At 33.8% G+C, this 138,465-nt stretch overlaps 22 protein-coding genes across 23 annotated transcripts in view; 10 read left to right on the top strand and 12 right to left on the bottom strand.

Moving 5' to 3' along the window:
• Window positions 1-2,281, bottom strand: part of LOC18055370 (protein TIFY 10A) — a 2,565-nt gene extending 284 nt beyond the window's left edge. The window contains exons 1-5 of the mRNA XM_024177598.1: window positions 1,912-2,281; window positions 1,027-1,213; window positions 541-896; window positions 386-443; window positions 1-87 (exon numbers count right to left, since the gene is read on the bottom strand). The exon at window positions 1-87 is cut by the window's left edge and continues 284 nt beyond it. Of these exons, the coding sequence (XP_024033366.1) occupies window positions 1-87; window positions 386-443; window positions 541-896; window positions 1,027-1,213; window positions 1,912-2,056 (833 nt within the window). The 5' untranslated portion in view covers window positions 2,057-2,281. The remainder of the gene's footprint in view (window positions 88-385; window positions 444-540; window positions 897-1,026; window positions 1,214-1,911) is intronic.
• A 10,635-nt stretch (window positions 2,282-12,916) lies between these two features.
• On the bottom strand, window positions 12,917-18,851 carry LOC18055369 (probable polygalacturonase). The gene is made up of 5 exons (XM_006452778.2): window positions 18,133-18,851; window positions 17,200-17,320; window positions 15,696-15,944; window positions 15,053-15,206; window positions 12,917-13,674 (listed from the first exon to the last, which is right to left on the bottom strand). Exons 1-5 carry the CDS (start codon window positions 18,568-18,570, stop codon window positions 13,149-13,151), a joined length of 1,488 nt encoding a protein of 495 aa, XP_006452841.1. The 5' UTR covers window positions 18,571-18,851; the 3' UTR covers window positions 12,917-13,148.
• Window positions 18,852-27,847: 8,996 nt separating this feature from the next.
• LOC18055368 (photosystem I chlorophyll a/b-binding protein 6, chloroplastic) lies at window positions 27,848-29,985 on the top strand. Of its 2 annotated transcripts, none has more exons than XM_006452777.2 (5): window positions 27,848-27,976; window positions 28,112-28,288; window positions 28,401-28,438; window positions 29,106-29,620; window positions 29,734-29,985. In XM_006452777.2, the coding sequence occupies exons 1-5, from the start codon at window positions 27,930-27,932 to the stop codon at window positions 29,749-29,751; spliced, it is 795 nt and encodes a 264-aa protein (XP_006452840.1). In that variant the 5' UTR covers window positions 27,848-27,929; the 3' UTR covers window positions 29,752-29,985. The 2 variants fall into 2 exon arrangements, with proteins under 2 accessions (XP_006452840.1, XP_006452839.1); XM_006452776.2 differs by having other exon boundaries at window positions 28,109-28,288.
• A 168-nt stretch (window positions 29,986-30,153) lies between these two features.
• Window positions 30,154-32,774, top strand: LOC18055569 (pollen receptor-like kinase 3). Its single transcript, XM_006452775.2, has 2 exons — window positions 30,154-31,768; window positions 31,869-32,774. Exons 1-2 carry the CDS (start codon window positions 30,388-30,390, stop codon window positions 32,441-32,443), a joined length of 1,956 nt encoding a protein of 651 aa, XP_006452838.1. The 5' UTR covers window positions 30,154-30,387; the 3' UTR covers window positions 32,444-32,774.
• A 1,565-nt stretch (window positions 32,775-34,339) lies between these two features.
• On the top strand, window positions 34,340-36,256 carry LOC18055568 (ubiquinone biosynthesis protein COQ9-B, mitochondrial). Its single transcript, XM_006452772.2, has 5 exons — window positions 34,340-34,943; window positions 35,022-35,183; window positions 35,268-35,439; window positions 35,775-35,848; window positions 35,936-36,256. Exons 1-5 carry the CDS (start codon window positions 34,515-34,517, stop codon window positions 36,014-36,016), a joined length of 918 nt encoding a protein of 305 aa, XP_006452835.1. The 5' UTR covers window positions 34,340-34,514; the 3' UTR covers window positions 36,017-36,256.
• A 760-nt stretch (window positions 36,257-37,016) lies between these two features.
• On the top strand, window positions 37,017-38,513 carry LOC18055567 (actin-104). Its single transcript, XM_006452770.2, has 4 exons — window positions 37,017-37,121; window positions 37,202-37,595; window positions 37,696-38,309; window positions 38,437-38,513. Exons 1-4 carry the CDS (start codon window positions 37,056-37,058, stop codon window positions 38,500-38,502), a joined length of 1,140 nt encoding a protein of 379 aa, XP_006452833.1. The 5' UTR covers window positions 37,017-37,055; the 3' UTR covers window positions 38,503-38,513.
• Window positions 38,514-39,168: 655 nt separating this feature from the next.
• LOC18055566 lies at window positions 39,169-42,986 on the top strand. Its single transcript, XM_006452769.2, has 3 exons — window positions 39,169-39,305; window positions 41,175-41,296; window positions 42,427-42,986. Exons 1-3 carry the CDS (start codon window positions 39,182-39,184, stop codon window positions 42,745-42,747), a joined length of 567 nt encoding a protein of 188 aa, XP_006452832.1. The 5' UTR covers window positions 39,169-39,181; the 3' UTR covers window positions 42,748-42,986.
• Window positions 42,987-43,265: 279 nt separating this feature from the next.
• LOC18055565 (sm-like protein LSM1A) lies at window positions 43,266-46,697 on the bottom strand. Its single transcript, XM_006452767.2, has 5 exons — window positions 46,279-46,697; window positions 45,016-45,084; window positions 44,807-44,922; window positions 44,648-44,710; window positions 43,266-43,829 (listed from the first exon to the last, which is right to left on the bottom strand). Exons 1-5 carry the CDS (start codon window positions 46,337-46,339, stop codon window positions 43,752-43,754), a joined length of 387 nt encoding a protein of 128 aa, XP_006452830.1. The 5' UTR covers window positions 46,340-46,697; the 3' UTR covers window positions 43,266-43,751.
• An 11,671-nt stretch (window positions 46,698-58,368) lies between these two features.
• On the top strand, window positions 58,369-61,946 carry LOC18055563 (protein LAZ1 homolog 2). Its single transcript, XM_006452765.2, has 8 exons — window positions 58,369-58,637; window positions 58,881-58,937; window positions 59,442-59,550; window positions 59,822-60,006; window positions 60,080-60,168; window positions 60,527-60,776; window positions 61,230-61,463; window positions 61,552-61,946. Exons 1-8 carry the CDS (start codon window positions 58,443-58,445, stop codon window positions 61,741-61,743), a joined length of 1,311 nt encoding a protein of 436 aa, XP_006452828.2. The 5' UTR covers window positions 58,369-58,442; the 3' UTR covers window positions 61,744-61,946.
• A 94-nt stretch (window positions 61,947-62,040) lies between these two features.
• LOC18055562 lies at window positions 62,041-68,266 on the bottom strand. Its single transcript, XM_006452764.2, has 13 exons — window positions 67,657-68,266; window positions 67,415-67,567; window positions 67,121-67,333; window positions 66,925-67,014; window positions 66,657-66,773; window positions 66,278-66,547; window positions 65,657-65,813; window positions 65,400-65,477; window positions 64,279-64,379; window positions 63,688-63,858; window positions 63,247-63,321; window positions 62,710-62,817; window positions 62,041-62,470 (listed from the first exon to the last, which is right to left on the bottom strand). Exons 1-13 carry the CDS (start codon window positions 68,050-68,052, stop codon window positions 62,123-62,125), a joined length of 2,277 nt encoding a protein of 758 aa, XP_006452827.1. The 5' UTR covers window positions 68,053-68,266; the 3' UTR covers window positions 62,041-62,122.
• A 1,245-nt stretch (window positions 68,267-69,511) lies between these two features.
• On the bottom strand, window positions 69,512-74,381 carry LOC18055561 (protein trichome birefringence-like 16). Its single transcript, XM_006452761.2, has 6 exons — window positions 74,213-74,381; window positions 73,447-73,662; window positions 72,969-73,130; window positions 72,501-72,752; window positions 71,837-72,032; window positions 69,512-71,052 (listed from the first exon to the last, which is right to left on the bottom strand). The coding sequence occupies exons 2-6, from the start codon at window positions 73,598-73,600 to the stop codon at window positions 70,224-70,226; spliced, it is 1,593 nt and encodes a 530-aa protein (XP_006452824.1). The 5' UTR covers window positions 73,601-73,662; window positions 74,213-74,381; the 3' UTR covers window positions 69,512-70,223.
• A 2,556-nt stretch (window positions 74,382-76,937) lies between these two features.
• On the top strand, window positions 76,938-80,478 carry LOC18055560 (methylthioribose-1-phosphate isomerase). Its single transcript, XM_006452759.2, has 10 exons — window positions 76,938-77,166; window positions 77,271-77,395; window positions 77,469-77,524; window positions 77,685-77,843; window positions 78,033-78,132; window positions 78,212-78,351; window positions 78,523-78,628; window positions 79,517-79,655; window positions 79,739-80,007; window positions 80,091-80,478. Exons 2-10 carry the CDS (start codon window positions 77,312-77,314, stop codon window positions 80,157-80,159), a joined length of 1,122 nt encoding a protein of 373 aa, XP_006452822.1. The 5' UTR covers window positions 76,938-77,166; window positions 77,271-77,311; the 3' UTR covers window positions 80,160-80,478.
• A 577-nt stretch (window positions 80,479-81,055) lies between these two features.
• On the bottom strand, window positions 81,056-82,768 carry LOC112095788 (40S ribosomal protein S29). Its single transcript, XM_024177974.1, has 3 exons — window positions 82,638-82,768; window positions 82,371-82,470; window positions 81,056-81,298 (listed from the first exon to the last, which is right to left on the bottom strand). The coding sequence occupies exons 1-3, from the start codon at window positions 82,697-82,699 to the stop codon at window positions 81,290-81,292; spliced, it is 171 nt and encodes a 56-aa protein (XP_024033742.1). The 5' UTR covers window positions 82,700-82,768; the 3' UTR covers window positions 81,056-81,289.
• Window positions 82,769-84,819: 2,051 nt separating this feature from the next.
• Window positions 84,820-88,608, top strand: LOC18055559 (proteasome subunit alpha type-6). Its single transcript, XM_024178504.1, is given in 9 exon segments — window positions 84,820-85,001; window positions 85,077-85,171; window positions 85,276-85,357; window positions 85,581-85,677; window positions 86,476-86,534; window positions 86,716-86,798; window positions 87,241-87,336; window positions 88,173-88,232; window positions 88,398-88,608. Coding segments are annotated over 9 exon segments (741 nt in total). The 5' UTR covers window positions 84,820-84,925; the 3' UTR covers window positions 88,491-88,608.
• A 49-nt stretch (window positions 88,609-88,657) lies between these two features.
• Window positions 88,658-90,963, bottom strand: LOC18055558 (protein STRICTOSIDINE SYNTHASE-LIKE 4). The gene is made up of 5 exons (XM_006452757.2): window positions 90,569-90,963; window positions 89,884-90,164; window positions 89,546-89,782; window positions 89,315-89,447; window positions 88,658-89,236 (listed from the first exon to the last, which is right to left on the bottom strand). The coding sequence occupies exons 1-5, from the start codon at window positions 90,764-90,766 to the stop codon at window positions 88,964-88,966; spliced, it is 1,122 nt and encodes a 373-aa protein (XP_006452820.1). The 5' UTR covers window positions 90,767-90,963; the 3' UTR covers window positions 88,658-88,963.
• Window positions 90,964-95,439: 4,476 nt separating this feature from the next.
• On the bottom strand, window positions 95,440-98,149 carry LOC18055557 (protein STRICTOSIDINE SYNTHASE-LIKE 6). Its single transcript, XM_006452756.2, has 6 exons — window positions 97,530-98,149; window positions 97,183-97,392; window positions 97,032-97,099; window positions 96,380-96,616; window positions 95,985-96,117; window positions 95,440-95,865 (listed from the first exon to the last, which is right to left on the bottom strand). The coding sequence occupies exons 1-6, from the start codon at window positions 97,731-97,733 to the stop codon at window positions 95,599-95,601; spliced, it is 1,119 nt and encodes a 372-aa protein (XP_006452819.1). The 5' UTR covers window positions 97,734-98,149; the 3' UTR covers window positions 95,440-95,598.
• A 2,006-nt stretch (window positions 98,150-100,155) lies between these two features.
• LOC18055556 (protein STRICTOSIDINE SYNTHASE-LIKE 4) lies at window positions 100,156-102,820 on the bottom strand. The gene is made up of 6 exons (XM_024178304.1): window positions 102,507-102,820; window positions 102,140-102,355; window positions 101,916-101,983; window positions 100,829-101,065; window positions 100,611-100,743; window positions 100,156-100,522 (listed from the first exon to the last, which is right to left on the bottom strand). The coding sequence occupies exons 1-6, from the start codon at window positions 102,669-102,671 to the stop codon at window positions 100,250-100,252; spliced, it is 1,092 nt and encodes a 363-aa protein (XP_024034072.1). The 5' UTR covers window positions 102,672-102,820; the 3' UTR covers window positions 100,156-100,249.
• Window positions 102,821-104,659: 1,839 nt separating this feature from the next.
• On the bottom strand, window positions 104,660-108,787 carry LOC18055555 (protein STRICTOSIDINE SYNTHASE-LIKE 4). Its single transcript, XM_006452754.2, has 6 exons — window positions 108,577-108,787; window positions 108,197-108,412; window positions 107,962-108,029; window positions 105,562-105,798; window positions 105,346-105,478; window positions 104,660-105,198 (listed from the first exon to the last, which is right to left on the bottom strand). The coding sequence occupies exons 1-6, from the start codon at window positions 108,742-108,744 to the stop codon at window positions 104,920-104,922; spliced, it is 1,101 nt and encodes a 366-aa protein (XP_006452817.1). The 5' UTR covers window positions 108,745-108,787; the 3' UTR covers window positions 104,660-104,919.
• A 14,098-nt stretch (window positions 108,788-122,885) lies between these two features.
• On the top strand, window positions 122,886-123,782 carry LOC18055554. Its single transcript, XM_006452753.2, has one exon. It carries the CDS (start codon window positions 123,071-123,073, stop codon window positions 123,521-123,523), a length of 453 nt encoding a protein of 150 aa, XP_006452816.1. The 5' UTR covers window positions 122,886-123,070; the 3' UTR covers window positions 123,524-123,782.
• Window positions 123,783-130,120: 6,338 nt separating this feature from the next.
• LOC18055553 (protein LURP-one-related 6) lies at window positions 130,121-131,768 on the bottom strand. Its single transcript, XM_024192302.1, has 3 exons — window positions 131,420-131,768; window positions 130,629-130,871; window positions 130,121-130,487 (listed from the first exon to the last, which is right to left on the bottom strand). Exons 1-3 carry the CDS (start codon window positions 131,657-131,659, stop codon window positions 130,344-130,346), a joined length of 627 nt encoding a protein of 208 aa, XP_024048070.1. The 5' UTR covers window positions 131,660-131,768; the 3' UTR covers window positions 130,121-130,343.
• A 2,751-nt stretch (window positions 131,769-134,519) lies between these two features.
• On the top strand, window positions 134,520-136,530 carry LOC18055552 (guanine nucleotide-binding protein subunit gamma 3). The gene is made up of 5 exons (XM_006452751.2): window positions 134,520-134,748; window positions 135,576-135,628; window positions 135,747-135,791; window positions 135,882-135,926; window positions 136,042-136,530. Exons 1-5 carry the CDS (start codon window positions 134,602-134,604, stop codon window positions 136,442-136,444), a joined length of 693 nt encoding a protein of 230 aa, XP_006452814.2. The 5' UTR covers window positions 134,520-134,601; the 3' UTR covers window positions 136,445-136,530.
• Window positions 136,531-136,930: 400 nt separating this feature from the next.
• LOC18055551 (subtilisin-like protease SBT1.8) overlaps window positions 136,931-138,465 on the bottom strand; it is a 3,500-nt gene continuing 1,965 nt past the window's right edge. Inside the window, exon 2 of the mRNA XM_024178135.1 lies at window positions 136,931-137,878. Within this exon, the coding sequence (XP_024033903.1) occupies window positions 137,208-137,878 (671 nt within the window). The 3' untranslated portion in view covers window positions 136,931-137,207. The remainder of the gene's footprint in view (window positions 137,879-138,465) is intronic.

The raw sequence follows: 138,465 nt of genomic DNA, 5'->3' as shown, positions 1-138,465 counted from the left end.
GCCAGGCCAAGCCATGACTTGCTATCAGCGGGCTTGTCTGGAGCCCCTGCTGAGCCATTCACTTGGTACGGTGCTCTTGCAACAATCCTGTAAAAGATGTAATCACAGAACATCACAAATCAATCATTCCAAAGAAACGTTTCCCTATTATTTAACTATACAGTAGATTCCAACTTATAAGACAAGAACATCTACTTGATTTGCATACATGTAATAATACTTGGAAAAAGCAAAATTCAAAGTTTCAAACTCAAGTGGACCTTGGTGATTCATAACTAATTCAACACTTGGGTACATCTGCAGCAAAACATACTTAAAAGAATGATGCAAAAAGAATTTCTAAATTTGATTTTGCAATTATATACATTAGTCTCTGCATGCCTACCTGTCTTTTCTCTTCTCCAAGAACCTGTGGAGTGAATTTCTCCTTGCAATTGGTAGATCTGCATTCAAGGGCAACAAAACATTATAAGAAACACAGTTCCCAAGATAGAATAACAGATTTCTTTTTACACAAAAATGGAAAAATGAAGGCTTTACCACAAGGTCTTGAGGGAGGTTGAGCGCACTCTGGAATTAGATTGTTGCCAAAGTTAGGAATGCTATTTGATCGAGGAGGAACCGAGCAACTAGGCTCTGTTAGAATTTTTGGGGGGCCAGGAGAAACCGGGGGAGTTGATTCAACTGGACTTTTGGGTAAACTAGCAGCAAAAGAGTTGTAACCCTGGGCCGGCAGTTGCATAGGAGGATATGCGGTACCATGGCTCAGTGAGCTCCCGTTGCTTGCTAATTGCATGATTTCATTTGCTTTATCAGCAGGAAAATCATTGAACGCAATCACTTGTCCGCCATAAAATATAGTCATTTGAGCAGTTTGCGGCGCGGGCTTGTTTAAACTAACACATAACAGAAACCAGTCACACACAGTGAAGGCCCAAAACTGAAATTTCATCTCTAATATAGGAAGCAGTGTACCCTGTAACGAGAACATGTGCGCTAATAACTAATCTACTATTAAATCCTCACCTTGAATCTATCATGTTAGGGGTATCATTCTTAGGAGCAAAACCAGCTTGCTGAGGGAACAAATTCATTGATTCCCAGTTTCGAGGAGCCACCATGTTTCGAACTGAAACATCTTGTCCAGAGTTGTCACTTACTGGAAACAAATTCATAGTTGTAGCTGCTGGCCGCCGCGGGATCTCGGGTACCCCTGCAAAATTTCGATAAATCACTCGCATCATTTTGTCTCAATCTTCCCTCCAACACAAATTATACATTCGAGCAGCATGATTGTTACCTTATAATGAAACTAAAAGCTCACGTGGGTAAATTTGAAAAGGGAACCAGATCGAGGACCGGGTTGTTATCCCCAAAAATAGAGATTCTATAAACTGATTTTTTATTATTATTCATAAAATAAATGAATAGAACAGAAGTATGGAACAGCCCTTGAGCACATGGGGCTGCCGTCTGTCTCTTGAATTAAGGGAAATTTTAAAAATGAAAAAATAAAATAAAATAAAATTGGAGTAGTTTGAGGGGAGTCCGAGGAAATAGGGAACATGTTCTATTGACCGTTGAATGGTTAAACAGGAGGAATATGTCAATTACAGAAAATGAGATGAGATTAGTTTGGATCTGGGAGTGGGGAGATTCCAAAGACAAGATAAGAATTACAAATTATAAAAAGCACATGCTATAATTCACAAACGGGATTACAATCATTTACATAAACAGATCTAAGCGTCAAGGTAATCCGTATTAGAGCTTAAGCTAGAAAAAGCGTAATTGGTTTTTCTCCCAAATAAGAAGGCAACCCAGAAGAACATATATATGATGACAAGAATGAATTTAATTTTCTTTTTGACTTTCTCAGCAGCCAAACAAATATATAATTGAACACTTTACCATTAGCTTCAATGTTGCTTGATATCCCGAGGCTAAGATCTCCAAAGCTACCTCCCTCTTTCAAGTACTGACTCAAAAGACTACACGTCTGAGAGAAACTTGATTTCTCCGGCAAGTTAACCGACATCTCCGACGAGCTCGCCATACTTGTTGTGTTTAACCAACTCAGAAGCGGAAACCCACGAGCAAAAATAAAACTAGTGCGCTGCAACTGACGCTGCAGAATTGAATTGGTGAAGTTGTTCTGTTGGATGATCAATCTGTATTTGTAAGGAGAAAAAGCCTTATCTGTTGATTGGACACGAGGAATAATAACATATTTGGGGTGCTTTTTAAGCCTGTTCTTGGGCTTGCGGCTTCCGAGGGGGGCTGTGCCTTTTATATTTTATTGCCTCTCTCTCTCTCTCTCTCTTTTTTTTTTTTTTTTTGGGATTTCAAACACGTGTTCTTTGCATTTCTGAACGGCGATGTTTCCGCTCTTTTTCGTCATGTCCAAATATCCAACATCATTACTCATGTTTTTACTGTTTTACGTTTTTGCCCTCCGCTCACACCAACATGGCGGTGTTTGTTTGCATTCATATTTGTATCCCATTCCCATATAAGAATAAAAATTTACCGAGTTTTAATTTTATGCAGCTTAAAATTAATGAATAAATAAATATAATTCTTCAACTTATCGTACATCTCATATCCAGTGGAATGGTCCAAACGATTTGAACCTTGGAGTAGAAGCAAGAGATCATATCAATTTTTCTTTCTACTAATATTAAAGGGAGAAATTATTTTAATTTATATTTGTATGTGATAAGAGTGTGTAAAATTTAAAAAAAAACAAATTAAAATCATCGAAAGATAATTGATTGATCTTTCGCAACAAAAACTAAAACTAAAAAGTTTTAAGTACGAGTGAAAATTCCTTGATTGAGTTCATTGGCCTTCAATTTAAAAAAAAAAAGTATTTTGAGTCCTCTTATTGATTATTAGATTTTATTTTTTTTAATTGAACTTAAATGGTGTAATTCTTTAGGATTATATCTCTTTAAACTTCAATTGTATGTTTCTACGGACATAAATTGTATATAATATTGAAAAAATAAGTTTTAAATGTAAAATATATAATTAATTTGAGGTTATAGCGGTATTCCTGGGCTGTCCGAAGACGGAGTGCAACGCGTCCCAGATACCAAACGGTCTCGCCCATGTGATAAATAGCGGATGGATATTTTGGTAAAATCAGTTGATTAATTAAATTGTTTTTAATAGTCGTTGATTGATTATCGTGATTAAACATTACAACCTCCCACTAAGTTAAACGGCGCACGACCGGGCCCACATCTAACTCTCTCTTACGTTTTTGATGGATTTTACTATAACCCAAAAAAAAAAAAGGCCAGCGGCGAGGGCACGTTCTCCCCACCAATCTACCGAAGACACGTATGAAAAACTCACGTCGATGGAAATTCCGCGTGAGAGATCCTTCCATTTTCCAGTTGGTGAGGCAAGTTGATAAGAGCAGTGGCGCTATTCATTATAAGAATTAAGAAATGTGCGCCCTTGTTTATGACAATTAATCACATGATGTTGATATTTTACCACAAAAACTTTCGGTCGAGCTAGTTGCGAGGGCAGTAGGTTGGACTTTTCATGCTTTCGTTCTCACATGCCTTTTCTTCTAATTTCATGTGCGTCTTCAATTATTTAAGATATTCGAGGCAAAATGTGACAATTTGATGCTATTTAGGCGTCAAAACATAACAATTTTTTTAATAAATATTATTATTATTATTATTCTTTAAGGATGATCGACCCCGCGGCGCTTACTTAAGTGAATAATTAACTAAAACTTACAAAATCATTGTACGTATCTTGAATCCATAAAATTTTCCCTTTGCCGATAAAATTGTTGGTATTGAAAAATCTGTGGGTGTAAAATTCATATAAACAATTTAAGGTAGGGAACAAAGAGATAATTAAATAAAGAAAGCAGTACCCTCGTGAAAGAAAAGTGGCATCTTTAGAATAGCCATATCATATGTAATTTATAATTTAAATAGACCATTCTCCATATGGGAAACGCGGAGAGAGAAAAGGGGAAGAGATGGGGAAGGGAACTTTTGGTGGGTGGCAACGCACATGCATCGCACAACGGATAGAGTAACACGTGGCGTAAAATAACAAGATGAGGAGGGAGAACGTTGTTTTTTGTGAGGGTGACGTGTTGGTCCCCGCATGCATGTGATTGTGTGAATGTGAAGTGACCGTAGTAGTAGTCTCTAGAAAAGCGTATTGCATTCCAGCATAATGTATTTTTTGTACGAAAGTGCGGGCCCCACTTTGGTATTTTCAAAAAATAATAAATATTCACCGAAAAAAAAAAGAAGAAAAAGATAAGTCACGGACTGAGGTATGATGTGTTTTAAAGTGGATTTCTTTTTTCGGTATATTCTGAATGTATTTATACGATCATCCAGTTATTGAGCACGTGATGTTCGTGTTTTCCTTTAGACTAGGGATGGTAAAATCTGGGTTCAGGTTCGGATCCAGGTTTAGCCTTTCCGATTCTGGATTCGGATATCATTTTCTTGTTCATGGACCCAAATTAAAACCTGACTTTTTCTCATGCGGGTCCGGGTCGGGTTCAACCCAAAAAAATCCAGATTTCTAAATTCTGGGTTTTGAACCCGAATCAATAACTCAAAAAATTACAAGTCCTAGAATACAATTCAAGAATGCTAGATCACGTGCAATGTTATCGCAATTTGTGATAGAAACTAGAAAGAATGAAAGATAGAAAAAAATAAATCGCGATTTTTTAGGGTTTTTTTTTTATGTTTCTATTTATATTAACTAATAAAAATAATATAAAAAAATGAATCCAGGTCTGGGTTCCGGTTTCACGGGTTACCCCAAACCCGGACCCGGACCCGGACCCGGATTAATCCGGGTTATTAAAATTCATTCTAGATCCGAATTTTTTTACACTCTAGTACGGGTTCAACCTGGTCCGGATTATCCAGGTTCGTCCGGGTCCGGGTCGGGTCCGGGTTATTTTGCCATCCCTATTTTAGGTTGTCCCACCCGAAACAACCATATTTCCATTTGTGTAAAGTTACAGCGCTACCCAAAACTTGTTTTCTTCGTGATGCCGATAAATAGAATTGGTGTAGATCCCGTTTGATATTGAGGAGTGGTGAAAAAAACTATAATTATAAAATAAAAGTTAATAATATATAGTAAATATAAATTTTAAATAATAGTTCTAACAAAATTATTAAAAATATAATAAATTTTTTATTATATAAGTAAAAAATCATATCAATATAACTTTCAAGTTACAGCAGGTAGTGTTTACCAAATATTTTAATGCTGTAACTTTTAAACTATATCTGTCCAATTTCAATTTTAAACGCACTCTTAGAGGCGTAGATTAGAAAACTCACGTATTCATGCTTTATTTATGTCATGTCCTAGTGTCATTTTAATAAATAAATAACGCCGCAAAAAAATATTAATGTACACATTAAAAAAAATTATATCTCTATGGTAACTTTTTTTTTTTTTTAATAAAAGATAGAGGTTTGGAGTCCATTAATATGGATATTATCACTAAATTATTCCCAATTTAGAATTTTTCGAGATTGCGGTTGAAATACTATAAATAATTTATTTATTCAGTTACTTTTAAATTTTTAAAAATAGTGTTTGTTAAACTTAAAACCTACTTATTTTCTTAAAAAAAATCATTTTGACAATAATTTTTAGAAGCAGGTATGAAATTAATTTTTATAGGTAGTTTATTAAAAAATTATTACATCCTTTTAAAGTTCTTATTATGACCTTAAATTTTTAATAAAAAGATAATTATGTCTTACTTTTCCATAATCGTACAAATAAAGATTATCTAAACGTATATTTATTTTGATCATTATATGATAAAACAATTATTGTAGTAACAAAATTCATCAAACACCAATACTTTGTTTTTCAAGCTTACAACAATCATAATAATATGTTTTGCTATACACCGAGTTATTTCTTTAATCAGCAATCCCAAACTAACCCTTAACTGCTATAGTAAATTTTTATAAAAATTTATATCTCTATCATTATTTTTTTGTTTCTAAAATGACATACTTGAGGCCGTTAATATTGGTAATATTACTAAATTATACACAGACTAGTCGTGATAAAACTATTCGAAGGGTGTAAAACTAAAAAAAAATACAATATTTTAATATTTAACATGTTTTCGTACAAAGAAATGAACTGCTTGTTCACACAAAACACGAACATCTGACGTTTTAATTATTTTTAAGATTTTTCTCAACTGCAGCAAATATTCAACTCCGAGGCGCAAAAGGCTACAAGCCGAGCCTACAGGCTGACATAAGCGAGCCTGTCTGGTCAAAATGAGTGTGTGACGACTTTAATAATGCCTGCAAGAGAAGCAATTTGGAATAATGATCTCGTGTTCCTGTTCGTGCCAAATATAAAAGGACTCGACTAGCTTACAGAATCGGTAAGGTACAGACTGCAGCATCAGCCGTTGGATGTGGTTGGATGTGGAGGGAGAAACTGAACAATAGAAAATCGGATGGTGGGGTGACGGGAGATGTTTGTTACAGAATCTGTACCATAGACAGGTCCCAAATAAAAAAGTACTGCCGTTTCTGATTTCTGAAATTGGACTCCCACATGTGACTGACCATCCTTTCCTTTTGTCATAATATAAATTTGGACCCACCAGGTGTGGTCCCGTTAATAAGTATTACAAGTACAAAGAACGGCACTGTATTTAATGAAAAAGAAAATTACGCAGATAGCTTTTTACTTTTTTCTTTCTTTCCTAAATTATAAACAAAAAGAAAAAAAATAATTTGATTTTGTGTTGGCCATGATGTAGAGCCTTTTTTTTTTTTTTTTTTTTTTTTCATGTGATCGGTGGTGGTTGTAATTTGGATCGTGTCATTTTTATCACCCTAAAATAATTTATGCATAGTTTCCTTAATTTTCCTTTTAAACAAATCAATATCAATTGGTGATCCACTACTATACAACTGTTGCTTTTGTGATACAAAAATTATTATTCGTTGTGTTTCTCGTGCAAAAGATAAGTTCTTATGAAGTGATTTTGGTCCATTTTTTTACATCCTTATAATTTGTAACCAAAAAAAAAAATCATTGTCTTTTAACTTTTTGCATAATTCGATAGTTTCAAATCATGATGGTTTTAATTATCTATTGTATTCATTTATAGAATTTCATTTAATTATTTTTTTTATTAGTTTATTGGCAATTCAATCTTCTTCCTTTTTTTTTTTTTTTTATTTATCCATGTGAATGGGGTTTGGAATCCAAAACTATTGTACCATCCCAATAGATTTCACCCGTTAACAAACATAAAAAAAATTATTTATTTATAATAATAAATAAAATTAGACTTCAACATAGTTTGGTGGTGTGCTATGTCGCTTTTTTATTCTTGAGCTAATGATTCGATTCAAGTATTCCTAACACAATTTGCTGAAATCACTCTCACAAATGAGATTCAAATTGGGTCAATATGCAAAATTTATTAAAATATAAACTATAAGATTAAATAAGTTATTATACCAAGCTATAGGGATGTCAAGGAAATATTCTGAGCTCAACCTTATATATTACTTAGTAAAAGCAAAACTGCAGGAAACTTGTAAATGCATTATTTTTCATTTTTGGCACGTCTCTTATTTATCAACCATTATATATAACTTCTCTTAAATGAAAGGTCACGGGTTAGCTGACTGAACATTACTCTGCTGGCCATTTTAAATTTAATGCGGTCACTGCTCAATAAATATAAAGGAGAATCAAATTCGGGCACTCAGGTCCGGATTCGTATTAAGGTGTCGTAATTTAAAAATTACAGTTATTGTGAGAAAAAAGTTATAATTATGCGTATGTTATATGCAATAAAAATTAATAATGTTAGAGATTGAGTTGGTATTTCAAAATGTCAATATCCTATATTGTTTAGATAAGAGAGTTTTAATTAGTTTATTATATATGTTTATTATATATAGAAACTAAATATGGCGTGTTAACAAGCTCATAAAGAGGAGGTCCACGTGAACAAAACTAAGGCCAAAAGAGGACCACATTTCGGGAATCTATTAACTAAGCGCGAGCCCAATAACTCAAAGAGGACCACATTTCGGGAATCTATTAACTGAGCGCGAGCCCAATAACTCACACGCAGAGGGGATAGGGCATATCTATTTAAAGAGCCAATTGTGCACCACACAATTGCTATCCTAAAAATTGTTTCGCTCTCTTTTTTTGTAATGTTTCTTATCTTCTTCGTCGTTGTCAATTTTGTTGTTCTAAATTATTGTGCTTAGTGCAGCATCGTGATAGTAGTTGTTATATCCTGGAGATCAAACTACCTTCGTTCATATGTCAATTTTGCTGTTTTAAACTATCGTGTTTAGTGCAGCATCGCGATAGTAGTCATTATACCCTAGAGATCAAACTGCCTTCGTTCGTCTTTCTTGCACCGAGATATTCTATCTTGAGGTGCGGAATTTGGTCTTAAGGACAGTACTCACGTACGCCTTGACTGTTTCTTTATATCGATCCAATTTCTGTTGGTTTACTACCATTCTTTTTTTAACAAATAATATGTAGTAAATATATTTTTTAAATAATAATTTTAGATAAAATTAGTAAAGATATAATAAAATTTACATTATATAAGTGTAAAATCAAATCAATTTAATTTTCAAACTACAACCACTAATGTTTATCCAACACTTTAATGCTTTATTTTGAAAATGTCTCTTTTGTCACTTATTATTAATCAATTTAATTATCTCTTTTCAGTTTTCTGCCTTTTCGTAAGAGCCAAGAACGTATAACTCAGATATAAAAATCATTGAAATCAGCAACTTCACAATGAAAGTTTTCACTCCAATACTTGGTTCCTTGTTACTAAAAGACCATAAAAATTAACTTTTGAGCACAAGATGAATTTGGAAAACTCAACAGGTAACTCATTGGCCAAAGAAAAATGAACGCACGGATAACATGTATGATTAAATTGCCATGCTCATAAAATTGATAGTAATTTTCTTTTTACCCCCAACTCTATATGATGATGATAAGAGAGAGAAAAAAATAGTGAAAATTACTCCTCATATTTGCATAAAGGAAAAAAAAAGGTCATGGGTTTGAGTCCTAGGAAAAATCGATTGAAAAGGCGCAACATCTTTTTCTCTTAACAAGTAGAATTCTTTAAGGAGAAATGCCATATCCTTGTACTGCCCCCTAATGATGCCAAGAAAATGAGGAGTTTTATTTATTAGGGAAGAGGATGGAAATGGAAGCAAGGGTTTTTAAGGTGTTGAGGTGGGTGTAAACAAAAATAATAATCTATCTTAATTATTTAATGGGGTTTTGTTGGGAAACGTGTTTAAAAAGGATTCTAGAGGAGTGCCGATGTTTCAACTCTTGTTATTATTATTATTATGTTGTCTAATGTGATGGGTGGTCCACCATATTAATTATTAATTAACATCTGTAACGCAATATGGCATGTCAAAACAGGAGCATTTTCTCTAAATATTTAAAACATTTGTTTGGAACATTTACATATATCATATAAAATATATACAGGTGACAATTTTGCTCGAAGTTTGGTGGTTATGAAAACATTTTCTTGAAGATTAAGGTTAGTAGGTCTAAATACAGTTCGTTATTGTTATGATCGGCAATTATCCACCATTATTTTCGTTAATATCTTCTTCTAAGCAACTTCAGCAACATCTAATTAGGTTTTTGTAGTTTTTTTTTTTTTGAGGTTATTTAGTTTTATATTTGAAGAGTTAGTATAAATGTGCAACGATTGAATGTTTGAAATTACAACTTAAATAATAGTTATTAATAGGTCCCATCATTTGATGTATAAGCCACGTGATCAATAAAAACATGATAATCAACGTATTCATGTCGTCGGCTAATAAATGGTGCTTTTAATATTGAGGCTCCGACTCGGGCACGGATCCTCTCCTACACGATCTCTATTAATTTTTAAAGATTTTTTATTATGTATTTTTTAATAGTAATGTATAAGTAAAATTTAATTTTTTTTAATTATTTAGTTATTAACAACCAATCAATAATTAAGTTATTTACTTAGGATATGATCAGTTGTTGTTGAACGAGGAATAATATCTTGTAGGTGAGAAGTAGCCACACGGCACGTGAAGCAAACAACGAATGCAGGTTATTAGATGGGAATTGTTAGTGTTGCAATTTTTTTTGTTTAAGGGAATAAGAAAATGTTACCGTATATAACAATAAATTAGTTAAGCTAAAACAAGTATTCGTAGAAGCAAATAGTTGGTGAGGAACAATACAATGTGGATTATTTACAATTTTGTTGTTGCAATTGGCATAACATGTAGGTGACTGTAACGTTAATGAAATAAAAAAATGAATTAAGAATGAAATGATAGGAAGTCGATGTAGGGATTTAGGGGTGTTCAAAATGCAGTCTAATCTGCTGTAAAGTAAGCACATATAAAATATTGGGGAATTCTGTTGTGACAAGAAAACTGTTTTTATGGCAAGAAAATTGTTATTTGAAGAAAGACACACGTTGAATTATCTTTACAATAAATTTGTGTGTGGAAACAAAAATTAGTTGAAGCAATTAATGGTTGAGAAACGTAAACATGATAATAAGTAACTATTTATGTTAAAATCTCATTGAATTAATTCTCAATAAATTGATAATTTGAATTAAATAATAATTTTTGTGATGGACGAAGTGAAAAGTTAATAATTTCATAAATTTTGTAAAACATAGTTTTTTTTTTCTTCTTAAATTCATATTTTGTTATGGACCCACTTGCTATGTAAATTAATAATTACCTAGCATAAAACAAAATTCATAAGATATGTCTATAAGTTTGCATAAAATATGTTCTTAGGAATGTTTGCTTCTTTGTCAAATTAATTTCAATTTGGATCTCATTTTTGACTTTTTACAATGTGAAAAGAAATTATAATTGGTATTATCGTTCTGGTATAAGATATTATTCAATATCAATATCGTCTATTTCTTTCTTTGAAACTGTTTGTATTGTAGAATTATCATTTTTAACATGGAAAAAATGATTTTTCTATAATGCTGTATGTACTTTTACAGCATTAATAGTGCAGTTATTATAAACCCTTTGATTTGAGTGATTTAATCTTAGTCATTCATTTAATATAATAAATAAATAAGTAATTAATTAAAAGCTAGCAAGTAACTTGTAAGTTGTAGGTAAATATTAGTTTTTTAATTTTAAATTAATATTAACTTTATAGCATTTAATATAAGTTATCAGAACGAGATGCATGTAATCCAAGTTGATCATCGAGTTCATGATCATGACCCTGCTGCTTGGTCAATTGAGATCTTTCCGACAGTACCACATGAAAATTCATTTTGTCGAGGAGCTGCTGAAGTTGTACAGGAAGAAACAGAATCCAATCTCTCTAGCCTGACCGGTACATTTCTCCAGGTCGCCGCCCACCAGGGTCTGGCCGCGTTGGCAGTCGAATTTGGCGGTGGCATTCTCTGCTGGAGAACGGGAAAATTCTCTTGTGCTCCGTGGAACTCTGTAGTGCAGCTGGATTCATTGCCTGATGTGGTGGTTATATCTTAGAACGTAGAGGCAAAGCTAAATTGGCTTGCTCAGATTATGACAGGAGTAGGAGGTGTTTCCACTGCCAGTAGATTTATAAATGGTATGAAAAAAACTACATTAATAAGTGTGCAAGATCATGTGAGAAGGAACTCGTCGAGCTGGAGATGATCAAATCAAGGAAGGCATTGAAGGGCGAGGCGGAGAGAAGGAGAACAGAATCAGAGGTTGAGATGACTCAGATGACGATGCAAACTCAATTGCAGATCGTCCTTTGTTGAGGGGATGAATTCGAGTCGAAAGAGAAAGTGCGATGAAGAAGATGAATCACGAGTTTCTCAGAGGTAAAATTCTTGAACATGTCAATGGTTAATCATTCAGGAACTTGAGACACTCTTCAAGAATCCAATTTCCTTCAAGAACATGAGAGAAGAAAAAACCAATGGTTAAATTTATGAGATAAATAAAGAGATTGTATTTTATCAAAATTTTATCTCTTTTTTTTAATCTAAAACAACATTTTCAACCGGTTTGTTAACCGATTATAGCATTTTTTAAATGATTAAATTTTTCATTAATAAAAATAATGTGTACCGTTGATTAGATCTAATGGCATATATTTCTTACATTATTGATGTTGTAAAAAAAATTACGGTATCATAGAAGGACCTGACAAAAAAAAAAAAAAACTGATACTAGTTTTGTTTCTATTTGTGCTGTCAAGTGTTCAACAGCCACTCAATACGACGACTTAAAAAAAAAAAAAAAAGCCAAAAGTGATCAACCGCGAGCCCCAAGCGACGCGACCTTAGCCTACCTCCATGGTTATATAAGCGACATGCTGGTTGTACGGTAAGTGCCCAATATTTTTCTTCCTTTTTTTTTTCTTTTGTTATTTTGTAAAACAAATTGATGATATGGCAAATGAACCTAAAAAATTTAATGCTAGACTCTTACCAATTCAGCGTTGGGTTGCTGACAATAATGGTTAAGATTTGTATTGACACACTTAAAAAAATTTTTTTTTTTAAAAAGGCTTGTGGTTGTGGTGAGATAGATTTTTTATTTTTTATTTTATTTTTTTGGAAGTTCATGAAACTGGACCCTATTGCTACTGTGAACGTTTTTGTCTCCTCATCCACATTGCAGAGCAGCAAATAATTCTTTTCATTTTCAACACAAGAGCTAATGAAGGTGCTGCCAGCAATTCAACCATTACTTCTGCAGAATTTTATCGGATTTTCAGAAATCAAGATTTAAGAACGAATTCACCATTCGGTAGCCCCTTTTGGTTCAAGAGAAATGGGTGGTGCGGTACAAATTATGCATTTCAATAAACCTCGTGAATGTATTAACAACTGAAGATTCTCTGTACATACAACTCCTTCAAGTAAGAAAAGATGAAACGGAGCCCCAAAAGAAGGGGTAAAAAGATAAAAAAAATAAAAAATAAAAAATAAAAACAACTGCTGCTCTAATTTCGCCCATTATGGTTATCTAATACCAACAATACATTTGGCCTCCCAAAAGACAGGCACAGGAAGTTGCGGACCCGACACCTCAAAAATCATAATCTATATCTGTTACATTCTGGGACATAGAGCGCTTGACGAGCCTTTTCTGCTCATCATACAGGTCAAGGTTCTCACAAGGAGCAGGGAAGATGGTCCCTATTACACGGCCTTGAACGAAGGCGCACTGAAAAATATGCTTCTTCTTGTATGTTAATCCCACTGACATATCTTGGAAAGTGATATTTCTTACCAGAATTTCTTCACTTCCATGGATACGAACAGGCACGCGTACTCCCTGACCATGGACTCCAATGAAGCTTATATCTTTAAGTATTGGAAGAGCCTTTGGATCATAACCTTCATCTGGGTGTTCATTGTAATCTGTCTTGATTACAATCCCAACTCGGACATTGTCAAATGTCAGATTCCGATAGTTTATATTTTGAACATATCCGCCCCTTCCAGGGGCGGTCTTGATCCGAACTGCACGCCTTGAACTCCACACAAGGAGGTTCTCAACCGTCACATTTGACACGCCACCAGACATCTCACTACCTATGGATACACCTGCACTGTTCCACAGTACCGGCAAGGTGGATCTCAGTTACCATCTAAAGAGAGAAGACATGCAATTACTCCTACATAAGACGACAGCTAATTTTTGCCTCCCTACATACATATGTATAAGTATAAGTATAAGGATAAAAGCTCATTTAATCTTTATATTTTAAGATTAGTGTCCGTTTAGTCCCTGTATTTTTAAAAATACCTTGAAACATCCATGCCGTTAAAGTATTGATACTCCTACCGTTACTTTTTATTTCTTTTGGCTTACTTTTACAATATTACCATTTTATAATAAATTTTTTTGTTTCGACATTAATAAAAAGAAAATAATTAAATTACCAATTTCACCCTAGAAAATAAAAAAAATTATATTAATTTTTTTACAAGCACCATTTGCACACTTGGTAGTTTGCATACAATTTTTGACAATTAAAAATTAATATATATATATATATATATATATATTTTAGCGTTAAATTGGTAATTTACTTATTATTTTTATTAATGTCCAAATAAAAAAATTATTATAAAAGGGTAATATTGTAAAAGTAAGCCAAAAGAAATAAAAAGTAATAATTTAATTATTGACAATTAAAAATTAATATAATTTTTAGGGTTAAATTGGTAATTTAATTATTTTATTTTTATTAATGTCCAAATAAAAAATTATTATAAAAGGGTAATATTGTAAAAGTAAACCAAAAGAAATAAAAAGTAACGGTAGGGATGTTTCGAGGCATTTTAAAAAATATAGGGACTAAATAAATACTAATATTAAAATATAGGGACTAAATGAGCTTTTACCCACAAATATAATTACATGTATCGAACAACTTTTATCCTCGCGACTGTAGAGAGATACGCGTTGCTTTTTTAAAAACTGACCAAACCAATTCACTGAAACAATTATAACATCATCAAGAATAATGATAAGATCTTCCTTTTTATTTTGCCCATAATTTACTAAAACAAAATAAAATCAAGAGTATAAAATACATTAAAAGTTGGGCGAAGAATTTTGGACTTGAAACTAGCTTATCATACTTGGAATATAAACCAAGCATTTATACCAACTTTTATAGAGGATGACTCAAAAACTAGCAATAAGGTAACTACAAAAGAGGATATTACTTAGGCACGGGCTCCGCTCTTGGGGACAATTACATAATTTAGACCATAAACATAAAGGCACACACTACCCATGCTAAAGTTCACAGGCACAATCAAGCATGAAGAGAGACTTCTGAAAGATTCAATTATGCGCACTATTCAAGCACACATATGAATAGAGCTTATGCATACACATGTAATCATAGAAAATACTTTGCGAGAACATCAAAGCAACTAGCATAAAATGAGAGTAAAATATACAAGAAATTTCACCTGACCATAGATTGAACAACAAGGTTACGGATGAGAATGTTCATTGAAGGTCGTCCATAAGCAATTCCATACTGATCCCATCCACTCTTTATTGCAATTGCATCATCCCCAACACTTATGTAACAATCCTCAATCACCATATCCTCGCATGAATCTGTTTATGCATAAAAAATTAGGAGTTAGTCATATTCAGAATGAAACAAGAAAATGGAAAATAAAATTCACAGATGAGAATTACTGTAGTAAACCAAATAGCTGTATCTTGGAAATGAAAGTCTAGATTTTGAGGCATCCAATGTGATGTATTCATATTTACCTTATTACAAGGTTGCAATTTATAATATCCTTAAATGGTTCACAGCCAGTGCACAAATCAAGTTCATTTGGTTTATAATATAAAACCTCTGCAGTGGAATATTTTCCCATCCTTCATCACGATCACTTAAATGCCTTTTAGATCATTTTTCTCTCCTATTTCACTTTCTCTGGCTTGAATTCAAAATAATTAACATTATACAATTGTGTAATTCGTGGCTCACATTAGTTTTAATCTATGATTGGCTAAATGTGTTCACTTAAAGCTGTGTTAGGATGTTAGCCAATTGCCAAAACAAAAAATAAAGATCAGACTATTACTACTTACCGGGATCAATTCCATCAGTGTTTGGAGCTTCAAATATGGGAGCCAAAATCGTAACATTCCTGATTGTTACATTCTTGCAGTCATATGGGTGAAGGGTCCAAAATGGAGAATCACGCAAAGTTATATTAGAGATGAGAATGTCACTAGACCACATTATCTGCACAAGTGGGCCCCTAGTGTTATTAAGAAGCTTTTGGCGATATTTCTTCCACCATGCTTGTCCTTGTCCATTGATAGTACCATTATGCCCTGTTGGTCAGCAGATACATAAACCAAATCAAACCAAGTCAGGAGATCAACATTTACAACAAAGAAAGGTGCAAGGATTGATTTTAACCAGAATTACAGTCATATCAGTATTCAGTGCAAACCTTTATGGTCAACTAATAAGGAGTTAATTTTCAACTAAACAAATTCATATTGCACAAGTCAGTGATAGCTATAATCCCCGGAGTAGCTAAGAATCTTCTCCTTCCTTTTTGATTACTCCTCTGTTACTGTAACATAGATTGTAATTTCTAGTAAGAAAGTTATGTTTTGAGTATACTTAAGGGAGGCATACCACTGTGGAGTAGCCCAGCCAGACAGCCAGTGACATTTAAGGTCAAAAGGCAAAGGCATTCAGGAACTAGCTATCCCACAATCCAGATTCTCCTAAAATGACCTTAATATCCGAAAAGGGTCTCCTGATTACACTCCTTTGCTATATGTAGATAGATTCTATTATATTTGTACAACATTTAACAATCAAAACAATAGTGTGTTCAATGGTTAATCAGACTTGTTTTGAAACCTGCACTTTCAGTTGGTACAGATCCAGTCAGATTTGATGCTTTTTATTATGAAAGAAGGACACCAAAAGCGAAACCTCTTTTTAATTCCATTTTAGCTCCTTAAGCAAGCCAAACTACGATAAAGAAAAGACATGCTTCCGAGTTGGGGCATTCCACAGAACACCATTTTGGTGTTAGATAACATAATATAGCCTTCTTATGAGATCGGCCTCTTTTTTTGTTTATTATATATTTTTCCTTTTTATTAGAGCATTATTAAACAGAAGTTATAATATGAGTTATGGGCAATTCCTAGCGGGATGCTAGTATGAGTCACGGGCAATACCGAGCAGGATGATAGGGCCAAGGCAAGTTTACCTATAAAAAAGATTCTTAATAGATATACTAGACTAAGTTTATATGACAGTTAACCATAAATTTTCAACTAAAAACTCTGAATCTTATATCAAAACACAAGGATGTGTAAATAAAATCTTGAATTAGTTTAAGATTAATAGAAGTCTTGAGAACTTAAAAAAAAAAGGAATTCCTTTTACTAGTACCTCTAGTGTTGGGCATTTTATATCAGTCAAGTTTCCAAATAAAGGCCTTTCTACTTGATCAGTATGACAAATTATTTAGCAGAAGAAAAATGGACAAAGAAAAAGTCAAAGGCATTGAAGAATAAATATAAAAAAGCAATAAAACTGAACCGAGAAAGATGAACCAACCTGTTATTACAACATCTTTGAGGTTTTGACCATGGATGAAACTCCCAAACCGAGGGCCATGATGTTCTCTCCCATAACCATATGAAGGCAATGGAGGCATTAGTGGCCAGTACTTCTCATTCTGTTAAAATATTACATAAGAATGAGAGATCCAATATAACCAATATCTTTCGATGATTAGAGATTGAAAGAGGTAAAATAATAAATGAAATCGTTGAGGTAAAGAAGTTTGAAAAACTAGATCTACTTCCACAACTATAATGTCAAAATTTCAATAGTGATGACAGTTTGTTAAACTAGATATGCATAGGAAAATATTTCAATCAAGAAAGGAAATAAATAGCAGTATACAACAATGCAAACTATTTAGAAAGAAGATTTTTATGACTTAAAAATTGAGGAAACCAACAGCGAAATTTAACTATATAAAGAATACAGTTCCTACTTCCTAGTAGATCAAAGTCTTAACATCTCGCAACGCACATTCACACAGATAGCACACTGTTGATGTATGATGAACTTGAGGAAATGATTGCAACAAGGAATCAGAGCGAAATCAGCCAACTTCCAACTAATTATGTTGAGAAGAGCTAATATGATCTAATCAGAATGAATGTTATAAACAAGGATTGAGCAAGTTGACAAGGCAGTATATAGCCACCATCTAAATCATAATATAATACAAGCTTACAATTGCCAAAGAATAAGAAACCATCCATTCTATCAACAAAATAATATTTCCCAAAAAAGAAACAGAACGCCAGAATTGCACAACTAAAACGAATCCACATCAACCTTTATATAAATTACTGGAATTCCAGAGAGCCATGATCTCATTACTATAAAAAATCCTAAACGAAATGGCGCAATGCCAATTAATCATTTCCAATCCAACACATATAATAAGAATAATAATAAAACAGTCACACTGACCTCAATAGCTAGAATCTCAGCATCATCTGCAAGAAACAGAGTCATGTGACTAGTTAAATTAAAAGGAGCAGTAAGCCACCTTCCAGGCGGCACATTAAGCTGGCCACCGCCTTTCTTTCCGAGCTTCGAAATCGCGTAAACCGCCCTCTGAAAGGCCTCCGTATTGAGAGTAACGCCGTCGCCGACTCCGCCGAAATCCGTCAAGTTGAACGCCACGGGTCTCAACCTTGGGATCGGCCTCGAAGCCACGCCCCATCTGAGAAACGAGAAGCCCCCAACGACGGCGTTTCGCTGCCAGATGAAGACAGAAGCGAAGGCGGCCAGCCACAGCACGGTGAAGAGGGTCTTGTGAGAGGAGAGGAATGCTGGGACCCACCGGCGCAGGTCCGGTCGGTTTTGGTGCAAGTGAAACCGCCCTAACGATAATATCTCCACCATTTGTTTTTTTATTTTTTTAGGATTTAGTTTTGAGAGTCATCAATTTTGCGAGAGGGGACGAGATCTAATAGTTTGAAGAGGGGATTGGGTGAGACGTTAGTGATCAGAGACAGGAGTACATTTGAAGGAAAGAGTGTGAAAAGCTGCAACTGAGCAGCAGAGGAAGTCGATTCTGGTTCTGTTATTCCGACACTTAAGGTTTCATAGACTGTCTATGCAACTGCTGTCAAATTAGGACACGTATCGACTTAGAAACATTATTCTACTCGACCTCTGTACACTATGGATTAGATTAGACACTGGTTTTCAACTACCACAATTTTGAATTAGGAAATGTTTTTTTATACGGCACCTGCTCCTGCACCTGCCCCTGATAATTAAATTCTTAATGTTTAGAAGAGATTATGTTTTTCCAATTCTTTTTAAACTTTCAAAATTTTAAACTAATGTAGTGGGGGTTTGATCATTAGAACTTAGAAGGACTACTCACATGTTGCATGTTGCATGTTGCATTTTTTTTAACGTACGTTTTGAAAAATACACGACTGTAATGCTCTTAAAACATGCATCAACCTATCAATATCATGCAATTTCTAAATATGTGGTACAAGAACCAAGGGCCAATAATATTGCCCCTTTCATTTGGTATATCATCAGAAGTTTGATTTCTTTTTCTTAATGAAAGTGAGATTAAACAAGAAGAAATGGTCACGGGACTGTAGCACGAGCAGTAGCGGTGAAGTATTCACCAATCAAGATTCCAGAAGGTGGATACCCAGTAGGTGAACAAGTAAACAGTTGCAATCAGTCGCCGAAAATTGAAAAGCACAAGTATTGTGATGATCTACGCCCCGTACGCACCAAAAACCTCATTTCTGCGAGTGCTTTTCCATGTACGCAATGAATGTAATATTTTGTCCTTTTTCATTTGGACTGGCTTCATGCTAATGGGCCTGTTCCAATTGGGCCCAGAGGAAATCCAACCAGCCTTTGGTTACAGATTAGAAAGTTGTTCGTTAACGGTTATAATAATCTTATAACGCCAACACTATGTTACGTTGCATGTAACATACATTCAAGAAGTAGAATATCTATTGGCACCCTTAAACTTTATGGAAATTACATTAATTGAATTAAAAGAAATACTTTTAAACCTTAAAGAAGAAATCAAAGATATAAAACAAGAGATAGGAAAAATAAAAATAGAATTATCTGTAATACAAATAAGCAAAAAGAAAAATAAAAAATTAGAAAGATTTGATATACTAAAATCAGGAACAATTGGAACAAGCTTTAAGAAACCCATAGAAAAACCTCAAACAGGAAGCTATGATGATTGGTTTATGAAAACTCAATATCCAAAAATACTTGAAGAAATAGAAAAATTAAAAGCAGAATTAAAAAATAAGGAAAAAGGTAAAGAAAAACTAGAAAAAAAAGAAGCAACTCCAAGTGATTCAGATTAATGGAAGACACCTTAGAAGAATTAACTGAAAAATTTAGTGATATAAACCTCAGTGATTTAGAAGATTTTGAAAAAGAATATCAAATAAAAATGAATACTGCTGGAGGACCAGAGTTGAAACCGAATGTAGCAGAACCAAGTCATAGATATGAAAATAAAAGGAAAAATAGACCATTTTTTTAATATTATCCTCCCACAAAAAATACTCCCTAGAAAAAAGAATACCAACCTAATAATGATAAATTAGTACCTATAAGTAATACATGAACATTTTTAGATATAGATTGTAAACTAGATCCCCGTAAGGCTTTAGTTGAATGGGGAATGCAAATGAGACTATTTTTTACTTATAATGGTTCCAAGGATGATTGGAATTTAGATACAGAAGAAGAAAAAATAAATCTATTTGCTGACATCCTAATAGCCAGTTTCACAAGAGACGTATTTAACTGGTGGAAAGGACTAAGTGAAGATACACAAAGATTAATAAAAGATTCAACCAAAATAGCTCTAACAAGAAGTAAAGCATTAGGAATCGAAAGAATAATCGAATATATTGCTAGCGAATTCTTAGGAGAAGATTGGTTAGAAAATACAGCAATAGAAACAAAAAATGACAAATTAGAGGCAAGAATGAAATTAATAAATTTAACCATTTGTAACATGTGTTTTGTCAAAGAATACACTTGTGAATTTAAAAAATATTATTATACACAATTCTTTAGTAATGAAGATCAAAATGTTTATAAAAATTTGTACTACTCCAAATTACCATACCCCTGGAATGGATATTTTTTAAATGAATATGAAAAATATAGTACCATTAATAGATACCCTGATACGCTAGGATCTAGAATAAGATTTTTAAATATGAGATTAAGTGAGATATGTATCCAAAGAAGTTTAATGAAGAAAAGCCGAAATATATGAGAAATATGTTGTGAAAAAACAGAAATGCCAACCCAATGAGGTTGTTATACTCCTTATAGAAGAAAAAGAAAGTTTTACAAAAAAGAGAAAAAATATAAAAAATACAAAAAATATAATAACTTTAAAAGAAAATATAGAAAACCAGAGAGGAAATATTATAAAAGAAAATATAAAAATCAAAAAGGAAAATTAGATAAATCTAAATGTAAATATTGGAATTGTGGAGAAATGGGACATATTAGTCCAGATTGTACTAAAAAGAAGGTTAGACTACTAAAAGAAGATTTTGAAGAAATTAGAAGCGATTTAAAAGAGATAAGTGATATATCGGATTATGAAGGAAAGGAAGTTTATATGGCCATGGAATCTGAAGATGAGTCTAAATAAAGAAAAAGAAAACACTGAAATAGAGAAAATTGAAGAAATTGAAGAGATAGAAAAGGAAGAAAATAAAACAGGATATAGTATTGTAGCCACTTTTAATAAAGAAAAATATAATAAACTTTTAAAATTGGACATGGAAAAACCAGAATACGGAATAATACATAGACTAAGAGACATGTTTAAAAGGAAAAGAATAGTATTACATGAAGATTATGAGCAAGAAAAAGCCGTAACGATCACACAAGCTGAAGGAAATATAAGGTTTAGTTTAATAAATAAAAGGACTATAGACTTAGCACTAAGGAAAGTGAAAAATGAATCAATAAGAGAAAAAATTCAATATGTATATTTAGCAGAAATATAGATTTTAGTAAAATCTCTTTTTAAAGAAGGAATAGATAGTCCCATAGTCTTATCAATACATGACCAAAGATTTAATGATCCTAATATAGGACATTTAGGAACAATAGAAGGAAACTTATGTTATACTAAATTATTATTCACATGTCACCCTAGATATTGTGTACACATCAAAGATAAAAATATAGATGAAACGTTAAGTTTGCACTTTAAATTATTAAGAAAAAATTTAATGAAAGAAGGAAATAGAATAATGACAATACATTACTCTGCCCTATATAGTTTTTGTAATTCAAACTATGGAGAGATTTATGGAAATAAACCTTATATAGAAATAAATAAGGAATGTGAAGACATAGCATCATTCATAGAACCTATGATTCAAGAATATAAAATACCAATAAATTATGAATTAAACATAGACGATAAAAAATAATTTTAAAAAAAGGAGGATGAAAACTCCATCATTCCTATAAGCTTTGCAGGAAGAACCCTAGTAAGAGGAAGTTCATCTAGAAGACTGAGTACAGATAGACAAATAGTAAAATCTACACCAACTAATAATGTAATAAAAATACTTGGACAATATTTTAATGGGATCGACTATACAACAAAAATACCCATATTAATAGATACTGGTACAAGCCATAATTATATGAACCACACTAAAAATAAAGGACTTTTAATAAAAGAAAAAGAAATTCCATATGAATATACTGATTTCAACGGTAATAAACATATCTGTAAACAAGAAGTTAAAGTCCCTATAATTATAGAAGGATTGAGAATAATAATATCTTGTTACATAGATTCTTTTATGACAACAGATCCGGAAAAACATATAGTATTAGGAAATAGTTTTTTAAATTTTAAATGATCTGGAATACTATAAAATTGAAAAGCATAAAATAACCTTACATATAGAAGGCCAAAAAATAATATGTGAAACATGTTAAAGCAGGCTTATATAAAATATCCTATGTCTGTTTATATACAAATAAACATCATTGAAAAAGATATAGATACATATGCTCTCATAGATACTGGCAGTGAGATTACAATTATAAAATCCTTTTTATCAAATCAGTGGAAACCAAACGGCAAGTTAAAAATTATTGGAATAACAGGAGATAAAGAACAAGTCAATCAATCATTAATAAATTTTGAAATACTTTTAGGAAGTAAAATAGTTCGTATTAATCAAATATTTCAATATGATCATATGGACTGTGATCTACTCTTAGGAAATGATTTTATACAACAATTTCAATATTACCAACAAACTACGTATATGATCACCCTTAAAACCCCTTGTAACCATATTCTTTGCGTTCTTCGCGAATTTAAACCCTACAGAGTTCAGCCAGCCCAGCGTGGTGATCACATTATTTATGAAAAATATTATGTAATACAACAGGGAAAGAATTATAACATACAACTAGAAACAATAAAATCACAACTTGAACAAGTCTATAAAGAAAACCCTTTAGCATTATGGAAACCAGAACATCCTAGAGCAAAGATAGAACTAATTGAAGATAGGATAATAAGACTTAAACCTATGATGTATACAGAAGAAGATAGAGAAGAATTTAAAATCCAAATAAAAGAATTATTAGATTTAAAGCTAATTAGAAACAGTAATAGTCCACATAATAGTCCAGCTTTTATGGTTAGAAAAAGATCAGAACAAGTTAGAGGTAAAGCAAGAATGGTGATAAATTATAAAGAATTAAACAAATATACGAAATTTGATGGATATTTTCTTCCAAATAAAGAAGCATTAATCAATCTTGTAAAAAATAAAACATATTATTCGAAATTTGGTTGTAAATCAGGATTTTGGCAAATAAAAATGGAAAATGACAGTATTCCTTATACAACCTTTAGTACCCCACAAGGACATTACGAGTGGTTAGTAATGCCTTTTGGACTAAAAAATGCACCTCAAATATTTCAAAGCCGTATGGATAAAATATTCAAAGATTATAAATATATCATAGTTTATGTTGATGACATATTAATAGCATCAGAAACATTAGAAGATCATAGAAAGCATTTAAGAGAATTTATTAATATATGTATTAGAGAAGGAATAGTACTGTCAGAAAGAAAAGCAGTTATAGAACATAAGAAAATAGAATTTTTAGGAATGATTCTAGATAAACAAGGAATCAGACTTCAAAGCCATATAGGAAGAAAGATTGTAGATTTCCCAGACAAACTAGAAAATAAACAACAAATACAAAATTTCTAGGTTGTTTAAATTATGCCGAAGGATTTATAAAAAATTTGGCGAAGAAAAGAAATTCACTCCAAAAATTACTTAGAAAAAATAATACTAGAGGATGGAGTATTGAACATACAGAAGCTGTAAAAAATTTAAAAAAAGAGTGTAAAAATCTCCCTTCATTAAGGCTACTAAAAGAAAATAATAAACTAGTAATACAAACTGATGCATCTGATTTGCATTGGGGAGCAATTCTCAAGACTGATATAAACGAGATTTGTCGATATACTAGTGGTACATTTAATCAAGCCCAAGTCAATTACCCAGTACACGAAAAAGAACTCATTGCAATATATAAAGGAATAAAAAAGTTCTCATTATTATAAAAAAGTTCTCATTATTTTTACTCCAAAAATAATTTATAGTAGAAACAGACAATTCCCAAATAAGTTCTCTTATAAGTAAGATTTTACCCAATGAGCCACAATATAGGAGATTACATAGATGGCAAACATATTTGTCTTATTATAATTTTAAAATCATACATATAAAAGGAACTAACAATTTTCTTGCAGATTTCCTTAGCAGGAACATAGAATTTGGAGATGAATCGAGAAACAAATAAAATCATCTCTAAAATAAACGCCGAGATACAAAGGCTTGAAACAGAAGCATCAGATATAATTGATGCAATAAACTACATAAAAGAAGCCTCAGAAGCCCATGAGAAATGAGTACACTTGTTGGCATCATACATAAGCGACCTAGCAAAAGTACTCTCAATAAATACTGGCCCAATAAACAGAGATGCAACAGATGCATGAAGCAGTAGTGGACCTTTCCCACAACATAAACCAATTTCCGACCCACCTTCTAACAAAACCATCTCCATAGAAGTAGAATCACCAACAACATCATCAAAAAAGTTCATCAAGATAAACAATACTCCAGAATAAGAAGAAGAAAAACCTACTCCTCTAAGTCCAAAAGAAGAAGAATATAAACAGTTCTCTATATGGGTATATTCCACTTGTTCCCACAATAACACCATTTTCAAAGCACCTGGAAAAAATATGTATCCTAGAATGATAGCTACCAAAGGGGCAGACTCACTCCTTGTTGGGAAAATAGCACGATATGGGTACCTAGATCTAGTATACCCAAATACAGACCTTCGGAAAATAGCCAGCTTAGATGAATTATTAGTCAGAGAAGTCTCTAAGTTCGCCCAAAAAAGAGCCATATACCTAAAATTCTATACCATAAGCCCAGAATACCATCAGAACGTTGACTACCAAGTATTTTACATGATCTCCGTAGGACACATAACGAAGAACTTCCAAGTAGAAGTAGGGACTGAATAGACAACTGTCCCGTAGATTACTAAAACCTGAATCAGAACCCGTAGAGCCCGGGGAATAAAAGCAATATAGAGTATAGCTAAAGATCTTTATAAAAGAAATTATAGAACAATTATTAGATTCCAAAATTATATTCTTGTAACTTCGGAGGACAACAATACACCATCAAATATCCTTTTGGAGTTCATCAACGAAATAAGCACAATGAGATTTCCAAGCAGTAGCGAGACTATGCAGCATACTTACCAGCTCATGGAGCTGACTGGCAAATAAAATTCAAGCGTGGCAGACAGCATAAAGAGGATGCCCGACAAGATAAAAAGATAAAGCATAAGGCATGGCAGACAGAATAATGAAGATGCCCGACAAGATAAAAAGATAAAGCAGAAGGCATGACAGACAAAATAATGAAGATGCCCGACAAGATAAAAGGATAAAGTAGAGGCCCGTAATTGTCAAAGACAAAAGAAGAATAAAACAAAGACTCGTGATAATCAAAAGAGACACATGGTTTGAAATAAGAAAAGTTGTAATAATGTAGTGACGAAATCAATGATGTAAGAGCCCAATAATGAAAGGGCAATAAGGTAATCATGTATCATACACATTTTTTAGAAATAAATAGAGGAAGAAAGAAATGAAAAGGGAGGTTATCATTCCCAGAACCCAAACTCTTTCAAAACTGATTAATTCTCCAAAAATATGAACAACTAAATCACTCTCTAGCTCAGAATCCTAAATCAAGACATCACTAATCAAAAACAAAAAAACCCTACAGAAAGGAAGGAGAAACCTAAACTTATTCAACGTTTCTAAACTCGGCGATTGGAATCCATACAGTAAAGCCGCTCGAGTCCGCTGATCCCGTTAAGGCAAGGAGGCTGTTGAGGGAATTAGGACAATCAGGCTGCAGGTCACTGGAGAAAGATCGGGAGGCAAAGAAACAAGAATAACTTAGGTAATAATTCTCAACCCTTATCTGTTGGTGGAAGATTGTTGATGATTGATGATGAGGAGATTTATGGAGGAAGAGCTAATCTCCAGAAGTGAAACAAATTTATATAATTAATCAAAACATGATAGGAAACTCTAAAGAATATATGGTAAATTCAACTACCAGAATCACATATAACGATTATATAATGATAATAGACTTTAATATAGGATCATTCAAACAGAGTTCTTACTTGTTTGATAAACAAGATCTAGTAAGAAGAGAAGATTAGAAGCAGTATATTCACTCAGATTACCCCAAGAAATAAAACATAAAATCATAAAACATATTGAAATAGATAACTTAAAACACAATATAATTGTACTAACAGTAGATGAAGGAATTGACATAGCTAAAGCATATATAGAAAATACAAATTGTGAAGCCGGACCTTCATACATCAGAGATATAGAAAATTCAGATAACGAAGAAATTGACATATAATTTGAAGTATATAAGAAGTATATAGGTTGGAAACCACTTCGGGTTGCGGACTACTGGTCCAAAGGGAGACCTGGATCTCTGTACCTAGGGGTAGAACAATGCCACGTACTTCTTTAATAAGAATCAACATCATGTTTATAAAATAATTTTAATAATTCTATTTAGTTTCTATTAGTTGTTTATAGTACAATTCGTTTTAGTCAGTTTTATTATTCTGTATTTGATTTTATTTTTTTTTTCATTTATTTAATTTTTCATTTCATTTCATTACACTTTTATTTCATTACACACTGTTAAAAATGGTATCAGAGACAAGTTTTCCATGGACCCTATACGAGCTATAACGGATAGTTTATACACATTAAAGGTATATAATAAAGAAGAGATAAAAGACTTAATAAGAGCACTAAAAACCGATAAGAACAATGTAAGAAATATAGAACTTGAATTAACTCAGGAGCTTAGAGAAAGATCTATAGATACAACAGGTGGAGAAATATTAATACAAAAGAAAATGAAATTTATAGATGAATTTATAAAATTTTTAGTATATTGGTATAAAACAGAAACATTATGAACCAACACGCATTTAATACAATACATGAATTAGCAGACAGTATAGATCATATGATATTAGGTTGGGAAAACGTAATAAATATATACATAAATTTAATAAATCAGAAAATAGATTTATTAGAACAAGAACGAATAGGATTAATAAATTTAGGACCAGAGATCTATTCTGAAATTACAGACCTATATGAATTTGATAATCATTTACTGTTATTTAAAGAAATAAATAAAACTTTAGAAAGAATGAGAAATAGATGTATAAGGGATAGAAGAAGACAAGTACATCCATAGTTGAGAAAAATTGAAAATAGAAACAATTAAAAGGACCTATATGAAATTAGCCAGAAAGAAAAAGACAAAGGCTGTAAGTTACGATAAACGTAACTTAGAGACTCCCTATAACTTAGAGACTCCCATCTTATAATCGCTTTTCCATCTCTTCCACGTGTCAGGTTATGATACCATGCTATTTCACTTTTTTTTCCTCTCCTTAGTCATCCGGTTTTATCCTCAGACGACTACCCTGTGTGTGCAAATAAATACATTTTTTATGTATATAGAGTCGAATAGTAGATAAGCTCCCGACTGAGCAAAGCTTTGCCATCTTCATTCTCATCCATGGCCCTAGCCATTGCTTCTGCAGCACTTTCAACCCTCCCATTCAGGTTACATACACAACAATTTCTTTAATTATGAAGAATTATTATTATTATTTTTTACATTGAATGGATATAGATTTATTGCCTTTCATGCATTGAAACAATTCTCCTGCTATTTTCCTATTCAATCGTGAACAGCAGCAGGTGCAGGGACATACCTCAGAAATGTTTTACAGAGAAGATTACAAAATGCCTAGTGGGAAGAAGTGGTGTGATAGTGAATGCAACAAAAGGAGTGTCAAGTGTTTGTGAACCGCTCCCTCCGGACAGACCATTGTGGTTCCCTGGCAGCACACCGCCCTCTTGGCTTGATGGCAGGCATTCTCTCTTCTTAATTCCGTTTGTAACCGATGACTGTGTAATTAGAATTGGCATTTTCTTTTTTTCTGGGTATCATGGTAATATGACTTCTTATCTCTGTGTTGAACAGCCTTCCGGGAGATTATGGCTTCGATCCTCTTGGATTAGGTATGAATTCTAAATGTGTTTAGAATTAATTAAGCATCTTTCCGGAATATTATGCTGAACTTTTGGTTATAATGATGATCAAACCTTTTTTTTTTAATTTTTTTTTAACCTTGTTTTTCCTGCTACATTTGATAGATTTAACTCTTCTCAATTGTAAGTTATTCCTCAGATAATTGATTGTGTTATAAGTGAAAAGAATTAATGGCGGGTGAGTCGGTTCTGTCATCTGGGTATAAGATTAGTCTTAAGTAGGACAGGCATCTCATAAGACAGGTACATTATGTCATTTATGCCCTTCCTATAGAATCTTACCACATACTCAGTGATTTTGAAATTTCTCGATTATTGATGGTGATTATAGTAACAAGGAAGAACATTTGAAAGTTGAAACATAGAGCATAATTTTATTGGATTGTCCCATGTGACCATGTCCTGCCTAAATATTTTTTTCCAGGGAAAGGCAAGCAGGACGCTTAATTAGCTTGTATGTTAAGGTCATTAACCTTGTCTTTATTTCTTGGAGGGGCACTCGGAGTACCTTTCAGAAGTAGCTCATCCTTCATTTTGCTACAAGAACTTCTAATATGATATAAGTTGCTGACAATTGACATCCAACATGGTAGATTTGTACACATGGCTCATCCCTAAATTAAATCTTATTTTCCAGGGTCTGATCCAGAGTTGCTTAAATGGTTTGCTCAAGCTGAGCTAATTCATGGCAGGTGGGCAATGCTGGCTGTGGCTGGAATCCTCATACCAGAATGGCTTGAAAGCATTGGCCTCATTGAGAACTTCTCATGGTATGATGCTGGTTCTCGTGAATACTTTGCAGACCCTACAACTTTATTTGTGGTTCAGTTGGCCTTGATGGGATGGGTAGAAGGCAGAAGATGGGCTGATATAATTAATCCAGGATGTGTTGACATTCAACCAGATCTCCCAAACAAGACAAAGCCGAAGCCAGATGTTGGCTACCCTGGTGGGATATGGTTTGATCCCATGATGTGGGGAAGAGGGTCCCCACAGCCTGTGATGGTGTTGAGGACTAAGGAGATAAAGAACGGGCGTCTTGCTATGCTAGCTTTCGTTGGCTTCTGCTTCCAAGCCATTTATACAGGGCAGGGTCCCCTTGAAAACTTGGCCTGCCATGTTGCCGATCCTGGTCATTGCAACGTATTCTCGGTGAGGTTTATTCCAAATTCACCCCAAAAAAAAATATATATATATTTTTAAACATCTTTGATCTGAAAAAGAGTTGCATTTCTTATATTTTCAATGCATAATTGTTTTTTCAGGCTTTCACATCACAATGATCCTGGGATTGGTACTGAGAAGAATCCCAAAATTTGAGCTGTAGAATCAACAACCAGGGATACATGCATTTACAGTGTATGGTCTTTTGTCATGGGCAGAACAATTGTACATACAAAAGTCTAAGAGTAGTTCTAGAATTTGATTTGATTCTTGATTCTTAAGATAAATCAACCAAATTTCTATATTCAGGCGATTCAAAGCAAAATAACGCGTAGTTATGAAATTTCTGAAAATTGTGTTTTAAGGGAAAAATAAGGCCCGTCTATTTTAAGATTGTTTATGAAGTACCAAAAGAACATGGGGACGTGTGTTGTGGTAAAGATTAATTACATCATGGAATTTCATTGCGGAAAAAAGGGGAATTGTGACATGTTTTATTAAATTAGGCTGACGACGTCAACAAAGTTGCTAACCTGCCTCTCAATGATTTGCTTGTCAATCCTCAACTCCAGTCCTATTCTTAGAATCTCTGGTAACACGCCAGCTCCGTTTCCAAACCCCACAATGCACAAGGAAAAAAAGCAACCCAAACAAATAATTACCAGAGACAACCACACAATCTCTCCGAACAGCGCGGCTCGTAATTGCTATCCGGAGCTGTCTCCTTCCGGGCTCAGGCTAATTCAGCCTTGGCAATGGTCGTTGTTCGCCTCCACCAACTCCTCCTCCTCCTCCTCCTCATCCTGTATCCATCCAAGCACACCTTCTCCTTACCCGATAACCAGGCTCTTATTCTATTCAAGAAATCTTTGGTCCATAATGGAGTCTTGGATTCCTGGGATCCAAAACCAATCTCCAATCCTTGTACTGACAAGTGGCAAGGCGTCATGTGCATCAATGGAGTTGTTTCAAGCCTCTTCTTACAGAACATGTCTCTCTCTGGAACCATCGATGTCGAAGCATTACGTCAGATTGCCGGACTTACAAGTATCTCTCTTCAGAACAATTTTTTCACAGGTGCGATCCCAGAATTTAATAAACTCGGTGCTTTGAATGCTCTATACTTGTCTAGCAACAACTTCTCGGAGGAAATACCGGATGATTTTTTTGCACCCATGACGCCTCTGCAGAAACTTTGGCTTGATAACAACAAATTCACCGGGAAAATCCCTGACTCTCTAATGAATCTGCAAAATCTCACAGAATTACATCTCCATGGCAATGGATTCTCAGGGCTAATACCAGAAACAATACAGCCCACATCTATAGTTTCCCTGGACTTCTCAAACAATAACCTGGAAGGAGAAATCCCCAAGGGCTTATCCAAATTCGGTCCCAAACCATTTGCCGATAATGATAAACTTTGTGGTAAGCCCCTTCGGAAACAGTGCAACAAACCTACACCCCCGCCTACAGAGCCACCAGCTTCAGAGCCACCAGCCACAGAGCCGCCTTTACCGCCATACAATGAACCACCAATGCCATATAGTCCCGGTGGCGCCGGCCAAGACTACAAGTTGGTGATTGCTGGGGTTATTATTGGTTTCCTAATTATTTTCATAGTGGTAGCAGTCTTTTACGCAAGGCGTAAGGAACGTGCTCATTTTAGCATGTTAGAAAAGGACCATGATCGTAATAACCGAGTAGTGGAAGTTCACGTACCTGAATCCACCAGCAGCAGCAGCCAGAAGTACACGGAGACATCGAGCCGAAAAAGCAATTTAAGTCGGAAATCATCGAAAAGGGGCGGTGGAATGGGTGACCTGTCGATGATAAATGATGACAAAGATCCGTTCGGGTTAGCGGATTTGATGAAGGCAGCCGCTGAGGTTCTAGGAAATGGCGGCTTGGGCTCCTCTTATAAGGCTGCAATGGCCAATGGATTAACCGTGGTAGTGAAAAGGATTAGGGAGATGAACCAACTAGGAAGGGATACTTTCGATGCTGAAATGAGAAGGTTAGGAAGAATCAAGCACCCAAATATTTTGGCACCTTTGGCTTATCATTTTCGGAGGGACGAGAAGCTCGTGGTTTCTGAATACATGCCTAAAGGCAGCCTTTTATTCCTCCTTCATGGTATGTGATTGTCTGATAATATATTAGACTGGATATGTATATATCTATTTTTATAGTAGCTGGCATTTTATTAATCTAAATATTAATCTTAACTCTTCAGGTGAAAAAGGGATTTCTCATGCTGAGCTGAATTGGCCTACTCGATTAAACATAATCAAGGGAGTGGCGAATGGTTTGAGTTTCATTCATTCAGAATTCGCATCGTATGAACTGCCTCATGGGAATCTCAAGTCTAGCAACGTTCTTCTGAGCCAAGACTACGTGCCATTACTCGGCGACTTTGCTTTTCATCCGTTAACAAACCCAAACCACGCAGCACAAACAATGTTTGCTTATATATCTCCGGAGTACATCCAACACCAGCAACTTTCTCCAAAGTCGGATGTCTATTGTCTCGGGATTCTCATACTTGAAGTCATCACAGGAAAGTTTCCGTCTCAGTATCTGAGCAATGCCAAAGGGGGAATTGATGTTGTGGAATTGGTGAGTTCGCTGATAGGGGATCAGGATAGAGTGGCAGAATTGATCGATCCCGAGATATCGGCCAATGCAGAAAATTCGATTGGTATGATGGTACAACTCCTGAAAATTGGGCTTGCTTGTACCGAGAGCGAACCTGCGAAACGGCTAGACTTGGAGGAAGCCTTAAAGATGATAGAAGAAATACACGATTAAAGGGAATTTCAATCTCAGCTTTTGAGCGATCAGCCGTAGATCAAATGCTAGTGGATTATCTATTAGACAAACCATAGGAGAGGTGGTCGTCCTTATATGCATGCAAGCATGTGCCCTCACGTTTTCAATAATTCGTAAGAGATCGGAAATTTTAATTGCATGCTTTTGCAATGGGGATCCCGGCGCGTAAATCGTTCGGAACAAGGGAATTATACATGGAAACATGAAATGGTAAACAGTTTTGTTTTTGACACTTCAAATTACTGCCAGACGAGAAACGCCTGTACATGGAATTCAAGAGGAATTTTAAAGTTTCACTGCTTAAAATTAGGACGAGAACAAAAAAAAAAAGAATTTAAAACTGGATTATATATCTCAAATTTAGATGTAGAATGAGTCCGATTGATCAATCTGGAGAAAATCTCAAATACATATGGGGAATTACGTCGCATATGTACCAAGATTCAATGGAGGTACAAAAGAATTTCTACATAAAATTGATCGTACATATTTATTTTAAAACTATTTTCTCCAAGATGCATGCAGGGCTTGAATATTGCTTTTTTGCCGTTAATGAATGTATCGATCTCCCTCTTCTCTTTTTAGTTGCAATTAACTTTTAAAGATTTAATTGTTGTTATATGTACATATCTATTATCCATGGTTAAAATTTATTCTTTTATTACTCCTCTTTATCTCACTACCCAATGCATACCACGTGTAAGAAAAAAGTTAACATAAGAAGAGAATCATACTCCTAAATCTTAAGAATAAGAGTGCTGCTAGGTATCGAGAGGGACGAGAGAAGGACGACAGAAACAACATTCTCTCCTGCCGTTTCTCCTCTCGTTCCTCTCACTCATTAAACATTAAAAAAATAAAAAAAATGAATAAAAAAATGGCGTGACATCCAACTTTCACTTTCCTTCTCACGCATGCTTCACTTTCACTTTCCTCAGTTCTCACGCAGGCTTCACTTTCAGGCTTCACTTTCACTTTCCTCTCTCTCTCACGCAGGCTTCACTCTTCCCTTTCCTCTCTCACGCAAATCACGGCCTCCCTCTCCAGCCCGAGCAACTGTTCACGGCCTCCTCCCTCTCCCCCTCTCTCGGCTCTCTCGGCAAACATTAAGTGAGCGGTGGCTTTTTTCAGCTTGTTCTTTTTGTTTTAATTTTCTGTTATGTGAAAGATCTGGCACGTATTGTGGAATTTAAGCTTGTTTTTTTGGGTGTTTTTGGGTGTTGTTGGTGGGTCTCGTTGGAATTTAAGCAATGTTAATTTTGTTGCGGGTTATGTTATGAATTTTGTTTTATTTGGTGTTTATGTTGTGAATTTTGTTGCGGGTTATGTTATGGTATGCAGAATTTATTTTAATACTATTTGTTTTAGAAATTTTGGTGGGTCTCGTTGGAATGTAAGCTTCTGGAATTTAAGCAATGTAAATTTTGTTGCGGGTTATGTTATGAATTTTGTTTTATTTACATTGCTTAAATTTTGTTGATAAGATTTTCCTCTGCACGAAGCGATAAAGCAGTCTTTCTTTATTCATGTTTTTATTCATTATTTTATTATTTTAATGTTTTATGTAGCGAGAGGAACGAGAAGCGAAACAGTAGGCGAGAATGCCGTTTCTCTCGTCATTCTCTCGTTCCTCTCGCTCCTTAGCATTTTTCATGAGTTTATTATGTCATCTTATGCATGCTCAATTTGCCTTTCATTAAGTGATGAATAGACTATTCGGTAGTATTATTAAGCATCAGCGGATGGTGAAAGAAAATTAAACAAAATCTCTAATAATGCAAGACTTGTAAGATGTAATGCAGATAACACACTAATTCAGTTCTAGTGTTTGAAATGGTCAATTATAGATCTAATTGAACTAGCTTTAAAACTCGGTCAACAGACTAAACGTAGTCTGGGCGGCAGACGCAAAGACACGTGGAAGCACATAACAACAGCTACGTGGAACCCGGAAACCTGTTTGGATTTCTCCAACAAGAAAAATATACCGAACTGTCTGTGGCGTCACTTCACTTCGGTGAAGCAAATTATCGAACACAAAACGAACAAGATGTACAGAACGGCAGCGAAACGCCTACTCTCGCAAGGTGTGACGTCGATTAACGTTAGGAGCGGCCGTACGCGATTACTCCCTAATCTCCGTCAAATCACTTGCTCTTCTCGATTTTCCACTTCCACCGTAAATCCCCAATCAGGCCCTAATCAACAAGTCAACAATGAAGCCCCTAATTTCACGGATTCCAAGACGACGTCGTCTTCGTCTGCAGCAGAGGAAGCTCGTGGTGCTCGAAGCCATCAGAGGGAGAGACCGAGAGTTGTGGAGTACCGAGAAGAGCAGGCGCGAGTGCTCGAGGCGTCTCTGCGCCACGTGGCGAAGAACGGATGGGGCGAGGCGGCTATGATTGCAGGCGCAAGGGACGTTGGCTTGTCTCCTTCCATCATCGGATCTTTCCCCAGAAAGGACGCCGCTCTCGTTGAGGTAAGTAATTACTCACTCCTTCGATTCTTATTAATTTGATCTAATTGCTGATTGATTCTTTTTAATCATTTTGTTCAGTTTTTTATGGATGATTGCTTACAAAGGCTAATTGATAGAATTGACTCGGGGGAGGATTTAAAGGACTTGATTCCGAGTCAGCGCATCTCGAAGCTGGTTCGAATTCGTCTGGAAATGCAAGCGCCTTACATTTCTAAGTGGCCTCAGGCTCTTAGCATCCAAGTACCAATCTTTTTTCCTTTTGTTTTTGTTGGACTGCTAAGTTCTGATTGGAATTTAAACTGTTTATGTAACTACTTTTGGTAGGCTCAGCCATTGAATGTACCCACTAGTTTTAAACAGAGAGCAATGCTGGTTGATGAGATTTGGCATGCTGTTGGGGATGAGGCTTCAGATATAGATTGGTATGTGAAGCGCACCATCCTTGGAGGAATTTATTCCACAACTGAGATTTACATGCTGACTGATAGTTCCCCAGGTTTGTTTTTCTTTATTATATGTGGGGCATGGCATTCCTAGATTTTGACATACATTTACCTTTGCCCGCTTTTTTATTTCTTCCCCTTAACGTTATTCTCGGCCAATGAAAATCCAGAGGATGATTTTGATGTAATGTGGTTAGATACAGCATATTTGGATTTCTAGCTAGTATAGCATAATTTAAGTTTCCTTATAAAATCATTATCGGATAGAATGCTGCCAAAAGGGAAGGATCAGCCTATATTTGTAATTCCATTATGGTGCTGCCATTCACGTGGAGATGAAATCTTGTGGATAATTTCTCATCTGATAATCTGTGTCATTCTCTGGCAGATTTTTGTGACACATGGAGGTTCTTGGATGATCGAGTAAGAGATGCTTTTGATTTGAAAAAAACCTTTCAAGAGGTAGGCTGTTTACATTTTGAGTTATCTTTTTTTCTTCCTTTGATGGTTCTGTAAGAGTCAAAACCTAATGGAGTGATGTTTATGCAGGCAACGTATTTGGCTGAAGCTGTTGGTGCTGGAATGGGGAGTTCTCTGCAGGGGTTTGTTAGTAAAGTATTTAAAAGATGACCGGTCATGATTGGATGTTTCATGAGATATCTGTCAAACATCAATTTGCAGCTCAACTTGGTTAGGACTCGGTGACTATTGTGCCTTCTCAATGGGATTGCTTCTATGGGGGTTCAAACTGGGAGTTCTTATGTTTATGTTGGTTGTATTGAATGACCTTATCTGTTTCTTCTGTCCATATTCTGCCATTTGGCAATGAAAGTTGAGAGTGCAATTTGAAGGTCTCGTTATCTTGTTGTATCTTTGTTGATTGTTGAACCTACTTTTTTCTGGTCAGTCACTCATAATAATGTTTGCATTCATTTTCAGCATTAAATGGAATATGTGATAATGATTGAGCTTAAAGATAATGTTGAATGTAGATTATGTTTACATCATTTTCATTATATGAATAATGGTAGCATGGAACCTAAAATCATATGCACTGCACAAGAGAACATATATCTGCTGTGATGTAAAAAAATTTCTACCATTTGCCTCTGATTTAACCAAGGGGTTGTGGTTACTTATTGACCTCCCCCATTTTTTGGGTTTATGACATTACTGTCGACGTTTTCAACATTCAGTTTGGTTTCTGTATTTGGTTGGATCGACTCCATAAAAAAGTATAAATTACATGTGGTTCTTTGGAAGTCACAGGAAGTTTGGGCCAATAATGCATCTTCTGACAGGCAGCGGGAGCGGGAAGATGTTCAAAATGTTGGTACAAGTATCAACTTTTCCTGTTACCGATATTGGAGGCATAATAAATCCATAACCTAGATGATAAGAAATAGATGGATAAATGATACATTGATATAGGCAAAAATGATTCTTTGGGATGGGCAAAGTCAGAGTAGAAAAGACTCTTTTCCCTTGGCCTTTTAAATATGCTCTGACATCCTCCCAAAGCAAACGAAAAGTAATTCTAAGATTCATCTCAAAGTGAAACCTGCGCGATTATTCCCCTCAGTTTTTCTTCTTTCTATTAAATATCTTCTAATCTTCTACCCTCCGACTGCTCTTCGCTCTCAACATCAACTTGATAAGCTTTCAGGACATGGGCGTGGAGGACCTTTATGAATTCCGGTCAATTGTTTGTGATAGTGGCTCAGGGTCGGTGAAGGTAAATGAATTCATTATCTACTAAACACTTGTTGTTTGAACTTTACAGACTTTTGCTGAAAAAAAAAATCCTTAATGCAGACTGGGTTTGCTGGTGACGATGCTCCATGCGTTGTATTTCCTAGCCTTATAGGCCAACCAAGAAACAAGAATTCCATGATTGGCATTGGACAAAAGGATATGTATTTTGGAGATGAAGCACAAGCCAGGCGCGGAGTCCTCAGATTAAGTCATCCTGTTAATCGTGGAATGGTTCGAGATTGGGAAGCAATGGAGAGACTCTGGGAACAGATATTTGATAAGGAGCTCAGAGTCACCATAGAAGAACACCCTGTTCTATTAACAGAGCCGCCGCTGAATCCAAAAATAAACAGAGAAAAGATGGTTGAAATCATGTTTGAAGGTTTTGAAGTTCCTGCCACCTATGTAGCTATTCAAGCCGTGCTTTCCCTCTATGCTAGTGGTCGAACAACAGGTAAAAATTTTCTTACTAATAATTCTTTCATGAATGAAACTCCAACGATATCAAGTAGCAGTGCCTTGACCCCAAAAAAAAAAAAATGCATTGTATGCAGGAATTGTGATGGATTCTGGGGAAGGTGTCACACACGTAGTTCCAATCTACGAGGGTTATGCATTACCGCACGCAATCCAACGGCTTGAACTAGCTGGCAAGGACCTCACAGATTACCTCACCACGAACTTAACAAAAGACGGCTACATCTTCACCACATCAGCCGAAAGAGAAATTGTGAGGGACATAAAAGAGCGACTGTCATACGTAGCAATGGATTTCCAGAAGGAACTTGCGATGTCAAAGGAGAGCTCACAGCTGGACAAGCAATACGAATTGCCAGATGGGCAAGTCATAACTATTGGAGCCGCACAGTTCAAAGGCCCGGAAGTTCTGTTTGATCCAAGCAGAATGGGATTAGAGACGGGAGGTGTGCATGAGATTTTGGTGAGGGCAATCATGAGGAGTGATATGGATGTTAGAAGGGAAATGTATGGGAATGTGGTGCTCAGTGGTGGCACCAGTTTGATACCAGGCTTGCCTGATAGATTGGCCAAAGAACTCTGCAATCTTGCATCTCCTGGTGTGCGAGTGAGAGTTGTTGCACCACCACAGAGGCTGCACAGTGTGTGGATTGGTGGCTCCATTTTGGCCTCTTTAAGCACTTTTCAACAGGTTAATTAACTCAATTAGAGGGCATCTTTTTATATTATATAGTGCTTAACATAACTTGATAATCAATCTCATTACTCATGCAGTTGTGGGTGAAATTAACTGTTTTTTTTTTTCTTCTGTTCTGCAGATGTGGATTACAAAGGAAGATTACATGGAATCTGGTCCTTCTGTAGTGCATATGAAATGCTTCTAATTACTCTCTTCTTCACCACTATGTTAATTGTTCATTTTTACGAAATGAAATAAATAAATTCAATGACAAAGACAAGTGTGTCATTCAAAATACCTACACATTCAGGGAGTGTTTTCTCCTTGTAACAGGAAAATCTAAGATGTACATTTTCCAATCTTCCACAAAAGTAAAAGCCAAACTCTGTTACAAACGGAAATTTGAACAGGCATGCAAGCAATTTTCTTTTTCTTTTTTTCTTTAAAAGGAAAAGCGAGAAATCCCTTTACAAAATAAATTATAATACATTATTTACAGATTAATTTACAAATTAGAATTCATTGTTGAGTTTTTATGGAATAATGAATTAATTAATAGAATTTATTTTTTTTACGAACAACCATTAATTCAATACTAAAAAAACTTATGCCAAACTATACCATGTAAATGTGAATTATTGGTAGTAAAAGACATCCTTAGAGGTAATTTACGGTTGTATTTATTAGTATTAAACAATAAAGTGGGGAAATTATTAAAACTAAATAACAAAAAGTTTACAATAATCCAAAGTCAAACACATGGCCGGAGGATTTGAATCTACTGTTGGGGTTATATTAAAATAAAATTTATGCACGACATATTTAAGTGCTGCAGAAGTTGTTGATGAGTCCTGCGGCAGAAGTTGTTGAAACGAAACATCAAGATGGTTACTGCATCGGACATTTCAGCTAAATTGAATCTAAAGCCACACATAGAGGGTGGCTTTTACACAGAAACTTTCAGAGACGCTTCTGTTTTTCTCTCCAAGTCTCAACTTCCCTCTGAATGTAAAGTCTTCACTTGCCTTTCCTTTATCTTTCCACTGTTGTTTCCTTTTTTGGTTTAGCTGATACTTGATAATGATTTCACTGTTTTTGGATTTATTATGCTGTAAACCCAGCTAAAGGATCTTGTTTGCTAATCTGGGTATGCATAATTCTTTCTTTTAGATTGCATCTTATGGTTAGATTCTAAGACTGTATATGCATATACTTTGTGTCTGCAGTCTTTGTACTTTGAAGTTGGTACTATACTACTTTTCTGAGGGGACCACCCAGGGATGACAAAAACCCCCCACAGAGACGGGTATTTTTGGAGATTTTTCCTATTTGGGGAGAGTACGAGAATAATTTTATAGTCAATTTCTTATTTAGGGAATGGACGTAGAAATTTTTTTACCTAATTTCTTATTCGGGGAAGGGACGGGGATGAGGTGGAATCCCCCATCCCCTCCCCATTTTCCCACTTTAATTTTTAATTTTATTTTTATTTTTTAAAATTACTAGTAAATAAATAATGAAATTTGAATGATATTATAAAATTATAAATATTAGTAAAAATAAAAAAATATCAAAATATTTATATTATTAAATTTTTAGGCCTAATTAACTAATTAAAGCCTTAAATTTTTATTTATGACATTAAAAATGCCGGGTAGATTCTATTAGTCCAAAAATTTTGTTTTATTAAAAATATTAATTAAGTATCTACATTTATTTTATTTATTTTATTGCCAATATAAAAGTAAATTCTTTTTTCTTTTATTGTAGGATTATGAAGATTGACAAAGATAATTATTTTGATAATTTGTATTTTGCATGTGACTTTTGTAATGGATCAATAATGTAAGATATATTTCGAACTTTACTTTTATTTAAATTTTTTATTTTAATATAATTAACTCAAAATCGAAAAAAAAATGTATTAGTTATTCGGGGATCGGGGATCCTCTGTTATTATTTGGTAAGGGGATAAAAATTCTCTCAAGTAATTCTGACAGGGACAAGGAGAGAACGGGTATACAAGCAAAATATCGGGGATGAGTACGGGGAGATTGGTCCCCTCCCCTCCCCTCCCCATTGCCATCCCTAGGACCACTTTGTGGACTGCTTTTAGAGATTGCCTTATTTGAAGTGTCAAAGCTGTTTTTTGGTTGCATGAATTTGAAATCCCAAATGATTTTTTAAGATTCAGTGAATTCATATCCGTACTATTATGCTATTGCCTTTTGAATTTCACAGACCTTTTTATATTAAAAGCTGAATAGAAAACCGATTATCCAATACTTTAGGTTGAAATTAAGAGGTATTAAAAGTTAATTATCTAGTTCTCTATCTTCAAGTTGACAGATATGTTTGCAAACATGGAATGGTGTAGCATCTGATCTGAATGAACCTGTATTTGTAGTTCAGCGAACAGTGATCTCATAGTTGAATAAATTTGTGTGATGCAGTTCATAAATTTCAGATAAAATAATTTCATTTTGATTCTGAGGTCTCTACTGAGTGTAGGGACGATTATGTAGATTGAACATATTCCGCTAAATAAATCCAATTTAACCTAGAAATTGTTGACAACCATCTCTTTGTGTAGGACCTTGTAATGTCCGCGACTTCCAAGTTTTGAAACTTAAGTTATTTTTCTTCCAGATTATTGCCTGACTACCATTTTCTTCCTAAAGCAATTTAGGTATGTTTGGGATTGAGGTGATAGATTTTGGGATTTATGATCATAAATAATTTATCTAAATTCATGATCAAGTTATTTTTCCTTTACTACACAGCTACAGCTTCCATTTCGTATCACCTTATTACCAAATAGAGGAAAAGTCTTTTCATTGCTGATCATCTCAATAATATGATTGCTTTTCTTTGCAGACAAAGTTGATCGTGCTGTCAGCACAGCTATATACTTCTTGCTACCATCTGGTAGCGTGTCACACCTCCATCGATTACCATGTGCAGAAACCTGGCATTTTTACACGGGAGAACCTATTACGGTATGAGTGATCCTTGCTCAACTCTGATTGATAGAAGTAGTGTGCATTCATTGGGATTCTCAAGATAGTTGTTTGATGGGTTTTCCACCATTGCTAGGATGGTCAAGCCATCCTATGAATTTTAGGCTTCTTCTCCATATAGTTTAGCCATCAACCAGTGATATTATTTAATAGTGAATGAGTTCTAATGCCTCATTTACTAAATAGTGTGGCCATGGGAACCAAATAAAGTATCATTGGTTTTGACCTATTTTTGTCCAGAACAGTTTGTATCAAGTTGAGTGTCCAGCTAGCCTTATGAAGCCATAAACAACGTGGACTGGCCATGTGTTTCTTATGTGTTTTAGGTGTAGGCTTTTATTCTCAATTCTGCCTTTGGGCCATCTCTCGCCTGCAACCTGAGTGAATATACCATCATCTTGATTATGTCAAGCTCAACTAGACCTCCACCTCTTCTGTCGAAGAAAAAAGGGTTGTCTTCTCTGTTATATGATATCCCCAATTTCGGCTGCCATGATTATTGTTATTCTGCCGTTCCTCCACCCTTGTTGCACCCATTAATTAAAATTGCCTTGCCCATGCATTTATTGGTTTCTTCTAGTTAATGATTGAACTATTTAAACCAGTTACCTCTAGATTTCAATAAAATGATTTTGCTATGATTGACAGTATATGTTTCATGTTAATGCTCTTACCATGAGTTCTCTCTGGCTAACCCCCCCTCCCGGTCTTGGGTATGGTTTTATAAAAGAGAAAACACTTTACAGAAAGTGAGGCATTATTAAAGTTGATTACTGTGGCAGTTTCTTTAATGGTTCCGAGATTCCAGTATACTTCGGTGGCCACCATTGAAACTCCCTTTAACACACACACACACACATATATATCCTCAAAATCTGAATGTATTTTATGTTATATGTTATTTATTTTTAAAGTCTACGAATATAGTCAAAAAACATAAAAACACTGATCAAAGGTTTTGCTTACATCTGTCTCCACAAATTAATTATGAATCCAAAATAACCTTTTCTTAAGAAAGTTTCTCCGATCTACAGAATCATCAGTCTCTCTTGCCCGTTTGCCCTTCTTTCTCCTTTTTCGCCCTTTTAACACAACATGTTTTCTTTCAGATATTTGAACTGAATGACAAAGATGGGAAAATCAAATTAACATGTCTGGGCAATGATCTTGGAAACAATCAGCAACCACAGTACACGGTGCCCCCAAATGTGTGGTTTGGTTCATTTCCAACGAATGACTTTCACATTTCCCCAGATGGGGCAGTGAGCAAGGTTGAATCAAGGGATGCTGAGAGTCACTACTCCCTCGTGGGGTGCACTTGTGCACCTGCTTTTCAGTTTGAAGACTTTGAGTTGGCAAAACGCTCTGACCTTGTTTCAAGCTTTCCCAATCATGCGCCCCTCATCTCTTTACTCACCTTTCCTGAGTAAAAAGAAGCTTCATCTGCAATCTTCAGGTTCACATCTTTTTCTTTCGTAAAGGCTGTTGCAAGCAAATCATGTAATGCATTGATCAATAATGAAAGCCCCTTGTGTGTCAAACTAAACACGATGGAACGGTTGGAACCTTTCCTTAAGTATGAAAAGGATTTCCTATGGTTTTTTATTTTAGTGGCTTGATGATCTCAGCTACAATGTTATGTGCTTTCTATTGCTCATCCTATACACTGCTACCGTTCAACAGGATGAACATGAAATTTTGTTGTTATATTAGAGCAGAGTCGAAAAATGAGTAGCAAATGAGGCAGTTGACGTTCTAACTCATTGAAAATTTTACTTCGAGCGACAGATAACTTCGCATGCTGTATTTTGACCATCATGTTCAATTATACAAGGTGGTTTTACATGAATAACAATAGCGTGAATAAAATTCCAGTCTAAAGAGTTGAGGCAAACAAAAGATTGTATTGTACGCATGCCACAGTAGCCCGTGGCTGAACTACGGACAATAAAAGAACTTTTGAATGCTATTAAGTAATCAACATAAACACATTACAAATGAATTGAAAGCGACTGTGCCATTACAAAATGCGGCACCAAAGCGACCACCCATAGCAATTTCAACAAAGCAAAAGCCAGAAAAAAAAGTGGGAGCAAAGAGAGAAAAAGAGAACATCATTTCTTGTGAAGTTAAAAAATATCTAAAACCTGACTGAAACTAAAGAAACCCAGTATGTGTATATTGAACATATAAATTGACCCACATATCATCGTTGCTCTAAGAGATGAAAGCCCACATCCTCCACCAAGTTTTTGCAAACAAGGTCTTCAGACCTGTTACTATCTCTTTTTTGTCTCCCTCTTGACTTCCTCATCCAGCACGACAGGAAGGATGGATAACCTTTGCCTTTCCCCACTCTTTTCTGTCTTTTTGGACACCGTTGCACTAATATTTGCAAATACGGCATGAACTTGTAACAATATGGCAGAAACTGTTAATCAAAATCAAGGAACTCCATTCTTTTTCTCATGGAACCCTTCAAAACTGTGGCATCCTTTTCCGCTTTCTGAGCCTGAAGAAAGGAAAGGAGTAAATGGACATAAGCAAATCATAATGTGCCAAAGCAATAGAAGTGCATAACTTTTTGTAACAACAATCATATTGATTTAGTAGAAGGATTGCATTTTTTAACCCATTATTGAAAGAAAACTGGGATCTACAACCCTAGAAAAGATGAGATAATCTAATCAGGAAAGTTATCAAGAGGAGATCATAATAAGAGAAGGATTTTCACACATCAATCTGATAAGGGGAACTTGGTACATGACCCAGGAAAGACTATAATCATTATGAATATCTGGCAACAAGTATAACTAGAAACGTTCCAATCAGGGAGCCCTAACCATATTAATTATTAAAGTCAGGGACAAGCTGAAAGACAAAAAAGACATAAGAGTAATGTAGTATATTTTGTCCTGTTGTATTGAAATCTGTATTTTTTTGTCCATTAGTTTATCCCTAACTTCAATATGATTAGGGATCACTGATTGAAAATCCACTATAAGTACAACCACTGCTTTAAAATCCCTTGCAGAAGACAGCAATAATAAAAACTTCCACAACAAAGAGGTACAGTCTCATGGTGGGACAGAATCCTAGGACACTGACCTACCTCCACCTAAACCAAACCACAAAGGAGATTATAAGTTATAACACTTCATGTGTGAAGCAGAAGGGAGTTCTAAATAATATAAGCCAGCAGACAATCCGAACAAAACCTAACATATTAGTTCATGGCATTAAGAATTCTAATCAGTTGCCACCTTGTAGAGGGACAGTATCCTGGGACATCAGCGTACTTTGATCTAAAATATGTGTCATGTTACTTACCCTCTTTATCTCAGCTGTTGATACACAAGTCATATGTGCGGGTAGCTCCTCCTTCTCTAAATCCTATGTTATGAGTAGCCAAAACAAAGAAACATAAAATATTTGCAAAAATAATTATAAGGAATCAAGCCGCACAGAGCAGTAGACAAAACAATGTACCAGCTCTCCAATTAAGACAACATTCTCCCCACGGATTACGTATAGACCTAAGGGGATATCGCAGTAAAGATCACCCACAATGATTCGCTCACAAGCACCTTCAAGAACAACATTAGCTGCACATCGGAAGAAATTTTCCGTCAGCAACTAAGGTTCAAAAAATTCAAGGGCATATTAAACTTAGCAAACATTATGTAACGGCATTTTACCAAATTGATCAAATGAACGGAGCAAACCCAAGAGCTTCCGCCCATCCCGCAACAGGACGAGAATTTTTTCTGCGAAAAAAATAACAGCATAAGGAGACGAATATATTGTAATGAACCAATTATCCTACATTTACTTGAGACCTATGATACACAAAATGAGCAATTAAATAGGCTAATGAGATTTTTTATATGCTCTATCTAATACATGGTATTAGAAATTTGTATCCATTTTAAAGACTCCAAAGAAACACAGAAAAGAAAGTTCAGAACACGTGAAATAATTTTCATGCACCGGCAAAGAAGTGCAAACAAAATAAACCCAGTGCCCCTGCTGCCATTCTAAGGAAAAAAAAAAAAAAAGTAAGAGAAAGACCCCCAATCATTTACGATTAATATGGGAGACGTGTGGTTTTTCATAAGATTAAGAAAGTAGGAAATTCAAGCTTGTATGCAAGTAAAGCATGGAGCTATAATGTTGGGAGACTAGTTTAGCAACTGGACGCCTGATGTTACCTATCACTTTCTATATTTTGTCTGCCAGTGCATCAATGGCTGTTTTACATGGTACTCAATTTATATTGACACTCCCTTTTTCTTTGAGGAATTATCCTCCATTCTACCCATCTTCAATACTACCAATCCAGCACGCATTTGATCCTAAGAGTATATGACCATTGCTTAAAAGCTTCAAACATTACCATGAATATACAAAAACAATAATTAAACACTCTAAGAATTAAAAAAAAATAGAAAAAAAAATCAAATCAGACTCAAGAGGCAGAAATTGTTTTGGGATCTCTTGTAGTAGTACAACTGTACAAGAAGTCTGGGGTATGAACCTCCTTCACATAGGCGGAGAAAGGATTCAGTTACCGTCATGCCACAAAAAAGAAAGGGGAAAAAAAAGTTGCAATACAGGAGTATTTAATCCAAATCAGCTTAATTAGTAACAACATTGGCTTCAACCAAATACAAGCAAAGTTCTTTTCTTGACTCAGAATCAAGAAGGCAGCAAGAGCAACAAGAAAAGAAATTTAACAGATGAAAAGCCCTCTAAATCAAACAGTAACATGAACACAACAATACATCATGCAACTCAAAAACAGAGAACGAGCAACTGGGAAAACCACAAAGAAGAACAAATTAAACACAACCCAATTGCACAGACTTTACATCCCAATGCATCAAATACATACATCTATAAATTCATGAATATATATAGTTACAGAGAACCAGACACACAGAGAGAGAGAGGGATTTTACTGTCGAGATAGGTGGCGAGAGAAGTGGAGAGAAAGACATCATCAGGGCCAGCCCACGACATTGAGGAATTCAGCGATGTTATTGACTTTTACAAATAATAATTCTCCTTCCTCTAATGCTGCTAATGGCATTTGCTTTTCAACAAAAGCAACCCCCCACCCCTCGTTTTATTATTTAATGTACCCCCACCCACCAAATCTTTCTTCTTTTCTTCTACCCAATTCTAGATTACAACGCAACCAAAACCCTAATTTAGTTCCAAAGCAAAGCTCTCTCACCTTTATTCAATCAAACATAAAAGATAAAAGGGAAAAATCTGGGAGCTAATTATATAGAACGGTGTTATTGTGGTAGGTTAAACTTTTACAGCCCTTTTTGACAAACACTATCGCCATTCATCTCTCTGATTCCTTTTCTTATTAATTATTTTTTATTATTCATTTATTTTTCTACATGATTGGACTTTATATAGTTACCGAGTAAAAACAAAGTTAAGACGGCTTCTGAAGCTTTGACCATGGGCCAAGTTAATAAAGTGACTTCAGTAGTTCAGTTCACATTTTAATTTAATATTTTGTTTTTTGTTTTTAAATATATGCACCATGCAGCCAAAAAAAAAAGAAGATAAAAAGTAAAAAATTCAAGGCCAAGGTTAAGTTACATTATCATTTACTAAACATTATGTGAATACGGGTCGTTGGATTTGTATAGTAAAATCAGATGGATGAAAATGAAATGAGCAATTTCATATTTTAAAACTGGCTTAATAGAAGTTAATTTTCTTTCTTCTCTTTCTTTTATCGTCTTCTCCTCTAAATAGCTGTCACCTTCTTCTGTAATTTTTTTCCCCATTTACTTCTTTAATCACAAAATTTAATTTGGTAATAAACTTGAAGAAAGAAAAGAAAAAGAGACAAAATTAAAAAGAAATTGGGTAAGACCAGATTTTTTTAGGTTTTCAAAATTCCATATTGTTATGTCTAATGTATTTATTTATTTTTTTCAGGTAGCCAAGAAAAAAAAAAAAAAAAAAAGAGTCCTTCGTCATACGATAAACATGAATTTTGGTAATAAATTATTAAAAAAATGATGGCCGATCCGACCACCTCATCTATGACCATCGCACTAACAAAATTAAAGTATGTAACGAAGGAAGAAAAAATAAATAAATAAGAAGAAGGAGGAGGAGGCAAGAAGTGGTAGCTGGTGGAATTTCCAAAGTACTCTTAATAATTTTTTTTTTTTTTGAGTTTTATCTAGATTTCCAATAAACTTTCGAATGTAACATATCTACCGGTAGAATTATTTTAAGTTAATTTAAATTGTCCTAACCCATTTTCAAATAATTTTTTATGCAACGTAAAATATTTCACCAAGTATAGTCAGTCAAATATTGATCGCGAGGAAATGAAAAAAAAGGAAAAAACAAAAAAAAAACAAAAATTCAGAAATTCACTGCTCCAACAATAACCGCATACGATATATAGTTTTTTAAGGGTTTTGGTTTTCCCTTCCTAAAACAGCATCTTAAAGGTGCGGTTCGCCAGAGCCGGTAAGAGACAGATGCGATTGCTTATTTCATTTCCATCCGTTCGATTTTACCATTTGAATCCAACGAAACTTTATTCGTTTAATGTTTGTTACATGATAATGTAATTTAATATTGCCCTAAATTCAATAATAACATAATCGCAGTTAGTTTTTGTACATATTAATGTAGTATGAAGTGATTCGTTGAAAAGTAATACTATTTTTTTTATTATGTGGGTCCATGATAATTTTATACGATCAATCTTCTTATACCATATCAGTTTGTAAAAAATGGTTGTGACTCTATCATTACTAAATAAAATTTAACGTCGGTCAAAATTCTGATGCCCTTAGGCGAGGTGAATCCTTTAATAAGGGTGGATTTTGTTGAATTTATTGTCTTTATTTTTCATTTATCTATATTTGTTGTTAGAATTTTGTTGTGTTGTACACTAGAAGAAGATTTGCACTTATAACATGTAAAGTGAGTAGACTACACCAATCTCATACACTCGAACTTTCAATAATTGGATATTTATGGTGTACGTAATTATGTATTTGTATTTTATTGTTAGGCATCGCCCTAATTTTATGTTTGAGTTTTAAGTATCGTCTTATGTATTATATTTTAGCGTGATTTAGCATATTTCCATTTGTATGGCGATGCATTATTGATCATCATTAGTTTTTCAATATATTTACCATTAAAAAATTTGAAATACATTTAAAAAAAATCAAAATTTCAATGTATCTTGTATTAAAATCTTTTAACGAATTTCTTTAATCATTGACCAAAAAAAATTTACTCAAAAATACTTTTTATAGAAATATTTTTTATCATTTACTTCTCGTAAATTTGAAATGACCAGTTAAAGAAACTTGTTTAAAAGTATATTGATTAAATAGAAATTCTTTTAACAATTTTAAAGATGTATTTTATATATTTTGAATTGAAAATAACATTAAATAAAAAAAATAAAAGAGATGTTGATATTTGTATATTTTTTACTTTTCAAACAAACATTTTACATTTCCGGAAATTTTTTGTAAATTAAGTATGTCAAAAATATCCGCTCAATTCAAACTCGGCTTGGACCACAGTGATGCGGGATGGGTAATATTGACCGGTGATCGGGTCAGGCTGGTCCCCGGCATCACTTGATAAGCTTGGGGGTCCAACCCAAAACCTAAATTTTATTAAAAATATAATAAAATATATATTATTTTAAATAATTATATTTAGTTGACCTACTTATTACATATATTTAAAATTTATATTTTCATGTCTGATTTTTCTTAAAATATTAAAAATCATAAAATTATAAAATAAATTAGAAATATACATATATAATATTATAAAATATAAAATTCGGGTTTAAAAAGCCCAAACTAAAAAAGCCGGTCCGATGGCAGGCATTTTAAGCTCGGTCTGAGTAGCCAAAAAATATGCTCCGAATGGGTCTGGCCATTGCCATACCCATACCCATACCTGGCCTCGAGTCTTGCCATCCCTAGGATGAACCCATTAACACCTAAAATGCACCAAAACTTCTAATTTGTGAGCACTGACCGCATTGGAACGGTGGCGGTGGTTTGGTCTTAACGATATTCAATCATTGGAGTCTGCGCTTAGATGAGATCGCATTAGTATTATTTTCATTTAGTTTATTTCAACCTTCTGATGACCAATCCGAATCCTGATACGTGGCAGATTACGAACTATATAATATGATTTTATCTTTTGAGACTGTTTTCTTGCTGTCTCTTGGCTCCAAATAACGGTACTCAAATCTTGGTAACTCTTTCATCGAACACCCTTATTTTATTATTTTTATTATTATTAATTTAACACATCAAAAATATTACATTCCGCTACTCAAAGCTAATGAAACATCCATGCATCAAAAGTATAGGAAAGACTCAGAACTAATGACACATCAATGCATCACAAACTTGGTGATTCTGTTTTCACTTTTACTTGTTATGAAACAAAGCCTCAATCTGATCAACTTCACATATGCATGAACGCCACCAGCTCCCTTCAAGCAAGGCTGAAATTCGTTGCAATGAGTTTTTTTATTTTAATTTTTCCTGAGGTAGGCATCACAGAATTAACATTTGGCATTTGGCCAAAGAAAAAAGCAAAATGAGTGATCCTTGATCAGTAAGCAATGGGGCTTCATCTTAATCACTACAAGTGTGCCACATTTAACAGAAATCGACTCCAATAATCCAAGCAATAAAACTGGAACAATTCCTGAATATCTGCATCGTTAAATCAATATAAATTGAACAATTAACACGCATGCAAAATAGGCCGCCGTGTAATGCGAGGATAAAAGACAAAAAAAATTATGAAAGAAACAGTTTGAGGTAACCTTCTTACCGTGTAATTAATCCTTGGATATGGCCTAAAGATAAAGGCAAGTTATATCTCTAATACAATATCTGCAATCAAGACCAAAAAAAAATAAAAAATCAAAATCAAAACAATGCATCTAAATTAACCTGTCATTTTGAATATTGCAAATAAAACATATAGAAGCTTACATTCAGAATCTGTTATTTTGAATATTGCAAATGAAACATACAGAAACTTACATTCAGAATCTGTCTTAACCCATTTGCTTCCGTTCTCTGCATCTTCATTGAAATCATCCTCATTAGCAGACTCCGGCGTATTTACTGTTCTGCTCTTCAGGTATTTTTTACTAGACAATGCTGTACCAGAACTCTGGGGATATATTTTCATTTTCTTGTGAAGTATAGCCCTCATTATCTGTACCCAATTCATTATAAAAATATAAAATAACCATGTAGTTGATGTAGAATAATTATTCTCAGAGTGGACGTTCAAACGTTTTAAAATGCAAATTAAACGTTACGTACCTTTTCCATTTGGGATTCTGAGACTGGATCTTTTAAACTTGGGGCAGGGGCAAACCCACTTCTGCAAGCAATCATCTTTTTGAGAAGAAAAGACAATGATTTGCTGCTAATGACACCAGTGCTTTTAGTACTATCGAAGCTAATATCTTTCCCAGCACTACTAAAGGCTGCAGCTGTTGTGGTCCTGGGGTTTGAATCATTGATGGTTGTTTCATCATCAACTTCCGAATCTTCCGGTTCATGCAATATTAAGTTTACTTCATTTTGAAGTGTTGCCACTTCTTCATCAGGGGTAGGATCTTGTACAGAATCATGATCCAGGTCCTTCAAGTTAACATTTCCAATTGTCCCAATTGCTAGCAACCCGTGAGTCCACTCCACGAATTCTTCTTTACAAGATTCTTTCTGCACACAATCTGCATCTTCACAAAAATATTCATTAATCACAAGTTCATTAAGATCTTAAACCAAACGTGTGGTATATGATGATTTGATATTATGATTTATGAATTGTAAATTGCAAGTACCTCTACTATTAGCTGATAATGAGGAAAGCAAGTCCGGTTTCTTGCTTGAATGTATCCCACCGAGCTTGTTTTGCATCCAATTGAAAATCTGAAATGAAACCAGAACAAGAATTAAACTTCTCTTAATAAACATTAACTAATATATACATCATCCCATAAGCCTATACAGGTAATTGGTCATACCCTCATTATTTGTTGATAAATGAATATAAATGTGGAGCTAGCTGGGGTTGAGTTAATGGCGAGTGTGGATGTGCAATGACGTTTATATACAGAGACAGAGATCTCGTGGGGAGTAAAAGCTTAGCTGCATGTGGCAGAGTTAAATAGTTAAAGGGGCCGGGGGTGTGAGAAATTCCATATACAAGCTGTTAGCAGGCAGCAGCTGCTGGTTTAAGTTCCCAACAGTGACTTTTGCCGCCTCTTTGTCATTTCTCTCTCTTCTATTTGTCACCTTTTTTCAACTACTATATATTTCTTTTTCTTCTATCAAAAATCAAATCAACATAATCTAATTTAGATAATTCATTATCATATGGGAGCACTGATATTTGAAGATTAATAAGACACCATCAAAATAGAAACATGAATACTGTACACACTATAACACTACTGCAATGCATAAAATATTAATGTTGTTCATACTACAACTGTCGTTTCTATCTTAGTGACTTAAATATAATTTTTCATCATATATCTCGAGCATTAATTGGTCTTGCCGGTGCTGCCCTTCGGTCTAGCATATATAACCATGACATTATGACAATAACGCTAAATATTTTAGTTTTATTAACGAAGGTGTGTTTACACACATTCCATTAATTATTTGACACACACACACACACATATGCATGTATATATGAAAGAGAGTACGTGGAATAATCAGTCCAATCCCTTATAATGATGAGATGATTCGGGTCATATATATATATATATATTCAATCATAATCAGTCCCACATTTTAAATTATAACTAAAAGTTTGCATGGCAAAAGATTTAACGCACGTCATTTTTGATGAGGTTGATTTAGTGTATAAATTACCAAGCCAATCACACCAAGACTTGACCGGACTCAAAGCCTGATTAATGATGTGAAAAATCAAAGTGTTTAATCACAAACAAACACAAAAGAAGCAAAGCAGCAAAGATCAGACATAAGGATTTATAGTTGTTCAGCTGATTAACCAGTCTACATCCACTTGAATACCATTGCAAGGGTTTTATTGATTTCCGGAGAACAAGTTACAGAGAGAGATTCTTTTACTGTGCTGTGTTAAATAAACCACAACACTATTGGCTTTATATAGAGACTCAAAGGGATATGTGAAGTTCCTAATTCGACTAGGATAAAGTTTTTTAGTTTTAAGAAGAAATCATTCAACCACCTTCCATGTGTATGACATGTGTCCTAATTAATTAATCTTCTTCTAATATGGCATACGTCCATGTCATTTGAGCTTTGAAGTTTAAGTGAGATTACTTGTAAAAAACTTGTGATCGATTTTACTAAATCAGATCGATCTACTTTGTACGCTTTTGATTCTGCATCAACCGAAATGTCATACGCCTTTATTTTCTAGATGAGTTTAGTTTTCAATGATTTTCTTACTAGATCTAATTTCTAAAAACTCCAATCCTAAATAACTTTGAAAATTTTTCATCCAAACTAAGTATTATCAGAAGATAACAAATCGCACACGTCCCAAAAGAAAAAAAGTCAAGAAAGTAAAAGGAAGAATGAGCTATCCCAACCAACTAGATGATGGACCAAGCCAAAAGGGGAAGATGATGAGCAAGTAGAAAGGCCATGATCCCGTGAGTGGGATTGTCCCTTACTAACCCAACCAATTAGACACCCCTCCTGCCACCTCATGATATCATATCGCCACTCGGTCGCCACCACTACCCTCATTCTAAGCGCACGCCCCGCAAAATCATCGATACCCTGCTTTCTAATTTAAATCTTATTCATACATTTGTCAACCGCCCAGCGTCTTTGAGCCCCATTTTTGTTGTGATAAAAAGATTTGATCAGTGAGTGGCTCATAGTAATGGCTTTGAGTTTACCGTATACATCGTCTACATTCTTTTGCCTCCGTTCAATTTTGAAAAGAGATGATGTAACATTTTTGCGATACATCAATGTCAAGGACCTCGATTCATTTGGTGGATATTGCATACTTTCTTTCCTAGATGCATGTTTGGAAAGCAATGGCTAACATTAATTTTTATAATATAATCCAAGCTGCAGGATAAATATTCAACTGTACCATATATGCAAATAAGCAGTTAATTCGTCTGTGTAGCCGATTGATGGTGATGATGATCATGATCATATTAAACGAAATCCATCGACTCGGATCTGTTTGTCACTTCGAGGTGTTATAGAATAGATGTGAAGTGAGGCACTCAAAGTCATCGAAATATAAGTTACTTTGAACAAATTTAACTTGCGTTGAAAGGGTAACCAAAAAAAGGAAGGATTTTTTTATAATAACTTTAGGATTTCATATGGCAGTATCAATTCTTGCAAATCCCTACTTTTGGGATCATATTCGTACATACAATGCATTCCTTTATCCCTAATAGCAGCAGACGATCAATTATTTATTTTTTATTTAGTAAATATAATTAGTTCTTATGAATAATGATCTAACGGTTAATAGTTCATCTTATAGTAAGCAAGAATATCTCGTAATATTATCTAAAGAGTTATGAGATTTTATCCCATTTTTAAATGTTCATCGTGGAAGTCACTTGGGTTTGTAGCCCAGTGGTAAATCATTACCCTTAAAGTCGAGCATGATTATGAGGGCAAATATTCGAGTCCCTACAGACTCAATCTCCCTCAATTAAACATAATTGTGTGGAGACTACTTATAATATTTTTTTTCTTACAAAATACAAGTAGAGTAGAGACATCTCTCCTCCGTGAGGGGTATTTGGCAGATGACCTGCTGTCATAATAGCTACTTATAACGTCTTTCTCCCCTTACAAAATGCGAGTAGAGTATAAATATATTTCCTCTGTGAGGGGTATTTGGCAGATGACATGTTGTCATATCAGCTACTTATAACGTTTTTCTCTTTTGCGAAATGCGAGTAGAGTAGAGACATCCCTCCTCCATGAGAGATATTTGACAGATGACTTGCTAAATGCGAGTAGAGTAGAGATATCATTCCTTCGTGAGGAATATTTGACAGATAACTTACTGTTATAGCAATTGTATATATCTCTGTAATATGATGGTTAATCAGTTAAAAAAAAAAAATTGTTCATCGTGGAAGATAGTGGCACTCGCTAGATCATCGTCCTAATTCTTAGATGACATGGGCTAGACCAGGGAGCATCTTGAATTGGCGGACGAAATAGCACAGGGGGGCACGTGATAGTGTCCATTCACGCAATCACATCCACATGGCTGCAGGATGACAGGTCACTCTTCGGCGCTAAGTGCGTACCACACGTCGACTGACAGTTTGATGAAAGTTTTCCGACCAACACGTGTCTCTAAGGCACCGGTCTGATTTATTCCCGGAATTCGATGCTCTCATATCTCCATGTTTTGCATTGGCCCCCTTTGATTTTGATCCAAGTCATTTCTTAAACTATTTAATTCCCCTGGATAGAACTTGCTCTTGATCATCATCACATTTATTCAAATATGCGCAGCTGTCTCTCACGTTACTGTTTTAACTCTTCCAATTGGGGAAAAAGGACATGATCATGTTACAGTAACCTGGTTTGTTTTATTAAATTACCCCTCTATTAATGTAATACTCGTTCTTAATCAGGGAAGCAGTCATTTTATTCAATTACCCCATTGCACTCCAGCCATTGGATCGAAAAATGATCATGACTCCATGCATACGTGATTGAGAATCCTTCATCAGCATGTCATATGTGAGTGTGGTCCATATAACTTTCCTGTTCAAGTTTAATTCATGCAGGGGACTTGATCCTGTTTAATTAATCTTGTAACCACTTGAGGAAAATGTAATTATGAATACATAACATGCATTATAAGGAAAACAGGAGTGCCTCTTTCCACCCAAAAAGAGATAATTGAAGAAGAAACCATGTGCATTTAGTATATATTTATAGCACCCAGAATAATTATTTGGTTTAATTTATAGAACAACACTAGAATTGAACTCAGGACGCCTAAAGCAAGAATTGTTGAGGAAAAGAGGAAAAATATGATGGACCAATGAATTTAAGGAGTGTATATAACACTTTTTTAGGGTTTTATCTGCATATGTTCGAAAGAATTTGCTGATGATCGAGCTCTTATGTAAATTATCTCCAGAATACAAAAAATCCAGAATATTGCAATTAACAATACTAAAATAAAGCATTCCTTAAACACTTTGATTCGAAATCGTATGATTGTGAGATATATAAACAAAGAAATGCTTTTAGATATGGAGGAATGATTTCTTTTTCTCTTTCTTGGTACTAATGAAGTGAAATTAAAGTCCTACTTGTAGTGTTTCAATCAACACGGTAACTCTTCAACTTTAATTTACCTTGCGAAAAATCAATTACAAATTAATTGATTCCTTAAGTAAAAATTCATTGCATCAGTTGATTTGATTCACTTGTTATGCTTTTATTTCAAATTCATTGTAGTATTTATTTATCCGCATAAATTTTTTTATACATTCTTTTTTATCCTTATCATCAATAATATTACAATTTATATAACAATAATCATACAACTGGACTAAACATCTATAATTAATTCTAACAATAATTGAAAGCTATAAAACAACAAAAATAAATAGTAATTTCAGTATAATATTTGTATGTAGATGCACACAATTGATGTGTATAACGCAAATTAAAAACTAAAAGTACAATGTGAAAGTAGTAACATAAAACTGAACCATTGTAAGTAGGAAAAATTATAGAGTACATTAGAGGTATTACACATAATTAATGCATATATGACTTGTGTATAGTTCAATTAAATATAACTACCAATTATATGGTGATTTTTAAAAAAATATATACACATAGTATGCATACATTAATTTAATATAGTACCTTTGATGTAAAAGTAGAAAATCTCTTAGAAAGTAGAAGTAGAAAATTGATCCAAAACAACCACTCATGCTTTGGCCGAGTGGCTAGAACCACTCTCATAACTGTGAGGGTAGTAGCTCTTCGAAATCCACAAAAAGTATTGTGGGAGTTTAATTTTCTTCCTCAAATTTGAGAAAAGACAATCTTCTCTCTTTAGAAATGTGAGTGGAGTTGACGTCTCTTGAATATTTGCAGTTTTCTCCCTTTAGAAATGTGAGTGGAGTTGACATTCCTCGAACATTTATAACTACTAGTCTCTCTAATTATCTGATTGTAAATATCAGTTATAATATCATATAATATAAAAAAAAAAATTGATCCAAAACGTGGTTACTTTTATGGCACAATCTGGTTTATCTTGATAAACTTTAAAAAGAAAAGCCTATAGGGAATAGGAGACCCTTCTTAGTTTTTCTAGGTAATGATAAATCAAACGCTCATAACTAGGGCCTAGGGGTTCCCCAAGTTTCCCTCGAGATGCAAGTCTAAAACCTTTGAAACAAGGCAGTGGCCAATTGAGGAGGGTTTCTACCCATTAGAACAGGCTTTAACCATTAAACGTCTCTTATATATTCTAAATTTTCAAAGTTTGCGACTTTTTTATCACTCTTTGTTCGACATCTATACTTGGAAACTTTTCGAGTTTCCATGAGACTTTCCCAAAATGGAAAATTGAAGTCAAGATTTCTCACACTTGACGTGAAAAATCTCTCGTCGGTAATGATTTGTTTTTAGGGCTTCACTGGCCTGGCTCTTCTTTTATGAGTCCCATTGAAAAAGTTTCTCTATTCATGCGATGAGTTCAAGAATATATATCGAGAAATCAGGAATATCTTCAAGAAGATTTATAAGTATCGAATTTGGAAACTGATTCGTCAACGTATTATACGATAATTTTCTGCATGTGTATAAAAATCATCAGAAATCAAATTGGAATGATAGAGAAACGGAGTTTTCAGTTATTTTTCATATTACTTTCTTAAGGTGAGATATTAAAAGCCGAATCTTCAAGTGGGTGGTAGATAACTTCTCGCTTATAATTTAGATCAATAGATTTTTAATTTTTCCATGCACTGTCAAAGCAAATTTTTCTTAATCTTTGAAAGTTGATGTCTGAGTTGGATTTTTAGGCTGAGCTTCAACTATAATATGTTAAGTTAGGTCTTAATAATTTAATTGTAATAATACATCAAAAATAAGTTTTAACAGATTTTGCATGCATGTATTAAAGGTCCTATTTAGTAATGACATATTGTAGTTTTTAAGGCATACCACTATCAAAAAAAAAAACTGTAATTATAAAATAAAAATTTATAGTAAATAATAAACATGACCTTTAAATAATAATTTTTACAAAAAAATGGTGAAAAAACTATAGGTGTATCTCATCATTAAAGTATCGTGTTAAATTAACTTAATTTTAAAGCACAACAATTAATACTTATTAAATACTTATAATACTGCAACTTCTAAATTATAGTTATCAAATTTTAATAATAATCAAGGCGTTAGTACATTTGAACCGTACTACCTATTATTATACCGTAGAGAAATTGTGTAGGACTTAAACGGACAAAGCAGGGAACGTGTTAGAGACGTGGATGCCCTTGTTGCACCCATGAAGGAAAATCATGGCATACTTTAATTAGTAAATGAGTCGCAACTGAACTTTGCTCTAGTATTTTGGATTTTCTTTTATTTCCTAATTAGATGTCTCCCATCACAGCCATTGATTGAATTATCCGTTTATAACTTATAAAGTTGTTTATCAGTCCGGTCCATTCCTGTTGAAAAATGGACTACAAAATTCATATAAAAATGTGAAAGCATCATCCCGCGCTGAACGTGGCATCCTTACAACAAGTAAGCAAACGTGTCAGCTTCAGACCCAAACTTATATAGCCTATTAAAAAGTCTCAAAGCTTATCTTATCCCAAATCATGCGAAGCGGACGTTTAAATGTCATCTTCAAATTCGATTCTGTTTCTTTAAAACGTGAACACCAATTCAACTAGGAAATAAATTTTAATTGAAAAAGTACTGAGTTCTCTCTGGTGCGTTTTTAATAAATGGGGTATTTTTTTTCTAATAATGAATTGATAACATATATCATGTGAATGAATTAATTAATGTTGGGAGTGGAAGATATGCATGCAACGGGAATGAGATTGGCGCCAAGTAATATTGCATCAGCCTTCAGTGGAAACACATATAAAGATCTTCACCAACCGGCTTTTGTTATTGGCGGATGCTTTGCACTTGCAGCGGTGGTGCTCTCCTTGTTTCTCATTTTGCAACATCTCAGATCATACACCAATCCTGCTGTTAGTTTTTTTTTTTCAAACTTAAACTTATTTTTCCTATGATTTTTTTTTTGCAATTTTAGCTATTATGTGCAAGAACTCTGTCAGCTTCTAGAGTGATAATTGTTTAAAAGCACAATGTATTGTATTAATATTAATGATGTTTCTTGCAATGACATTGTCTAAGGGAACTTCTATTAACGGCTGAATGGAAAATGGGACAATTACTCAATATTGAATTGATTTTATTTTCATTTTTTTCAGGAACAAAAATGGATTGTTGCTGTTCTGTTCATGGTTCCTGTCTATGCCAGTGAGTCAGTAAGATCCTCTCTCTTTCTTTTAATCTGTGGCATGCCACACATGCCCTGCCCATGGCCCCAAAGTAACGCTATGCTCTCTGATGTTCGACGAAATGCCAGGGCATGACAATGTGGCTGCCTTTTGTTTGATACGCAGTGTGTTAAAGAATAAAACTGTAAACTTCATACTTTAGTTTTCTCGGACAGAACTAAAGGTTTAATCAAATGGCATAAATTTGGGGCGCCAACAACACCCCCCCCCCCCCTCCCCAAAAAAAAAAAAAGAAAAAGAAACTCAGCAAATGATCCTTTATAACTGTTGTTGTTACATGTTTAGCAAAAGTTGAAGCAGGATTTGTAATTTGTGTCTTGTGATGATTTAATACACAAATTCATTTGTCACTAGGAACGGAAAATTTTGTAGAGAATGTTTTGTAACATGTCTGTTTTGACCAGTAATTCAGATGGATTTGATTTACTATATATACATAAATAATGATTACCTTGTTTATTGGCTCCGCAGATTTTATCATTATGGAATCCAAGGTTGTCTCTTGCATGCGACATTTTAAGGAATTGCTATGAAGCTTTTGCCTTGTATTCTTTCGGGAGTTATTTGATTGCTTGTCTAGGTATGTTACCCTATCAATTTGTCTTGAAGATCGTTGCTTATTCTGTCTGCTTTAATTCCACGGCATCATTTTGGGTGAAATTTAATTTCTTTCAGTTCAGTGTCTTTGTACCAATTAACATAATTTTTCCAGTGGAGCAATAACATTGTTTGCTTTATATGGCTCAAAGTCTCTTTCCAAAGTTCACAACTGTAATATTTTTTTGCAGACATTCCCGTAAAAAAGATTAGTCTCATGAGTCGTGAATTTATGTTCTAAAATATTAATCTAGGAGGGGAAAGAAGAGTCATAGAACTCCTTGAAAATAAATTGAGAAAGCAGCTCGATAAGCCATTGTTAGAAGAAACTGATGAGAATCGAGGCGAAGAACAAAGGTCATATATCAACTTCTTCTTCCGACCATGTGTTCTTGGGAAAGATCTACTCTCAATAGAAAAGTTTGGTCTTGTGCAATATGTAAGCCATTACCTTTCCTCCATATGATTTGACTATGATTTGACTGAGTTCTGATATCTTCTGGTTATCCCAGATGATCTTGAAGACAGTTTGTGCATTCTTGGCATTCTTGTTGGAGCTCTTTGGGGTTTATGGTGATGGGGAATTCAAGTGGTACTATGGGTATGTGTAATCCTATACATCAATACATGCTTTAACATTGCACTGCAGGCTGATAACAAAGTGATAAATTCCTGTATGCTAAATGGTTAGTTCTATTCTTTTGTACAGAGAAATTCTTTTATTATTTTTATTTTTATATTCTCACGACATTAATAGTTTTGCAGTCAAAGACAAATGAGCACTGATATTGATGTCTCTACTTTTCCGTAAATGTACCAATGACAGTATGCTCCAACAATCTGAGTTTTGAGAGGAAATCCTTATTTTATCACTTAAATTGCGGGTTTTAATATTTTTGGAAAGACAACAATTTTATTTCGCCTTATTTTTTCAACTGTTAAACATCAATCTCTTGCAGGTATCCTTATCTAGCCGTAGTACTGAACTTCAGCCAGATGTGGGCACTATATTGCCTTGTGAAGTTCTATAATGTGACTCATGAAGGACTTGAACCAATTAAGCCATTAGCAAAGTTCATCAGCTTCAAGGCCATTGTGTTTGCTACCTGGTGGCAGGGTGTTGGTATTGCTCTATTATGTGCAATAGGAGTTCTGCCCAAGGAAGAAAAACTACAAACTGGATTGCAGGACTTTTTGATTTGTATTGAAGTAAGTGGCTTAATATTCTATGTTTTGGAAATCACTGATATGTAGTACATGTGTCTTAGTCTTCTAGAAAAAGATATTAAGGACAGCACGAAGGAGTGGAGTGAAATCTTACTATTTTCCTTTAACTGTGGCTTGGTGGATGAAGTTTGTCCTAGGAATTATTCTTTATATCTGCTTAAATGCAATCTATGTGCAGACTTTTCTCTTGTTACTATTGTGATTTTAAAAAGAGGTCAATTGCTTTTTATTTTTATTAGACCTGATCTTACATATAAAATTCTATGACAAACAGTATTCATAGTGGTCACCGAGATTCTATTCTTTTATATTGATGAATATCTTATGAACTACAGTTGTTGAACAATGATGGCTAGAAATGCTAGCGGTGGCATGTATTTTTTGTTTTATGTTATTTTCCATAACTGTTAGATGTTTCTGTCTTTGGCATTGCAGATGGCGATTGCAGCAGTTGCGCATATGTTTGTCTTTTCGGCTAAACCCTACCATTACCTTCCACCCTCTGAACATGGGAAGGTCGTTGCTGAAAAGACGGAAGAAATAGTTACAGCGGAGGAGGGTTTCAAGGAGAAACCAGCTGTGCTTGAAAATTCGGAAATGCAGATTCAGGGGCCAGGAACAAGCATCACCAAAAGTGTTCAAGACATTGTCGTTGAAGGTGGCCAACACGTAAGTTCAGTCTCCTGTACATGTGTTGTAAATGTTCTTCAACATTTTTCTTTTCAAGATTACACACATGTTGACACTTCATAAGCAGGTTGTCAAGGATGTCGTATTAACCATCAATCAGGCAATGGGACCTGTAGAGAAGGGCGTGACGAAGATCCAAGAGAGGTTTCACCGTCAATCAGTGAGTTCTGATGACAAGGGAGAAGGGTCAGAGTTGGAAGTTGAGGAAGAAAGTATTACCGCAACTGATATTTCTGCTGAGGTTGAGAGAGAGATGTAGTCATCGTAAGATTGTGATGGAAATGAACTATGAAGACATTAGGTTTATACAATTCTACAACATTTAATTCATGATTGTGTGTCAAATTTGGCCAATTCTGTTGAATAGTCAGAAGTATTCTATCTAGCATACAAGAGGAGAGAATGAAGACTAAGCAATACAGTGAATGCCAATGCCCAACATTTGATCAAAATGAATGAGGTTCTGAACTTGCAGAGTTCTGCTAGCATGAATGACAATTTACAATTTGACAAAGCCGATCCAAGTAAGGCGATGTACTAAAGAGGATCATGATGCTGTAAAAGATCAACATTTGTATACTAAATAGGGCAACAATCATACAATATAGCAGGTAGGAAATATTTAGATAGTAGTGTCATTATCCGTCCTGTCCACAGCAACATAAATTTGAACAACATTCAAAGCAGCCGAAACATGCGAGGGCGGTGCACAGTTGCGTCAATACAATGACGCATTGGTCATTTAGCTTGTTACAACACTCGATACAACACAAGCAACAGCACTTATTGCCCAAGGTGCTGCAACAGTTGGAAGCCGCCTTTACAAAGATTTCAGCAACCTCAGGCAATTTTGGTATTTCAGATCCTGGAGGGAAGTTTTCAGCTGTTGCAGTCAAGTCGCCAAAGCCAATGCCAAGGTTCTGTAACATTATTGTTTTGGGGACTTCAGAGTCCAATATCTTTTGATGATCGCTCTTCTTTGATCCCTGTTTGCATAAACATTCAGTGGAACTATTAGTGACCTGTGACTACAAGTGCTTTATGATGATCGAAAACACCAAGGACCTGTTTGGTATTGTGGTTGAGAAGTGTTTGGTAAACGCTTGCTATTGTGGTTTAGAAACTAAGTTACTTTTATCCCACATTAGTATGATGAAAAACCTATATCTCTTATATTTTTGTCAAAACTATTATTTAAAAAATACTATAAGGGCAATATTACCACCTTCTTTGTTCCAGGTGATTCTGAAGCGTTATTCCTTTCATCAGTCTCCACTATGATCATTCGGGTATACTCACAGAGAACACCAGTCTGTACACTCATTTTAGAAACCTGCCAATGAAACAGAAACAACATCAACTCCCCTTAATACTGGAAAATGGGTATGAGGATCAGGACACCAGAAAGTAACTGGCCAAATACCAATGCAGTTGACAGAAGATTTCCACACCCCCCCTCCCCCCCCCCCCCCCCCCCCCTTTTTCTTTGGATGGGTTGTGTGTGTGTGTGTGAGCCAAACATGAGGTTTAACTTTTCCAAACTGACCTAAATGGTAAAAGCATGCACATAATTAATTTTATAAATAAATGGCCAGGATCATCAGACCATGAATCTACAACCAAAGAGATTAGGTCAAGTTCTTTCTGTTCAGAGTTGAACTTGGTATAACCTTTTGGCATTTTTGAGTCAATATAGATGGTACCCAAACCTACTGTCTCCATAAGTTTCAGAAAAGAATTATTAGATTGCAGAGCAGCGAACCTTCTCCTCAAGACGTTTATCTTCTGAAAACCATGCTTGAGCTGTGAGTAGATCGATTTGTTGCTTTGCACATATCTATCACCAGAAAATATAAATAATCATAACATAAGGTAAAAAATTTAATAGTTCTGCATGTAAAAGAGAGCCAGGGTCGGGACTAACATGAAAAGATGAACTATAACTAATTTTGGTAACTTAGGAAAACTGTACAGGGAGGAGGGTGGGTGGTAGGGTGGTTGGTAAAGGGCCATTTCTTGCCACAAACAAAAAAATATTAACGAACAAAGAAGAAAGAAAATCAATCCCCTTCTGTCCCCACCATGAAAGAAAAGGAAGAGGGAAAATGCCCAACAGAAAACACTGGATCAACCACTAACTATGGGCTGGTTACATAAAATGAGCAAACTTGAATAAAAGCAAGATGACAAGTTAGTGCCTTACCCTGTCAAGAGGTAAGTCCTTCGCAAGTTGCAGCTTCAACTCTACAACAAAATTACTCAAATCTCCCAAGAAACCTTTAGCTTTAAGGGTGTCAGGAAATTTTCCCTGGTACCTCCCAGATACAATTAATGGGCTTTCGGATGACAGGTCTGGGATACGAGAAGGGTACATCTAATCACAAAAACATTGCAGAAAATTCTTAATGAGTCAAGGAATGGGCAAAACAAAGAACCCATAACAATGTCACAGAGATAATTGAACTCTAAAGCTGGTTCGGTGTCAAAGAAAGAATATCCTATCTGTAGATCACCCAAAAAAGCATGATGACAAGAAATAGATAAAACACATTACGCATATAATGCTAAGGTACATAATATGTATCAACACGTGTTACCATAGAGCAAAAATAAGCAAGAGATGAAGAGAAAGCAACAGGACTCGCCAAATTACTCAGAAGAGCCTAAACAAAGGTAATGCAAAAGAAAGAAAGAGTAGGTAGACATATGAAACATCTTATCTATCTTCAAAAAGCTAATAAAACAAAAATAAATAAATAAACAAAATAGAAAATCAGAGTTAGAATAAGCATACCTCAAACTCATCAAGATCTTTCAATGTGTCAATTGCTATATTTGCAAGAACAGATGAGAAACCTCTGGTAAATAATTTTTGCATTTGGATCTCAATTGAATCTGATCAGTAGAAATAGTTTGAAAAGTCAGAAGATCAACAATGTGAAAGGGAAAGCTCAAATTGGCATATAATCTTGTTATCTAAGAAAAAATCATTAACTATATAATGCAACGAGTTCTGGAAGCTAATAGTAAAAGGTTTTACAGCAGAAAAGACACAGTAATCAGCATACGATGCGCTATAGCCGAAGGCCACAGGGATCAATCGCTCAATTCATTAACCATTGGATTCTACAGAAAAGTATAATTAAGAAAATAACAGCACAAATTGACATTCATTTTTAAAGACACGAGGAATAACAGTTCAGAAGTTTGTGTCTTGTTTAGTTTCTTATTAAAAAACAACAAAACTCCTTGTCTTTTTTAGGGATACTGTAATTCCCAGATCGCCAGCAGTTGGGTTTCTGGACCAGTTTATAAGTCATGGGCTCTCCTAACTGAGTAGATGCGTTTTGATTTGCAAAGCCCAATAACAAAACCGCGATAAGCTATGTGCCCAAAGCAGACAATATTTGCATGGTTTGTGGGCCTGGGCTGTTACAAGTGGAATTAGGGCTCGCAACTCAATGTGTGGATGGATATGCCTACAGCTTTATGATATGATTTCGTTTGGCTCTGTTTTCAATTGACCCTCAAGAGAAAGCCAAGTCCTCTAGAGGGAAGTATGTAATATCCCACAACACTAGTGAGGGAGTTCCTAGACTGGTTTATAAGCCATGGGCTCTCTTTCCTAAGTAGATGTGTTTTCGTTGCAAAGCCCAATAACAAAATCGTGATGGCTGTGTGCCTAAAGCAAACAATATCAACTCGGTTTGTGGGCCTAGGCTGTTACATATATCATATGGAAGAACGAAACCTAACAAGTAGGAGTATATCCCTTTAAGACTAGTGGAACTTGGAACCTTTCTGACAAATAACGGACATCTTATAAAATTATAAAGACTTTTAATGAATAACTCCAGAAAGGAGAAGGAAACTGTGTCATTTTTTCTTATTATAGATTTAAAGTAGAGAACTGACCTAAATCATAAGCTGCACCATAATACCCCCTGCTAATCATTGCTAGCATTCGTAGGAAATAGTGATTACAGTATGAACCTGTAAAAAGATAGCCAAAACAGAATATATGTCTCAAAGGATCTGAATTCCTGAAAAAGAATTTATATAACTACCAACAACAGTGCTCTTCCAACTTTCGTTTTTATATGAAAAAGGAAAAGTGGTTTGCAGAGCAATTAGCGTGCTACTACCCAATTCAAAGCTGGAGAAAATATTACCAATGCCAAAGGTGTATATACGCGGACAGATAGATCCTCCATTTGTTAGACGACTTTTCATAGCATCACAGATCTGTCTCTCATCTTCAACAGCCCCATCAGTAACAAGAAAGATGATAGGAATGGAGCCACGAGAATTTGTTAGCATCTCTACTGCCTGAAAGAAAAGAGGAATTATCAATGACTATAGGTAATAGAAACAACATAAAAGCTGGATAATATGAGGAAACTAAAGATATTCTGGGAACAAACTTCAGTGTGTGTCAATGCTAGGTGTCAAATCCTACATAATTTGAAAGGAGGTTTCTGACAAACTTTATAAAACCCCAGAAGAGGTCTCTAACATTTTGGTCAACATCTGATGATTTTCAAAATGTCACAGGAGATGCTGAAAAATATCAAAACCAATGCTTCTCTATATTAATTAAACTTCAAGGGAGGCTATTGAAACAGTCCTAAATCTCTTTTCTGTAGAAGTGGTGTTTTCTCATTTAGTGGCTATAAATTTTTAGATGCATGGTACAACACAAATTACACTTGCACCTGAAATAAAAAATAAATTAAAACTGCCAAACTGTAGAGGACAAGATTGGCTATAAACAAATATGAATAAGAAGAGACCTTAGTTAGGGGAGCACATATATTTGTGCTGCCCCCTGCAATAAAATTTATGCCAATCCACTGATGGGCCCTTTCAACTGCTTCCTTTGTGGCCAACTCCATTGATGTTGAAAATAGATAAGTTTCTCCATTAAATGCTATGATGTTAAATGAATCTCCTGGATCAAGCTTAGAGAGGGCTACAGCTAATGCGTTCTTTGTATCCTCAAGTGGTTTTCCTTGCATGCTTTTACTTATATCAACAATAAAAATTACATCTTTTTTGAACACCTAAAAAATCAATTAAGATGAAAATTGTTATAACAAAATAAAGAAAAACTGAATGAAGACACAAATAAATCTAATGGACACATATCAACTGAAAAATATGTAGACCAACCTTCCTACTTTTTGCAGTTCCTGGTAGAAGACACATGCAGAACATCTCCCTTTGATCAACATCATGCACAGACGGAGATTGCAAGAGCACACCACCAAAAATATGACTCGGAGATACCTAAAAAATCAAGTGGCACATTAGAGTGACAAAGATATTGTGCATAGATATAAAAAGACATCTCCCGGAGATACAAACCATTAGAACCATCATTCAAGGAGAATTTATGTCGTATAAGTTCACAGAGAGTAAGAATGCATTAGTCTCTTACAGTGTACGAGAAATCAAAGTCAATATTTGACCATTTAAGAACTTCTGATTCATATGAGTAGCCAAGCTTTCCCACGTCGCGTCTTAATTGCTGGAAAGTTATAAAAGAAAGGAAAAAAGGAACACAGAAATAACACTTAGAAAGATAGCAAACACAAAACAACCCAGGAGAAGGATGATTACGATGAAAGAGGTACCTTTAAAGGATGACTTGATGTATTGCACAAAACTTCAGTTCCAGTACCAGCATTGACATTCAAATGAATCTTTTCTCTCTTAGGAATTTTCTTTATAGCAGGAGTGACATACTCTGGAAACTTAAATGGTACATTTACGGAGAATTCTCCATCACGATAAGACAATTTCTGGGACCAACGTAGTCTTATTGAAAGATATGAACCCCCGTCTATCTGAGAACATGTTAAACTTAAACAACTTGAGATTAAAAAAAAAAAAATTAAACTTTGTAAATGCAACCCAGAAATGATTACCTGCGGCAACGTTAAGGTAAATATATTAGGCTTCAAAAAGCTCCCAGTTTCAACGCTGGCTGACTTGCCCGCACCATCATTTTCGCCCAATGCAATCAACTGAGTATGATATGACTTCCCAGAAATCTCTGCCTCTACACCTAAGATTGAACCCTGTTAGCCAAATAATATATTTCAAAATCATTAATCAAATAATCAATATTCATTAATTTAAAATAAAAAATAAAAAATAGAAAGCGCACCTGGTCGCCCATGGGGACGGCGATGCGACAATCGCAACTCTTGCTTCCCATAACGCAATGGACTCTCCAGGTTCCGGAAACTCTAACAAACGCGGTGTCCAGATAACAGTCGACGTCCAATTCGACGGCGTTCATTTGTAACGGAATCAGAGACGGAGGATCGCACCTGCCGTGCACATAAGGCTGGTAGCTAGGTATATCGGGATTGTCCACGATCTTCGGGTCGGTTATCACCGCGTACACCATCGGCGACTTCGGTAGTAACATATCCACCGCGCCTGATTTGTCCATCGACGACGGCACCTTCGGCGGCGTCACCGGCCGGTCCTTCCCGAAGTATAAACGCTTCGAAAGCTTCAGGCCATCTTCTACGGCTTTCACAAAATCATCCGCCATTCAGATCCAAATGTTCTCGAGATTTTTTGTTCTTCTTCCTTTTAAGAATTTCAGCGTTTTTTATTTTGGGAAAACAATGGGAGAAGAAAGAATCGGGGATCACTTTCAAGTTGGAATTCTTGTAATAATAAAACATCTTTTTTCTTGTTTCTTTTTGTTTATATATTTTGTTAATTTTTCTAGTTTTGCCCGTTACGTTCTAGCTGAGTCAGCTAAGTGGTGAAGGAATGACAGTCTGTTTTGATCGGTGATTATCATGTTAAGTTGCCGGCTTTGGCAGTTAAATTAGTTTAATGTGGACCCCGATGGTCCACTTTTCCAAGGCATCTCTTTTCAGCTGAACTTCTCTTGGCACTTGGCAGCGATAAATTGTCTTAACGTTATGAGATGCTGCCGCTGCGCCGCGTGGGTCTCGGCGCCACGTGTCGGAATATTAAATGACGAGATCAGATGACTATCCGTTGTTTTGTTGCTATCTGTGACACGAAAATACAATTTAATATTTCTTTTTTTGAAATGGACTCGAAACATGGAGCTTGTTTTTTGTCATTTTCAATTCACTGTAGTTTTGACTTGGGACGATAATGAGATGATGCGATGAAAGGAGAAAAGCACAGCTGAGGCCCTTGAGTTCAGAAAAATTCCCGACCTCATGTTTCTAAGATTTTGTTTGATTCTGTAGTCGACCAAGTTGTAAATTAAAAGCGACAAAATTATGTTAGCAACACTAGTACCGTATTATTATTATAATTAATTATTAAATTTATAGTTATATAGTTATATTAATTAAATTTAATGACTGAAAATAACAATAATATCGTACTACTGTTGTAATATAGCTGGACCCAATTAAAAGATAGGATAAGTGTTTAATAAATATTTATCTTTATAATTTAAAAATTAAGTTTATTTTATGCCGTATGATAAAAATTTATATTATTTTTATTATATTTATCAAAATCATTATTTAAAAATCATATTTATAACATTTTTCTATAATCACAATACCTTAATATCTAATCGTGCCTAAAGTACCAACACAATAAAACTTAAAAGAGTGATTCTGAAAAATAATGTGCCTAAATCAGCTGCACGGGGGATACTGTTCCTTTTTCTAAAAGTGGAAGGAAATCATCATATGATATGATATGAATCATGATTAATGCAAAACTCAAGAACTCAATCAGATAATATCATATCGCTCGCTTAATCACATATAAATTTACTTCTCAATTATTGTAGGTGCAAGCAATTACTAAATTCGTTATTAAGTAATCAATTATTCGTTAACTATTATACACCTCTTTATGAGTCATTTATTTTATTGAGATTATGGTTTGATTAAATAAAAGCAGTGGGCCGTAGTCATTGAAAAAGTTTCGCATAAAGATAAGAGGTCCGTAAGAAGTGACTTATAATCAGAAAACACGCAATCGTGATCTGGGAAATGTCGGCATTAAAAACAAAAATGTTATGCCAGCGTCAGATCCACATTTCCAGTGCGTTTACACTGTGGAATGAACATAACGGATTTGAATAAACATAAGGAATGAGGGTTATGGCCCCAGCAACTATTAAAAAATATTCTGATAATCAGATAAATATAACCCTAAATATATTTTTGGTCGTTAAAGTTACCCAATGTTCCAAAAAGTACGTCAAAGATATAATAACATTACTTCAAATTATGAAGTACAATTCCTTCCGGCCCACAATTTCAATTCCATGACCCAATCCCAAATTCACCTCGGTGCCTGCCCTGTAGTCATCCCGCCAAGTCACATTACATTTGCCGTAGCAATCTGCGGAAACGCTATCATAAAACATGTAACAATTTGCTTTCTCCGGCAACCTTCAATCCCGATAAGAAGCAGGTCAGCTAAGATAGGAATTCAAGCTAGGAAACTTATGGCCTGATGTAATCGAATATGAATGGACGGAAGAAACCTATCCACAAGATATCAGTATTGCTACTTTACCACAGTGAAGTTCATAACATAAACTCCAATGTGGAACTCTTTGGAATAATAATATATCCCATCTTATGTTGGGGCAATCCTATGCGAGTGTGTGGCTTTTATATAGTGCCCTCACCCCAGGCAACAAGAAGGTGGATCTTTTACCAATTCAATGAATATTGTAAGAAGACTATTCGTGTGAAGAATTCAGAACTATAGTTGGGCAAAAAGGATTTCATTCCATGTATCAGGAACACCAGGCAGACACCAATGCAAGCAATCTTGAACTCCACGCGAAGCTGTAATACTGTACTGGGATATGTGACCCTCATCTCTCACTTGGGATAATGCTGTTATGTCCAACAGCTTAACTCCAGTTCCTTTCACTGCACTGCCAGCACTATAATCACTGGACTCATCTTGTAAAACTTCCTTCCCTATGGACATAGGGGTTGTGTTGTCACAGCTTCCTCCTGTATTCCAGTCTCCATTTACAAAATGCCTAGGAGAGATGCTTCGGTAGAAGGCTTTTAAGCGTGGATGTTCCGGGAGCTGTGAGTTCACCCAACTAACAATACTGTGGATTGTGAAGTTCTTGGCTCCAGCAATATCTGCTATCTTCCTGTTTGTGTTGGGCATACCACCCACATGCATGACCCACCGATTAGCCTTAAGCTTCCCACGATTCCAGTGATGTCCGGTGTTGAGCACTAGAACATCAAATTTGTGAAGATACTGACGCAAGAAGGCTGGCGCCCGATCAAGATGCATGGCATACTCCGTGGCTGGGTTTGTGATATTAAGAGGATCAAGGTCACAGAGGCATGCTGACCAGTAATAGAGGATTGTAGTGTTAGTGCTAGGAAACCGATAAGCCCACCCATTTGGGCGAATAGCCCCACGAGGTTTGACAAGCCCATATTCCTTTCCCACATCTTCGACATCAGGCCTCTCCTTGCCACCTGTGACCATGCACATCAGAGATTGGAACTGCTGTCGACCCAGTGAATCTCCAATAAAAGCTAGAGTTCTGTCTTGCATCCTGGAATGGATCAACACAATCATCATACACAGAAAAAACTAAAATTTCAAGGAAAAGAGTACGTAAAAATTTGAAAAAATAAATTAGGAAAGAAAAAGGCACAACAACACAGTTGGCATTATCAAGAATCCTTGCATGCCCATACCAAAATCACATCCAACTCAGACTGACTACTGGGACATCCCAAAGCAACATATCATGTCAGCAGCATGACAAAACCCGGTTATTATCTTGATTTTCTCAACAGAGACCGCAACCTACATTATCAAACTACCACTCAACCCTGCTGTCCAGGCCCAGAGTTGCAATAGGAATTAATTATTCAGTTGCCAGGGTGGTACTTGGATTGTATAAAAAAAAAAATTAAAGCAGACATTCACATCTTTAACCAAGGGATTACTAAAAGCTTTCACAGCAACCACCTTGCCACTTGCCAGCTTATAGTATTTTTGCATGTTAGGTTTTGGATGATGTTTCGCTATGCCTAACTGACAGTCTGTCTGCACTTTAAATAGAGTTATAGAGACTAAAAAGCAGGTAACTTATAGTCAGATCATTTGAGGTATAGATTTATGAAGAGAAACTAAAGTTTTTTGAAAAAGTCACTTAGAGCAAGTACTAGACTAGCATCAACAGGAAATGGACGGAATGTGATCCAGGTTCTTTTTCCTTGATGTGGATGAGGTAGGATTCATGGAAGAGACATGCCATATCCATTTTCGGGCAGAAAAAAGTCTGAGCAATAAAATATGAAAAATGTTCTCCAGCACAATTACAGTAATACCTCGTTAAGAACCGGGACCCTTCAAATTCTTCCATTTGACAATCCTTCGGCTGCCACCGTAATCTCTCATAGGCAAAATCTGTTCGCTGCATCAACCGGCAAGCCCACATTTGCGACAGCCATTGCTTACAATGGGCCCCAGAATAGAGTGGTCGGCTATCATCTACAACCCATTTTCCTTTTGCATAATTACAGGCTGGATTAAGGATCAGACAAATTACAGTGTTAATTAACAATATCACCATGATATACAACTTACGGATACATAATCAAGACATTGAGCAAAGAATTGTACGAAGTATTTCAGTAAGCAACACACATACTTATCCATTACTCCTCAACAAGACAAACAAAAAAGTGTATGTAAAGCCAGGAAACTAAGGATTTATGATATTGATACTTCAATAGTAAATCCTGACAACAACATAGCTATGTGACATACAGAAAAAGCCAATACCCAGTTTGTCTACGAACTGTTACACATTATTTTCTTCTGTAAAGTCACACAAAAAGAAAATGAAGGGCTGCCCATCCGAAATGTAAGACCAAAAGAAATATAAATCTAATTCATGATTCCCAATATTTGGATACCAACCAATCAATGAAGGATGCAAGAATTAGAACTCATGAACATAAATGATTCTGCATGCAAGGAATACACTACCTTGATTTTGTTCAAGCATTGTCGAATTCTCATCAGCTTTTATCCTCTCTGAGGAGCTTAAGTTTGCAGAATCTGCAGATGATCTTCTATCTACACTTTCTTTTTCTAGCTTTGAATTTTTTTCTCCTAAATTTTTCTTCCCATTTTCTTCAGTTTTGGTCAAAATAGTGGAATTCTCAGCACTGCTGTTTTTTTCTGCTTCCACAACGTGCTTGTCTTTTGCTTGACCTTCTGCCAAACTTTCGGTAGTTTCTGCACCACCATGGTAAAGGTAAAGTCTCAGAACAGAATACAGAGACACTTCAAAGATCCCAGTGCATTCAACATAAATAGAAGATATTGGGTGGTAGAAAATCAGTGAGAATTACCATAAGAATAATTCAGAATACTGTTTGGGCAATTCTTTAGCCATGTGATCTTCTCAACAACAAGATAACTGAAAATTTCATATGAAAGGAAAAATTCTACCTTTTCTTTTATCAGGAATTGTTTCTGCCACAGGACCCGCAGGAGCCAGTATATTAGAAAGTTGTCCCTCTTGATAGTTTACAGTTTTATTCTCTGCAGATGTTGATATATCTTTGTTCATGTGTATTTGTGACTCTGGAGATACTGAATTTGTAAAAGCATCTGCACCACACAAGAAAAGTCAGAGGAACAATTCTAAGCCTAATTGAACTAAGGTCATCACCGCATTCCTTCTAAGTTCCTCAATAAAAGCGCTCTATCCAAGAACATCATATTTTGGCCAAATACATATCAAGTAATACCGCATTTATACAGCTGGGAGGTGAGCTCGTGTGTATATTGATACAATCGACTCAGATCAGCACTCTTCAACTCCTTCAAAAATTAAACTAAGTGCAATGTGCATATTCTATTGACAGGAAACAGAAAATGAAATTGCAAAACTGACGTTAAAAGAGATATATCTCAGAAGACACACCTGAAGAAAGCCACAAAAACCGACTTTTAGGCGGAAGGAAAGTAGCAAGAAATGGAGTTCTATCCCATGTCCACACAAATATAGTTGTGCACACTAGAACAATGAGAATGAGAGACAGCTCTTTACCCCTCAATCTGAAAAAAGTTCCTTTCATCCTCTAAACATTAAACTTGCCGGAATCTCATCAAAATAACCCGGATTCCTTCCGATTAAGGCCTATAAAAATTTCAGAAAACAACACTCGGCTATTTAAAAAAAATAAAAATAAATCAAACCTCAAGAAACAACACTTACATCAATTCAAAATTTTCATTGGACATATATCAAAGGTTGCTTGAAAAAGCACTTTAATTAATTATTCATATTCACAGCCTAGGCTCACCGACAGTAACTTTCTAAAACTTCATTTTCCTGCACCAAATTATGAATTTAATTAAATTCAGAAGCTGCTTAATTTCTCCAACATTATGGTCCAGATTACTATTAAGTTGATTACAGCAGTTTCTGGATCAAGTTTATTGAAGCTATAGTGAAGATCTCGCAGTCGAAAGCAACAATAAGTTCCTGAATTGATGATGCAAATGCAAGCCATTTCCACCGCTGACACAGTCATGAATAAATGAAGCGAAAAATACTCTCGTATTAAAAAGTTTTGGAGATCTTCGTCTCAAGGCAAAACGGATCAGAGATAAATCTAATGCAAGTGGTTAATAAAAAAATAAAATTAAGCTTGAGATTACGAGATGCATCTGGGGGAGAAACGTACCTGATTGAAAATCAATTTCAAGTTATTTTTTAAAAGAGAAATTCTGCAGAATATATTAAACGCGTTTTCCAAGCAAAGAGAACAATTGAAAGAGGTGAATACAGAGTCAATTGGGATTGATTTATTTATTTATACGACGACGGGACTGTTTCTTTTTGTGTATTTAATTTAAATTTTTTTTTTCAAATTATAGTTGTGTTTGTGTCTTTAGAATGATTGCTCGCTGAATGAAAATTAAGCTAGTTAAAAATTTGCTGACACATTGATTACGTGGGTAAATTTGAGGCCGCGTTGGCATCATACGTGTGATCATGAAAAAATAAAAATACATTAATTAAGAGAGTTTTTTTTTTTAAGAGAACTATTACTCATGTTATTTACAACATATAAATTACTGAGATCCGTTTACATCAATTATGATATGGCGCTGCTCAGATTTTTTTAACCCTCTCAAATATTCAAGAGACGCTCAACTTTCCTCCCGAGAAAAAGATTGTTTTCACTTAAGCTCTGAGACTAAAAAAAAAAACATTTAAATTAAACTCCTACAATGCACCTACAGAGGCTCGAACCCTTCCCTCACATTTGTGAGACAATCAATTGAAGTTGAAGAAATGATGGCTTAAGGTTTCAATTTGATGATGGCATAAGCTCCTTAAGTAAGGGTGGATTCCACTGCAATGGTTTAATCCACACGCTGTTAGCGTCAAATGAGTAAAATTAGGGGCAGAATAATAAAATAATGATTTAAATGCTAATAATTAAATTCATAGATGACCTCTGTATTATATATATAGTACGGATCTCATACCAACATTTCTAAATCAAGCAGATCAAGAATAAATAATAGTATAGCAATTTATATTACAGTAATTAACAATTATGATTCTTAAACAGATTAGTGTTAAATATAAAATAAATAAAAGGTTAGGTATATAAACCACATTGTTTAGGTTGAAATCAAGTTGACTCTATTCTATAATTAGCCAATGAGTTTATATTGATGCCTAATCTCAGATTGGCTTGCTAATAGTTTGGTAACTTTGATTGCTATTATATGGCGATTGTGCTCCGTCATTATTTTATGAACCAACTGAACTCCTCTCACATGTTTAGATGCCGTTCATTAAACTTATTATAACGCATATCAAAAAGTAAGAGACATGACGACAATTGTTCCCCTTGAAGTCATCAACATTTTAATATGTTCAGTGAAACTGATTAATATAAATAAACGATTGTAAAAAAAAAAAAAAAATCAAATATTAACATGACGCTTATAATGATTAGGAAAATTGGACCCACACTTTTTTTTTTTTCCATTGTGATGCGCGGTCAAAATTTCATATTTCACCAAATTTTTATTGCATTTAGGACCTATCTATCCACACTTCTTTATAAGAACATGTCTGCTCTATATGTTTAGTTCCAATAAAGAAAATGAGAGGAGAACTAAATAAGGGAAGAAAAGTGAATTGTATATTTGATTAAGCAATGAAAAATGAGATTGATTCATTTTTTTACTCATTTCTCCCCCTTCCCTTTTTATTCTTCTCCTCTCCTATCATTTCTTCCAATCAAATATGAGCTTAAATATGAATTATGGCGTAATAACTAACTGCGACCTTTAATCAACTTTTACTAGCAAGCTAAGGCTCTATAACCTTAAAAGATTTTTATAGTGCTATTACTTATCAAGGTATAAAACTCTTTGTATAAAAAAAAATGAATAAAATATTAACACGACCTTTAGGACCAATTTAGTAATGTGTAACTTTTAAAATAATTATTTCTAATTGTGTTGTATAAACAATTAGTTGTAAAGATAATCAATTAAATATTTGATAAAATTTATTCTGAAAAATACTATAATTTTTAAAATTAGTTGTATGTGTTTGATAAATCTTATTGTTAGATTACTGTAAAAATATAAATGACTCAATTAGACTCAATATTGATTAAAATTTATTTACACAGTTATAAATATTTTTTTATTGTGTATATACAATAATTGATAACTAAAATAAACATCTTTATTATTAATTTTATTTTTTATTTTATTATTGCAATATAATTAATAATAATAATAATCTCTTTAAAATTAGTGCTTTTATTTCTTAATTAATAAGGATTATTTTAGATTTTTGTAGTATATGTGGGGATTAAGTATAAAATTGATTTTCAAAGCTGCTGTAGGATAGGTTAATTTTACCAAAAATGATTATAAAAAAAATTATTAAACACTAAAATTAATTTTTAATTTTTTTAAAATTACTTTTAAATCTTTCAAAAACTATCCCAAACAGACCCTAATTAACGTTGGCGTGACGAAATAGTATTTTGTACCCAAGGACCTATGTAAAGATTAAAGAACTTGTATATTTTAAAAACGATTGTTCGTGTGGTGCTGTTTGCTGTGAATGTATGAAAATGCTCATTCAAGGGAGATGGCATTATGCTGAGACCGAAGCTCTTTGACTTGGAAATTTCTGGTAAGGAAGGCTGGTCTATCTAATTAATACGATTCGTCGAATACGATCCGATTGGTTAATATTACCATCTCACAAGTTTTTTTTTTTTTTTTTTTTAACATTTTTGGTTTGGTGTCATGAGGTATCCAAAAGTGACAATAGCTCGTGGTAATGCTGTTTGGATTTCTAATTTAGTAGTTTGATTTTCTAAATTCTTTGTAATCACTTTCACACCCAAAAAAAAAAAATTAAATAAAATTAAGATAACACTTTTACAAATACAATACCGAAAGTAGTGTTGTAATTAATTAAAAAATCAGAATTATATTTATGTGATCTTTAATAAATAAAAAAATTAAAAAATATAAAAAGCGTCGGCCTGGTTCACGCCGCCTCGGTTGGTGGCGCAGTGTATAACAGACATACACTCACTTATATACTGTTTTTTCAGCGAATCATTGGTAATATTTGCGTCAGCTTCTGGTAAGATGTCGTTCAGCTCTACTATTTGATTTTCTTCTTTTTAATCAATGAATTATATGAATATTGATTGTGTGTGTGTGTGTGTTGTTGCTTATAAATTTCAGCGAAGCGAGATCGTAAAGTAGCCGCAAGAGAGTGAAAACAGATGGCTCTTGATTCCGTTTCGATCGACAGCAACTCTCTTCAGTCCATTTGCTACAGGCGTGGCTCCCTTCAGCTTCTCGACCAGGTCACTATCACATTTAATATCATCCATCTCCGTTCTCATCAATCATAATTACTTACTTTGTGTTCCTCAACAGAGAAAGCTTCCTCTGGAAACTATTTATTTGGAAATTCGCGATTCTGCCGATGGATGGTAAATTTTTTTGGTAGTGTTTTCTATAAAATTATATCCAAAATTGTTTTCCAATATTTCATATTGTGTCTTGCTTCTTTTATTATTATTATTATTATTTTTTTTTTTTTTCTTGCTTGGATATGACTAATTCAATCTCCTTTATGTTTACTATGTTCAGGTCTGCAATACGGGAAATGGTGGTGCGGGGGGCGCCTGCCATTGCTATAGCAGCGGCACTTTCCCTGGCAGTGGAGGTGTTTAATTTGAATGCATTTAGTGGGACTGCTGCCGATGCAGCTTCATTTCTTGGCGATAAGTTGGAATATCTTGTCTCTAGGTAGTATTTGTTGGTCACTGAACCTGATGCATAGTTTTCTTCTGTATGCTTCATGATTCTTAAGCAACTGGAATTGTGGTTCTTTTTTATTTTTTATATCCAGGGTGAAATCTTTGGCTTGTAATTATGGTATCTGATTGCATTTATTGAATGGTAGCTGATGATATGAAATTTTTTCTATTTCTTTAGTCGACCGACTGCAGTGAATCTTTCAGATGCTGCCGCAAAACTCAAAGAAATCATATCAAAGGCTGCCGCTACTGCTTCAGAAGCCAATAGTGTATTTCAGGTAATATTAATTCAATTTCCTTCAATTAATCATACTGATTAATCTTATTTAGTTCTTGCTTTTTGTCTTACATTTATAGGCCTACATAGAAGCTGCTGAAATTATGCTCAAAGATGATGTTGCTACAAACAAAGCTATTGGTTCTTATGGGGCAAGTTTTCTTCAGAACCAGCTCAAAAATTCTAAATTCTCTGTTCTTACTCATTGCAACACTGGCAGGTACCTCCAGTTATTTTTCATTTTCTTAAGAATATAAACTCTCTCTATCTGAGTCTTTTGTGTGTACTTTTGGTTGGCAAGATAGAGTGGAGCTATTTCAACTTAGATTTGTAATGATATGTCATTTGATGTTTCCCATATTTCAAACTGTGTTCCTTTCCTTTTTGCCAGTCTTGCAACAGCTGGATATGGTACCGCCCTTGGTGTGATCCGTGCACTTCATTCTGAGGGAGTGTTAGAAAGAGCTTATTGCTCTGAAACACGTCCATTCAACCAAGTAAGTCTTGAGTATTCAACTTTGGTTCGTATGCCGGGGCGAGGCCATTTGTTGTAGCCCATCCAAAATTTGGGAAAATTTTCAGTTTTATTTACAGAAATACCATTATATACATAACTGCCACTGTTCTACTGTTATCTTTACAAGTTTGTCAGTCTAGTAATTTATAAGTTTGTCATTCCACGTATACTTAAAAACAGGCCATAAATTTTTTTTCCAAAACCCAATAACTCATTATTCCCACTGAAGGTGCCTTTCTGTTAACATTAAAATTTGAAACTCAAAACTTGGCCACTTGTTAAAGTAGGAGAGGCTATGAGAGGAAAAAAAAAAAACTAGGAAAGGGTTCTTGTCTAACCAAAGTCAAATAGTAATTCAAACAGATTTAAAATAAATTAGCTTAGAAAATAAAGTACACATTTTATTTATTAATTATTTACATAAGTATAACAACTAAGAAATTGAAAGGAAAAAACTGTACCAATTCCTAATCTATTGAAATCCCTACCAACTTCATATGGTAATATACTAATATACAATACCAATTAAAAAGAAAATTTACCGTACCCTCAAAAAAAAAAAAAAGCTTCACCCCTATTGGTACATACTTGTTCCTACAAACTTGAAGATACCACACTTCAAGTTGGCTATTTTGACTGCTTTAGCAACCCAATTGATAAGTAGGTTTACAATATGTTTTTTGATTTAGTTCTGTGGAAAAAACTGCCATGCATCTGATTTTGTGATGGAGTCGTCCCTGGTTAAACTTTTAAGTGGTTTGAAATATTCAAGTTTATTTGAAATAATGAGTGTTATTTATAAAGTCATCAACATTTAACTACTTCTTATTCTTTTATCAATTAATTATATATGGAACTCTAACCACAGGGATCTAGACTCACTGCTTTTGAGTTGGTACATGATCGCATACCAGCTACTCTTATAGCCGACTCTGCTGCGGCTGCATTGATGAAAGATGGTCGTGTGAGTGCTGTCATTGTCGGAGCAGATCGAGTGGCTGCAAATGGTACTTCATTGCAGTTTATAGTTCATCTATGTTTGTGTTGTAGTCAAGGAAGTATATCTAACTATGGGTTGATTGAATTCTAGGTGACACTGCTAACAAGATTGGAACCTACAGCCTTGCATTATGTGCAAAGTTTCATAATATTCTGTTTTATGTGGCTGCTCCACTGACGTCAATTGATTTAACCCTTTCTTCTGGACAAGAGATTGTCATAGAGGAGAGGTCTGCTAAAGAATTGTTGTGCTCTCGAGGAGGACTTGGTGAACAAGTAGCTGCATCTGGAATCTCTGTCTGGAATCCGGCTTTTGATGTTACCCCAGCTAATTTGATCACTGGAATTATAACAGAAAAGGTTTCTGTTTCCCTGACCCTCTAGTGCATATACACTCTGTACGTTAATCGCTTTTTAGTTTGACCTCTGTGTTCACTGAGCAGGGTGTCGTTACAAAGGCAGGTGCTGATGATGCTTTTGACATAAAGGATTTCATACAAAAGACAGCCTGAGGCTCTGATGCAAAAGAAGGTGATTTTTAACCGGATGAAGTGTACCCTTGTAAATTTAAACAAGAAATGAAGTTCTCCAGCCTGGGCGAAGATCTGTGGGAAGGAACATTGTATCTCGCTGCTTTAGACTCCCTGTTGTTGTGATGATTGCAGGCATGTATTTTTTTGGTTAATCTGGCAGCTAAGTGCAAACATTATAATTATTTGAAGTAAAAATAGAACTCTTATAGGACAAGTTCAAATTAGAAAGTGGATCGGAGAGTACCAGTCGTGTGTATTTAATCCTCGCTTTTTTTTATTTCTTCTAGGGATATTATTGTTTGAGTACTTTAAAAATTATAATATATCTAATAATTATAAAAATCATTATAGTCTATCAGGACTATATTTATTACATTTTCATTATTATCATTAGTTGGTCAATAAGTTAATCAATAAAATATTAATTTTATTCTGAAAAAAATTACACAAATAGATATATCAAATATTAAATTTTTACACTTATAAGAATTACTTTTAGTCAGTTTATATTTTAGATTTATAATATTGTAATGCTTTGCATTATTGGATATTATTTACTTTTTTTTTGGGACAAAAAGGATAAAATTAATATTTTATTAATCAATTAAGGCAGATATTATACTTGTAATCTCTTTCCCTAAGATCCTACCAGTTCGATGACTTTTGAACAAGTGATTGCTGATAACGAAGTAGCTAAATACCTAAAATCATATTTTAAAACTCTTCGGCTTTGTCAGCTGCTGAAGCTGGACGCCCGAAATACCGAGAGGCCACCTGCCGCCCATGGTGGGCATTGGTAGTAATTTTTTCTTGATAAAACGGGCATAAATTTCCCACAGATCAGGTATCATTTAACATGTTAATACTCCAAAAGCAAGAGAAAACTATAAGACACTCTTGCACTCCATACATAAGAGAACATTAAAGTAATAAGATTGGCAGTCATATTAAGACAGCAAAGAAATCCATCTACAAAGTTCAAGCTCTAATTGATTCACAAGCTTTATGCTACTTGTGAAAAACTAAAAAGAAATCACATGAAAACTGAAAATTTCTCCATTCCTAGGTATGCTCCACAGTCCACTGCAAAGCCTTGACAGCCATCTTCTTCAGCGGTACTGGAAAATGCCAAAAAGAATACATAAGGGTAAAATCTATCATATATGAAATGGAGATCAAAATTTACCAAATAGCACCTCAAATATGCAATTTGTAACAAAAAAATAATTAGCATTTTATTAAATCAAAAGACAACCTGCAACATGATCTTAAAAGAAGAAATAGAAGGAAGATTTGTTTGAACCTCAGTCAAATTATTATTATTTTTTTAATATTAACAAATTAAAAAGATACATCCAAAAGTAATTAGCACTTCAATTGACTGGATTACAAACCCAAAAAGGAAAAAAGAACGACTAAAATGAATTCTGGGGTAGAGTACGGCCAGCTAAAGAGTTCAAGAGGAAGACTGATATTCCTCATTGAATAAGAAATAGGTCATGACTTCACCATATTGTCAATAAAATTAATATCTAAGCCAACTTTCACTTTTCCATTTCCCATTTTATAACCATCCATCACCAGAACATGGATATAAATACCCGACAGATCTTTTGTAATTTTGTTTTGGGCTTTACCAATAAATTATAAATTCTAGAAGTGTAAGGGGAAGGAAAAAAACGATTTAACCAACCAATAAATTTAAACTGTACGAGGGGAATGAATTGGTATTCTTAACCATTGAGTGAGGAATCCCGATCCCTCAAAAAGATTGAACCCTATTTCCTTCTCCCTTTAACTGCCAACTAAACATAGGGATATTAGGGGTAAGCTAATGTACTGAGGACTTCTCAACGCAGGGCAAAAAAATAAAAAGAACTAGGAAACATACAATTTATAAATACTATGCACACTTGAGCACTGGCCAGTATTGAGACATGTTGGATGTTGAATAGATTGGACTAATTATAAGTAGAAGCAAAGGTCCAATAGGTTCTGTACTCTGTAGTGACGACATTCTAATTCAACATAAGCTAAAGACACAAATCATCCTTAACACAAAAAACCACATCCAATATGAGCAGAACGTGATCAAATATTTAGAATCATTGGATTCCATGTCGACAGCCAGGCCCAATCTTATCATGCTCTGGTAAAAAATAAAAAACAAAAACAGAAGATTAAACAGACCTTGACGAAACCGATCTCCTTGGCGTTGCTGCGGAAGCACTGCCTGCAGCACATGAGGCCGTACTTTCTGATAATCGCATGAGGGTTCCCGCAAACGCGGCTGATCAATCCAAATGCAAATTAACAATTATACATCAAATACTGCTATTAATGAAGCAATCACCACACTTAATTCAGGAAAAAAATTAATAAATTTCAATCAAGTAGTAGTTGACGCCATAAGATGATAGAACAGAACTTAAAAAGAACAGAAAAATAGAAACTGACCAAGCACGAGATCCAGGGCCGTAGGTCTTGGGATGCGAATTCCATACGTTGGAGTGACCCATCTCTTCTCTCCTGTCCTGTCCTGCTCTGCTCTACTCTGCTGCCGCACTCTTCTCCGCAATGCAAATGCTAATTGTGACTTTTAGGGATAAAACCCTAGCGACTTATAATCGCCTCTCCCAAGCTACGACGTCGTTTCGCTTACCCACTTTCATTTTGTATGATCTGTCATCTACTTTAAAAAGATACAAACGAATAGTCATACAAGTGTTACCCTGGAGTAAAAATCTCAGGACATGTCATCTAGGTTCCGAACTTGTAAACATGTTCCATCAATTGTTTACGATTTGTCGTACTTAAAATTTAAATTAATTATTATTTATTTATCCAATAAAACAAAGCCGTACTCTATAGTCGTGATTAGACTCAAATAATTCAATTAATATAGAATAAAAAAGGCTATTAATATAATCAAGTTAATCACTATTTGCTAAACATATTCAAGTTAATATAATCCGATCAATCCGATCTAATAAATCAAGTATGTCCAAATTGTAACTTGTATTTCACATTTCTTGAATTGAATCATGCCGTGTGTTTGTTTTGATTCCATCTGAAATCCTATTAAAAGCCACCGTAAATTTCCCCCTAATCTGTTCCAAAAACTATTTTGGCAAATTTATTTGGGTTTTTTATTTAAATATACTCCATTTGTCCTTAAATGCCAAATCTATATCTCATTACATATACACACCTCATAAAAGTATAAAAAGTCAAAATTAACTTAAAAAAACTATTTATTTACGTTTACTTCCTCTCTCATGACTTCTACATAATAAACAATCAAAGTCGAGTATACTCGACTTTTTACATGACTTAATTAAAAGGAAAATTTTCATTTCAATTGAAGTCGAGTATTCTCAACCAATTACCGAATTTCAATAAAAAGTCAAGAATTTTTGTTGAACGAATATTGGGTAAGGTTAAATTAAAGTCAGGTATTCTCGACTCTTTACTCGACTTACTTGAAAAAATCGAGAATTTTTCAGATAATTTTTTATTTTAATTAAAGTCGAGTATTCTCGACTATTTACCTGACTAACATGAAAAAGTCGAAAATTTATCCTGAATTACTAATTATGTATGGTTTGGTTGAAGTCGAGTATTCTCGACTATTTACCCGATTTCGAAGAGTTGGGTTTAGTTTTATGAGGATTTAGTTGTGGTTATTTTTGTATTTTTTTTTTAGTTTTTTAGAGTATATATGTGTAAAATTTCTGAGTGTTATAATTTTAGGTATATATTTGAGTATTTTGAAGGAAATGGGGTACATTAGGGGTGGGCAAATTCGGTTTGGATCGGTTTGAGACATATTCTCAAACCGATCCAAACTTATCGGTTTGAAATATTTTCAAACCGATATCAACTTAAAATTTTTTCAAACCGAACCGATCCAAACCGACTGGATCGGTTTGGATCCTCGGTTTGAGCTTATTAGCTAAAAGCCCACTTCTTTTATATTATTTTACCTAAATTATTTGTTATTTTTTTGTGTCCGTAATCTAAATTGATACATCTTTTATATTATTCATATCTACTTTGATATCTACATAACAATTCAAAGATACATCCATACAAATTTATAACATAATACACCCTAATAAAGAAGTTATTAACATGTTCATTCAAAACAAACTCACAAAATAAAAATAAACTTGAACAACATTTGACAATTAAAATATTGTGCATCTTGTTCGTCAAAACTTATGGCCCAATTACTTTTGATTTGTCAAAATCTGCATAAAATGATAAATATAATTAGTTAGATTGCTTAACTTAAAATATAATATAATTATATAATATTTCTGGATTGGATTGGTTTGAATCGGTTTGGAATCCTTCCAAACCGAAATCCAAACCGAATGATGTCGGTTTGTAATCCAATAAACCAAAATCAATTTTTTTACTAATGAAAGTCGGTTTGGATCTGTTCGGTTAAAATATGCCTACCCCCAGGGTACATCCACCACAATTCTCCAATTTATTTCCCATTTTCTGTCTATTTTCTCGTGAATCCCTAATCTTTTGCTTATTATATTTTATGATTGAATAGTTTGGATACTTTTCTTTTAGATCCACAAATGAAAGCATTTTTTAAGCATCGGGCTGTCTTGGTGAAAAAGCTATCTTCCGCTTATTTATTATTTATCGTTCGTTCTCTCTGCTTCACTGAAGAAAAAGTAAAAACACAAATCTGCAAATAGAAGAAAGAGAAAAAAAAATCGAGAATGAGTAGAGGAAGCGGAGCCGGCTACGATCGCCACATCACCATCTTCTCTCCCGAGGGTCGTCTCTTCCAAGTTGGTAAGTTCTCCACATTACCTCTTTTATTTATTACTTCTCACTTTTTTTTTTCACTAATTATAACAATTTGACCAGAGTATGCGTTTAAGGCTGTAAAGGCCACTGCCATCACTTCCATTGGTGTTCGCGGCAAGGACTCTGTCTGTGTTGTCACTCAGAAGAAGGTCCCTGTAAGTTATTTCCATCTGGGTTGTTTCATTTTTGTTAGATAATTTTTTTGTATGTTTCTTTTCGTGTTGGGTTGCTGTTAAATATTTTGTTGCATAATGAGCAGGACAAGCTTTTGGATCAGACTTGTGTCACCCATCTTTTCCCTATTACCAAGTACCTTGGATTGTTGGCCACCGGCAACACAGGTTTCGGCCATTGATTTGTATCTATAAATTCAATTTCAGTCTATTATATATGTTTGTTTATTAATTTGGTATGCGATTAAAAATTTCGATAATGTTTAATGTCTGCTTTATTATGAAGTATGAAGAGACATTGGTTACATAATTTGGATATTCTTTGCTTTTGGTTGAAAATCATTAGATTATGAGGGGATTGTCTAATAATGATAGCCATGTTAATTTCCAGCTGATGCTAGGTCCTTGGTTCACCAAGCAAGGAATGAAGCTGCTGAATATCGGTTCAAATTTGGATATGAAATGCCAGTAGATGTTTTGTCCAGATGGTATGATGCTATGCTCATATTGTATATAATAGAAGTTAATACCATTTATTTGTGCTTCATGTGGTGATTATTTTATTGTGTGCTTGGGAGTTTGTTTTGATTGTTATGAATCATATACTTTAGAGGTTCTTCCAATATATAGTTTGAGAAACTTTGTAGAAGTTTTAAGTGAGCGGGATAAAAGCAAATGATTTGAATTTTTTTTTTTTAATGTATAGTTAGGGTTACAAATCAGCCGGAGTTGTTCAAAAATATCTTGAGGCTGACTCAATAAAATTGGGAACATGGCTCATGAACAAAATTTGGTAATAATTTATTTATGCTGAAAAAGGCTTGTGTACAGGTAATAAAAATGTAGATCTCGATTGTTTATAAGTAACAATTTAAACCTTCGAAAAGGACTGAGGTCTGTTTGTTTGTTTAGCTAACCTAAACTAAAGCTCATTAGATATTTCTCGACTAAATTGGAAGACATTTGCTTAGACCATTATCTGGGCTTGAAAATCTGCAAATGTGTGCCTAAACAATCCACTTATCAGCTTATTTGAGCTATGTATTGAAGAAATTGGACATTTTCCTGATGTATGAATGAAAAACCTTAACAATGGCCTGCTTCTCTGTTTAATTTCTGAACATATGATGATTACTTGGGTTCTAATGAGGCAACTGACCATAGTTTTGTTTGTATATGTTTGCTTTGAACCATCATAATCAAAATTTTCAATTTTAGTTTTGTTGATAATTTATATCTTGTTGCTTAGTCTAATATGATCCTAACATCATTCTTTATGCATGTAGGATTGCAGACAAGTCACAGGTTTATACCCAGCATGCTTATATGAGACCTCTTGGAGTTGGTAAGTGTGTACTCTCTTTAATTTATTGTGGTTGTTATTATCTTGTATTTTAGTGATTCATACGAGGAATTGTAGTAGTTCATTTCACACTTGCAGATGCACATGTATGCTCCTGTTGGTGTCTTGCTAATCTAGCCTAATCAGCTAATCTTTAACATCCTTAATGTTTTCTGCTGTGAAGTTGCTATGGTTTTGGGTATCGATGAATAGAAAGGGCCTCAACTTTACAAATGTGATCCTGCTGGACATTTTTTTGGTCACAAGGTAGTTGGCAAATTATTTATTTACAAATTTGATTTGATCTCTTGTTATTCTTTTAAAGCATTTTATTCTTGAATTTTGTCAAGACTACGATTTTTTTCGTCTTTTCCATAAAGAGACTACTCTACCAGTTTATTACATTTTAGTTGATGTTGTAAGCATTAGTGCAAGTCCGCATGAATACCTTACACTGGTTATTCCTGGAGTTCAGAAATAGAATTCACCTTACACTGGCATGAAAATGATCAGATAGTTCTTGAATACCTTACCACCTTACATCATCTTCTCACTGAGGGTGGAACTTTCTGATTCCTTGGAAATTTTTCTTTGGACAGAATTTTCATTTCATTCATGTAATGTTGAAACATTGTGAATAAACTTACTTCAGAAAACTGTGTTATTCAAATTGGAACATTTTTTCTAAAGTAAAAGCTATGTATTGCAGGCAACGAGTGCTGGACTGAAAGAGCAAGAGGCAATCAATTTCTTGGAAAAGAAAATGAAAAATGATCCTACCTTTTCTTATGAGGAAACAGTTCAGGTACGTGTCTTATTTTTTCAAAATATTTTCAGTCGCTGAAAGACATAGCATGATTATTCTTATCAAATATACAAAAAGGAAGAGAGGGAGGGGTTCACATCTGTAGTGGGTGGCACAGATTTAATAAAATTTCTAAAATAAACATATTTTTGAATTTAAACATATAAAATAAATTGAAAGAAGGTGATAAGAGGAGATTAAATGGAAAAGGCAAAATGTTCTTTTGTATTTTTGGATAATTGCATCTACCAATGAGTTACAAAATTGATAGTTAGTACTTATGTTACAGTGGCAAATGCAATAAATCAAACTTCTAGCTGCTAATTGGTTACAACAACATTTGCGAGTGATATATTGCATTTTAAATTCTGGGTGAATGGTTGACTAAAAGCTTCTGCTTTAGTATTGTTGAGACTATTTCTGGGATTCGCATCTTTCTCTTCAATATCCAATGCTATCTTGTCAATGAACAAATTCTTTTCAATTTCTGCCCCTTTTTTTTGGATGGGGTTAGAAAAGGTTGAAATATGCAAGTGAAATTACGAGCTTAATTAGAGGTCGTTAAACTATGGATCCAAGGTTTTTGTTTTTTACACCAGCCACACAGTAACTCTATTATTCTGACTGGTGGAAATACTTATTAACCGGTTTTATTTGGTTTTCTTGGAATAATGATGATCTTACACGTAGGAAAAGGAATTGTTGTAATTTGGTCTATCGCCTTACTATTCATATAAACTAAATTGGATGGATTAGGGTGGTTTTTTGTCTTTTTGGAAATAAATATAATAGCATTGTTTGAAGGCCTAATATTGTAAATTTCTAATATTATGTAGACTGCTGTCTCTGCTCTGCAATCTGTTCTCCAAGAAGATTTCAAGGCTACAGAGATTGAGGTATTTATTTTGCCATTTATTATCTTTGAAAATTGATGTTGCATAGGATAAATTAGCCATTGAACTGTTGGAATAGGTGCATGGTGTTTTTTTTTTTTTAAATTATCTGTACAATTAAGAGGCTTTTCAACAGTTGCTGATGTGAATCATTTGATTTTTTGGTAGGTTGGAGTTGTGAGATCAGATGATCGAGTTTTCCGAGTGTTATCATCTGAAGAAATTGATGAACATTTAACAGCCATTAGTGAGCGCGACTGAATGAATTAAGTAGCTGCTGCTTGAAAAACATTTTGCTAGTATTTGAATTCATGTTCTCTAATTGATCTTGTAAGGTTCCAGATATAATGGGGGAGAGAGAGGAATTCTGTTAGCATTTTGAGGTCTATTGTTTCGTATTATGTTGTCTTGTGTTACATTTCAAATTTTCAAGCTATCAAGTCATGTTACAACATCTACAGCCTGCCAGTCATCGTATATCTTATTCTTATAAGAATTAATCTCTATTCTACCGAAATCTTGTATGGATGCCGTCTTCAGGCAACTGCCCCGTTGAGGCCAAGAGTTCTCGAGATAAACATAAACCGCCAGACTAGCTAGTTCTTTCTTATTCAAAACACACATGAAATTACTGTTTTAATCCTTCTGAACTTGTTAAAACACAAATATTTTATGAACGGATTGTTTCCCCTTTTGTCTGTGGAGAAAACCATTTTCCTTGACGACTCGGACAATTATGTAGCTTTCAGAGGCAGTTTCCCGATGAAGTTGGTGTTGAGGCTGCCCAAGTAGAGATGATCATCAAACTCCAAAGCAGAAGTCACAAAGGACATCACCTTTCCATTAGGATCTTCAAACTTTCTGATTACAATGCCATTTGCCGCAACGTTTACTACTGCCGCTTTCTTGTGCAAGGGGGCAACCAGCTTGATTAGTTTTGGAAATGCTGCTAGCAGATGTTTGGTTGCCTTGGAAGTGTGCACAAACTCTAGCCCTGGAGAACTCAACTGCAGCAGCATATGCAAGTTTGTTTAGAAAGTACCCGAAATCTTAAGTATCTTGCTCTATTGGTTAGAAATAAATACCTGCAGTATCGCGATCCAGAAAGAGCCATCTGGGGCGAGTTTGATGTTATCAGGTCCGCCTGGAAGGTTTTCGACAAAAATTTCTGTTTGTTCTTTACTCTCGCCCTTCAGCCAATACTTAAGGCACCTGAATCTGATGAATCCCGAAAATTGGGGGGGAAATAATGCTATGAACTGCAGATACCAAATATATATAATAACTATGACTTGGTGCAAATTAATTCAACTTACTTAATCGTTTCACAGACAACTAAATAGTCTTCATCTTTCGAGAGTGCAACGCCATTAGCGAAGAACAAACTATCAAGCAGAATCGATGTTTCATTCAATGAAGGATCATATTTGAGCAGCTTTCCGTGTGGTTTCGCCTCGAGAAGGTCTAGGCCCCAGTTATGAAGCCCAAATTTGGTGCTTGCCACACTAAAATAAATACTCCCATCTGTTGCCGCGATCAGATCGTCTGCCAAACTGATTAAATCATGCACAAGATAAGTAAACATGAACATGGCCAATCAAATGCATTAAATTCAAAGACACTAGAAAAAAAAATTTAAAAAGAATATTGTTACTTTATTCTGGATCCATTGACATGTGATGCAAGAACTGTTACTCCCTCTTCTGTAACCTTAAGCAAACCCTTATCTGCGTCGCATACAAGTATTTCATTTTCCTGTGTTGTTGTGATTCCAAGTAAAGTATCACCCCCAATCAGCTTCCAATTCTCCCAGGTTCCATTTTTATGCAATCTTTTAATCCAACCATCTCTTGTGGCCGTATAAAGGACACCGTTTCTGTCCACACAAACATCTTCTGGGCCGTTCAAAATTCCTTCTCCAAGTCTAGTCACACTCTACAACATGAAATCATGCACAAATACCATTGAAACAAATTTGACCAAGAATATTTACCCGATTCAACAATTACACACAACTCAAAATGATTGATAATTAAAGAAGAAGAAATCTAAGAGGTTTGGCTAAACGTTACGTGGTTCGGCACTAGGCCTGTTATATCCACGGTGATAAACGATCTGAGATGGCTTCATTCATCAACTGAAGGATTACAGGTCTATTCATGAGATTACAAACTACCCCTTAGGATCAATTGTCACTTCAAAAGACTCACTGTGCACACAGTTATGAGCTTCACACGATTTGCTGTTAATCATCAGCTCTCTCTCTCTCTCTCTCTCTCTCTATATATATATATATTTATATATTATATACATGCTAGAACTAGCTACTAGCTACTTACCTGTATATCGCTGGTTGTGGGAATGAGAGAAGCTGAAGATGCTGGGGGCAGTAAAAGCAAGTCTGGGGATATTGGTGAGAAGAAGAAGATTTGAAGTGTAAAAGCAAGCAAACATGAGAGCACGATGCCGGAGCACACCGGAACGCAGCGTTTTGATGATGAACCAGTGGTCGGTGGTGGGTTACTGCTTGGAGTCATAATTAAGCATGTGGCAATGATCCGTTCCAGTTTGGTGTGGTATGGCGATAAAATTTTAATTTTTGCAGAGGATAGATTATTTCCCAGTGAAAGAATATCAAGTGCGTTTAGGATAATAAAGTCTGTGAATGTAAGGCTGTGCTCGTTGATATGGGTGGGATTAGCAAAATCTTCCGCCAATTTCCTCTCTTCTCGGAATGGACCTCACCTCAGGTACTGTAATTGTCCTCACTTAATCTCCACAAATATAAGTCAATGTAGATAGGAGTTATTTTTTGCTATATTTGATGCTTTTGTATTAATTTTAATGTTTGTACCATTAAGTACTGGCTGATGATTGCATTTGGGAGGTTCAAAAGTGATTTTAAAAAAATTAAAACTAATTTTAGTATTCGATAAATTTTTTTAGAAATTATTTTTGCCAAAATCATTCCATTTTATAGTAGATTTTAAAAAGTAAAGAAGGAATAACTTTTTAAAATCTTATTTTGAGAAATATTTTTATATTTAATATAATTTCATATATATCTTCATATATTACAAAAATCTAAAATTATCCTTGTTAGCTAGAAAATAAAATCATCAACTTTAAATAGATTATTATTATTACCAATTATATTGAGATAAAAAATAAAAAATAAAATTAATAATATAAAATATTTACTTCAGTTATCAGTTGTTATATGTTCACAATAAAAAAATAATTTTATATACATGTTTACAAATGTTTAAATAAATTTTATTCGACATTATATCTATTTCAGTCATTTTATTTATTTTTAGTAATTTAACAGTAAAATTTACTAAAGACATACAACTGTTTTTAAATCTCATAACACTTTTAAAAATAAAATTTACCAAACGTTGAACTAATTCTCTTTCCAATTAATTATTTCTATAATACACCTAACAACAATTATTTTATAAGGTACAACATTCCCAAACTAACTCTAAGTTATTTTTACTAACCTTTAAGGAATCCAAATATAGTATAAATACTACATATTATAAAATGTTGAACAATAAAACTACTAACTTCTTAATAACATACATGTTCCTAGATTGAATGGTAGGCCAATAACCCTATCAAAGAAATAGTACCTTTTTTTAACAATAATGTTAGAAATCTCAACATTTGAGTCATAACTTAACTCCTAAATGTCATGTGTCACTCATTTATTGAATGATGAATTTTATAACTTTTAAAATTACTTAACCACCATCCAATAAACGAATGTTACATTAATTGAGATTCAAATTGAGAACTAAATGTTGGATGCCTAACATTGTTATTTCTTTTTTAATTAATAATTCAACACATAATTGGTGTCCTAAGAAAGCCACTCTGCGACACTGGAGCTAAACCTTAGCTTCAACAATATAAAAAAAGAAAGAAGTAAATAAATAAATATAACGGAGATTTATGCGAAGTCTTAAAATGCTATATAAAACAAGTTTCTATGGCAAAGTGTGGAATGCCAAACCAATAAAAGAAATATTACTTAAACTAGTGTATCCAATTTTCATTAATAATATGCGCCAAAACCTTTATCAATAAACTTTTTTCGTTCTTTTATGAATAAACATCAATATGGAAGAAATGTGGTAGTACGTTAAGAAAAACATTTTGAGTACAAATATACCTCATTTACACAAATTTAATCCTGTTATTAAATAAAATAAATATTCATATTTCGTTTGCTGACAATTTACAACTCATTAATTGGATGGTGACAGTGACGAAGCGAGGATTTTATTTTACGGTGGGCTAAAATGATTTTAGTGAAGGTATTAATTACTAGATTTTTTTAGTGTGGGCTATATTGAAATTATTATTTAAAAAATGTTATATGTATGTATTTTGTTGAAAGATTTATCATTGAAAATAAAATAAGAATGAAAAAAATTATATTTAATTATATTTTAAGAAATTTAAAAATAGAAATTGAGTTGGCTCGCAAATTGTTAAGTACTTGATTAAGAAAATTATGAAAAAAAAAATTATAAATTATTCCTATGAATCAAGGGATATATTGAAATAAATCATAGTATCGAATATAAATTGAACTTGACATGTTTTTATTGTAAATCAAATTCTTTATTTTTAGGATAAAAATAAAATTAAAGCATTTAATACTTTTTTTAAATCATCAAAGTTAGAGGTAAAGAATGAGTGAGGCTCAGATAGAGAGAAATGAGTTGAGGTTGAGATGGATAAATTTAAAAAATTCAAAGAAAAATTAAATATTATAAAAATTAATAATATAACATTATAAATTAATTTATTTAGAAGGATTTATTTAAACATTTTCCTAAAATTTGAATGGAATATATAACCCATCTTAGGATGTGTTTGGGATTGAGGTTGGATAGCTGTAATTTAAAAGCTATAGCAGTAAAGTATTTGGTAAACATTAACTGTTGTAACTTGAAACGTATGTTGATATGATTTTTCACTTGTATAATAGATAATCTATTATATCTTTAATAATTTTATAATTTTGTCAAAATTATTATTTAAAATTTATATTTACTATATATTATCAATTTTTATTTTATAATTACGATTTTTTTTTCACAACAGCTGCATCTTAAAATGTACAATACCTCAATCCCAAACACACCCTTAGTCTCCAGCTGGCTTCACCACTGGATAGTGAGATAAAACAATTTATTCACTTTATTCTTGTAAAAAATGATCGACTACTTAATAAATGATATATCATATGTCGCGTCATTTAAAATAAAATTTAAGATAAAAATTTGAAAATTATATTATTGTTGAAATAAAATATATTACATCATTTGGGTAATTAAAATATAGTAAAATTTCAATTCATATATATATTGTAAAATTCTTCATACACAAAAAGAATAATTAACGGTCTATTCATGCCACAAGGTTGCGGAGGCATTATGATTTCAGGTACCTTCCACATTATAAAATTGAGCAGGGGTGGACCCATTTGCGGTATAGGCTTGAGAAAAAAAAAATCAATTTATTAATTATCTTTCTACACTCTCTTTTTAATTAAAAAAATTTATTATCTAAATAATTTCTTAAACAATACTTAATTAATTTTTTTTCTATTTTTCTTCCCAATTTCATTAATTCTCATCAATTCATCCATATATATTATTTTAGCTGCAATTATTATCACTAACTAAGAAAAATAAAAACTCACCATTTAAAAATAAATATTAACAAATTTTATCAGTTATGCAAATTAATGAATATCAAAAAATTATTTTTTACCAATCACAAAAACTAATGAATTTAAAACAAAATTATTTTATATAGAAAACTTAAAATATAGATAATGATATACTAAGAAATTAAGTGTTTAATTTATAAAATGTAAAAGTAGAGAGAACATGTAATTGTATGATAGAGAGTGAAAGTAAATAGTGAAAGATAATTCTGATATTTTAATTGTTAATAATAAATTTATTTTTTAAAAGTGGATGTAGAAAAAAATTTGGCCGATTCTAACTAATCCCACCCTTTGCAGAACTGACATCATTACTTAATTACAAAACTGACATCGCAAAACTGCCGCATTCCCCAGTTATGTGTTTTGACTTTTGACCCTCCCTTTTCATCTTCATTCCACGATCAAGAGAACAATCTTCCAGCCAGTTTCATCCTTTTCATGAGTTTAATTTTTTCCAGTGATTCTTCCAGGTAAAACTTGTACTTTATTATTAATTTATTAAAATTACTCATCTTATTATCATTTTTTTTTTATTTGTCATACTTGTTTAGGATTTATTTTGGATAGATAATTAGGGATTGAAATATATATATAATTGACACAATTAAATTTCTTAGCCTCTTGGACAATAAATTTGTAGCAGATATAGACATATAGTATATATATAATTGGCACAATTAATTAATTGTTGTTTTTTTTTTGTTACTTATAATATTTTTTAAAATTTAAAAAAAATGAAGAACTTTCAGTTATCTAATTTATTTAAGTAATTAAATAATTTATTCAAATTTATTAATTAATTGATTCAAATAGAGACGATTCGTGAGTGAGGCGGGGGAATAACCCATAACGAAGAAAGGCAGCAAACAGAGGAAGCGGTTGAGGAGAGAAGTATCATTAGCCATTTAGCCGCATGGGATAATCTTTCTGGTTTCCTACCCTTTCACCTTTCCTAGTTCCTACTCCTTAATGGCTTTGATTCTTAATCTAATTTCTTCAATTCGTCTCCATTTGGCATTTGGCTGGTGATTCAACGTATTTAGATTGTCCTTTTATTTTTCTACCTTCGGTATCTAATCGTTTTGCTTAGTGTAAATAGTTTTACGGATAAGAGTACTGATGTCCCCTTATTAGATATATATTTTATTTTTTTGCCTAAAATGAAATTTCATATTCACTTTTGACTGCACGATATCACTTTTTCTGGAAAAAAAAACCCAGGTAAATAATGATTGGTTCTAGATCCTCCCTTAAAATTCAGATGATCCATCCTCATTCCTAAGTCCTAACATCAACCAACGCCCCATTGCAAAAATTAACCCAGTTATGCTTATATGTAATATTCCAAGATTAATAGTATTTAGCGAGTCTATTTGAAACCCTAATGAGTAGGATGAACACACAATCATATTTATATGAAATTTTATATTACTAAAATACCCACGATTGAGTTCACTATTTATTATTAAGGGCAATCCTCCGCTATTATCAAGATTAGTCACTACACCCATTCAACAGGGTTATAAGAACATAAACACACCTTAATACTGATTTAATCAATTCGGGAACAGAGTTTTCCCTGAGGAAACCATTTTCTCTCGACACAAGTTATGCAGCTTAACTCAGTTGCACTTTCCCTATGAAGTTAGAGGTGAGGCTAATCATGTAGAGATGATCATCAACCTGCAAGCCTGAGGTCACAAACGACATCAACTGTCCGGTAGGATCAACAAGATTTCTGATTATAGTGCCATCTTCTGCAACATTTATTAAGTGTGCTCCGCCGCCTAAGGTGATGAATCGAGAGAACAGTTTCGGATATGCTGCTAGAACATGTTTGATTAGCTTGGAACTGTTTAAAACCTTCATCCTCCTAGCATCCAACTGCAGCAGCATTGTGCAAGTTATTAAACAAAAATCTCAATTACGTATTTTTGCTTTGAAAGATTCTTTGGCCTTTTTTTAAAAACAATATTTTTAATACAACTATAGAATTTTAATACCTTTATTATTGCAATCCAAAATGTGCCATCTGGGGCAAGGTTGATGTTATCAGGTGCACCTGGTAGGTTTTCAGCGAAAGTTTCTAATTTCCCTTTACGCTCGCCCTTCAGCCAATACTTACGGCACCTGAATCTGAACCCAAAAGAGATGAATGATATTACATATACATAGTTGGGATACGTAATTTCTATTCCAAATGATGGGGAAAATTATATGTCATCATTTGATATGTGGTGTAATATTATCACAGTTATGGTGAAAAAATAAAGTCAACCAACGTCCAACACATGTCAAATAAAGATTCTATGCATGCAAAGTTTTACTCAATAGAGAATCAATTTACAACAGACACTAGATGGATATAATTATAAGTCAAATAATTGATTCTACTTACTTCCATGATTCACAAACAACAACATAATCTTCATCTCTTGAGAGTGCAACGCCATTAGCAAAGTAGAAACCATCAGCCACAAGTGTTGTTATATTGGATGAAGGATCATACTTGAGTAGCTGACCATGAGGTTTCCCCTCAAGAATATCCAGGCAATACTCGTGGGGTAAATATTTGGAGCTTGATACAGTAAAATATAAACTACCATCTGATGCTTCAACTACATCATTTGCAAACCTGTTCAAATTGTGCAACAAATGATAAGTAAATGTTACAAATTAAACGTCCTCTGTTTCTCCAGTTATCAACAAACAACAGGATGCTCATAAGAGGGACGGCCGATCTCACAAAAGCAAAAGATGTCTTGATTTGTCTATAAAACTACACAAGTGCATAAAGAACATCAGAATAAGTGGCATGTTTTATCTTGCACAGATGGCTCATCTAAATTGATCAAACGTTTGTTCACATGTCGTTTCTTGAAGATAAATCTAGTAAGAGATCACCAGCAACTCTCGCAAAATTGATTTCTTCTGAGTCATCATGACGAGGCAGTAGCTAGTGATGCACTGCCAAATGCAAACGGTAAGATTGCACATGCAGGAAGAGCGGAGGAATTAAAATGTTCTGTTCTCAGTATGAGGACAGTTACCTCAGTTTAGAACCATTGACGTATGATAAAAAGTTCTCTACGCCGTCTTCGCTGACCTTGTGCAAACCCTGAAACAAGAATAACAGTTAACAAAGTCCATGACTTTAATCTAATAAACTTAATTAACTAGGAGTGACGAGATAAGGCTCACGTTTGCGTTGTCGCATATAATTAGATGGCCTTCTTTGGTCGATGTAAGTCCAACTAGAGTTTGACTGTCAATAAATTTCCAATTGACCCAAGTTCCATCTTGCAATCTCTTGATCCAACCATCTCTTGTAGCTGTATATATCACGCCATTTTTATCCATAGAAGCATCCTCCGGGTGATTCACACTTCCCTCTCCAACTTTAATAAAATCCTAAGCAATAATTAAGAAAACATTAATCAATTAAAAATTAACACAACCTAGCAGGAGGCAGCAGCTAGCCAATGAAATAAAAAAAAAAATCCCGTAAAGCAAACGACAACAACAACAAGATTTAAGGAGCAAGGCACCTGTAACTGAGTGGCTGACAACACAGCGGGCTGGGGCACCTCATCCAAGACTGGAGATATTGGCGAGAAGTAGACGATTTGAAGTAAAAAAGCAATCAAACAGACGAGCAAGAACCCAAACGAATAACAAGCCGGCACAAAGAGTTTTGATGAGGTCCTCCCTTTCTTGCTGGTTTCTGGTTCTGTCTTCCTGCTAGGAGCCATTGCTCACTAGCTGCTTTGCTACCTACTAACGCCAAGCTCAAATTTATTTCCTCTGCTCGCGGTTCTTCTACAATCTTCTCTTTGCCTATTATGTCCCATCAACCCACTCACTGGATTCTTATACACCACGTTGACGGATAATGTCTGAGATCACACGGGAGGCATTTGTCGGTTCGGTTGGTTTTTTATCCATCCGAACCGACCGAGCGGCTCGGGTTTTGAAGCCTCCTAACTAATCCTATAGATAAATCGTAAATAGTAGGTAAGAGCCTTTTCATAATGGCAGAAGCTAACATCTGCAGCTGCAACCATGGGATGCGTACATCCACGCGATGCTGCCAGCTACTAACGTCACGCGACTCGCGAGTATGGCGTTGGCGAAAGTGCACAAAGGTAAAACTCATAACTCAAAAGGCACTTTGTGTAGAGAGAAATGTGTTCTGCGACTGGCATTAAGTAGAAAGGTGCTTTCTAGAGGCGATTTTGTTTTAGCTTTGTGGTGCACATTAAAATACTCATTTTTCATATAAGATTAGACAAAAGAATAGAATAGTTTGAATAAGATTAGACAAAAGAATAGAATAGTTTGAATAATGTGTTGTTTTTTTGACCACAGGAAATATAGCTCGCTAAAGTTAATTGGTGGGCCGTAAATTTATCACCCACGGGCCACGGCCTCCACTCGCCCAATTGAGGGCACTGATTCCAACCTCATCTCCTTCTGGATTCAATTTCAAATGTTCCTTTTTTTTTTTTTTTCATTTTTTTCATTTATGGGTGGGAATAGAACTAGGCAGTGTTTACTTTTTAGAGTGGGAGTGTAGAGTGTGGATTCCTTCCACTCCAGTGTTTACTTACCTTAAAAGAGGGAGGAGTGAGATTCTCACTCCGTGGATCCCACCTAATTTTGGAGTGGAGAGTGGGATTCCCACTCCCATGAGGGGAGGTGGGAGTGATAATCCACTCCCCCCTCTTCCCATTTTACCCTCATAATTAAATTAAATAAATAATATTTAATAAAATAAATAATATCATATTTATTAAAAATAATAATTATAACATATTTATTTTATTAAATTTAATAAAATAAAAATAAATAAATATTATATTTAAATTAATAATATTAAACATTAATTTTAATAAATATTAATTATTTATTTAATTAATAATAATAAATATTTTATTCTAAAAAATTAATTTTGTACTATATTATCAATAATAATATTTCATTTGTGTTGCTATTATTAATAATTTTTATTCACATAATTTAAATTAAAATTAATAAAAAATTATGATTTACATAATTAAGAATATTAGTAATTATTATTAATTTATAAATATAATAAAATATTTATTTTATTTTCCAAATATATTTTTTATTAATTTTTTAATTACAAATTATAATTCTTTACATAAGGATAAAATTGTAATTTAAAATAATTTATTCCCAATCCAAGACAAAGTAAACAAATAATTAGGATTCTGATTGATAATTCATACTTTCATTTAGTCTAAGTAAACACCCTACTCCCACTCCACACTCCTAATCCAAAGATTCCCACTGCAATCCAAAAAGTAAACGCAGCACTAGAATATATCGTATTACAGAAGTCAAGATCTCGTTAATTACGTGCATTATTTAAATATGTTCTAGATCCTTTGGCTTTCACACTCTCTATCAGTCCCATAGTGTGTGTATAAACCATTTGAAAAATCTATTCACTCCACACTGTTGGCATCATTTTATCACATGGCCGGCTACCCAACAGCCCCGCAATCATCATGCTCCTTTGAACTTTATCATCATTTTAGTTACATCCACGTATTTCTTCCAACAAATAAATGTTCACTTTTTTTTCTTTTTTCTTTTTTGTTCTTTGTTCTTTTGCTGGTTGATCTTTTTATTTATTTATATTAAATGCTGTTTTTAAATATTTTCTAGCTTATTTGCATTTTGTTTTAACCAACCAAATGCATTTTTAATTTTTTAGACAAACAATTAAACACATTTTCACTATTTTCATTTTTGAATACTTTTTTTAAAAAATAAACTATCAAATACGTTTAAAAATTTGGGACAATTTTATTTTTCAAAACAGGTATTGAATAGAATTATAAAACTGAGCAATTAGATAAATATATAACTTTAGATACCGTTTGTATTTTGTTTTATCTCAAACATATTTTAAACTTATATAATAAATAAATTTTTAAAAAATTATGTCATGAAACAAATAAAATAAAATTGTCAATTTCAATACACATATCGTAGATAATAAAATTCTTTTTTTAAAAAAAAAAAGAAAAGAAAAGAAAATCTACATACCTCTACTCTTAAAAAATTCCAAATTTCACCTTCCAGAAGACTTCGATAAATTTAAAAAATTCCAAATTTCTTAGCTAAAAGAGATTCGTTTTGGCCAATATAGATGTCACGTCAAACACTAAAATATTGCAAAGTAGAAACATTTTTGCTTGCATCTAAGTCTGTGCTGTTGAAACGATTTATGCAGCTTTCACTTCAGTGGCAATTTCCCAATGAAGTTGGAGTTGATGCTGGCCAAGTAGAGATTTCCTTGGAACTCCAAAGCTGAAGTCACAAATGAGATATTCTTTGCATTAGGGTCGTTAAACTCCCTGATTATACTGCCATTTGCGGAAACCTTCACTACTTTTGCTGCCGCTCCCTTGCCTGTGCTCATCAGTTGATTTATCAGTTCTGGATGTTCTTCCAACAGTTGCTTTCTGTTCTTGGAGCTATGCACAGTCTCCACCGCACTAGAATTCATCTGCACTGCTTGATTAGCATCATATGTATGCACAGTACTAATCAATTTAGATTAGTCGCAAATGTTGTTAAATATAAATTTTAAATACCTTGATTAAAGAAATCCAAAAAGAACCATCTGGGGCAAGGTTGATGTTATCGGGTCCACCGGGAAGGTTTTCAATAAATATTTCTCTGTCTCTTTTATCCCCGAGCTTCAGCCAATGCTTAATGCACCTGAATCTGAACCCCGAGTATAGAGAATTAAAACAAATTGAAGTGTATAAATATATAATTAGTTGATTTTGTGCAATTAAACTCGACTTACTTCCACGATTCACACACAACCACAAAGTCTCCATGTTTGGAGAGTGCAACGCCGTTGGCAAAGTACAAACCCTCCAGCACGATTGATACTTGTTTCGATGAAGGATCGTATCTGAGCAGCTGGCCGTGAGGTTCTCCCTCAACAAGGTCTAAGTAATACGCTTTTGGTGCAAATTTGGTGCTTGATACGGTAATATATAAACTTCCATCTGATGCTTCGATCACATCATTTGCAAACCTGATCAAATGGCACAAATGGATCTTAATCATGGTGGAATTTTGTACAGGGTCCTCTCTCTTCGTGCCGATAAAAGAAAAATTCAGGAAAAAATAGCATTTGATTGAAATATAGTTATCCCAATTATTGTACATTTACGTTTGGTCCTCTTCTTTTTACAATTTTTTTTTATGTAGCCTATTAAATTTGATCATTTCCTTCTTGGTTTTATAATTAAAAAAAATTGTAATCAAATTGACAGTCGATTGGAGGATCGAGAGCTGGAGAGAAAATTTAATTTTAGAATATCAATTTTTTTAGTTTTAAATATATAAAAATTTTCTATGTCCAAAAATAAGGGTCCAGAGCACTTGGTGTTTTATGGTCTAGTGTTCAAGTGCAAATAATAGAAATATACTGTTAAGTGTGAATAACGGGAACATATAAGACTTATGTGTTAAAATTTTAAAGCTTTTAACTTTTTCACTTTTCAGCAAAATAAGAGGGAACACAAAGTAATTTGGCAAAGATGGGGTACGGTGCATCCGGGGTATCATGTCTTTGTCCCAGAATAAATGGCTTTTTTTTTCTTTTTTTTTTCAGCTAATCAATTAGTGTTAGTTACTGCTGAAAATGTAAATGCCAGTGAATTCTGTATATAAACTAATTTAAAATCCCACCAAATCAACAGCGAGGAATCGCTTATTTGTGGCTATTTTGATTTCACTGGTAAAAATTCCCAGCAAAAAGTAGACTCATTTGACTTTAAGAACTTTTTTTTTTTTTCTTTTTTTGTTAAAGGTAACAGCTTATGATGAAGTAAAGGAAAAATAATACTAAAAAGTTGAACTTAGTAATCTAATTTTGTTACCTTAGTTTGGATCCCGTGACATGTGATGCAAGAACCGTTACGCCATTTTCGCTAACCTTGAGCAAACCCTGATCATTTTTGAATAACAAAGATTATTTTTCAATTTATGAATAAGTGCCCACATATACATTTAATCAGCTGTGTACTTATGAGGAATTATTGATGCATGCCATCATTTTCTTGGAATGTTCAATTCACGCAACAAAGCTTGAGAGCTGTCTCACCTTGTCAGAGTCGCAAACAATTAGATTATTTTTTTCCTTTGTTGTAGTGATTCCAAGTAAAGTTTGACTGTGTATCAGTTTCCAGTTCTTCCAGGTTCCATTATTTTGCAATCTCATGATCCAACCGTCTCTAGTAGCTGTATAAACCACACCGTTTCTATCTACAGCAACATCCTCTGGGTAGTTAACAACTCCTTCTCCAAGTTTAATCAATCCCTACAGGAATTTATGAACAAAAAACTAATAGTAGTAATTCACAGTGGCCACAAATATAGGGCATTGCAAAATAAGTGAACTAAACACAAACGTAACAGGTAACTCAAAAGCAAACAAAACCAACGCATAAAAAGGATAGCTCTTAAAGTACCTGAAAAGTGCTGATCATGGGGAGAAGAGAATCTGAAGATACTGGAGGCAAGGAGAAGAAGATTTGAAGCGTAAATGCAAGTAAACAAGCTAGCATGAAGCCAGAAGGCATCCAGAATTTTGATGAGGTCCTCTCGGTGGTTCGTGGGGTACTCTTCGGAGGCATGAGCTTCAAATCTGCTTTAGTTTGGTATGCGGCCGGGAAGATTTATAGAGAAGTAATTGCGGGGAAAATTTACGCCATCCCACGTAATTTGACATAATTGATAAAGAAGCCCTTTCATTGCATAAATTGAGGTGTCATTTGGTGTGATATTCATTGACCGGATGATTTTGTAAATTTTTTTAATTCTCCATTTTACTCTTCATGTGATGAAAGTCAGATAATTTGGGATGCAATATATATTTTTTAATTAAGGACGACATGCTTCCAAAGTTTGATATAAAATTCATATTAAAAAAAATTATTAGCATTAGGAATCCTAACATTTGAGTCTTAATTGATGTGATATTAAATATTCATTCATCAAGGTAAATTTAAGAGCACTCATATGTAATGTAATGAATAATCAATGCAAATATTACTAAAAGGATAAAAATATAGATATTTTACAATTCATATACCCTAAATAGGAAAGTCCTAATTTTAAAAAACTGGTCAAGGATTGAACAGAAGACTAATTTAATTTTCGTAGAATAGATTGCAGATCGTAAATCTCATTCGTATGTTGTTACGGATTACCCTTTTGCATCCATTTTCATACAAAACGAAAGAAACTGGTTCTAACCGAGCATTTGGGCTTGACTTCTTGCAAAACCAGTGGTCAAATGGTGTTCGCATAATTAGCGTTACTGTCGATTTGCTTAAAAAGAAAAAGCAAATTTGGGTCCATTGTTGCCGAAATTGCCGGCCATTATCATTGTAACTGAAAGGGGGAGCAAATCACGTTTTTCACATGTTTGTTTAATTAATTTATATAAAAATAAAAAAATTTGAATGAGACAGCCAATGTTACTCGTTAGTGCACTTTGGGCCTCCTCATCATCATTACTCTTACCGTTTTATTGCAATTTTTAAACATTTGTGGGGGTATGTTTTCGAGGAGGGGTTTCAAATATTAGAGTGATGCTATTAGCACCCCATCAAAATTCTTTTAAAACTCCTCTCGTGTGTTTATAATTTTAACCTCTAATAAAATGACAAAAAAAACCAGTTTCTTTTTCTCAAACTCAAATAGCAGATTTCTCTCTTTCTCTCGCTCTGCATTTATCGTTACCATCGGTTCTTGTTTGCATCTTTGCTGTAAACCTACGATGAATTCTTTATTCGAAATGCTAAATTAGGAATCGTGTATACAAAAGAAATAAATAATTTAAGTTTTAGTTTTAATGGGAAGTTCAAAAGAAATTTTTTCTATTCTATATACGCACTTGACTAGTGAGTTTCACAAGTGTTAATTTGCATTTTTAGGTTTAAAATCTGTACAAATCATTCAATGATTAGTATAGCAAATATCAACGAAAGGAAAAAATTCTTAATTATTTCTTAAGAAATGTAATAATTTATAGGGTTTAAAGTTTGATTGCAGCTGCAGTTCTGACTTCACCAATAGTTATATTGTTGTCAAAATCATGGTAGCTTCTTTTAGAAAGCTTTTTTATTCGTCATGGGAGAGTTTGTAGTTCATTTCTTTTGATCGAAGATCTATAATAATACACTAAATTAGATAATTTTGCGGTCTAATGTTATCTTTCCATAAAATCTTTTAGGTCTTCGTTGGAAAGAGATAAATAAGGTCATTTATGAAATTAACCCATGGGGTGATATTAGTGATCATTTTATTTTAATTTTCGTAGCAGGTGCTTTTTAAAGAAAAAAAGGTTTTATTAGAGTAATTGAGGGGTGCCAATAGTCCCACTCTAAATATTATCATATCTCAGATTATTTAATATTCAGAATGCATACATTGCGACTTTCAACAAATGGGCCGCAATTGGCACAGTGATTTCATTTCGTTGGTGGTGAAACTCTGTTTTAATCCGCATTTTTTTTCCCCTTAATCTTCTCCGCATAAAATTCAGTAGTGATTAAAGTACTGATACCGAATCCATGACCTTCTCCAGTAGAAGCAATCCACTACCAGTCGGCCGTGGCCAAGAATTCAAGAGAAAAACAACCATACCAGACTAGCTGACTAGGTCTCTTATTCCATATAAAATAGTACAGTTTTGATTTTTCTGTAATTGATCAGACGGAAACACTTAGAAACATAATAGGGTTCCCATCTTTGTCCTAGCTATAGAAACCATTTTTCCTTTAAAACATCAAACAAGCTTATCCTCTATTATTACTTATTATTCAGGTGTCCACGGACTCAAAACCGCATTTAACGACTAGCTAAGCTGTGCCCCGTTTACAAAGGTCTCAGTGGAAGTTTCCCAATGAAGTCGGAGTTAATGCTAGCCAAATATAAATTGTTATCATGGCCCTGAGCTGAAGTCACAAAGGATATATCCGTTGCATTAGGGTCGCTGATTTCCCTGTTCAAACGGCCATCTGCTTTAACATTTACTACTGCTGCTGCCGCTTGCTTGCCCATGGGGATTAGTAACTGAATCAGTTCTGGATATGCTTCTAACAGTTGTGTGCTTTCCTTGCAACTTTGCAAAGCCTGAATTCCTTTAGGATCCATCTGCAGCAGCATATGCAAGTTATTCAGATTAGCTGCGTAGTTTTTTCTATCCAGAATTCTCAAGTATACATGTGTCTTTGCTTTGAATGATTTTTCGTTGGACCCTCCTTTTCTTTTCAAAAGAACCAATGAGATAAATTTAAGTACCTTGATTATAGAAATCCAAAAAGAGCCATCACGAGCAAGATTGACATTATCAGGTCCACCAGGAAGGTTGTCAATGAATATCTCTCTGTCCGTACGTCCGCTGACCTTCAGAAAATGCTTAACGCACCTAAATCTGAACCCCAGTAGAGATTTAAATGTACAGCAAGTACTAAATAGAAATAATAAGTCTGACTTTGTGCAATTGATTCAACTTACTTCCATGATTCACAGACGACCAAAAAGCGTTCATCTTCGGAGAGTGCAACCCCATTAGCAAAATACAAACCATCAAGCACGAGAGATGTTTGATTGGTTGAAGGATCGTATTTCAGCAGCACTCCATGAGGTTCTCCGGAAACCAGGTCTAGATAATACTCTGCGGGTGTGAATTTCGTGCTCGATACAGTAAAATATAAACTGCCATCTGATGCTTCGATCACATCATTTGCAAACCTGATCAAATTATGTAAATGATAATAAATGTTCTTGTCAGTGGCCGTGGCTAGGAGGAAATTATATTATAGCTTGGCCTAAACTAATATGATCTTTAAATGAACTTTTATGTGTTTATTGAATTCTTGGGTATGGGCTTATTGGATTTTCATCTAAAGTCTGAATTTGGATTTTTCAAAGGTATTTTGGAGAATTTAGTTTGTTTATTTATTTTTCTAACTTATATCTAATTATGAGACATTTATATTTAAATAAAAAAAACTTTTCCAACTCTCATATGAATAAAAAAGGTCCAAATAGAAAGTTAATGTTGTATCTAGACTACACCACTAATAAATATTCTACACAACCTTAGTTCTATTATTTTAATTATGTTTCATTCCTCTCAATAATATTTTTTAATTTACTTATAAACCAAAAACAAACCAGAAAGGGCGTATATTGCATTTTGGTTTTGACTATAAATAAAAGAAAACGAGAAATAAAATAATGCACTTTACTTATAAACAATAAATTTTTTTTAATTAGTACTTAAGTTATAAAATCCATAACAAGTACATATAACTTTTACAAGGGTAGAAATGTAAATTATTGAGGTTTCATATGTTCTTCATCTTGAAAACAAACAACTTACCATTTGCAGTCAGACATTAGAAAATAAAAATAAATATATCATTTAGATATATGCATTCAAACCCATTCAGATTTTAAATAAAAAAGCAAACACTGCCTTACAAATTGCTATGTACATATAACGATATTTTTTAGATAATAATTAATACAAAAAATGCTTATTTAAGGAGATGTTACCAAAAAAAAAAAAAATTATCAAGGACAGTGCAAACACTATTTATCTTAGTAGAGGAAAAAAAAATCATTAATAATTTTTTCATTTTATCTAAGCATATAAGAGATTGTCTAAGAGTTAGCCTTCTCTACCGCAGCCTTTAGGGTTTACATTTTGTATTATTAGTTATTTATAATCTATAATTATATTATTTTTATAAACATTACATACTATTATAACATTAATATCGATAAATTAGTAAATATACTTGAGCTATAGAATTATCCTAACAAATTAATCTCATGGGAGTTCTTAAGCTTATGGGATTATTCTATGGGCCAACGATAATTTTAATGCAAAGTTGTGTATGCACTAAATATAGAATATAATAAATTTTTTTATGAATTAGTCAAATTTCAAACTTATTATCATACCACCAAACGCACCTGAAAAGTACGTATTAATTATACAATGTCCCAAACACCATCTAAAATGCTTAATTTTTTTTTTTTTTGTTGGTATAATTGAAACCTAGCATTTTATTTAAGAAACCCTATTATAAAACAGAAATGCTATTTACAAAATGGATTGGAAGATTCCTCATTTGGTAAGAGACACCTCCAAGCCAAGATGGTATGATATATTTTGTGTCTAATTCGAAGAAGTGACAAAATCTTGCACATGGCTCATTTTAAATTATTACGTTCTTGTTCATTTATAAGTCATATGTAATAGAGAATACGTGACTAAGGGGTCATCATATCGAAGACATGCAATCACTGTCCACTGATGACAACTTGTTCAAAAATTGTCTCGTTCTTGGTCGTGAATAGGCAGTGTTTGTTAACCTACGCCTTAGCTTGCACATGCCAAGATTCCCCAGCACAGTTTTAGAACAAGATGCTTACTTTAGTTCCACGAGTTTGACACTTCTTAGCTATTTCGCAGACATGTGCATGGCAAAATGTTATTTTAGTTATTAGATGATATAATTACCCTGTGAATCCATGTACTTAAAAAAATTACCCAAAATCTTCCAGTTCATGATTACTTTTTACGTATTGTAAGTTAGATTCATTTGAATTTTAAGTTATTTTAGGCAAAATATTATTTTACACTTGAAAAATTAGATCTAATAACTATGAAATTAACATCAAACACGTTTTAGTAGTTAATTTTTAAGATTATTAAAAAAAAAATTCTCTCAAGTTGGCGAAATCCTAGTGACCAAAAGAGAATTTACTTTGAATAAAATTTTAGACCGAGGACTCCTAACAAAGCGTCAGAAATCAAAAGTGATCCATCCTCTGAATAATAAAACATGGCGTAGCAAATAAGCATGCACTTGTTGAGACAAAACGAACCAGAATTTGTACCTTAATTGGGAACCGTTGAATTGTGATACAAGAACGGTTACGCCTTCTTCGCTGACCTTGAGCAAACCCTGATGATCAAATTGGAATAACAAAGTTGATCTTCAAATTTTATGAATTAGTGCACATATACAGGCTTAAACAGCAGTGTATTTCTGACGAATTATAATATTGCATTGCCATTATATTTAAAAAAAAATTCAACTAACACAAAGAAACCTGAGAGTAGTTGTCTCACCTGTTGAGAGTCGCACACAATTATTACGTTATTTTCCTTTGTTGTTGTGAGTCCGAGTAATGATTGACTGCCTACCTGCTGCCAATCTTCCCAGGTTCCGTTTGGGTGCATTCTCTTGATCCAACCATCTCCAGTAGTTGTATATAGCACACCGTTTCCATCTACAGAAACATCCTCAGGGTGGTTCACAATTCCTTCTCCAAGTTTAATCATACCCTTCAGGAATTCATGAAACAAATCAGTGGTGTGTATTCACGCCGGCCACAACAATTATAAATAAGTGAACTTTTCAACACAAACGTAACAGCTAGCTATAGACAAAACGTAAAGCAAACAATTACAGGTTTAAAGGAATTTATGCACAGCTCTTAAATATACACCTTAAAAGAGCTGTTAGTGGGTACAAAGGTAGCTGAAGACACTGGAGACAAGAAGAAGAAGGTTTGAAGTGCAAAAGCAAGTAAACAACCAAGCAGGAAGCCAGAACATTCTGGCACCCAGAGTTCTGATAAGGTCTTGCAGGTGGTTGGTGGGTTTCTCTTAGCCATTTTTAACTAGATGTAAATATGCTTCAATCTGATGCCCCGGATGGACAATTTATAGGGAAATATTCTTCACTGTGCTCTAGTGTGCAGGCTTAATTTCATTGTAGCATTTTTTTTTTCCATGTGTGAAAGTAATAATAACACATACATATATCAATTATTAAAATAAACAGTAGAAAAATTTCATATATGATTCTAATATTTAATATAATCAAAACATATCATCAAATCAAGAGCTAATATGCATGTGTCATTGGTGAGGAGGGCTGTCACTGTTAAAGCTTACATAGCATAATCACTATATCGCTACATTCTAATTTTGTGATCTATGCAGTTAATTGTGAGCTCATTCTTAGAAATAAAGTTTTACGATTTTTAATGTTGTCATTAAGGTCGGACCAACAATTTTATGATAATAGCCCAGGCTAAACCTAATTTGTAGTGTGTACGTAATTTTGGAGGGGAATTAAATTCACACTTAAAAGAGAAGATTCACACGAAAATTTTTGTTCTATGAGAAGTGACGATCGAAATGAGAGACATTTTTAAAGAAAGAGACAAATTGACAGAGTTGATCTTCAAGAGAGAGAGTTCATAAGAAATTGGGGACTGTTACGTAATTTTAATGATAAATAAGTATTTAAATATTTAAATATTAAAAATACTGTTATAACTTGAGCTAATTAAACAATCCCATATCATTTAATACATCACTCTATATACAAACTAAATATCCCAACTGTAGGCATAGCATTATTGTAATATTAATCAAGAAGATAAACACTTTCAGAAATAATCAGAAACCTATTTAATACATAGTAATTATTATTATTACCACTGTTGGCATTGTATACCAATATTTTTACATCTTAATTATTGTATTTATTATTTTCATTTTGCAAATAATAATGATAATGATAATGATAATGATGATGATGATGATGATGATAATAATAATAATACAAAGTTTGGTGAGCTTGTTGTTTATGATGTTTATATTATCATTAGTAAATTAATGTCATGTTTTTTGTATTGAGGTACTGTAATTTTTAAATTACAGTTGTTGCGGAAAAAAATTACAATTATGAAATAAAAGTTCATAATGTATAATAAATATAATTTTTAAATGATATTTTTCATAAAAATAATAAAAATATTATAATACATCATCTTTATATATAACTAGTAGTGTTTACTAGATACTTTTATAACTTACAAAGTAAAAACTATAAGGGTCCAATTTCGATACCAAATAATCTATGAGCAAAGGCTCCAGCAATGTAGGATTGTTGGAGCATATTGAACACACAGCCAATTCATTTGGACCAATGGATCCGTAACCACCAAATGAGCGGTTAAGACGAAGGCATCCATTCTTTAACTTTTGACTTTTGTCAAAGTGGAGAGAACACTTCGAAGAAAGCTGACGGGATCAGTACCCCCTTTCTTATCATTTTCAGTTCACCGAATATTTCAAAACGAATCATCATTCTCTCCTTCCAAAACTCACCATCACCAAAGTCAAACTAGCCTTAATTAACTTTGCAGAGATTTCATTTGTATCAACAACCATGGAGATCGATCCGTATATTGATGCTGCGGCACTGCCGTTCAGTGGCACAGAGCCCATCTTTTGATATAATTACAGACTAAGACACCTTCGTTGGTCGGAATTGTGCAACTTGTTCAATTATGGAGAAAGGCAATAACAGTATTTTAAAGTTTTAAATTAGGGTTATTTTTACTTACCTCCCCTGAGGTTTCACATAATAACAATTTAATAGAAAGTATGATGGTATTATTACATCCCTCCCCTGCTATTAGTATTTCTGTCAGTATACCGTTTATGAGCCAAAAAATGACGAAAATACCCCTTAATGGCTTAGAGGTACAATTTCCCAGTTGGTGTGTTCTTCAAGTTCTATTGAAGCACTGATTACAAAACCGAATCCAATCTCCGCTCGACGAATCCGATCATTTTGGAGTCACAACCCGATGCGAGGAATTTGTTTCCGCTCCCAATCCTTCTTTCATCGAAGGCGTTGCCACTAAGGATATCCACATCGATCCTTTTACGCTGCCCTCGGTCCACATTTTTCTCCCCAAGTTTGCACTAAACCATCCCGAGCCTAACTCCAGCCGCAATCGAAACCTAAACCGCGCGCGAACTCGAAGAATGCAGAGGTGGACCTACCACGCGACCTGCTTCATTTGTGGAGGAACAGCTACGGCTCCCTGAATGCGGCGGTGGCTGCGAGGAAAGAGGAGTATCAAAGAAGCAGCTACAGCGGCCACGGCAATGCCGACGAGGAAGCGATGAGTTTGAATGGGAAATAGGAGGGGGAAATGGGATGCAGAATTAAGAAGCGTGGAAAAAGAGTACGATGGGGACCACGATGGGGACCATTTCCACTTGAGGCTTCAAAATTTTCTTAGTGAAAAATAGCTAGTATCCACTAGCAGCACTACAGTAAAATTGTTTTGTTTGTGGGTTTGGTTGAAGTTGCTTTTTTCAATATTCAAATAAGACGGTGTGGCGTTTCCTTCCAGAAATCATTGCTTCGATCTTCCCTTTTTTTTTTTTTAACCCCTCCCCCATTTAAATAAAGAATTCATTTAGCCACCACGAATGTGCACAGGGGGTACGCGCTGGTGGATGTGAATAGGAGGAAACTACCAGTAATGTTTCAGTTCCACGGCAGTGGGTGGGTGAGTGGGGGAATCGCAAGGCTCTGTGATGTGATTGTTGTGGTGGTTGGGTAAAGGTTGGCGCCGGAGAATCAGTTCCCCGCTGCGTTTGAGGATGGGATGAAGGTGTTGAATTGGTTGGGGAAGCATTTTTTAATTGTTTTTACCTTAAATGCCAAATACCAGCTGGGATTAATGGGGTATTTTTGTTATTTTCTTGGCTCATAAACAGTCAACTGACATAAATACTAACGGCAGGGGAGGGATGTAATAATACCACCATACTTTCTATTAAACTATTATTACATGAAACCTCAGGGGAGGTATGTAAAAATAACCCTTTTAAATTATGAACCTCTTGTTTCTAGTGGGCTCAACTGTTTTATTCTACCCGTATAATGACTTTCAATATAATCACAATTTTATCTTTGTGTATAATTACTAGAAGGGAAAAGAAAACTCTAAAAACAACCCCATATTAGGAGTCGACGGTATCACAAACCCTAATTTTTGTTCTGTTCAAGTCCATCGAATTTCTTTTGGCAACCTCTCTCTCTCTCTCTTCTCCCTAACAAACTGGAAGTATAAACCTTAAAAACACAGAGCACAATCAGTGGCTCGTGTATGTTGTTTATTGTGGTGTAAAATCAAGCTTTTAAAACAACCACATGCGTGAGAAATAAAAATCATCAAGGCTGAGATCATCAGAAAGTATGTGGAGAGATTTAATCCCAAGTCATCATGTACAGACTGAGAGTATGCTTTACTATTTGATTCCACCAGTAGAAATTATCCGTTACGTTAAAAAAAAAATGTAACTAAAAATAGTATCATTTTTAATTTTTAATTTTTAATTTTATTTCCTTTTCTCTCTCATGTTGTAATGGGATGTTGTTACTTGATGAAGGGAACCAGTTTTCTGGCGTGATTAAGCTAGGATGGGTCACTGTTGATATGAATATTTTTGTTGCTAATGCGCTTTAGTGGACTTCTATTCTGCTTGACACGAAGAAATCATTTGATTTCATTCGGACAGAGGATGGTGTTATTTCAATTCTGCCTGGTGCTATCCAATTATTTTCCAGGATGCACTTCTTGGTGCAGAGGATAATGAAAAGTATGCAACAAAAAAATAAAAAAAATTGGTGGTCGTGGTGATAGTGATGAAGACAAGTTGTACGTGGTGGTGGTGGTGGTGATGGTGGTGGTGGTGGTGATGATGATGAGCTTGGTGGTGGTGGTCGTGACAGTGATGGTGAATGGATGTGTGCTGATGATGATGCCTGAGAGGGCGAGTGCCCGCGCGCGTTCCGATGCAGAATTGAAAAAAATAAAATAAAATTTATTTTTAATTATTTTCTTAATAAGTGTATTTTTGAAAATCGTGAGGCTATCTGCACTTTTGATAGATAGAGTTGTTTGAACTCACTAAACTACTTTATAAACCCATTTAATAAATAAACTCGTGCATTTTACTTAATAAACTCATCAATATACCCAATATACTCTTATTAAACCTAAATCTATATCTATATCTAAGGGAGAGTGTTATGAATTTATTAAAATAAATGTAGATGTTTATAATATATATCTCTTAGTCTCCCACTATCTTCCATTAGCAACTTTTAATTTCCCTATAACTCTCACTATCTCACAAGAAATTATGATCCATGATTTTTCATTAATTTCACGGAGTGATTATGTAACTATAAAAGGAGAGCTCATCTTTTTGTTTTGTACACACACAATTTGAATGAATAAAATCATCTATATATATATATATATATATATATATAAAGTTGGAACTACAAGAGGTGATGTGGCAGCGCCATTTCTCATCATTTCATATTCTCTATTATCTAATAAATTGGTTGAAATTAAAAAAAATAATTACATTACAAAATATTAAAATAGAAAATAATTATTAGATTATAAATGATTACATGTCTTTTCCTCTTTCTATTTAAATTCAACAATATATAACCATTAATAATAATTAATTATAAGTGTTGAAACATTCATTTATTTTATTATGCCAACAATTAAATTTTAGTGGCTTAAAATATATCAATTAATTAATATAAGAAGGAAGGTTCCTTCATTTTCCCTCAACAATGCCATTAGCGCCTAATTTTAATGTCATAATCTCATATTTAATTATTCAATCTTTTGTTTAGTGTCTTTTGGCTTCTTCAAACTCCATAAACATTAAATATTTAAGATTTGTGGCATCATTATTTCTCATCTTTTTTTATTCTCTATTATCTAATATATTAGTTGAGATTAAAAAATAATTACATTACAAAATATTAAAAATCGATATCTATCTATCTATCTATCTATCTATATCTATATCTATATCTATATTTATCTATCTATCTATCTATATATATAAAGTTGGGACTAGAGGAGGTGATGTGGCATCACTATTTATCATCTTCTTGTATTCTCTATTATCTAATAAATTGATAGATATTAAAAAAATAATTACATTACAAAATATTAAAAATAAAAAATAATTATTAAATTATAAAAGATTACATGTCTCTTCCTTTTTCTATTTAAATACAATAATATGTAACCAATAATAATAATTAATTAAACTTTAGTGGCTTAAATATATCAATTAATTAATATAGGAAGGAATGTTCCTTCATCTTCCCTCAACAATGCCATTAGGGTCTAATTTTAATGATATAATCTCATATTTAATTATGCAACCTTTTGTTTAGTGTCTTTTGGCTTCTTCAAACTTTATAAATATTAAGTAGTTAAGATTTGTGGCATTATTATTTCTCATCTTTTTATATTCTCTATTATCTAATATATTGGTTGAGATTAAAAAATAATTACATTACAAAATATTAAAAATAGAAAATAATTAATAGATTACAAAAGATTATATGTCTCTTCCTCTTTCTATTTAAATTCAACAATATGTAACCATTAATAATAAATTAATTATAAGTTTTGAAACATTCATTTATTTTATTAAGCCAACAACTAAACTTTAGTGGTTTAAAATACATCAACTAATTAATATAGGAAGGAAGGTTCATTCATCTTCCCTCACCAATGGCATTAGAACCTAATTTTAATGTCATAATCTCATATTTAATTATGCAACCTTTTATTTAGTGTCTTTTGGCTTATTCAAACTCTATAAATATTAAGCATTTAAGATTTGTTATGTTTGAATTTTTTTATTATTTAACCAACATCCTCTTTAGAAATGTTCTTGTGTTTTTATTTTTTGACTTATTTAAATTTTTAGTATTGTATGCTTCATGGAGTACTTTTTTCTTCATGAGTTAAACAATGATAAAGATAGTTGGATGATAAGGGTTAGACTTTATAAGATGTGGAACCACATCTGTTAATACCAAGAAAAATAGAGAGTTGATTAGCGTGAACATAATTTTTATTGATGAAAATGTTGTGTACACTTAACTATACACATTAATATATATTCTTAATGTTAACAAAAAAATAATTAACTTTCATAAATAACATTAGTTTTATAAGATTGCGTCATCTTTAAAAAAAATAATTCATATTTTTTATCAGCTTCATCAAGTGTAAAGTAATAAAAAAAGATAATATTAAATTCTTTTTTTTAAAACCGCACAAAGTGCGGTTCTATTTCCTAGTATCTATATAAAGTTGGGATTACAAGAGGTGATGTGGCATCACCATTTCTCATCTTCTCATATTCTCTATTATCTAATAAATTGGTTGAAATTAAAAAATAATTATATTACAAAATATTAAAAATAAAAAATAATTATTAGATTATAAATGATTACATGTCTTTTCCTCTTTTTATTTAAATTCAACAATATGTAACCATTAATAATAATTAATTATAAGTCTTGAAACATTCATTTATTTTATTATGCCAACAATTAAATTTTAGTGGCTTAAAATACATCAATTAATTAATATAGGAAGGAAGAGAGGTTCTTTCATCTTCCCTCAATAATGCCACTAGGGTCTAAGTTTAATTTTAATAATTTTAATGTCTCTTCCTCTTTCTATTTAAATCCAACAACGTGTAACCATTAATAATAATTAATTATAAGTATTTTGAAACATTAATTTATTTTATTATGCTTGCAATTAAACTTTAGTGGCTTAAAATACATCAATTAATTAACATAGGAAGAGAAGTTCTTTCATCTTCCTTCAACAATCCTAATTTTAATGTCATAATCTCATATTTAATTATACAATCTTTTATTTAGTACCTTTTGACTTCTTCAAATTTTATTATGCTAGCAATTAAATTTTAGTAGCTTAAAATACATTAATTAATTAACATAGGAAGATAAGTTCTTTCATCTTCCCTCAACAATGCCACTAGGGCCTAATTCTTCTTATTCTAAATTTAAATTTCATTTGCTTGCTATCATCAGCAACACAAGTCGATTATGATGCAACTGCCATTATAATTAATGGAGAACGACGAGTTATCTTCTCTGGTGCAATTCACTATATCCTCGGAGCACTCCACAAGTACTGCATGCAAATAATTAATTTACAATTTCTGAAATCACTTGCACTTTCACATTTTCTTCTTCTTTTAACCAAAAAAAAAAAAAAAAGGCTACTTTGCTGTGAAAATATTATCTTAATTTTTTTTGTTCCTAACAAGCTAAACATGATCCCACATTCAAAACGGTGCGCTTTCATGTTTAAGAAAAATCATGGGCAATATTTTTGGATCAAATAGCATTGTTATTTTTTAAATATGCAAATTTTGATATGATTTATTTCTATATGCATTGTATTTGTACAGATGTGGCCAGATCTTATACAGAAGGTAAAGGGTGGAGGGCTCGATGCAATTGAAACATATATTTTGTGGAATGCTCATGAGTCTCAGCGTTGCCAGGTGTCAACTATTATTATTATTATTATGTGCGATATTTATTATTATGGAAATAAACATACAAAATTAATTTGTTTAATCTTCCTTTTGAGAAGAGATCAGTATCATTTCTCAAGAAATTTGAATTTTATCAAATTTTTAATTTTTAATTTAATATTTTCAAAGCCGCGCTAAGCGCGGTTCTATTTCCTAGTGTTATAATAAGGGTGAGGCTATTTAAATCCACCAATCAACTTATTGAACTCATTTACTAAATAAATTCACCCTTCACTTTTGAAATTTTAAATTTTACTCAATAATCCTACTTAAATGCTCAATATACTCTTAATGAACCCTATTATCATAATAATATATTTTTACTCATTAAACCCATTAAATTCATTTAAAAACCCTTAATAAATGCTTTAGATTATTAAATTGAAAACTACAATATTGTTCAAATATTTTATACCGAAAATAAACAAGATTTTCAACTATATATTTTGGAGCAAAACTGCTGGAGGGGTTAATAATGGTAAAAGTTAGAGTCCTTAGTCGAGCGGTACCACTATCTGATTCTGGAGAAGAAATCAAATCCAATTTTCAGTAGTTCAATCTGGAAAGAGTCTCTAGTAGTTCCTGCACTTGATTCTTCCTTTGTCTTCTCCAACTCCACAGAGATTTAATGTTGATGAAAAGAAAAGAGGACTAAATAAAGAATATCAATTAAGAACAATAACATAACGTGGAATGGACAAAAATGTCCAAAGAGTTAAAAAAAAAAAAATTAACTACCTCTTAGTGTCTAAGATTATAATTTACTTTAGGGATATTTTAATAATTAAAATTTACTTTCAAATGTGAGTTTAGTAGCTAATTTGGTGGATTCAAATAGTCTCACCCTTATCTTATAGTACTTTACTAATTAAACCCATTAAATTCATTTACAAACAAATTACTTAGTAAATTATTTACGAACAAACAAATTAGGCTTAAAATTTTTTTGTTCAAATGCAATTTTTAAAAAGCTGGAAAATCAATATCAGCTACAAAGCTCACCAGTGAATCGTAGTATTGTACAAATTCTTGAACAATTTCGACTTAAGTGGCAAGATCCACTGGATTTTTGATAATATCGTAATAATCAGGTAAAGCCATACCATCAGTATCAACAGGAGAATTAATGATGTACCCAAAGTTTATGTTTAGTTAATTTCGATTCGGACATCACATTAATTTTCTCCTCCGTAAAACTAATATGTATTACTTTAAATGCTTTATAAGATTAATGTAAATAAAAAATATCAAGTTATGGTTTAAGAAAAATATCATAATATTGAATATAAAGATGGTTCAAAGAGTAAAGATTTTTTTTGTTTTAAACCATATTTAGTGTCCAAAGCTATAATTTATTTTAGGAGGATTTTAATAATTAAAAATTATTTTTAAAGGTGAGTTTAATGAGCAGTTTGGTGGGTTCAAATAAGCTCACTTCTCTAAATAATAATTTATACACTTTAATTGTAATAAATTAATATTACTAGAATATCTTTAGAGTAACATACTACAAAGGACAACTTAGTTTAATTAAATCAAAATAAATTATTTTTAGTAGATAATACTCTTTTAACATAAACCGTGGCTTATATGTCTTGATAAAATGGAGATATTAAAAGCAACTGACTCAATAATTTACCTATAAATCTAAAAGATTTAAGTTGGTTTCCTACATTAAAAAAAATAAAAATAAAAACAAAACACAAATATTATGAAACAATCATCCATGAAGCCCAACCAAATGAGAAACACAGTTATTTGGCAAAAGAAAGAGAACTATTTACATAGTGAACAGAGTTCTTGAAGTGTTAGATTATTTTGAGTATAAAAATCTAGAAAGCAATGAAATATCTTTTATCAGACATTTTCATGTTATACATGCACGGTATGCAATGTTAAAAAGAGAAAGAAAAAAGATATATTGAGAGTACATGGTAAAAATTTATAATTTAAATTTAATAAATGAGTGTACTAAATATTAAAGTGTTAATAATACTCTTTACGCAATACCTATTTTACATTTAATGTAAAATATATCCTCACACATAAACAGTACATATCCTAGGAGGATCCTAGTCATTAAAGTGTAGATAACACCATTCCTTAAAAAAAAAATTATTTAAAAGTACAGGAATCAAATATCACTAATTTTGTTTTTAAATGCCCAGGCATCTTTCAAGGAAACTCAGCCCATATCAAAACTTAATTTACTTTTTTTTTTAATACTGTTATACAGGATTGTTACTGATATTACATCAGATATTACAATTAATATTTACAAACAGACTCTACAATTGGGATCTTCGTTGTGGCATATACTCATCTGAAGTGCTGCCCAAATTCTTTTAAACCCTCTCAAATATTCGAGGGTTGTCCACTCCACTCATATTTCGTGAGGAATAGACTGACTCCACTCAATTATTTGATAATTGAGGGAGGATTGTAAATAACCCCCATAAATACTTTTATGGAGGCTCGAACCCTTGCACTCAACATTATAAGTGCAAGGACTCTCCCACTGGACCAAAGGCCCATTGGTAAATTTAATTTACTTCTACTAGTAAGAAAAGGGCATGATTTTGTGGACGCAAAAGACTCTACAACTCCATCGGCTATACAAGATGTAGAAAATACCGAGTAAACATAAGATGAAAAAAATATATAAATATGTTAATGGTTAAGAATAAAATTGATTAAAAGTATGTACAGATAAAAATAATTGATTAGTGTCTCACATCATTTGCAAGAATTATAACTAAAAAATGAATGGGATGATAGACTTCCACTATACTCTCATTCAAAGGTAAGAAAAACGACTCTTTGTTCGATCTCCAATTCGAGGTTGAAATAGGATAAAAAAAAAAGCCTATAATAATTAAAGAGCTTTTGCTTTAATTTGAGGGTCGAAGTGTTCAGATCGGTAATATTAGCAGGTATCCTCTAGCCTAGCTAATGTGATTTTATAAGAGATGATGAGTAGGTTTATAAGTTCTATTAATAATTGTAATTTGCTTCTTCACTGTATTAAAGGCATAGGATGGGCTAAATGGACTTAGATTCAGTGCCGAGATACAATTAGTAATTATTAGATAAGAATATAAAAATATCAAAGTAATTAAATTTTAACTTTATATTATTATGCACATACGGCACATTATTATAAAGAGAGTTGATCACAACTCAATTCTGTGTTGGATCCATCTCTAGGCTAAACACGCTTCGTTTCGTATAACGTGTTTTCTGCCCGCTTGCAATTACGGCCCATGGGTGGAGTCCCAGTCTCGTGTTGGGTTCCTCCTCCCCTACGAGTTGACATCATTCTTATAAATTTGTGGGTAAAACAAATATATTCCTTTTAATTATTGAGAGTAGAAATCAGAAATGTATTTTGGTAAATTAATTGAATTGAGTGCCAATAGATATTTGATTGTAAATATATCATCACAATTTTGACGTAATATATCGGCATTTGAAGGGGGAAAAATAAAGAATATAGCATGCTTTCTTAAGTAAAATAAATAAATAAAATAAAATATTTAAACTACATAGTATAATCTAGCTTGATAAATGCGATATCCCTTGTATATAATTATTTTAATAAAAGGAGAAATTTAAGTCTCTTATAGAATGGCCTCGACCCTACCCCAACCATATTATTAAATTACATAAATCATTGTAATATCATCCTCTAATATTTTCCCCAACCTGTACAAAAGCGGAAAAATAGAAGGTACTAAAACAAATCCAAAAGGAAAAAGAATGAATGCTAGATGTTATTTTGTGATTGGGAGAATGAGCCTTAGGGCTTTCATTCTATTCTTTTCTTTTCTTTTCTTTTCTTTTCTTTTTTATCACTTAGTACCTGATTTTATTTAATCCCTCGTTATGTCTTCAATATTGTAACTTTATTGTTCAAACTTTACTATTAAAGGATAAATATAACTTTTTAATATGCAAACCCTTGTTTATCTTTTGACAAAAGAACTCAAAAACTTTGTTAGTTTTGTTTCAAAGATACAATGTGTGATTTGAAAAATTCAGGGACTGTGGTAAAAATGAGAAATATTGAGGAACCAAGAACTCTTTGGACCTTCTTCCTCTTATATTTGTCTACTTTTAATATAGAAGATGACTTGTGTAGACCGTTCCTTTGAAATTTGTCTATTTTTAATGCCTTGTCTTCCTTCTTAAGGTGGTAGGACCAGTCATTAATATTTTGTCATTTAACAGCCTAATAGGTCCTATAAATTTTTAATGTTAAATTTTGGTAGGTCTCGTGATCTTATATTTAGGGATGGCAGTAGGGAGGGGAAATGATAAAAATCACCGTACTCATCCCTAATATTTTGCATATGTCTCTATCAGTGTCAGAATTACTTGACGAGATTCTCATTTCCTCCTCGAATGATAATAGGGATCTCATAGGGATCCCTGAATAATTGATATATTTTTAAACGTAATTTAATCATATTAGCGTAAAAATATATAAAATAAAATGATCATGATCATGAATGGGTATTATTTCATTCTACTCCATCAATTTTTATATATATATGATATTCAAATAATGATTTTCAAAACAAAATTCAAATAATGTGATTTTTATACAATATTGACGTGCTTACTATCCATGAGCAATGATACCCCTTGACCATTAATTATGTTGCAACGAATGTCGCGAGAAGGGCTGCTGGCTAATGTTGCAATAAGCTGAGTTACTCAGCCATCGACAACGTGACGTGCTGCTAGGTTATGATAAGACGAGGATGAACTAGGTGCTTAGATAGGGCATGAATAATTTAGAAAGAATAGGCGAGACAATGAGAAAGTGGCTTAGAATTTGATTTGTGGATTGTGAGCTTGTGAGATTATAGGCTTTAGGTTGTGGTTAAGTCTAAATTACATTAAAGTTTTTATTTTAACTAATAATTGTATTATTTTATAAATATTTTTATATTTGTTATTTACACCAATATTTAATATTTTACAATTTAAGTTTTTATTTTATTCACTAATAATTATAGAAAAATAAGATAAAAATTGAAATGAGGAAATGAGGAGAGGAAGGAGATTCCAGCTCATCTCCATCCCTTCTCCGAATAAAAAGTTAAATAAAAAATCGTCTTGATCCCTTTCCTTAATAAGAAATTAGGTGTAAAATCTTTTCGTACCCTCTCCAAATAGTGAAAATCTCCGAAGAACACTTCATGAGAATTTTTGCCATCCATTATATTGTAACCCACTATCTTGCCAAATGACAAAGCACCAACGACTGATTCTACCACGTTGGGATCCACTGAAGCAGGAGGATCGGTCTACATAAGTTCTTTCTTTAAATATGAGAGCATTACATGGAATTTTATTAAAATAAGACAGAACAAAATCAGCGACGATCGCATTTGTTATATTATTGTTTCAATAAGAAAATAAGATAAAACCTACAAAAGCCTTCCTCAAAATAAGATATAACTTGCAAAATCCTTCCTCAAAGGGCGACAGGCATTAGCATACTGCATACGCGCATCACTGAGAGTGCATGTAATTAAAATTATTAATAGATTTTGTCTTTTGGCCACGTCATATACTTGTTATAAATATATTATCCGTCACGTGAATGGAACACGTTCGTCCTCGAGTGCAATGTGTTGAGCATCTCTGTGACGATGTCTTTTGCAGCATATATCCCAGTTACTTAATTTGCCCTCGCCACACGTTGCTTTCATTCGCTCAGTTTAGAGACTTTTGGTTATACGCTGGCTTGACGAGTAGAACGAATGAAATTTGCATGAACAATTAACCTGCAGCGTGCTGCAAAGGCGTAGTGTAATGTGCACTTGTGGTGGCATTCTGGCCAAAACGAGAACTTAAGAAAAAACTGAAATCCTATCAGCCGCAGGTTTTGCATATGCCAAACCCCTTTGGCCGTCGCACAACTCCACAACGTAAATCATTCATTAGGCTGCGGGTGCTCTACAGATACTGCTCGAGGTACTTGCCTAAATAGAATTGACCCCTCTGCATCCCAACCACAACCAACGTCGCATTCTTCGTATTTGTAAAATATATTTTAGTATAGAATAATTTTTAAATTTCTGAAATTCATTAATCTGATTCATTCTATGAAAATTTTGTAAAAACTCCAACGTTATACTTGCACGGTTAATATCACAAGTGACACAATTTTTACAGCAAGTATCGTCCAACATTAGAATCGGTGGTCTATTGAGAGTATTCGTGCAATTATAACATGATTTATAGGATATATATCACTCACAATTAGAAAATCTACTACACTCAGGGAAGCCCCAATTCATTCGATTGTGGGAGATAGAGTCTTTGCCATGCCCATATAAACCTTTTGTTAAGTTTGTCGAAAGCCAATCATATATGGAACATTTGGGGAAATTTTAAATCTGCAAGGGTGAAAGGTTTGAAAATTTGACCATGTTTCGTAACCTCCCCCGTAAGAAAAAATTTAATAAATAAGAGAGTTTCATGACAAAACCACTAACATGGAAGCATTTTGCAATTTAGGAAAGGACAAGTCATACTCACACACCCCTTCTATTATAAAGCCCTCTACCTTCCTTCCTTCCTCTGCGGCACATATTATAACAAGGAGGCAACGGGAAAAAAAAAAACAAAAAATAAAAGAAGAACACAACGAGGCAGAGAAATTAAGTTCAAGTTCAATGCTCGGCAACAAAAGAAGTAATGGCAATTTCAGGTTCAGATACAGCAAAACAGAGTCCTCAAGTGGAAGTGGAGGCAGTGAAATGTGACTCATGTGGGTTCACAGAGGATTGCACCCCTGCGTATATTGTGCGAGTGAGGGACCGCTACAAGGGGCGCTGGATATGCGGGCTATGTGCCGAGGCTGTGAAGGACGAGGTGCTGAGATCAGATAGGCTCATATCCACAGAAGAAGCTCTGGACCGTCACATCAGCTTCTGCAAGGACTTCAGATCATCGTCGACTCCTCCGACCCTGAGTGAAACGGAGCACCCCATCTCTGTGATGGGAAGAATCTTGAGAAGAAGCTTGGATTCTCATTCTCCGAGAGCCCTCCGCTCCAACTCCAGCGGTGTGTTGCCTCATATTGAAAAGGTTAACGCTGCTTCCCCGCTGGTTCGATCCGGGAGTTGCTTTTCGGCTCTGTCTCGCTGAATCATTTTCATTTCCTTTCTTTTTCTTTCTTTTTTTTTTCTTATTGCAAAATCACAGGTAAATATTATTAATTTTTAGCACAACAAAATATGAAACAGGGGAATTCTGTTTTTGTTGTTTAGATTATGAGCATGCAGTAATTATATGGTGCCGGAACTGATGGGAATTTGGTTTTATGGACTTCTCAATTTTTTTAAGTTTAATGTATTGTGTTGTAAATCATAAAATTTGATTGACTGATGAAAATATCTCATCTTTGATGTTCTTATTGATTTTGTTTGTGCTGCAAATTATGCATTTGTGGAAGCCAGTGGAGAAAGTTTTATTTTTCATTGACGGGTCTACAAAACTTGTTTCTTGATTGTTTAAGGTGCATTTATGGAAGGGGGAGGATAAAAGGGATCTCACAACCAGTGATGTATGTGAAAAATGTGTTATTTTGCCATTTGGAGTCTATTATTATCAGCTTTGCCAGCTGTGTAAAATGGCTTATTAGAAAGGTACTTGATATGGAAATGACTCGTACATAAAAGAGTAATCACAGAATAGAGATCTGATGAGATAATTCCCAGGAACAAAAAGACTGCTTTTTTGAGGCACTAATGCACTGGTGAGTAGACCACGTCAAGTCTGTCCTTCCTCAAGCAACTTTTTCCTGTTGGGCTGCATTAAGAATTAGGAATGTGTTTGATATTGAAGTTGATCAGTTATAATTTAAAAATTATAATATTAAAATATTTAATAAATATTAGTTATTGTAGTTTAAAAATTATATTAATATAATTTTTTATTTATATAATAAAAAATCTATTATATTTTAAAATTATTATTTAAAATTTATATTTATAATATATTATTAATTTTTATTTTATAATTATATATTTTTTTTTATAGTAACTGTAGCTTAAAATCTACAAGACTTCAATGCTTTTTTTTTTTTTAGAGTTGGAGCAACTCATTTATGGGCAATTTAAGACGGGCAATTTCTTTTTATTTTTTTCGGTTCTCCTTAAAATTTTTGTTCTGGATAAGTCCGTGATTTTCTTTTGGTCCATACGAATGAAGGTGACCAATTCACTTACGCAATCCCCTCGTTTGTGGAGTGAAGAAGAAGAGTTTTGAGAGGCCATGTGCCAATTGAACAAGCAAGACAAGGGGCCTGGGCCAGGGCGCCGGGGGCCCTGTGCTAAAATTTTTGGAGTCTTGAGAGAAGGTTCTGGATGTGTGTGGTGTGGCCCGTTATCTCATCAATTCTGCAACTTTCAGGAGTATCGGATCTGACAAAATGGCACATCGGCCATAGCCATTTTCACATTTTATTGATTATGATTGGGTTACGTCCAAGGTTCTATCAGGTCTCGTGTTTTTTTCTAATGCTGGCACTACAGTTCTAATGTCCGTTATGTTGCTACTGATATTTTCCGTCTTCGAATCATCATATTTATAGATCAGGTTACAGTACAATTGTGGTATCGTTTTACAGTTGCATCCAGCTGTTGAATGTATTTGAATTAGTAGAGTTCACTAATATCCAACGACTGAATATAACTGTAACACGGTACTACAGTTGCACAACAAATTTCCCCCATATTCATATCTTAGAGCACGTGAAATCCGTTGCTGCGAATTTCATTTACACATACAATATTTTCTAGGCAAAATAGAGTTGTGATTTTCTTCCCACGGACTCTTTTACCCTTAGTTTTATTGTGATTGAGGCGATTTCGTTTGAGATGGTCCCAACATGACAGCATTCAGATTCAAGCTAATAGACTAATGTTATAAATATAAAGCTATTTAGTACTAAGATTGGAAAATTGTAATTTAAAAATCATAACACTAAAATGTTTAATAAACATTAGTTATTGTGATTTAAAAGTTAAGTTGATTTGATTCACTAATTTTTTTTAAAAATTATGATCCACTACTTATATGATAAAAATTTTATATTCTCTTTATTATTTTATTTAAAAGTCATATTTACTATATATTATTAACTTTATTTAATAGTCATAATTTAAAAATTACACTATCTCAATACTAAATAGGGCTTAAAGCAAGTTTGTATCTCAATGCATGTTCTATGTCGTAACTCATGTATCATTAACCAATAGTTATGGATTGGGCTTTAAATAAAATTAAACATTATGATTTTTTTTTTATATAATTATCAGTGTTGATAGTTGTAATCACATTGTTGAATGTCACGTTAATTATATGTTGCGTACAATAATTGGAAAATAAATTTTGCATACGTGGTATTACTGAGTGTTAGCATAAGAGTATTAGATAGACATAAGGACCATTCTGACCAAACCAAGAAGAAAGCTTATTTTATTTTATTTTTTGTGTTGTTGTATGGGTAGTTGGGGAGGGGGAAGGCGCCACATTGTTGAGGCAGCTTCACCTGCCAATTTTTACTCTTTCAGTGCCGATGCATCTCTGATTTGTATATAAACTAAAGTTTGGATTTTTTTTTTTTTTGGCTAAAGTATCTAAACTATGGTAATGATATGCAATTACCCAAAAAGCTCTTCGACTCCACTTTCACATTCTATGGACAGTATCATAAGATATCCGATATGTATCGATTTTAAGGATATTACCTGTTAATATATCTAAAGAAATCCGTGTATGTTTAGTATAATTTTACATGAAAATTTGTCATACTCTAAATGTCACAGTATAAAAGAATCAAATCAGCCAATAAAAAAAATTTTACTTAGTCATTAAAATCAGGTTTTATAATTTAAATTTGAAAATGTTACAAATTACATGCATGTAGATTATTAAGCCATATAACGCAGTCATCAAACATTTAGATGGTCTTTTTTCATTAATTTAGTAAAGGAAGCATTTTATTTTCATTGTAAGAATAAGATAAACGTTAACAGTCTTTTAAACTGACTTAAAATAATAGATAGTTAGTCATTGGCACGTACTGGGGATTGGATCTTTTATTTTTGTTGGAACCTATGATGTAGAGAACTGAAACTAAAGGTTTAAGGTTAATAGAGGAACCTTGAACTCAGCAACTCAAGTGAGTTAAATATCAAATAACTGCATAATCCTTATTCATGTATTACATGGCTTATAAATAATAATCAAGTACAAACTGCAACTAATTTATTGATCAAATCCCAAAGGAAAAGGAAAAACTAAGTCTTCCCACGAGACTCTCGGTCCACCCCAACAACCCTTGACTCTCGCTTGCCCAACTCATAGACTCATAATTAAAAATAAATAAATAAAGCATTGAAATGAATAATAAAAGACCCATAACAGCCATCAATTTATTTACGTACAGATAACATGTAAATTAATAACTTAGTGCAGAAACAAGCTGATTACATTGGGAATTCTCTGCATGTGTCAATAAAAATAAAAGAAATGCCAAAATAATAATAATAATAATAATAATAATAATAATAAAAGAAGTTAAGGTAAATGTTACCTTTGCAAAATATGTATCCACACTCTACGAGCGTACCCAATAGAGTAGCGATAAAAGCAACCAGCTACCAAAAAATTTTAGGGGAAAAAAAAATATCAATAGTTAAGGAAGACAAATGGAAAAGAAGAGACAGCATATGGCACTTAAAGTACAAAGCTTATGCTACAGATTTTCTCTAGCGTAAAATTAATAACTAAAAATCGCAAGAAGCCATAACATGAGCTCCTCGGCATTTGCGGAGGGACTTTTTTTTCCGAATACTCAGATTAAGCATAAAAATAATAATATCAGCACTGAAGTGAAAACAAATGAAAACGAAATATTAATAAATGATGTCAAGAGAAACTGAATTAAGGAGGGGAGTGCAGCAGTAGAACTTGTTTGAAGAAGAAGAAGAAGAGAATAATCGACCCGTTGGATCTCGGTTAATATTGGGTCGGGTCACGAGTTACGTTTATCAAATATATCCCCCTATCATTTGTTAAAATACGAAGATCTACAAAACTCGGACATTTTTACTTAAATAAAACATTACTCATTATTATTATTATTATTTTCATTTGACACATGGACTGAAGTTCAGTGATTGAACATTTCAATGGGGTGCTGCTGTCCTGAGTGGTCCAGTGGCATGAATTCTTTTGGAAAATTAATTTTTTAATTTTTATTGTTTTGGACCGATGGACTGGGTTTCGTCAAGGATCCCTTCACGGAAATGGTCCATCCTTCGTTTCTCGTCTACATGAAAAGTTATGTTTCCTGTTCAAAAAGCGAAAGCCACTGTGATGAATTTGACATTCAATTCATCATCTGGCAACTTGTAGAACTTCCATAAAGAAGACTGAATCCATCTCTTTGTGCCATTGTTTTAATATTCTTTACTCTTTTTTTTTTTTGTCCCTTTTTTCAATTTTAAGAAAAACGATGCGTTTTTGTCTTTTTTGGTTTTTATCAAAATTTTGTAAGATTTTTTATTTTTTTATTTTGTCAAACTAGCATTGGTCCTAACAAAATAAATTTTGAAACGCATTACTTTTGTTAGATTCATAATTTGAAAGGGAACCAATCACCATTCCCCAAAAATATCTAATCAATTTTAGTGTCAATGTAGTGTAGTTTATCTAATGATCATAAGTGTTTATTTAATCTGATAATTTTTTTTCAATTTTTTTTTATTTGGTTGTTTTCTTAGTAGAGCTTTTAAAAATTAAATAAGTTATTTTATCTTTACAACTCTACTAATAAAAACTCAAATTTTAGATTTTTGAGAGATTGAAAAGGGTTTTTTAAATGTTAAAATATTTAAAATATCATTTTTACTTACGTGACAATCTTATTTCATTATTTGCATGATATAATTTTAACTTGCTTATTAAATTAATTTTATAATTTTTATAAAAGATTTCATTGACAACCAAACAATTAATTTTTTTTTTGTTAAAAGATCTATTAACAAAAAGTCTGCATAAATAATTGTTTTTTTTTTTTTAAAAGACTATACTAAGGAAAGCGTTAATATTATTGCTTATATAAATGGTTAATTGCAGCTAATTCAATCCTCTTTGCCATTTGAGTATTGTTTTTTTTTTTTAATACTGATTAATTATCAGATTACTGCATTACACAAATATTTACAACAACTGTTATTATAGCAGAGATATTATACTAATATTTACAATCAGATATACATGATTGAGACTTACATTATTACATTGAATTATATGAAGTACATGCCCAGACAAATAACCCCTCATAAGAGAGGGATGTCCATACTCCATTTGCATCTCGCAAGAGAGAAGAATATTTAAATATAAAGAACATTTAGCCCCCACAATACTTTTGTGGGGGCTAGAACCGCTGCCCTCACAATGCTTGTGAGGGCAGCAGCCCACCACTTTGGCCATTTGAGTATTGTTGCGCAGCAAGAAGAGAGCCCATAAAAGTTTAAAAGAGAGGTCAACCTAACCCGTTCACCCATATGCTAAATCCATAAGCCAGGTCAATACAGAAAAAGACATAAAAGTGTAGCGGTTAGGATTTAGAGCAAATCTAAGTTTCTTATATAGTATTTTATAATATTGAAACCGATAGTTATTTAAAAAAATAATATTTATCATGAAATCTTAATTTTAATCATCCAAATTCAAAATGAGTAAGGTGGCTTTTTTTTTTTTTTCTCTAAAATCTGAATAAACCTAAATTAGTCTGAATTCTGAATAGAGTTAAATATTTAAATATGAATGATATGTTTTTTTTTTGGTCTAAATCGCTAAAAATAAATACTTATACTCGCTAAAAATAAATATTAAGTTATTTTTTTAACTTCAAAAATCTGAAAACTAATATTTTTACATTGATGCCCTTACAAATTATAAATGTTAAATAAATAATAAACATCTTAAATAATATAAATAAAATAATAAATTATCATAACATAAATAATATTCTATTAAATACAACTCTTTAATATTCTATATTATATATGTTAACCAATTTTATTATACTTTATGGTGTTTTTATATGAAAAATATTCATAAAAAGTTTTGAAGATAAATAATGTTAATTTGAAGAAAATAAAAAGATGAAAATAATAATGATATAATAGTTTACCATATACATTATCACAAGTTATATAGAGATGGGTAATAGTACTAATTATTAAATTTTATTTAAATAAAGATGGAAATTAATTAATTAGATATGGATATTTTAGAGAATATATTTTAATGATATCATTTAGACTTTTTAGATTAAGTAAAAAGTGACAAAAATAGTTTAATAACTTAATGATTTAATGGCTGAAAATTTTTATTAAATTGAAAAAATAAATAAATTTATGACTTAACTAATTAAAATTAAGTCAATTTAATGATTAAGTCAAACAAAAAAAAACAAATGGTCCCTAAGTCATGCAAGGGGAAAGTCTTAGCTAATGATTCAGCTAGACGAAAGCATTTCATCATTAATCCCAGGCTGATTTGTGAGCAAAATACAAAGAGTGTAATCAGTTGTAAAAGGAACAAACAATTAAATTTTAAAAATATATAATTGCACAGGCAAAAAGATGTCTTTAAAATTTCGACACACCCTTGTTACACGAAGCGATCAACGGCAGAGACCATTCATTGGGCGTCACTCAAGACTTACACAAAATTTATCATTCTCGAGCTTGCACTGCTTCAATTCATCGACAGTATATAATACATGTACAAAAGAGATACAATACACCATCAAGCTTGACACATATAAAAACAACGGAAGAAGAAAAAAAAACCATAATTAAATTTAACACAGCTTGAAGGGGACGCAATTTTCCCATGATTTTACATAGTTTCAGTGACATTAGTTGGTAAAAGTTCTGATTGATCAGTACCTAGTAGATTCGCCATAAATGTAATCGAGAGTGGCAATGACTCCAACAACAAAGGCCTGATCAATCCCCGGTTTCACCACTATGTGATATAGATCCTTGCTTTCCATCAAGTCTTCTATTTCTTTTTTCACTCCAATCTGTCATATTTAAACGGAATCATCACTATGTGATCAAAAGCAAAACAAACACTGCAGCTTTAGCATACTTTTGCTTTCTTTTTAAACGAATAAAAATAAAGCAATTTCTACAACTTTTAGAACGTGGACTTGAATGTATACCTGAGCTACAATGTTGCCACTGGGATCAACAATGATGCAGTCTCTATCTGGGAAGTAACCTTTGACCTCAAAGTTGCTGCTTCTGGCTGTAGTTTCAGTGGAGATCCTTATGGAACTGTTCCTCACTAAACATGAACTGCTGGGTGGTTCTTTTAAGGTAAACACTAACTTCTTAGATCCTTCATAGTCAAAAGCGTAACCCTTCCATTTTTTATGAATGCTGAGGGCCTCAACCACCCCTCCCTGAAATTGAAATTCAACCAGCGAATTAAGTTGTCTAATTGATACGGACGAAATTCATATGTTATATATTTATATTTTATCAACGTACGTGGTAATCGAAAGTTATTTGCTTGAAGTAATAATTAATTGTAGATTGATTCTGTTACGTAATAACTTTGCAAGAAATTCCTTGCGCATGTACATATTTACCCGGTGACGTGCATTAACGAATAAAGCATATCCAAAATCCAGTCAGCCGTGAATATGAATGAAGCTTTTGAAAGATAATTAATCAGCACAAAACCTCTATTCACCGATATTAATTTAACTAAATGCATCTACGATCAAAATCCGAATTACGTAGAGCATGCAAAGATAGAAGACTTTTAATGAAATTCTAGAAATATTTACGTTTATTTTGTACATGTTTTGGCCCCGCCCCCTCAATTTTTCAGTTGTATGTTATTCCTCGTCAAGTTTATGCATGGTTTCTCCATTATGAACCCAAATTCTGGCCTCGCCACTGTCTATAGTATGATATGATTATAATAATAAGAGTAGACGATTACCTTGCGACGGATGAGAACGACGGCATCTCCATCAGCATGTCTAACAACCAGCTCCCCTTTTGTACCAAGAACACCGCAGCCGTCAACCCTGAAAATGATCTTTTGGCTGCAATCTGTTACCACAAATCCTCCTCCATTGACTACGTGTGGCCTCCTCCTAACCACAAGCAACGTTTGAGATGAAGAGCAGTATTTCTTACTTATGATCGGCGTCATCATCACATTCGCCTTTGTACTCATTTGATGATATGATCTGATCTGATCTGATCAAACTGTAATTCGTGTATATGTAATAAAATGAACTCTCTTTTAAGTTGGCTTCAATGAAACTACCCATCCACATGCCACACACACACACACACACACACATGTATATATATACACACACACAATAATACAAAGAAGTAAAGTTAGGCCCAAGCAACAATATGGAGAAAACAAATTGAAGTTTGATGAATTATAAGATGGGTTTGCTTACATGCTATGCATTTTGGTTCAAAGTTTGGCCGACTTTTGACTATGTAAATATGCTGGAATAAGGTGGACGAATATGTTGCGTTTACTTGTTGAAGATGATGATTTCCATTTTCACGCGCTTCAATCTTAACCAATTAAATGATAGCGTGGAGATGCATGGGCAAAGCATCGAGCTTCCTCACAACTCTTATCAAGTTTCTTTTCTTTGAGCGACCATAGGTTATTTTCAAAAAGAGGTTTTGCGATTGTGAGCTTTTTTGAAAAATTGGGCAGCTGTATGACCAGAAAGAGAATATTTTTTATACAAAATAAGGTTGCATTATTGAAGAGAGGAGTCTCAGCACGATTTCAAATTTTCAATAGCCGTGGAATATTACTAGCTATATCTTCAACTTCATCACGACTAACGTTTGGGAAACTCCAAAGTTCATGTACACCAGTATACGTATCTGTGATCCGATTTTTTTATTGTAATAGATGTTAATCAAGCCACGTGGCAAACAGTAAAGCTAGTTCAGCAGACATTGCTTGTTGATGCAATAATAATACTCTTTGAAATACCCGTTGTGTAAGGTGTAAAGTGTAAGCTGTATATTGTACGAAGGTTTTTACATTTCTGATAACGGATTTGGGCCATGAGCTGTAATCTGTGACCCAAAGTCCTAGAATCGAACCAGCAGATACTTGGGCCAACGTCGATCCATTTGTAATGAAGGGGCCGGGAAGAATCAGCTGATTCGGATTCAGGACATTACCCAATAAGCGTCACTGCGGCGAAGGGCACGTGTAACTTTGTACACGTAAAGTCATCATAGCAGATTGGAAAGCGACAATGATTGCCCATATACCTCTCTACTTCGCAACCTAGATATTATATAGTACGCACACCGGCTCACGTTAACCTTTCCTCCCATTTAATTTCTAACCTGTTCCACGGATTTGACACGTCACTTTCCTACGCTCATGTTTTACCTTCCTCATTTTTATTTTATTTTTTGCAGTTTGTACGTTGGAAAGAGCGGGAATACATCGAAGTTGCGATGACTTGTCCTCTCAAAGTGGTGCCCTTGGGGGAAAATTGGGACCCAAAAAACACATAGAGATCCGAGCTCACGCTGCTCGAGTGCGCGTGGATTTCAATCTGACTCTGATTTTCTCAGTGTCTGCCTGCTCGAGACCCGTACGTAAACACAGTTATTGTGTGTTTCACATTCATAACACAATCCTTTCCTTCCTGCTTAAGTAAAAATTTTAGATTATACCTACAAGTTCCGTGCGGTAATGAGATAATTAACATTCTTTAATCCCAACAGACAGTTTCTATTAAGCAGTAAATTTGGTGATTACATCATATGCTCAGGCTTCTAATAAAAAATTTTATGTCCAACGAGTCAAGTGGCGGAACAGTAACCGCAATTCTCGATGACGATTTTTTGGCCTTTTGTTCCCTCACCGGTTCAAATTCAAAGGCAGATATGGGGCATGTAATCGGCAAATCTTTTGCAATAGGGGGCTCAACACAACTTAGAATTTACCCAGTTGGTGAATAGAGGCCATTCTTTTTTTTTTTTTTTTTTTTTTCAACGTTCTCAAAGTCAGGGCTTGTTTGATTCTTATGTATGCTGTTGTAGTTGAGAAAATCAAAGACACACAAATCTTTTATCTTTCCTACGCAGCCGTCACGTGCCCATCTGAGTTACTGCATCGTGCTTTTCGCGTCTCTTGCCTCTGCCACCCACCCACAATTAACCAAAACCAAATGCAAAAACAGAATCTACAGTTTATGCGTTGTGTGTGAAACAAAACTGATAAAAACTCGGATCAATCTCTTTGCTTATTTTAGCTGAACAGGGTGTTCGTACAAAGAGAACATACTGCAGGCTTTTTCCAGCCGTCTTTACCAATATTATTACTATCATCATTATTACCATGCACAAAGGTTGTGTCTCGAAAAAGCTCAGATCTCTCTTCACCACGCACGGTCTGTGACACAATAATAATGACACTCTTTTTATCCTCATTATTACTATTTAATCACCTATTTAATCCCTGCACCAACAATTAACCACGCACTATAAATGTCATCTTAATATCATTACGTTACATTTGCTCTGCCCTGTTTTTTTTAAAAGAAATTATATAATATATTAGAGATAATATAATTAATGAATAAAATATCTATATTTAGTTAATTTATAAAAAAAAACCACCATTTATATGTTGGTCGTTTAATATAAATAAACATATTATAATATTATTTATTTATTATGTAATTGACATATCTAAGAGGGATTTTAAATTTCTTCTAGTGTTTCATCTCCTGCAGAGGCAGAGGCAGAGGCAGAGGCCTACCCCGAGCCCCTTTTCCATTATTTTCTGGGTCAGTAATTATCCTTGTCAGAAGCACTAATTACTGCCTCTGCCACTGCCCAGTGCAACAATCTTTTCGTATTAGCATTCACACCTAACATTACTTGCCCGCTTCTCCTTTGTCCAGTACCGCATTGCTGCAAGTCTACTTGTGCTATTTTTGCTTATATACCAGTATTGTTTCTCAGTGTTATTTTGGTTTTGCGGTTCCTTTCCCCCCCCCCCCCCCCCCCCCTTTTTTTTTTTCTTTTCTTTTCCTGAAACAAGTGTGTGTTTTTGAGTGAATATTCAACGTTTTTCACTGCCATCGACCGGAAAAGTTCAAGTTTCTGGTAATGGCTGCTCATTCTGGGTCCTCTTCTTCAGTGCCTTCACTTCCGCCGCCGTGTCCCAAATCCCCGCCTGAGTATCCGGATTTGTATGGCAAGCGCCGGGAACTGGCCAAGGTTCAGGTGCTTGAGAGAGAGATTAGTTTTCTTGAGGTGGGTTGTTATTTATTTATTTATTATTTTATTTTTATCAACAGAAATAGTCACACACACTCTTGTGATTACTGAGCAGTCAGAAGTTGTAGGAGTTAAAAATGGTAATCTGAATTCTGAAGTGTTGCAAGTGGAAAGTTTTCTTTTCCTTTTCCACTTATTTTTACTCTGTTTTAACTTTTTGTATCATGATTAGTTGATACTCGATAAGAGTTTCGAGGCATGAATTTAGAGTGATATATTCTTACGAACATCATGGAGTGCAGAAGAGTAGCTAGAGCACAAATATTTTCATTTAGTTTAATTGTTCATTTATGGATTGGTAGCCTTTGCCTGAAAAAGGCATAACCGATAATTGACATATATTGGCAAGGAATTTAAATTGTTAGATGATAGTTATTTGTGATTGTTATTGACCGCTCATGTCCAACTAACTAGCAGCTTCAGGTCTCCTTCCTACCTTAGGGACGGACTCTTGCCAGATATCTGCTGGATCATAGAGGCTTCTCCTTTGTCTGTGCGGCGTATTAATTGATTCCACTGTTTGGACGGTGGGAAAAATTTGGAGAATGGGTTTTGGGAAATTTTGAATGATTGATGCAGGCATAGTGTATGAAGTATGAACAACTCTATTAACCAATGTTCATACGATGCACATAAATGTGTTAGAAATTAGAGCAACCTGATGGACAAAACTCAGTGGCTCTACAAAATTTATGTTTTTTATTTTTTTACAGAACGGTTGATTCAATAGTTAGTTCAGATTGGTCTTTTGAAAGCATAGTTTGGAATGGTAAGATATCAATAACAATTTTTGCTTTGAGCAGGAGGAACTGAAAACAGTTGATCGCTTTCATCCTGCTTCCAGAAGCTGCAAAGAGTATGTTAAGTCCTGCAATTGCCTAGCAGAGCATCATATTTACAGTTCTTTTCATTCTGAACTGAAGTATTCTTGCAATTTTATCAGAGTTATAATATATCAAACTGAAAATTTTCAGGGTTGCTGATTTTGTGGTGGCAAAGTCAGATCCTTTAATACCTGTGTAAGAAAGCAGCCACCCACTTGTCATTTTTTTTTTTGGTCTAGTTTTAGAGGGAGGTTAGAATCCTTACATTTTCTCTCTTGTAAGCAGAAATCGGAAGAATCGAAGGTCATGTCGCTTTTGGAAGTGGCTATGGTATCATTTATTTCGTCTACTGTCATATATTTCGTATTGAATTGAAATGCACTAGTAAAGGACTAGTCATTCAATGGCAAAAGACTTGATATCTAATGTTTCCTTTGTTGTGCAGTGGAACACCCTGTTTTAACTTCTCTTGGCTTTCTTGGATTTGCTGTTGCTGTTATTCTAAATGCTCGATTCATATAGAATTACCACGCTGCTGTGACTGTAGTGACTGCAGTATATGTTGTTGCCGTCCGTGTACTTGCTGTTCAATACCCAAGTGCTGGTGTTGGTCGTGTCCAAAATCGTGCCCACGATCACGGTGCTGTAGAAAAGTTTCGTGCAGCAGAGATTGTTGTTGCATTTTCCGGCTTCCATCTTGCCTGGATTGCTCTTGTTGTTGCCAATGGAAATGCCCTAGTCTTAAATGTCCAAAAGTGCCCCTTCATTGCCGCTGTAAAAGTAACTGCCTTCACTGCAGCTGTAAAAGGAACTGTTGCACCTGTAACCCATGCTCTCTATTCTTCTAGTAGTTAAACCCTAGCTTCATCTGGAAGCTTTGTCAACATTCCATTTTACCAATATATACCGGAGTATATGTGTTGCAAATTTTGGAATAATTTTAACCTTTTTTTTTTCTTTCTTGGATCCAATGTCAAATTGTCAACCTTAATTTGATTTATGGAGGAATCGATAATGCTAGGCCGGATACAACCAAACATTTATTTTCAATAATCGCACTGCATCCCTATCCTTGATGCTGCAACCCTTCAACATCGATAATTCAAATCAGCGAACCGACAACTAATTAATTATTGGGGATGTGAATAATGGAATTGGCAGGCCGTATTTTCAAAAAAAAATCTGCAACCACAGAGAGACGTCTTTTCTTTCAGCTTTTCCGTAAATAATTCCCATCGTGGCCATCCACATTCTAATTATTTGCTCAATCAATAAAAATGATTTTGCTGAACAATGTTAAAACCAAATTTAAACTAACCACCAACAGCAAATTCTAAAGTGAACTCAATTGCACAATTTTGAAAGCAAATATCTTAAAACTGGTAATGGCATTCTATTCCATTAATTTTACAAGCACATAAATATATCTCGCTTCATTGGCCAGTGGCCACTCCAAATTCTGGACTGCCTTCATAAAATTCACAACCATTCACCAAGTTTGTTCAACTCCCAGTTTTCCAAGATGGACCAGGGCCTTTGGCAATAATTTCTAACCCGTTGCAGGGGGCCATAACCCGAAAACCCAGAACGCGAACCGAAAAAACACCATTTCTAGCTCATTAACTGTGTCCATGAAAACGCAACTGGGCTCCTAACTTGATGTTGAGCATTTCCCCAAACAATTGAACCAAATGCAGCTCCACCCATCTTCTGGTCACCGTTCTTTGCAACAAATGTTACTGTGTATCGCTTCTTCTCTCCTACAGTCCTGAACAGAAGCCTTTTAGGCCTCACTGAGATGCCAACGGTAGATGGCCCATCCGCGGTCACATTGTACAAGGATCTTGCAGGCCCAACATTTGTCAACTCCCGAGTGTAACGGACAACCCTCTGGTCCCCAAACAGGACTGAGAATGATGGGTAGTTCAGTTCACCAGGGGTGTTGAATTTTCTCGTACATGTGATGTTGGGTCGCTTGACAATGGCCTGAACATGTTCAATGGTGTAGCCCAAAGAGCACAAGAATGCTACGTAGTCTTCTGTTGAAGCATCATATACAAGGCCTGGAGAGATGGCTTTCTGCGGGTTAACATGGCCCGAACCATGAGCCCACGGGGTTGAGAGCCTACCATCTGCTGCATCGTGGAGCGGAGATTTGGTGTTGTCCACAACATAAGCAGTCGTCATCAGAGCGGATTTGATAGCACTTGGGCTCCAGTCTGGGTGGGCTGCTTTGAGCAAGGCAGCAACCCCACTGAGGTGTGGGCATGACATAGATGTACCTAAATTTTCATCACAGAATGAAAACTGTTAGATTTCAGCTAAATTTTAATATTGCAACTTGAAAAGGTGCTTGTTGATCTACCTGGAAATCAAAGAAGACAACAAATCAAGTAGGGTTTTTTTCCCCCTCCTTTTCTATTAGGTTCTAAATCACATTCCTATTGCTCTTTTAAAAAAAAAATCACAAGCCTAACAGCTAATCCTATTATTAAACTAAAAATTCATAAAGGTTGGTGGGTCACAACACACACCACTAGTCCACAATGTGAAAAGGAAGTGGCATACAGCGTTTGCTCACTATGTCAGGTCAGGCTAATTAATTGCATACTTTTTCAACGGCATGATCAATTTTGTAGTGGAGAATCCTCTATCTACACCCAAATCTTGCAGTGGAGAATCCTCACGAGTGCTTTTGCTTTTGTCCGGGCAAAGCAGCATTTTTGTATCACTACACTACTAATTACAAAAGCTATTTACCGTTACATTTGAAAATGGATCATTTTTTTTTTCAGTTTTCCACAAATTAATATGTCAGCATCACTTCTCTTAATCAGAAACTTTTGACCATTCATTAACATTAACATCA

The sequence above is a fragment of the Citrus clementina genome, unplaced genomic scaffold (assembly GCF_000493195.1).
Source record: "Citrus clementina cultivar Clemenules unplaced genomic scaffold, Citrus_clementina_v1.0 scaffold_1, whole genome shotgun sequence".
NCBI classification, from domain to species: Eukaryota; Viridiplantae; Streptophyta; class Magnoliopsida; order Sapindales; family Rutaceae; genus Citrus; species Citrus x clementina.
Note: the sequence above shows the minus strand (reverse complement) of the source record. Positions and strands in the feature narration are given on the sequence as shown.

What these genes read in the sequence shown, in the direction of transcription:
- LOC18055553 (XM_024192302.1), bottom strand. Translation starts at nt 131,659, where the DNA reads ATGAGTACAAAGGCGAATGTGATGATGACGCCGATCATAAGTAAGAAA. An exon ending in TCGTTCTCATCCGTCGCAAG is followed by an intron (nt 130,872 to 131,419) that starts GTAATCGTCTAC and finishes TTTCAATTTCAG; the next exon opens with GGAGGGGTGGTTGAGGCCCT. An exon ending in GTGGCAACATTGTAGCTCAG is followed by an intron (nt 130,488 to 130,628) that starts GTATACATTCAA and finishes TAAATATGACAG; the next exon opens with ATTGGAGTGAAAAAAGAAAT.
- LOC18055562 (XM_006452764.2), bottom strand. Translation starts at nt 68,052, where the DNA reads ATGGCGGATGATTTTGTGAAAGCCGTAGAAGATGGCCTGAAGCTTTCG. An exon ending in CCGTCCCCATGGGCGACCAG is followed by an intron (nt 67,568 to 67,656) that starts GTGCGCTTTCTA and finishes TTTGGCTAACAG; the next exon opens with GGTTCAATCTTAGGTGTAGA. An exon ending in AGGACTTACCTCTTGACAGG is followed by an intron (nt 63,322 to 63,687) that starts GTAAGGCACTAA and finishes TTCTGGTGATAG; the next exon opens with ATATGTGCAAAGCAACAAAT.
- LOC18055555 (XM_006452754.2), bottom strand. Translation starts at nt 108,744, where the DNA reads ATGGCTAAGAGAAACCCACCAACCACCTGCAAGACCTTATCAGAACTC. An exon ending in GTCGTCTGTGAATCATGGAA is followed by an intron (nt 105,479 to 105,561) that starts GTAAGTTGAATC and finishes ACTGGGGTTCAG; the next exon opens with ATTTAGGTGCGTTAAGCATT. An exon ending in TTTGGATTTCTATAATCAAG is followed by an intron (nt 105,199 to 105,345) that starts GTACTTAAATTT and finishes ATGCTGCTGCAG; the next exon opens with ATGGATCCTAAAGGAATTCA.
- LOC18055368 (XM_006452776.2), top strand. Translation starts at nt 27,930, where the DNA reads ATGGCCCTAGCCATTGCTTCTGCAGCACTTTCAACCCTCCCATTCAG. An exon ending in CTTTCAACCCTCCCATTCAG is followed by an intron (nt 27,977 to 28,108) that starts GTTACATACACA and finishes AATCGTGAACAG; the next exon opens with CAGCAGGTGCAGGGACATAC. An exon ending in CTTCGATCCTCTTGGATTAG is followed by an intron (nt 28,439 to 29,105) that starts GTATGAATTCTA and finishes CTTATTTTCCAG; the next exon opens with GGTCTGATCCAGAGTTGCTT.
- LOC18055552 (XM_006452751.2), top strand. Translation starts at nt 134,602, where the DNA reads ATGGCTGCTCATTCTGGGTCCTCTTCTTCAGTGCCTTCACTTCCGCCG. An exon ending in GAGAGATTAGTTTTCTTGAG is followed by an intron (nt 134,749 to 135,575) that starts GTGGGTTGTTAT and finishes TGCTTTGAGCAG; the next exon opens with GAGGAACTGAAAACAGTTGA. An exon ending in CGCTTTTGGAAGTGGCTATG is followed by an intron (nt 135,927 to 136,041) that starts GTATCATTTATT and finishes TTTGTTGTGCAG; the next exon opens with TGGAACACCCTGTTTTAACT.
- LOC18055569 (XM_006452775.2), top strand. Translation starts at nt 30,388, where the DNA reads ATGGTCGTTGTTCGCCTCCACCAACTCCTCCTCCTCCTCCTCCTCATC. An exon ending in CCTTTTATTCCTCCTTCATG is followed by an intron (nt 31,769 to 31,868) that starts GTATGTGATTGT and finishes TTAACTCTTCAG; the next exon opens with GTGAAAAAGGGATTTCTCAT.
- LOC18055567 (XM_006452770.2), top strand. Translation starts at nt 37,056, where the DNA reads ATGGGCGTGGAGGACCTTTATGAATTCCGGTCAATTGTTTGTGATAGT. An exon ending in TGCTAGTGGTCGAACAACAG is followed by an intron (nt 37,596 to 37,695) that starts GTAAAAATTTTC and finishes CATTGTATGCAG; the next exon opens with GAATTGTGATGGATTCTGGG. An exon ending in CTTTAAGCACTTTTCAACAG is followed by an intron (nt 38,310 to 38,436) that starts GTTAATTAACTC and finishes TCTGTTCTGCAG; the next exon opens with ATGTGGATTACAAAGGAAGA.
- LOC18055369 (XM_006452778.2), bottom strand. Translation starts at nt 18,570, where the DNA reads ATGGTGGAGATATTATCGTTAGGGCGGTTTCACTTGCACCAAAACCGA. An exon ending in CAAAGATGTTGTAATAACAG is followed by an intron (nt 15,945 to 17,199) that starts GTTGGTTCATCT and finishes GCTGACCAACAG; the next exon opens with GGCATAATGGTACTATCAAT. An exon ending in CACTGATGGAATTGATCCCG is followed by an intron (nt 15,207 to 15,695) that starts GTAAGTAGTAAT and finishes ATGCATAAACAG; the next exon opens with ATTCATGCGAGGATATGGTG.
- LOC18055560 (XM_006452759.2), top strand. Translation starts at nt 77,312, where the DNA reads ATGGCTCTTGATTCCGTTTCGATCGACAGCAACTCTCTTCAGTCCATT. An exon ending in TTGGAATATCTTGTCTCTAG is followed by an intron (nt 77,844 to 78,032) that starts GTAGTATTTGTT and finishes CTATTTCTTTAG; the next exon opens with TCGACCGACTGCAGTGAATC. An exon ending in CTGGAATTATAACAGAAAAG is followed by an intron (nt 80,008 to 80,090) that starts GTTTCTGTTTCC and finishes TTCACTGAGCAG; the next exon opens with GGTGTCGTTACAAAGGCAGG.
- LOC18055556 (XM_024178304.1), bottom strand. Translation starts at nt 102,671, where the DNA reads ATGCCTCCGAAGAGTACCCCACGAACCACCGAGAGGACCTCATCAAAA. An exon ending in TTGTTTGCGACTCTGACAAG is followed by an intron (nt 101,984 to 102,139) that starts GTGAGACAGCTC and finishes AAAAATGATCAG; the next exon opens with GGTTTGCTCAAGGTTAGCGA. An exon ending in GTTGTGTGTGAATCGTGGAA is followed by an intron (nt 100,744 to 100,828) that starts GTAAGTCGAGTT and finishes CTCGGGGTTCAG; the next exon opens with ATTCAGGTGCATTAAGCATT.
- LOC18055561 (XM_006452761.2), bottom strand. Translation starts at nt 73,600, where the DNA reads ATGAAAGGAACTTTTTTCAGATTGAGGGGTAAAGAGCTGTCTCTCATT. An exon ending in GTTTTTGTGGCTTTCTTCAG is followed by an intron (nt 73,131 to 73,446) that starts GTGTGTCTTCTG and finishes TGTGTGGTGCAG; the next exon opens with ATGCTTTTACAAATTCAGTA. An exon ending in GGGTCCCGGTTCTTAACGAG is followed by an intron (nt 71,053 to 71,836) that starts GTATTACTGTAA and finishes GATCCATTCCAG; the next exon opens with GATGCAAGACAGAACTCTAG.
- LOC18055554 (XM_006452753.2), top strand. Translation starts at nt 123,071, where the DNA reads ATGGCAATTTCAGGTTCAGATACAGCAAAACAGAGTCCTCAAGTGGAA.
- LOC18055566 (XM_006452769.2), top strand. Translation starts at nt 39,182, where the DNA reads ATGGTTACTGCATCGGACATTTCAGCTAAATTGAATCTAAAGCCACAC. An exon ending in GTCTCAACTTCCCTCTGAAT is followed by an intron (nt 39,306 to 41,174) that starts GTAAAGTCTTCA and finishes TTTTCTTTGCAG; the next exon opens with ACAAAGTTGATCGTGCTGTC. An exon ending in ACACGGGAGAACCTATTACG is followed by an intron (nt 41,297 to 42,426) that starts GTATGAGTGATC and finishes GTTTTCTTTCAG; the next exon opens with ATATTTGAACTGAATGACAA.
- LOC18055565 (XM_006452767.2), bottom strand. Translation starts at nt 46,339, where the DNA reads ATGTCGTGGGCTGGCCCTGATGATGTCTTTCTCTCCACTTCTCTCGCC. An exon ending in CCGTTCATTTGATCAATTTG is followed by an intron (nt 44,923 to 45,015) that starts GTAAAATGCCGT and finishes TCCGATGTGCAG; the next exon opens with CTAATGTTGTTCTTGAAGGT. An exon ending in CAACAGCTGAGATAAAGAGG is followed by an intron (nt 43,830 to 44,647) that starts GTAAGTAACATG and finishes TCCTTTCTTCAG; the next exon opens with GCTCAGAAAGCGGAAAAGGA.
- LOC18055563 (XM_006452765.2), top strand. Translation starts at nt 58,443, where the DNA reads ATGTTGGGAGTGGAAGATATGCATGCAACGGGAATGAGATTGGCGCCA. An exon ending in CTGTCTATGCCAGTGAGTCA is followed by an intron (nt 58,938 to 59,441) that starts GTAAGATCCTCT and finishes TTGGCTCCGCAG; the next exon opens with ATTTTATCATTATGGAATCC. An exon ending in AGTTTGGTCTTGTGCAATAT is followed by an intron (nt 60,007 to 60,079) that starts GTAAGCCATTAC and finishes TGGTTATCCCAG; the next exon opens with ATGATCTTGAAGACAGTTTG.
- LOC112095788 (XM_024177974.1), bottom strand. Translation starts at nt 82,699, where the DNA reads ATGGGTCACTCCAACGTATGGAATTCGCATCCCAAGACCTACGGCCCT. An exon ending in GGCCCTGGATCTCGTGCTTG is followed by an intron (nt 82,471 to 82,637) that starts GTCAGTTTCTAT and finishes TGGATTGATCAG; the next exon opens with CCGCGTTTGCGGGAACCCTC.
- LOC18055558 (XM_006452757.2), bottom strand. Translation starts at nt 90,766, where the DNA reads ATGACTCCAAGCAGTAACCCACCACCGACCACTGGTTCATCATCAAAA. An exon ending in GTCAATGGATCCAGAATAAA is followed by an intron (nt 89,783 to 89,883) that starts GTAACAATATTC and finishes TGATTTAATCAG; the next exon opens with TTTGGCAGACGATCTGATCG. An exon ending in TCTGGATCGCGATACTGCAG is followed by an intron (nt 89,237 to 89,314) that starts GTATTTATTTCT and finishes ATGCTGCTGCAG; the next exon opens with TTGAGTTCTCCAGGGCTAGA.
- LOC18055557 (XM_006452756.2), bottom strand. Translation starts at nt 97,733, where the DNA reads ATGGCTCCTAGCAGGAAGACAGAACCAGAAACCAGCAAGAAAGGGAGG. An exon ending in TGTCAGCCACTCAGTTACAG is followed by an intron (nt 97,393 to 97,529) that starts GTGCCTTGCTCC and finishes ATTATTGCTTAG; the next exon opens with GATTTTATTAAAGTTGGAGA. An exon ending in TTATATGCGACAACGCAAAC is followed by an intron (nt 97,100 to 97,182) that starts GTGAGCCTTATC and finishes TTCTTGTTTCAG; the next exon opens with GGTTTGCACAAGGTCAGCGA.
- LOC18055568 (XM_006452772.2), top strand. Translation starts at nt 34,515, where the DNA reads ATGTACAGAACGGCAGCGAAACGCCTACTCTCGCAAGGTGTGACGTCG. An exon ending in AGGACGCCGCTCTCGTTGAG is followed by an intron (nt 34,944 to 35,021) that starts GTAAGTAATTAC and finishes CATTTTGTTCAG; the next exon opens with TTTTTTATGGATGATTGCTT. An exon ending in TGAAAAAAACCTTTCAAGAG is followed by an intron (nt 35,849 to 35,935) that starts GTAGGCTGTTTA and finishes ATGTTTATGCAG; the next exon opens with GCAACGTATTTGGCTGAAGC.